Source organism: Pteronotus mesoamericanus, unplaced genomic scaffold (assembly GCF_021234165.1).
Source record: "Pteronotus mesoamericanus isolate MK-2021 breed Mesoamerican mustached bat unplaced genomic scaffold, CSHL_Meso_final contig_130, whole genome shotgun sequence".
In the NCBI taxonomy this organism is placed as follows: Eukaryota; Metazoa; Chordata; class Mammalia; order Chiroptera; family Mormoopidae; genus Pteronotus; species Pteronotus mesoamericanus.
The window spans coordinates 22344806-22466701 of record NW_026555060.1 but is presented as its reverse complement, the minus strand read 5'-3'; the positions used below and the strand labels follow the sequence as shown (position 1 = coordinate 22466701).

General features: G+C 39.7%; 2 protein-coding genes and 1 pseudogene across 3 annotated transcripts; 1 reads left to right on the top strand and 2 right to left on the bottom strand.

Moving 5' to 3' along the window:
• Window positions 1–853: 853 nt before the first annotated feature.
• Window positions 854–23801, bottom strand: PRPF18 (pre-mRNA processing factor 18). The gene is given in 12 exon segments (XM_054590943.1): window positions 854–899; window positions 4114–4252; window positions 4255–4304; window positions 6500–6570; window positions 6698–6778; window positions 6781–6843; window positions 8255–8323; window positions 9938–9966; window positions 9969–10019; window positions 10022–10082; window positions 21642–21737; window positions 23590–23801. Coding segments are annotated over 11 exon segments (714 nt in total). The 5' UTR covers window positions 21696–21737; window positions 23590–23801.
• Window positions 23802–62941: 39140 nt separating this feature from the next.
• Window positions 62942–103895, bottom strand: LOC129084371 (cyclin-Y-like protein 1). 2 transcript variants are annotated; one of them, XM_054590588.1, is made up of 10 exons: window positions 103670–103895; window positions 95359–95433; window positions 93527–93569; window positions 82856–82945; window positions 79879–79914; window positions 76480–76531; window positions 75295–75414; window positions 71954–72120; window positions 64482–64644; window positions 62942–63052 (listed from the first exon to the last, which is right to left on the bottom strand). In XM_054590588.1, the coding sequence occupies exons 1-10, from the start codon at window positions 103893–103895 to the stop codon at window positions 62942–62944; spliced, it is 1083 nt and encodes a 360-aa protein (XP_054446563.1). The 2 variants fall into 2 exon arrangements, with proteins under 2 accessions (XP_054446563.1, XP_054446571.1); XM_054590596.1 differs by lacking the exons at window positions 76480–76531; window positions 82856–82945 and having other exon boundaries at window positions 93538–93569.
• A 6002-nt stretch (window positions 103896–109897) lies between these two features.
• On the top strand, window positions 109898–112764 carry LOC129084733 (KATNB1-like protein 1; annotated as a pseudogene).
• The last annotated feature ends 9132 nt before the right edge of the window (window positions 112765–121896 follow it).

Genomic DNA, 121896 nt, shown 5'->3' with positions numbered 1-121896 from the left:
CATCTCAGAAACAAACAAAAAAAACCCACAAAACTACCCCATTAAGTGACTTTTAGAATTACCTCCACAATGAATTTCATAATGAAGAAAAGCTCTAGGTTTATACATTTATCAGCGGCTCACAGACCACTGGCCTCTTTTCTAAATGAGGTTTTACTGGAACAGCCGCAGGCAGCGTCCGCTCCACAGCTGCGGGGGTGAGTGGTTGAGACAGAGGCCTATGAGCCTTTAACAAGATGCTTGCCAAACTCCGACTTAAACTTCAAATAATATATTTAAACTGTTCCCTTTTTAGGATAATTCAAATCAACCTCACCTAAACACTAAACTAACATGTAGAGATATAGGGCAGTTTAGAAAATTACTCAAATGTAACCAAGAATTTCATAAAACTCTCACATAAGGGTGGCAGCATTTTTTTTGCCCTAGGCTGCATTATGGGCTTAATGACACGGATCACAAATTGGAATTTTATTTGGCCTTACACAATGCTAATTTTTAAAAACTTGGTGCTGGAATTTTAAAAACAGGATTTTGCACTTAAAAAACAAAGAATCCGGATCTTGACTGCTCATACAAAAATGGAAGGTGGGGCAACACTGGAACCATATTCCTATAAGGTAACAATGAGCTGCAGGGACTCCAACACTGAGCCTAAGCGCCGGCCTCCACTTCACTCTGTGCTTGCACTGCCCACTTTTCTTACAGCAGAGCTGAGAGGAAATGAAATACCGCTGCTATTGGTGCCTGCATGAAAAGCAGGAAAACAAGACAGACAGGGGCCAGGCGTTCCTAAACACTCAGCTCGCTTGTTACCTGACTGTCCAAGGCATGCAAGTGTACAACTTTAGGCTTAAGCAATGGCGTAGAGGAAAATGGCAGAAAAGAACCACAGCCATCTAAGGGCCAGAAGGACCCGAAAGGGCAACAGGCAGCTCAATGCTTGCAAAACATGAAGTGGGAGGGACCTCCCCGATATCATCTGAAGTGTCCCTATTCCTACCTCAGGTAATTCTGCCAGGTAAAGAAATTGTTCATACTATTTTTTCAACCTCTCTGAATCTATATTTATTTCAAAATTAAATGTTAAATAAAAGCATTTCCTTACACTGATTAGAAATCTGCAGTCCTTCCTGTACCTTAATCAGTCTGTAGCCACATAGGGTATGACAAGTATAATCCCTCTTCCACCAGAAAGCTCTCTCATTTTTTGTAACTCTCTTGCCCAGATCCCCACCAAGAGTCTCCTTTCTCAAGGACTCTTTTGTCCTATAGAGCATGGGTCCCAGCCTCTGACTGCAGGACTGGTACTGGTACAGGCCTTTTAGGAACCAGGCCACGTAGCAGGAGGCGACCTTGAATACAATGCACTTGAATCATCCTGAAACCATTCCCCCAACCCCAGTCCATGGAAAAACTGTCTTCCATGAAACCGGTCCTGGTGCCAAAAAGACTGGGAACTGCTGCTATAGAGATAGGGTATCCATTCAATCAGCAGATATTCACTGAGCAACCACCGGAAGTGTAACACGTTAGTTCTAGACTCTGAGGATAGAACAGTGAACTATGTTCTTGCCCTGTGGAACCAATACTAAATTATTACATCTAATAATGTAGCATCAGCTATCCTTAGACTTTCCAGTGGCCATATATTGCTAATATTATTACAGTTATAGTCCACTAAAGTCCCATATTTTTCTTCTTATACATTGCTCAGATGTATGCTCAAACAACTAGGTTACTGGATCCAAATTTCTTTATTTGCTAAATGTTTTATTTTTAGAACCTGCCCTTTTCTTCAGTCTGTCAAGAACTTCTAGTATATCAGTTTCTTTTCTACCTCTTAGCACTCACCCTATACTTTCTAGTATCTTGTTGTCTATAAATCTGATAACTATACCTCTCTGTATAATCATCTGCATCGGTCATTGAAATACTGACCAGGACAGTACTCTGATCACTAAGGACCTACGGCATATGTTACTAGCATGCACCAAAGTAGACATGGATTTGTTACTCAGCATTCCATGGCTTCCCTCACTCAACAAGCTGTGAGTCACCTGACAATACTGTCATTATATCTGTCCATGAAGACATTATTTGGTTTAGGCCTAACACCTTCCCAAAGTTCTGTTATGGAAAAAAAATTTTGTTTTTTTAACATGGACATTTCCTATTCACCATGTAAAGGCAACAGTGTGGAAATTGCCAAGGGAGTGAGAGAGAGAGAGAGAGAGAGAGAGAGAAGGCTGGGGGGACGGTGCAAAAATTAGGACAACTGTAACAGCACAAACAATAAAATATTAAATTCTTTTTAAATGAAAGGATAACAGTTAAAAGGATGAACAACCGAAGGAGAGTAAGTCACTGTAGCTTCCAGTATAAACCAGAAAGCTTTAAAAAATAAATACTAGGTATATTTTTAAAAAGAAAATCAGTTTATGAGGAAGTACCATCATTAAAAAAGGAAATGCTTTTTAGTTAAGATAATTTATATAATTATATGAACTTTTCTATGCACTATACTTTGATCAGGGTATTGCTGAACACTAACAAATTTAATCATTGGAAATTGTTTTCTATTGTTAAAGCCAAATAACTTTTCTTTCCCAACTAAAAGATTTTTGCCTTCAATACATTCACTGGTGATTATTTTAAAAAATGGAAATGTTCTAAAATTCCCATAACTATATTAGAGCTCTATAAATTCTACCATTTATACAGAAAACCAGGTTAAAATCATTTTTTAAAATGCTAATATATGTGAATAAAGTATAAAGCATAACATAAATTAATATTCAGCATTTGGAATGGAAATACAAACAAAAAGATAATTCATGAATATGGTAATGATTGTTCTCTGGCACAAAATCTGAAAGCACTTTGTGCATTTTAAGCGAATTTTCAATTTTAAGTAAACTTCCAGAGTATCATCTTCCAGCTTTAGAATGAACATTCAGCAAAAGTCAATATACAGGCACAGCCTGGGATTCTTGACAATTTGGCAAAAGCAAAGAATGCAGTTGATTTTCTTTTTTCTCACTAAGCAGAAAAATTTAATCAGTAACAAGTGTACACAAGTTTATGTGAGGTATGTATAATACAACTAAGGAAATAAACTAAAAACACTTCAGACTATTTGTGTAGAGAAGTGTTGTTTTACACTACTTAAAAATTATATTCATTAAAACCAAATCTTTACTAATTCATATCTTTTATGCTAGTAAATGTTAAATCTACCTAGAAAATAACAAAATGAGATTTACTGTAAAACACTCTAAATTTGCTGCTCTTCACTAAACTCCCAAAGCAAACTGCAATAGTCTTATTTCAATGCTGAGGTAAACGGAAAGCACAACCCTTCACTCTGTCTTGCAACATATATAAAGCTCAAAAGGTTTTATGAAGGTGGACCCCCCAAAAATGGGAATTATCTCCTGGAGGGCAGGCCCCTATAGTATAGGCTTCCCCCGCTAAGTGAGTGTTCTAGGAACCCATCTGTATCAGTGCACCAGCTGGTGTTGTTAGGAGAGGCTGCATTCAGCCTCAGTGAATTTTTTCTTAAGATTTTTTCAACATGTTTGCCCATTTTATGATGGGTGATTTACGAGCACACCTGCCCGCAGCATGCTAAGTGTTCAGCATTTTCTGACCAAACATGGAATGACCCCTGTGCCCCACTCTCTATTCACCTGATCTCACTCCAGGCGACTTCTTTTTTGTTTCCCCAATGAAAAAAGGCCTCAAAGGGAAACATTTTACTGACGCGGAAGAGGCAAAACAAACAAAAAAAATGGCAGAAGCACTAAAAGGCATGAAAATCAATGAGTTCAAAAGCAGTTTTGAGCAATGCAAAAAAACAGTTCAACAGGTGTATTGCATCAAATGGAGAGTAGTTTGAAGGTGGCTTAAATTTAAACATGTAAGAATAAATACATATTCTTTTTAAATAAATTCTGGAGTTTTTTTTGGTCCCCCCCTTGTATTTTACTCAGTGAAGACGTCTTAACACAAGTATTTATAAGAAGTGGACTTATATCCTATGATGCTATGTTGTATTTGCCACAGTTCTTTTGCTCTCAAAATAGAGTTTTGGAACAGGAGAGCGTTAACCTCCAGAGAAATGTCTTTCCCTCCAAAATGCTTCTCTGAATGTATTTCCTCTGTGTTTCATCATTTAAAACATGTGCAACATGCTTGGAAAACATCTTTTCCCTACCAGCTCTGGCATGGATACCAACCATCATGACATCAGGGGTCAAGGGGCATTTCCATGAGCCATCTGAAGATAAAAACCATTAGCCGAAAAAGAAAGATTAAGAAGAGATCAGAAGAGCAGAAATATTGCGTTGGTCCAAATTCTTAATTCAAGTATTTCACAGCTCTTTATGATATAATTTTCATTCCCCTTATTCAAACAAAAGAAATTAAAATATGGGATGACTGACTGTCCTGCACAGGACCACACTGTCCATGGAAAAACAAATCAAAGCTCACCTTGTGAGTGAAAGACAAACATTGCTCTGCAGCCTTTGTGCACTAAAAATTAATGCACTTTGATCTGGAAATACCAGGCAGGGAATTTGATGCACTGCCAGAAAGCTCTAGTTCGGCTCCCCTTTCTACCCAGCCGTCTCCACAGGTGGTCACGCAGAAGACAGAAGCTGACTAGTTCCTCACCATCCAACCTGAAACGCTGTCCACTCCCTGCACAGCAGCCAGGCCTCTGGCAGCAGCGGGGGCTCCGCACGCCGGGGCTACGAATGGAGGGCCCACGCAGAGGTGGAAACAGAATAAATGCTGGCTCTTGAATCAGCTCAAGGACAGGATCCGTTCACCGTGGCCCCCAAACCTCCCACCTGCCTGGAACCTTAAAATAAAAGCTACAAAACGTAGAGACAGAAACCAATACAGGCCAATGGCTCTTTTCCTAAACCAAGCCTGGAAACTTGTGAAGAAGGAAGAGAAAGAAAACCAAAAGAGAGAGCAAGGAAATTCTAAAAGACCCTGAGGGTTTCAGAGAAGCCTATACAGCTAGGCCTCAAAGAGATTTTAATTAAAAAAAAAAAAAAAAAAAAAAAAATCAAACACTAGAAATAGCTCTACTTAATTTTTTAAAGCTTCATTTCTAAAGGGCACATACACATTTTTATCACTGATTCCCATGTGTGTAAATTTTAACACTGGATATTAATTGAGAAAATTCCCAATATTTAGTTCACCTAAATTTCCAAATAACACTGTCCAAATAGATTATTAAGGTTTCTTGGTTCTTTGTGCAGTTTATACAACATAAACTTTCACCTGAATCTCATATACGAGAATGAAAAATGTAACAAGAGGAAAGGCAAGTGATCTGAGTTCTATTGCAGTGACGGTGGCCTTAACCATCCGTTCCAGCGCTGTCCTTGGTAAGCAGCATGCAACTAACAGAAACCATTCCAGAATAAAATTTATAGCCATAAAACCAAACCTTTTTGGGGGATAAAACTCACTAGCTCCCATATAGAGGGAGCAAAAACAACACTCTAGCCTCATCCGCAGGAGGCTCTGATGAAGGAGACCACCCAGGCACCCAGGAGGGCCTGCCGTCCCTCTGAGCACAGACACGCAGAGCCCGGAAGAAGCCATGCCGCCCCCACCTTTCGGTCAGAGCCTGCCTCCTGTTCTGGACCTGCTGCCCCTGAACTGCTGCACCGAAATTCTCCACGGCTGCCCTCTGGGGGGCACGGCCACCGGAAGGCCCGGTCCTCCCCCTCGGCGTACGGCCCACCAAGGAGTGTCCCATTTCCCATGCCCACCCCTGGGGCACCAGGCCCTCCTCTTCTTGTTCCGCTCCACCAACTGACAGCCCTTCCGTCGCCCCTTTCTGAACTCTACCCCAGCAGCGCTTGGACACCAGAGCTCTTTCCCCATGACCCCTCCTCCCAGGGCCCATTCAGGAAGGAGCAAGGGGAAAGGGTCCCCCAACCAGGGGTCGGTCACGGCTGCGGTCCTGAAGTGGGACAGATGGACGCTGGCAGGCTGACATGGAACTTATTCTAATAGAAACAAGTGTAAAGGGCAGTCAAATCCCACTGTATAATTAGTACAACTGTTCAGCTATATTATGAGTAGTAGGTATTTATAGCTACATAACATTTTTTCTGCAGGTTTAAAATTTGTTCCAAGCTGTAAGCAACAATCTAAAAATTTTGATTCAGCCCCACTCATGAAATGAACATTGCCTATATCCATCCAGTTCATGACCTGAAGAATCTTTTCACCTACCTTAAAAATGACTAAAAAACACAGGGTGGTTTGAACGTTTTAATACTGAATGCTGTCAATACATAAATAAAAGGGTTTTTTTGTTTGTTTTGTTTTGTTTACTGCTAATTCATTTCACATTTATTCTTAAATCTCCTATGTAAAACACTTCACACTAAACGAACATATTATGCACACAACCTAAATAAGCTCATAACCATAATTCCAATGGACAGCACGGTAACGTAGCTTCACATATTGTCTTTGCAACATGAATTTAGTAATATGTATTATGGGCTCTTTAATAGCAGCAGGAAGATTCTGGAAAAGAAAAAGCTCAACTAATTTTGGAAGCTACTGTGTGTAGTTACTATAGTAATTTATTCTGACTTTATACATTGTATTTTTTCAAAATCAGTTAACAAAAGAATTTTTTGAGAAACCTCACCCTTTTCGACAGCTTTCTGAAAAGGGGTCTGAGGGAGGACTCGGCCTGTCTCCGAGCGTGAGCCCCGCTCAGTTTGCCCTGCCCACTGCCCTTTTCACAGGGTCTTCCCTGGCGTTCAGTTCTTCAGCCCAAAGGCCAGGAAGGAACTGGTGAAAGAACGGGTAAATTTAGACTGCAGTGCCGCCCAGTGGCTGAACAAACTTAAAAGCTCGCTAACACACCAAACAGTGTATTATCATCCTTAGAATTTCTCCACCTGATTAAAATTTCTTCAACTGATTAAAATATCATCCTCCAATATTTAATTAATAAACTATACTTGCTTATTCTGTCATGTGTGTTTTTAAGTAGCACCTTTGGCATTTCACAACCTTGCCTATTCTATATCTATTCCTAGCTCAAAGAGTCCATTTCCCCCTAAAAAGCATTACCAAATGACATAAACAACTATTTGACAGAGATTTTCTGCTACCTAAAGTATACCCCACCTACATTATCAGGCATATTATAATATGTAGTGTGATATTTAATCAATCCCCCAAGTATATTTTTGTAGTATTCTGACTTTCTACTTTTGCAGTAAGAGAAATAATTCAATTAAAAATTCCCACTAAAGAGCCTAACTAAAGGAAAAGGAAAGAAAAAAAAAAAGGAACAATGACCCACATGCTCTCCCCACCCCACCCCAGAAAACTACTGCAGTGCCCCTTGGGTTTACCTGTACGAGGAGCACACTTCCCGAGGCAGATAAGCAGGGAAGGCTGAAGAGAACACACCCCTCTACTGGCATGCCCTGTGCAACCCTGTATAAGGAGGGGCCACCACTCTGAGAAAACTTTAGCTCATAACTAGTTCCCATGCCCTATCTAGTTCCATATCATTTCCACGATAGATTCAGAATCTGGATGACTGATATGCTACACTTAAATTGTAAATGCAAGTAAAAGCACTTACTGCATTTAAATCTCATGGCCTGAATACAAACTTGTAAATAAATGTTGAAATAAATCTGGGATTTGCACACACTCTACAAAAACTATTTACTAAAGACAGGAATGCTGAGAAGAAAGTTGGAATGAGCCTATCACAGCCAGAATAAGCAGCTTTCTGTAGAACTGAGAAAATGAACAGTTTCTGAAAGGTTACTGATGTGTTTGCTTTTTTCACTGACAATGTCCTCTTTCCTCCTTCCTTTCCTTACTCTCATCACCCCTCAAAAACGATTCTGGAACTCCCTCCTCACTGCATTTCTTCTTAGACTGTTCTAAAAAACAAGGTAGAACTCCTCAAACGTCTTGTTCATTGCACTGCTGTAATTCTATTCTCTGTGTTTACGTTAATAAGTCAGCTTTAAAGAAAAGTGTCAGAAGAACATAAATATACAGTGTCTTCAATTAACTTATACATCCAAGTGCACAGAGTCATCATAAACAGGGCACATGCCAGAAATGTTTATTTAGATTTCCCTTCCCAGTCTTTAACCACTGACAATCCAAAAATATAAAACAGTACTTAACCAACCAAAACATCCTCCTTTCTTAGCCTAAAAGCACATACCTTATGGAATTTGGTGATGATGTCCATCTCTCTACGATCATCACCTTTCCCTGAAGATTCTGCCAATGCCTAAAGAAAAACAACGCTCCAGCTCATTAGTAAAGAGCAACAACGGAATAAACGGAATAGATATGTTATCAACGCCAATCTAAACATGGCTCTTCCTTACAAAAACTGTCCAATTGCTATATAAAAACCTGATGGAATTTCTAGATATACATTTTTAAAAACACCAATTTGCCATTTAAATTGTGAAAGCATGTTATCTTTATGAATCAAAAGACAGAAGAGGGTAAGGGGAGTGGCTGCTAATGCACATGAGATTTCTCTCCTCAGGGGAATGAAACTGTTCTAAAGTTAGGTTGCAATGATAACTGTACCACCCCATAAATTTACTAAAAACCACTGAATAGTCTGTACACTTTAAATTAATAACTTGTATGGGATGCAGACTCCTCAATAAAACTATTAAAGAAAAGGAAGGGAAAAAGAAAACCCAGAACTGGTTTCTCATACCAGTAATTCCAGTAAAATTTAGGGTCCATAGATAGGTCTTGGGGTTGGGGGATATAATTAAAAGGACACCCTCTTCAACTATGTCTGCCACGTGCAAGAACTAGGAATAAAAGGAAAAAGAAAACTGTTTCCATTTTATTAAGAGCTTTAAATTAAGCCACAGTGTTTGCTATTTGGATGACACAACATTGCTCTTTAATTGAGATTACACCTATCACTCCACATTGAACACACAGGCAAAAATTAGAAAGCAGAAGATTGCCCAGTGTTGAAAGGAATGAAGGGATGCAAGACACATCCTGCTGGTGCGGTAGAGACTGATACAGCCATTCTGAAGAGCAACTTAGCAGCACTTAGACAAGTTAAATCACATATACCCAGCAATCCCACTTCTGAGTCCGGGGGGTGATATACAAGATTATTCATCACAAAGCTGTTTGTGGTGATAGGAAGCTGGGAGTAATCTAGTTGTCCATCATTATGGTGTTGGAGACAGAGAACAAAAGTCAAAGGCAGTGAATACCACAGGGTATGAACTATTACTTAGCAGTTAAAAGCAAATATTTAGCTGTACCTAAGGCATCAAGGATGGGTATTAAAAACACAGCTCAAAGTATAAAAAGGAAAAGTAAAAAAACAGAATGAAGATTTTCACAGAATGCCATTTATACAAATGAAAAACATTCACACAAAACACAATTGGTTTTAGAACACCACCAACAAATAAAACAATAACATCAAATATATTAGAATGACTACTTTTGAAGGCAAGAAGCAGAGGAATGTGAGCAGGGAATGAGAAAAAAGGGAGTGAATAAATAAAAAACATATAATGAAAGAATAGCCTCTGTAATGTCCAGAAACAAAAGCATTCTCTGAACTGAGCAACCTGATGAACTCAACCATTTGCTCCAGGGAATGGGGGGGAGTGGGCATGTGTGTGTGCGGGGTGTGCGGGGCGCGTGTGGGGGGGGCAGGGGGCGTGGGGGGGCAGGGGGTGTGTGTGTGGGGGCAGGGGGCGTGTGTGTGGGGGGAGTGGGAGTGTGGGGGGGCAGGGGGCATGTGGGGTGGGGGGGCAGGGGGCGTGTGTGTGGGGGGCAGGGGGCGTGCGTGAGATGTGTACAGGGAGGGGAGGAGGTGATGAGGTACAGTGGGTATAGCAATTACCTCTAACTCTTCAATTGTGGTGTTTTTTAATGAAATTTCAAATCATTCTGTGTGTCTTCCTCTCCAGGTTCTTGATCATCCATAGTTCATTCGGGTATTGCTGATCGATCTTATCCAAAGCTGCTTTCAGATCATTCTTCAATCCCTAAGAAAGGTGAAAATTAAAGCTAATATGAAATTTCCCTGAGGTTTCACTTAATTTTTCACTAATAATAAGTACAGTGCATCTCAGACAACCAGTCAAGGTGGCAGAGCGGGTAAACACTGTTCTTGCCTTCTCCCATGACCACATCAAAATTACAATTAAATGATAGAACCACCATCACCGAGAACCACCTGAAGACTACTCTGAACTCCCAAAACATTCGGAAATGTCAACAGTATAAAACTAGTGTCTCATTTATATACTAAGCTACCACTATGTTTCTAACAGCAGCAAATTCCACATTCTACTCACATCCAGTTTGTGACCATTTAATAAAAATGAAAGCCTTAAAGCTGGACCCTTACTGTACACCATATACAAAAATTAACTCAAAATGGATCAAAGACCTAAATGTAAGAGCTAAGACTATAAAACTCTTAGAAGAAAACATAGGGGGACAGCTTCATGACATTGGATTTGTGAATGCTTTCTTATTTGCAACACCAAAGCACAAACAACAACAACAAAAATAGATAAGTGGGACCTCATCAAAATTCAAAAAAGGTTCATGCCTCAAAGACACTATCAACAGAATGAAAACATAACTCATTGAAAGGGAGAAAATATTTGCTCATCATATGTGGTAAAGATTGATATCCAGAATACGCAGGTAACTTCTATAAATTAACAACAAAAAAACAACCAAGGTGATTAAAAATGGGCAAAAGACTTGAAGATCTGCAAATGGTCAATAAGCAAAAGAAAAGATGCTCAACGTTACTAGTAGGTAGGGATATGCAAATCAAAACCGAAATATCACTCCCATTAGAATGGCTATTACCCAAAACAACAACAAAAAACACCCCAGAAGACAACAAGTTGTGGCTAGGATATGGAGAAATGGAGGAGCTGCTGTGGAAAACCGTTGGCAATACCTCAAAGTACTTAGACACATTATAATTAAACACCAAAACACATTATGATTAAAATGTCAAAAGTTAAAGACAAGGAGAGATTCTTAAGAGGAGGAATAGAAAGCCAACCAGTACAATCAATAAAACCCGTATAAGACCATCATCAGGTTTTTCAGCAGGAACTTTGCAGGCCAGAAGGCAGTGGCACAACATGTTGACAGTAGAGAAAGAAAAAACTTCTGAGCAAGAACACTATATCTGGCAAAGTTATAGTTCAGCACTGAAAGAGAGATCAAGAGTTTTCCAGACAAGCAAAAGCTAAAGGAGTCCATCACCATTAAACTGGATTTATAGGACTGTTAAAGGGACTTTTCTAATGTGAAAAGAAAATGTGCTAATTAGTAACAAGAAAACAGTACGAAAGAAATCTCACTGGTAAATAGAAGGGCAGTGAATTAATCGCATATGAAGGAAGTATGACGGTTAAGACAAATGTAGTAAAAACTAACTACACTAATTAATTAAGGGATATACAAGATAAAAAGATGTAAAATGTGACATCAAAAACAAAACGTGGGCTGGGTCAAGTAAAAATTTAGAGCTTTAGAATGTGTTCAAAATTAAGCTGTAATCAACTTGAGAGACTTGCAGTTATAAAATATGTAAATCACTAGTATGTAATGTACAACGTGGTGACTATAATTAATACTGTTTTGCATATTTGAAAAAATTTCTGAGAGTAACTTTTTTTAATCCTCACCTGAGGATATATGAATGTATTAATTTGGGAAGAGGGAAAAAGGGAGAGAGACAAGAGACAGAGAGACAGACATCAATGTGGGAGACGAACAGCAACTGGTTGCCTCCTGCAGGCACTCCTACCTACAGGGGACTGAACCGGCAACCTAGAGATATGTCCTGACCAGGGATCAAACCCACAACCTGCAACCTTTTAGTGTACGCTGTATGGGACAACGCCCCAACCAAATGTGCTACTCGGCCAGAGAAACTTTCTGTTTTGTGGGTGGTTCCTCTTGCTGTGCAGAAGCTTTTTAGTTTGACAGAGTCCCATTCATTTATTTTTGCTTTTACTTCCCTTGTCTTTGGGGTCAAATTCATAAAATCTTCTCTAAGACCAAGGTCCATGAGTTTAGTACCTATGTTTTCTTTTATGTAATTTATTGTTTCAGAACTTATATTTAGGTCTTTGATCCACTTTGAATTTAGTTTTGTACATGGGGAAAAACTGTAGTCTAGTTTCATTCTTTTGCACGTGGCTTTCCAATCTTCCCAGCACCATTTATTGAAGAAGTTTTCTCTTCTCCATTGTGTGTTTTTGGCTCCTTTGTCAAAAATTACTTGCCCATATACATGTGGTTTTATTTCTGGGCTATCAATTCTGTTCCATTGGTCTGTGTGTCTGTTTTTCTGCCAATACCATGCTCTTTTGATTATTGTTGCTATGTTGAAGTGAGGTAGTGTCATACCTCTGGCTTTGTTCTTCCTCAGGACTGCTTTGACTATACAGGGTCTTTTGTGGTAGCGTACAAATGTGATAATTGTTTTAGTTTTTTAAAAAATGACATTGGGACTTTGATGGGAATTGCATTAAGTCTGTATATTGCTTTGGGTAATATGGACATTTTTAACCATGTTGATTCTTCTAATCCATGAACATGGAGTATCTTTCCATTTCTTTGTCTTTTTCAATCTCTCTTAATAATGCTTTGTAGTTTTCATTATATAGGTATATATATAGGTCCTTCACATCCTTTGTTAAGTTTATTCCTATGTATTGTATTCTCTTGGATGCAATAGCAAAAGGAATTTTCTTTTTTCATTTCTTTTTCTGAAGTTTGTTAGTACTGGGTTGGCCATAAATTTCTTTTAGTTTTTTCCGTACGATGGCTGTACTAGTACTTAGTTGTCTTTAACTTCATGCACAACAATATTACTAGGTTGTATGGTGACAGCTCTCATATCAGTGTGCATTTTTTAAAAAACATCAAAACTGGTGAATTTTTGTGCAGCCATTTTAATATTGAAGATGGAAGAAGATAAGCAACATTTTTGGCATGTTATGTTTTATTATTTCAAGAAAGGTAAAAACACAACTGAAACGCAAAAAAAACATTTGTACAACGTATGGAAAAGGTGCTGTGACTGAGCGAACATGTCTAAAGTGGTTTGTGAAGTTTCTTGCTATTATTGATATTTTGGCCAAATAATTCTTTGGGGCTGTCTTATGCATTGGAAGATGTTTAGCAGCACCCCGGCCTCTACCCACTAGAAGCCAATAGCAGGTGATAGCTGACACTACTCTAAATATCCAAATTAGTAGTTATTGGTGAACATGAAAAATGTGTCTTTTAAGGAAAAAAATAAACAGACTTTTAGGCCAACCCAATATATAGGAAAGCAATGGATTTTTGTACATGATTTTGCATTCTGCAACTCTACTGTATTATTGTTTCTAACAGATTTTTGGTGGAGTCTTTAGGGCTTTACATATATAGAATCATGTTATCTGCAAAAAGTGACACTTTTACTTTTTCATTCCCCACTTGGATGCCTTTTTTTCCTCTTGATTGCTCTGGCTAGGACTTCCAGAACTAGCCAGAGTAAGAGTGGGCATCCTTGTCTCATTCCTGATTTGAGAGATATAGGTTTCAGGTTTTCACCATTGAGTATGTTGGCTGGGGGGCTGTCATATAATTGCTTTTATTATGTTGAGATACTTTCTTTCCATACCTATTTTATTGTTTTAATCAGAAATGGATGTTGTATCTTATCAAATGTTTTTCTGCATCTACTGATAGGATTATATGATTTTTATCCTTTGTTTTATCAATGTGGTATATTACACTGATTGAATCATGTGTACTGAACCATCCTTGTGCCCCTGGAATGAATCCCACTTGATCTTGGTGGATTATTTTTCTAATGCATTGTTGTATTCTATTTGCTAGTATTTTGTTTAGGATTTTTGCTTGTGTAATCATCAGAGATATTGGTCTGTAACTTTCTTTTTTTCTGTTATCCTTGCCAGGTTTTGGTTTTAGGGTTATGTTGGCCTCATAAAATGTTTTAGGAAGTATTGCCTCTTCTTCAATTTTCTGGAAGAGTTTGAGAAAGATAGGAATCAAATCTTCATTGAATGTTTGGTAGAATTACTAGTGAAGCTATCCAGACCCGGACTTTTATTTTGTGGGAGGCTTTTGATAACCATTTCAATTTCTTCACTATTTATTAGTCTATTTAGATTTTTCGAATTCTTCATGATTCAGTCTAGGAAAGTTATCTATGTCCAGGAACCTATTTATTTCTCCTAGGTTATTGAATTCGGTGGCATATAGTCTTTCATAGTATTCTAGTATGATCTTTTGTATATCTGTGATGTCTATGGTAACTTCTCTTTCATTACTGATTTTGTTTATATGAGTTTTTGCTCTTTTTTCCTTAGTGAGTCTAGCCAGGGATTTGTCAATTTTATTAATCGTTTCGAAGAACCAGCTCTTTATTGTATAGTCTTTGTTCTCTATTTCATTAAATTCTGCTGTAATTTCTATTATTTCTTATTTCTTCTTTCTTCTGCTGACTTTCAGATGCTTTTGTTCTTTTTCTAGTTCTTTGAGAGGTAATGTGAGGTTGTTTACTTGAGATTTCTCTTGTTTCTTGAGATAGGCCTATAATGATATAAACTTACCTCTTATTACTGCTTTTGATGAAACCCCAGAAGTTTTGCTATATTGTACTGTGCCTCTCATTTGTCTCTGTATTTCTTTTGACCTCACCTTTTATGTTTTGACTCAGTAATTTTTAACAGTATGTTGTTGAATCTTCACATATTAAATTCCGTTTTGCAGTTGATTTCTAATTTCAAAGCACTGTGGTCAGAGAAATGCTTGGTATGATTTCAGTCTTCTTAAATATAGTTCTTCTTAAATCTTCTTAAATATAGTTCTTTCTACAGTATATATAAAATTATAATCGCTGTTAAGTCTATAGTCCCTAATTTGGAGGTGTGTTATTATTTATAGCTCTTATTCCATCAATGACTATACTTAACTAAAGATGATGCCTCATTTTATTAGTAGTAATTATAATAGTACTCCAGTACCACGCCCCACTCAAGTATTTTAGTACCTCATAGTCCAAAGCTCATTCCATCAATGACCATCAATGGATGCTAAGACCATCATAGGAAAGAAAGATTGATGGTGAACAATGGAAAGACCAGGCTGCCAATGCTTGAACCCACTAATCAAGCCTGGCATCAAGAAAACATTATGTTTTATATTATATCCTGTGTGAACATTATACCCAGTGTTATACACGTAGGAAATACACATCAATACAGCATTCCTGCCGAAAAGGTCAATATGAATCTAATCAAACATTTAGGTCTAACTTCAAGTTTACTAGAAATACAGGAGATAGAAGAATAAGCTAAATAATAACACAGGGAAACAATCAAACACTAAAGGAGTTTTACATAACTATCCCCAGTTTCTCCAACAAGTTAATGGCATCGAAAAGGGGCAGATCTGGGGGGGTATAAAGATGTTCACAATTAAAAGAAACCAAGAGTATAATAAACAAATGAAATGACTGTGACTGAGCTTTGTGTGGGTTTGATTCAAACAAACCAACTGTAAAAAGACATATATATATATATATATATATATATATATATTTTTTAATTCAACTGGAGATGTTTGAATGTGAAAGTATTGATATTAAGGACCTAATTTTAATTTTGTTCGGCATCATTTTGTTTACATAAAAATATGTTCGTGTTTTCTAGAGGTACAAATGTAATAGATGAAGAGTAGACAAGGGCTCATTATACAATTATGTTTTCAGGTATGCCTAAAACTTTCATAATAAAGTTTTTTAAAAGATCATTCATTAATTCAAAGAACATTTACCACACACCAAGCACAGCTTCACAGATGTAACGATGAAGATATATCTGGGGCTAAGAATTGATGATATCATTTGAATATCAAAACTACCCTGAAAAAGGTGTGAACAGATAATATTAATCTCATAGTAGAGGTGAGACACATAAGAATTAGAAGGTGACAATCCCATAACTTAGCCTCATGAATAACAGAGGCAGAACTAGAACTCTGGTCCTTCAGTTCTTTGTACTGTCTAGTATTCCAAACTACAGTTCTCCACTCCCAAAATGTTATTTTAGCATCATAAGTTGCTCCTTTGCCTATGTAGCAGGTAATTTCATATTTCAAGTAAATAAGCTGACAAACACATACGATCTCCTTTCAGAAAGGACAGGTATAAAAGAAGAAAGTAAAGAACTCAGCAGGCCAGAGCCCATGGACTAATCTGTAACTGATATTGTTTACTTCCATGTCTCAATTTCATCGAATATACCTAACAAAACTTTAAGCCTAGAAGACCACTTATCAAAATGCAGTTCACGGAATTGTGGGGGTTTCTTAGACCACATCAAAATTACAACTAAATTATAGAACAACCATCACTGAGAACCACCTAAAGACTAGATGAACACAAGTCCTATAACGAAGGATATAAAGAGGTGACCACCATGTGACTGGCAGGAGGATAGAGACATGGAGCCCACTATGTGGTGATTCCGAATCAGGAAGGATATCTCAGATGCAGAAGGTCCCCTTTGAGGAGCGAAGGCTCCAGCCTTACACCAGGTTCTTAAACCTGGGGCACCAGCGCCAGGAAGGAGCTCCCATAACATCTGCCTGTGAAAACCAGCAAGAACTGCTTCTGAGTAAGAAAGTGGGCTGATGAAGACCAAAGCATCCTCTTAAAGGGCTTGAGCACAAACTCCCTTACTCATAAACTCACTTACCCTGGGGTCCAACACCCAGGCAGCAACTCACAAAGTACCAGAGACATAGAGGAAAGCATTAAACTGACTAGACTCAGGGCAAAGGCTGGAAGGGCAGAGGTAAAAGCAACTCTCTCCTGAGAAGGATGAACTGGCAGGTGCCAAATTTGGGCTCTCCACTGACATAGCTAAAACTGTTCACTCAGCACTGGTGATTCCTTGAGAGCCCGTCCCACCCAAAAGGTCACTTGCAGAGGCCTTTTCACACCAGCAGCCAGCCTCAGCTAGTGCTGAGGACTCTCCTAAAATCTTTCAGAGGTCCAAAAATACCAGACAGTGGCTGGCCTCAGTATGGCCTGTACCTCTTGCTAAGCAGGCCCAAGCCTGGCACAAGCAATGACAAGTCTCAACTTGCACTGTAACTCCCGTAAGGTGGCCCCCAACCTGGCAAATTAAGGACCTAATTTGCCACAAACTCACACTGCGGAGCCCACCAAAGGGCCCCAAGGCTGACATTAGTGGCAGTTCACCTTGGCTCACAGCATAGCCTCTCCCAAGTGCCTCCAAGCCCAGCACAAGCAGAAACCACCACAGATTACTTTTAACTCCCACCAGGTGGCCCTGACCTGGGCACAAAGGGCAGCTGAACTGACCCTTCTTAAGAAGCTCCAGAACCAACATATCCCGTGGCTGGCTTCAGATGACACCAGAGAACTGCACCACAGACAACACACCTGAAAGGCAGACTTAATTGGCACCAGAGCCACAGTAAAATGACTCCTACTTCATGCAGCCAGATCCCACACAACAGCTTGTCTGCTGCAATCATGGACAGCCCTCACAGCCAGTCAGCCTGAAGGTCCATCCTACCCACTGCTGTGTCAACAGCAACCAAGGGTCAACTGCAAAAGAAGGGAACACACAACTCACACAGGGGACAAGGGACATCCCTGGAGCACCTGACTCAGGTGATAAGAAGACTTCACCACTGGGTCTCACAGGACAAACTATATAAAGCCACACTGCCAAGAGTGGGAGATTTAGGAGATCTACCTAATATATAGAAAGAAACACAGGGAATCACCCAAAATGAGACGAAGAAAAATGTTCCAAAAGAAAGAACTGAACAAAACTTCAGAAAAAAAATTAAAGAAAATGGAGATAAGCAATGTACCAAATATATAGTTCAAAACACTGAAAAACTGGTTATAAAGATGATCAATAACTTAGGAGAAAAACAGATGAACTCAGTGAGAACTTCAACAATGAGACAGAAACCATAAAAAACACCCAGTCAAAAACGAAGAACACAGTAAAAGTGAAAAATACATTAGAGGGAACCATCAGAATAGATGAAGCAGAGGATCAAATCAGCCAACTGGAAGACAAAGTAGCAAAAAAACACCCAAGTGAAACAGCAAAAGAATAAGGAATCCACCGCTGACCCGTGTGACTCTGTTGGTTGAGCGTCACCCTGTGTGGCAAAAGGTTGCCAGCTGGAATCACGGTACGAGGACAGGTCTGGGTTGCAGGTTCAGTCCCTGGTCTGGGCACACACAGGTGGCAACTGATCGATGTTTCTCTCTCTCACATTGATATTTCTCTTCTACTCTTTCTCCCCTCCTCTCCTCTCTAAAAATAAACAAATAAGCCCTGGCTGGTGTGGCTGAGTATATTGAGTTCTGACCTACGAAGCAAGGGGTGGCTGGTTTGATTCCCAGTCAGACCACATGCTTGGGTAACAGGCCAGGTCCCCAATACGGGGTGCGTAAGAGACAACCACACACTGATGATTCTCTCCCTCCCTTCCCCTCTAAAAATAAATAAATAAAATCTTTAAAAAAAAAAAGTAAAATCTAGAAAGAAAGAAAGAAAGAAAGGAAGGAAGGAAGGAAGGAAGGAAGGAAGGAAGGAAGGAAAGAAAGGAAAGAAAGGAAAGAAAGGAAAGAAAGAAAAGAAAGGAGAGAAAGAAAGAAAAGAGAAGAAACAAAACGAAACGGAATCCAAAAAAAGTGAACATAATTTAAGAGACCTCTGGGACAACATTAAGTAAACCAACATTCACATGATATGGCTGCCAGAGAGAGATCAAGGGATTGAAAACCCATCTGAGGAAATAATGACCAAAAAATCTAAGATGGCTGCAGAGTGGCTGGAAGCTCTATCCACTTGCTCCCAGGTCCAGACTGACCTTGCAGCTAAACCACAGAGCAATAAACTCAAAAATCCAGCTGAGTGAGAGTGAGTGTGAGCGAGCATGTACACAGGTGAGTGTGTGGGCGCATGTGAAAGTGTGGCCCGGGCTCTCCTGGTGGAGCAGCTGCCACTGCTGCTGCCCAGCTTGGTGCCTCTGGTGGTGCAGATTGGGGGAAGGAGCCATTTTGAGGAATTTTAAAATATCAAGGAACATATATATAAAGGACCCACGGACATATACAAAGGAGGGTAGGATTGAATGTGGGAGGTGAGGGGTGGGTAGGGCAGGGGAGAGTAATGGGGGGGGATGGGGACAACTATAATTGGACAATAAAAAAAAGAGTTCAAGAAGAAAAAAAAAACATGTGTATCCTGATTTGACCCATTATTAACAATGAAAATATCTGTAAATTGAAAAAAAAAAAGACTAAAAACCATCCTACCCAGGAAGAAGCCTCGGAGAGCCTGCACCTTGGTGCCCAGACTTTTCTCAGTACCCTCTGCCCCAGGCAGGGCTGTGCATCCCGCTGCTGCCAAAAGCCAGGATCTGGGGACTGTGGTACTTACCGGGGAGGGAGCTGTCACCTCCCTGACCCAAGGCACCAAGGCAGAGTAGGCTGGAGGCAGGGACCACCCAGGGAGCTCAGTGGTGCAGCTGCAGCGGCTTGGCAGCAGGAGCCCAGCTCCGTGGCAGAAGCTCGAGGCCGACTCACTGGAGGGAAGTGGTGCAAGCGCCTCAGCCACAGCTCAATGCTGTAATACAGCGGCTGCGCTCTTCCTTCCCCCGCCCCATCAGGATGATGTAAGACTTGAAAGAAGATGATGCATACGGGATATAATCTATTAATTTAGGAGAGAGGGAAGAGGCCTGGGTGTGAGAGAAAAGGGTGGATAGGTGGCTTCTGGACAGGACAGCTGTCACAATACAATCTAACAAAATAGTTTCAAATGAAGTTAAAGACAACTAAGTGCTACTAGAGTCACTGTACAGAAAAACCGTAACAGACTTTTTGGCCAACCCAGTGTATACATACATGCTAAGCTTTTTATCAAATTTCAAGGAGCTGATGGATACTCTGAAGTCCATCCAAAAGGCTCAATGGTAACTGAAATCTAGAGGTTAATATAAAGTTAATGTAAGAGAATATTCAGTGTGAGGAGCGAGTGGCCTAGACCTGAACTTTAATAAAAACTAACATTTACAGAACAAAAAATAAACAATAAAAAAAAAAGGTGCAGCCTGTCAGGGAGATCAAGAATAAGCAGCCTGAGGAGTCAAAGGAAAAACAGGAAGCTGTGGTGGAAGAGATGCCAAGGGAAGAATGAAGGAGGAGAACCAGTGAAGAGTGTCAACTGCTGTTGTCAGTCACGAAAATGAAGGTCACTGTTGTCCCTGATTAGGTTGGAGTCAGGATAGCTGTGGGGACAGAAACCAGCTCGCATCAGGTGAAAGAATGAGTGAGAATTAAAATTTATTTTAAGAAGCGTGGCTACAAAGAAGAGTCGCTAAAAAATAAAAACAAACAAAAACCTTTTTAAAGATGGGAGAGACATTTGTATGTTTCAGTGCCCATGGAGATTTGCATGTTTTGGTAGAGATTACTAAAGACACAGGAAGAAAGGGGATAAGTGATACTAAGGTTCCTGATGATGCTAAAAAAGGATGGATGAGTTGGGATCCAATGCGCAGGTGGAAGGTTTCACCCAAGCTGTAACCGATTCCTCACTCATTTTAACAGAGGAAACGAGGTGGGATTCCTTGCCCGTTGGCTTCTTTTTCTCTTTGAAATTGAATGCATATTCCTTAAAGAAAAAGATCAAGCATTGCTTTCTTTTTAGTCCTCTGTGGCAGAGTGCAGTATCATGCATATAGGAAATATCTAACAAATACTGGAGAAAAAAGCTATAATTCTACAGAAAGCCCACCCTCATCACTACAATTAATAAAACTGCTAATTATGACCCAACAGTCCAGTTTTCCACATAAATGAGGCATTGCCAATGATTCACCAATCCCAAGCCTTCAAAGCACTGGCATTCAAGCAATTAACTCAACGTAGTTACACCAGACAGAACAGTTTCAGGACAGGTGATAAGAGGTTTATCTTAGGAGAGTCTCCAGTTTAAAAAAGGGGCACTCACAAAGTATTTATTCTTTCAACTATCAGCCTAACAATAAAAAGCTGGGACTCCGCTAGAAATGACCAAGATGAGGAGGCTCTTCTGAAAGAACAATATAGAACATAGATGGGTATTTCCCAGCTACAGTGATGGCAATGAAAAAAATTCAGAGATCTCCAACCATCATTAAAAAAAGGAAAAAAAAGAAACACAGAATGAATTAAAATAATAAAACAAATGACAGAACCACATGTAGGTAAGGTAAGAATTGTTTCATGAAACTTCATATGCATATCAACAAAATATTAAAATTTATTTCTTATTGTGTTAGAGCAGTGAAAAAATATTTAAAGTTACTGACATGAAACAGAAAGATAAAAGCTATAAAGCAACTGTTTCTATTCAGCTATAAAATTATACAGCTATAAAATGCTGTCTTCCCATACATACAAAAAGTAAATATGTCTAGTCACACATATTCTTATATAGGCACACCTTGAAGATACTGCAGGTTTGTTCCAGACAACCTCCATAAAGTGAGTACTCCATTAAAGCAAGTTGTAACTGTTGGTGGAGGGTCTTGCCTTAAATCTGAAAAAAAAAAAAAGAAAAAAAAAAGAAACATTTGTGAAGCATAATAAAGCAAGGCATAATAAAGTGAAGCACAATAAAACAAGATATGCCTGTATTGCTCAAGAGCACTCACCTACCTTCTTATGCAAATATGCACATGATAAACCTGGAGGGAGAACTCAGTTTTTCACGATTCAATTTTCCTTCTAAAGTACTTAGATTTCAACATCCTGGTCCTCCTAAAATCAGTTATGTATTCCAACATCTAAGCTACTTTTTTTCAAATACTCTCAAATCACTCATCTAAAGAAAAAGGTCCCTGAAGTAGAGATAAAAATATTTAGTTACAAATATGAATAAAGTTTCCCCTTTTATTTACTAAATAATATTCTACTGAACTCCATCCACCATATAATCCCAATTTCCTCACACCTCATCATATACATAATCTTACATTACATCTAAAGATCTAAGCAAATGTTCTCAAAGTATGGTCACCAGACATGGGATCCTTAAGATCCTTTGCAAGGGTCTGTGAGGTCAAAACTCTCTTCAGCACTAAGGTACTATTTGCCTGTACGCTCTCGGACATTTGTACCAAGGGTAAAAACCAAGGGTAAGTCTCCTGAGTCTCGGCAAGCACGCATAAAGCACTTCTTATTTATGCACACGAAGTATGACGTGTGTCTGGAAGAAAAGCAATTGTGTGATTACACTGCAAACTAAACTGGTTGCTTTCTTCATGGAATATTATTTTTACATGAAAGAATACCTACAAATGATAGTCATTCAGACTTAGACAACTTCCCAAAAGTGAGCAAGGTAAACCTGCCACTTCCAGCAAACAACTGATGGTATTAGCTGCCTATGATAAAATGTCAGCTTTCAAGTGAAAATTAAAATTGTGGAGATCTTAGACGGTGTTCCAATACTTAAAGATGTTTCTCATGACGTCACTGGTGATGTTAAATAATGCGATTTTAAAATATGATGTAATGAAATTTATCAACATTTGGAAGACATGCATAACTCAATAAACCAATACCATCACATAATCAATGAATTAATACGATATATAAATACTTTTAAATATTCTCAGTTTTAACTTCTAATGCAGTAAATACTGATAAACCCATAAACAAAAGCCCTATGGGATTATTAATAATTTGGAAGAGTGTAAAGGGGTTCTCAGACCAAAAGCTTTGAGAACCAGTAATCTAAGTTATTGCTATGCAATAAAGGAATGGAAATCAACTTAAGGACATTTCTAAGTCACATAATTCTTTTTTCCTCTTTATCCGCTGTTTCTCCAACACAGTTTCAGCCTCCCTGTCAGTTAAGAGCTGACCAACTGGCTTTTCTATGTGTATAGGATGGTGGGGGCGGGGGGGGGAGATAGAGAAGAGAATACAATAAAAAATCGGTTTTACCAGTAGGAAGGAGCCGAAGTCTGCTAAAAACTAATTCTGAATCTGCCCTTCCTCTATGCCTCAGTTGGGCACAAACCGTTAGGAAACTCCAGACATGATCGACCAGAAGAACCAGGGCAGAATTCCGAAGAATACCGACAGATGGGAGTGAGTATAAGAGGCAGTCAAGGAAAATTGAGAGCGCAACGGGCAGCTGGGGGAAATTTTGCCAAAATCCTGGGTTTTCCTGCAATTCCCCCATTTCTTCCATAAGGCTCCCGAGTAAAAGGGGTCAAAGGAGGACTTGCAGGGACCGCTCCAGGGTTGGGGGTGGGACCCTCTTGTTAAGCCCCATCCCCGCCAGAGTCCTTTCAGTAGCAGTCCCCTGGCTCCCAGGCTCCCCGGCTCCCCTCTCGCACACCCCTACACAACCCAGCGCCCACGACCCCGCGGTTCCTCACCAACTGGTTCCAGTCCTTCACGAGATGCCGCTTCCAGAGGATCTCTGACCTCAAATATCCATGTTACCCAAGTTTCAGCTCGATTTTGCCTCTCCAGCTCCACCCGCTAAGCCTCACTCAGCCTCAGGCGGCGAACCCACCAAAAAAAGGAAACCCAAATACTGGAAGAAAACACAAACACGGGCTGCTTCCGGCGGCAGCTAAGGTGAGCAATAGGAAAGAGAGCTCTTCAAGGCGCCTTTTGTTGACGGAGGGGCCTTGGATTAGCGGCCCCTGGCGGCGCCGTCCGGCAGTGCGCCTGTACTTCCCACTACTACACAAATGGACTGAAACACCTATCTTCTGAATTGTGTGTAGGTCGACACACTTCATTTTTAATGATTTTGTCATACCTTCTTGTACCTGCTAGTCTAGTTCAGGTCCAAAAACCTCCTCGCAGAACACTTCAATTATGCTAAATAAGGCCAGATCCTTAATTATTCTACCAGAAGTTCACATCAGAGTTTCTGAAGTTCCTTGCTTGCCAAAATTGATGTCCTAGACCTAGAGAGTGAGAAAAACCTAAACAATACTACAAGCTCATTAGTACAAAGTAAAAGAGCAATGTCCATTGCTAGCCTGTTAAATTCCCTGTAAAGTTAAGCATCTGCACCCAATTTGTCTTTCCTTTCTCAGTTCTAGATTGTTTACATCTTAGTGATTGAACATTTACTCCAAGTTAAAGATAATCTTTTTGGTCGTGTGTTCAGCAATCAAGATTTTCAGGACATGATTGGAGACATAGTCAGAAATTATTTCGTTTTTAGTCCAATCCAAGAAGAAAAATAAACTGGAGAAAAATCACATAAGAGATTTTAATTAAAAAGACCCCAAACACTGTTTACAATGCATTTATTTTTGGTTGTATGCCCTTGAATATTTTTTTAATTCTACTGATAGTCACTGAACAATATTTGACATGTTAGTTTTTCCCACTCAAAGAAAGAAATATCATTCTCAGTCAATTGATAATGGGCAAGATGGCTTATCAAAATAAAAGAGAATTGTTCAGTTCAATTTAAGTTTTTTATTACATACGTGTGTGTTGGTTATGTTACACCTAAAAGATATCTGACTTTGCCAGAAATAAATTGTTGAGTTAACTCTCTCTGCCCTAAGATGATTTGTTAATTTTTAGGGTTTTTGAAAGCTTAACATACTTTACAAAGAAAAGGTTCTTGAGCTAATAAACATGGTGACATTCTTACATGAATATCTGTTTCCTGAGTCACTCACAATTCAATAAGCAAATAATCATTTATTAGGGTTTTCCTGATTTAGGGATTAGCAATTATGACACAAAAACCTGAAAGGTTGACACAAAGGATAGTAACAGGGAAGTCTACAAGGACGCAAAGGAACAGCTGGCCCGCTGGGATAAAATTAGTGTAAACCAGAGAAATTACTACATACCATAAGCAGGCTCCTATTAAATTTCAGGATCTCATTGATTTTGATGTTTATGTAAACATGTGAATTAAATCTTGATTAAGACCTGAGATGGAAAACATAACAGAGGTGAGTACCTGAACAAACAAAATAATGAGTAAGTTTTTCAATACAGAAGGGGGTAAAAAATGACCAGGAGAGTTTAGAAACACTCAAGAAAACCAATGAATCCTGACTCTAAAGGAAAATGTATTCATTTAAAAAATATGTATCCTATTTCATCAAAATAAAATTTAAAGTGAAATACTGCAAACAACCCAGATGTCCTAAATAGGAAAATTGTTAAATAAGTTATAGTTTATGCATAAAACCAAATAATGTGAAACATTGAAAACCATGTTTCAAAAATATTCAATGATATGAGAGTGCTCATGACATGAAAGTTAGTTAAAAGAAGAATTAATGAAACTAGAAATAGAGCATGTAATCTGTATTTGGTAAGAAAAGCATATAAACCTAGAAAAATTATTTAAAGGAGACATAAAAATACCAAGTCGTTATCTGTCAATGGTACTACCTGGGATTCTTTTCTTCAGTTTGTACCACAATTTGGTACAAATTCCATAATTCAGAAAAAAACATCCAGATAGCAGTCATTTTCTGTTTTATTAAGTTATTGTTGAAATTTTTCATAGATTTTCTAGCATGATTACTTTAGAAACTGTGTACATAAATTTTAAATAATGCCAGTAAAAGAAAGCAAAGGATTAGACAAAGTATATATTTTAAAATCTTTATAATTATTCAATCAATGTTTAAATATTTTTTTATGAGCTCTGTATTGCCTTAGATGCTATAGCCTAAATCAAATATAAAAAAACAGTTCTACCCTTGAGGACATTACTGGTTAACTTGAGAATCAAGAAATAGGTCCTGAAAAGGTAAATTAGGTAAGATAAATATGATTTAATAGCATATATTGGGCAATAATAACATATTCACAGAAATTAAAGACCAGTGATTTTTCAAAAGAAGAAATAGTAAGAATCAATATATGATCGATAAGATTATTCTTTTCTTGGAGAAACTCATCCTAAGAGATTATTTGTCATTTCCTGACACTGGAGGAAATACCACACATTTATTCAAGATGGTCTTGGTTTGTTTTGCTGCTATCCTAAAAGATAGAATGTAATATGGTTTTTCTGTTTGTTTGTTTTTCTTTTCTTTTTGGAAAAAAAAAACACAACTATATGATCTAATACATGGCCTCAATCTTCAGAATAACCAGGAGGACTTTTTGCACCCAGACTGCTGGTCCTGATTCCCAGAATATCTCTCTCATTCAGGAGTTTGGGAGTGGGGCCCAAGAATCTGCTTTTTGATCAAGTTCCCAAATGAGGTGGCTGCTGTTGATTCAGGGGCCACACATTCTGAGAACCAATGATCTAATACACTGTTCTGAAGTCTCTCTGGGAGAAAAAAAAGTTGGGTGAGTCAGAAACTCAATCTGTATGGAGTCTTTTTTTTCTTTTTATTATTATTATTTTTAATATCTATTTTATTGATTCTGCTATTACAGTTGTCTCTTTTTTTCCTCCTCTTTATTCCCCTACACCCTGCACTGCCCTTCCCCCCAGCATTCCCCTCATCTTAGTTCCTATCTGTGGGTTGTACACGTCAGCTCTTTGGCTTCTCCATTTCCTATACTATTTTTAACTTTTCCCTGCCTATTTTGTACCTACTATTTATGCTGCTTATTCCCTGTACCTTTCCCCCATTCTTCCCCCTCTACTCCCTCTGATCTCCATTTCTATGATTCTGTTCCTATTCTAGGTGTTTGCTTAGTTTGTTTTTGTTTATATTTTTTGTTTGTTTTTAGGTTCAGTTGTTGACAGTTGTGAATTTGTTGTCATTTTACTGTCCATAGTTTTTGATCTTCTTCTTTTTCTTAGATAAGTCCCTTTAACCTTTCATACAATAAGGGCTTGGTGATGATGAACTCCTTTAACTTGACCTTATCTGGGAAGTACTTTATCTGTCCTTCCATTCTAAATGATAACTTTGCTGGATAGAATAATCTTAGATGTAGGTCCTTGCCTTTCATGACTTTGCTTCTTTCCAGCCCCTTCTTGCCTGCAAGGTTTCTTTTGAGAAATCAGCTGAGAGTCTTATGGGAATTCCTTTGTAGGTAACTCTCACCTTTTCTCTTGCTGCTTTTAAGATTCTCTCCTTATCTTTAATCTTGGGTATTGTAATTATGATGTGCTTTGGTGTGTGCTTCTTTAGGTCCATCTTCTTTGGGATTCTCTGAGCTTCTTGGATCTCCTGGAAGTCTATTTCCTTGGCCAAACTGGGGAAGTTCTCTTTCATTATTTTTTCAAATAAGTTTTCAATTTCTTGCTCTTCCTCTTCTCCTTCCAGAACCCCTATGATTCAGATGTTGGAACATTTAAAGTTGTCCCAGAGGTTCCTAAGCCCCTCTTCATTTTTTTGAATTCTTGTTTCTTCATTCTGTTCTGGTTGAATGTTTATCTCTTCCTTCAGCTCCAAATCCTCGATTTGAGTCCCAGTTTCCTTCCCTTTACTGTTGGTTCCCCATATATTTTTCTTTATTTCACTTTGCATAGCTTTCACTTTTTCCTCCATTTTGTGACAATATTCAACCAATTCAGTGAGCATCCAGATCACCAGCGTTTTTAACTGTGCATTTGATGGGCTGGCTATTTGTTCATCACTTAGTTCTATTTTTTGGAGCTTTGATCTGTTCTTTCATTTGGGCCATGTTTCTTTGTCTCAGTGTACCTGTTACATCCAGAGGAGCAGAGCCTTAGGTATTCACCAGGGTGGGGCAACCCAGGTCACTAAGTTGTGATGCTGTGTGTTGGGGAGGGGTCTGACTGGGAACAATACCACTTGCTCTGCTCTTGGCCAGAATTCAGTCCCTTCCCCCGCTACCCACTAGGAAATTGGGCCCTTCTAGTGCTGATTCCCAGGTGGGCGGTTTGTGTACATTCTAGGGCCCTATGGGTCTCTCCAATGGACTCCCCTGTGAGGCTGGGAGTTTATCCTGCCACCACAACCCCCACAGGTATGTACATCCAGAGGTTTTGAGGCTTTCTTTTCCCGCACTAGATACCTGGGTTGTTCAGTCTGTCTCACGCCCCAGCTGTTCCTCCCTGTTTTCCCGCACACAAATGTGGCATGGCCTGGTCCATCAGCCGCTGCCTTGTCTCACATCCTCTCACCTGGGCTGCCCATCTCTACGCCTCCTACCCAACTGGATGAATGTTTCTCCTTTAGCTCCTTGGTTGTTAGACTTCCATACAGTTCAATTTTCTGGCAGTTCTGGTTATTTTTTGTTTTTAAATTTGCCGTTGTCCTTCTTTTGGTTGTGCGAGGAGGCAAAGTGTATCTACCTATGCCTCCATCTTGGCCAGAAGTTGCTGTATGGAGTCTTGATGAACAGGAGCAAAGGGCGAGGCACATGTCTGCAGCATCATCATGGGTGCCTCTCAGGGTGCCCGCCCACTCCCAGTGACACGTCTATCAATTCCTGAATGGAGAGGGGGCAGACTCCCTTGGATCCAGCCACATTCACAGGCCTGCTTTGTGGGGTTATACCACGGGCAGGTACCAACCCAATCTGGGCCAACCAGAGGCAGTTCCCTAGAAAACTGATAACTGGAATTGAGTCAATATTACCAATATGCAGGAAATATGGAATGTGAATTTGATAGTGGTGAAGAGCCATGTTAGTGGCATGCTGGATCCAGAGAATATCACTCGGACCTGCAAAAGCCCACTGCTAAATTTTTAAGAACTTTGTGAATCAGCTCTTAAGCTTAGCCATTATAAAAAGTTAAATGTTTATTTACAAGTAAACACATTATAACAAAAGTAATAAATATACAGAACCTATTACTAATTATATTACTACATTTTACTATTATTTATGTTCTTGGAGTTAGCTATGACTATCGCATCTTTGTAGTGTAAATACTATACAATGTGGCTATTGCATATCTTCTACAGACTCCATGTTTGAGGTTATCATACTGGCAGCTTGAAATTAGCCATAATGGGAATATTTGCAGCACAAAACATTGGTAAGTGCTACAAATCTGGACTTCATTTATTGTTTTGTTGATTGTCTAAACTTTAAAAAGTGATAGAGGAGAATCAACATAGCAGAGGAGTGAGTGGAAGTCACCCTGACCTCCTCCCAGGACCAACCTGGAATTACAACTGAGTTGTGGAGAAATCACCTGGAACAAACAACTGAACAATAGCGAGAGAGGAGCCTTATAACCTCAGACAGACAGAAGAATCAGCTTTAGCACAATTTAACTGGTAAGGAGTGCAGTTGAGACTTGAGAAGGTGGGAGGGGCGCCCATGGGCGGCAGCACCAGAAGGCTACTGAAAAGGCCAGTTGGATCTCCCTGAGAAGAGCGAGGTCTAAACCATAAGCAGGGATCTCCAGCCTACAGCACCAGAGCCCAAAAAGTACACAGATAACGGCCAACTGTGAAAAGCAGCAGGGTTGCTCTCTGCCAGAGACAGGAGGCTGGAGACACAAAGAGTCATTTAAAGAGCCAATGGATAAATTTTTATCTGCAGCCACTTACCCTGGGCTTTGGAAAAGGCAGGGGCAGAGTGGGCTAGAGACGCTGGAGGAGAGACTAGAGACGAAGGCTTTAGGGAGAGAACAGAGAGAATAGCTGGCAGGATCTTGGTGCTGACTCATCCCCCATATGGCTGTAGCCATCTGGCTCAGGCAGACCATGCCCCTGAGCAGGAGCAGCATGAGAGGACCCAATAACCCCACCCTCTGGAGGGACTCTGCCTTGCCCTGTGGTGTCTCTAAGCTGGCCTGCTGAGTGCAGAGTGACTAGATTAACAGCTGAAGGAGACAGCTACAGAAAATAGATTGCTGGAAGTCTCAAACAGACTGCCTAAGATCACAGAGGGTCAGCATCTGACATCATCAGAGGCAGATCCAGAAAGAAAAACACAACGGTCTCCTACCACAGAAGTTCACACCACAAGGTCAGGAAATTAAGACAGATCAATTTAAGAAGCAGAAGCAAAAAAGAATAGTCTCACAAATAATGGGAAGACAAAGAAACAACCCCCAGTCGAAGGGAAAGGAGGAATCCTCAGAAAGAGAACTAAATGAAATAGAGGCAAGTAAACTATCAGGTATTGAGTTTAAAAAAAAACAGTTCTAAGGAAGCTCAATGAGCTCAGTGAGCTCAGAAAGAATTACAAAAAACTACAGGGAAACTACGAGGAACTCACTGCAAACTATATCAGTATGAAAAAGGACATAGAAACCATCAATAAGAGACAAGAGGAAATGAAGAATACAATTTCTGAATTGAAGAACTCAGTAGAAGGAATCAAGAGCAGGCTAGATGAAGCAGAGGAACGAATTAGCAAGCTGGAGGGTAAGGTAGAAAAAAGCTCCCAGAAAGAGCAAGAAAATGAAAAAAGACTCAAAAAGAATGAAGAGATGTTGAGGGAAATGCAGGACAACCTGAAATGTAATAATATCCATATAATAGGGATACCTGAAGGAGAAGAAGAGAAGCAAGGGATAGAGAATGTGTGTGAAAAAGTAATGATGGAAAACTTCCTTAATTGGAGGAGAGAAAAAGTCATAGAAGTCCAGGAGCACAGAGTCCCATTCAAGAGGAACCCAATGAAGCCCACCCCAAGACACATCATAATCAAAATGGCAAATATCAAAGACAAGCAGAGAATCCTAAAGGCAGCAAGGGAAAAAGAGGTAGTAACATATAAAGGAGCCCCGATACGGCTAGCAGCTGACTTCTCAACAGAAACATACAAGCCAGAAGAGAATGGCAAGAAATATTCTAAGTCATGAAAAGCAAAGGCCTGCAGCCAAGACTGCTCTACCCAGCAAGGCTCTCAATTAAAATGGAAGGTAAAATAAGGAGCTTCTCAGACAAAAGAAGGCTCAAAGAATACACCTCCACCAAACCAGCATTGCAAAATATGCTAAAGGGACTGCTTTAAGATGAAGAAAAAGAACATATAAATACCCAGTTCCTTTCACAGTCAGCAATATTTGATATTACCAATATTTTTAATACTTAATCTGATTCTGACAATGATGTGTTATTTTCATTGTTACTTAATTATTGGTTGAAACTAAACCTGTTTTTGTATATTTCTTGCCTATTTCCATTATTTTCAAAAAAGCTTTAAATGACTTTTTGGTATTCTTTATCCATTTTTTGATAAATGTTTGTAGAATTTTTTCCCTAAAAAAAAACAAAACCTATTAACCCTTTTTCTAGATGTGTGGTAAATACTTTCCCATTCTATTACTTTTCCTTTAACTTTTTTATACGTATATTACTATATAGTCTTAAATGTTTAATATAGTCATATTGTCAATATCTTACTTTATAGCTTCTGGGTTTGAATATGTTACTTCAGGGTAAGGAAAATATTATTTTGTATTTTCTCCTAAAACTCCTTAGATTTTACATATTGATTTTTAACTCACCTTAATATTGTTTATAGAACAGGGCTCTATATTGTTTGTGAAATAGGGCTCTATATTTGTTTTATTTCAAGTAATAGTGGTCCATGCACCTTATTTGTTGAATAAGGCTTATTTTACCCATTGATTTGAAATGTCAATTTAATCATTTATTACATTATTAGAAAGATATATACATTTGTTTCTACAATGCTCATTTTATTTCATTGATCTACTTGGTTATTTCTCTGCTGGTGTTAGGTTGGTTTAATTGCTGAAACTTTATAATGAATTTCAATTTTTTAATATTTTATAATGGATCTTGAAGTTTAAGAAAAATAAATAAATAAAATTAATCTGCATTTAAAAAAAAGAAAGAAAGAAGGAACTCCTACCTTCTGTGAAATGGATGGAACTGGAGAATATTATGCTAAGTGAAATAAGCCAATCGGTGAAAGACTAATACCATATGATCTCACCTATACGTGGAATCTATTCAACAAAATCAACTAATGAACAAAATAAACCATAGGCATGGAAACATGGAGCAGACTGAAAGTGACCAGAGGGGATGAGGAAGGAGGACAACAATGGAAAGAAGGAGAAGGGACTAAATAAAGAACATGTATGAATGACCCATGGACATGGACAACAGAGTGGGAATTGACTCTGGGAGAGGGGAACGGGGTGGGATGGGTGGGGAGGGCAAAGGGGGAAAAATTGAGACAATTGTAATAGAATATACATGATTTAAAAATAAAAAAATTTCAAAAAAGGAAGTTAACTTCAAAAAAACAAAAATAAAAAGTGCCAGAGAAAATGTTAATAATACAGACCAAGGTTTTTTAACCTTGGGCCAGATAATTTTTGGAGGGAGGGATGTCCCTGACTTGACCCACTAGATGCCAGTAACACCCCTTTTACAGTTTTACAACCAAAAATGTCTCTGGACTTGACAAATGTCCCTTAGAAGCAAAATCTCTCTCCACTTGAGAATCACTGAAGCAAATTAAATGTACAAGTGCTGTTGTCTGAACCTGTTACATAGCCAAGAGGACAAAGACTAGAAGAGAAATTCTTCTAGGATTGAAAAACAATTGTCTTATCTGATTCAGTAAAGTAGTTTGTCAAATTATTGACAAACAGAGGAAGTTTGAACATGCATCTTCATTGTTCATTTTTATCTTATTAAGTTATACAAAAATATCAACCAGCATTCACATTAGAGCTGAATTCATTTATCAGTTGTAGCCACAGATTGGCTAGGGATACTGGCGAGGGAGAATAACCAAGATCCAAAAAGTAGTAAAGGAAATATAAGAAATACCACCTGCAAATCCATAGCAATAAAGTCAGAAACTGGAAGGATATGAACGACTTCCTAACAAAAGGTTAAGCTACCAAAATTGTGTAACAAAAAGTAGAAAACTGAAATAAGCAATTATAGCAGGGAGAAAGAAGAGGTGATTGAAGGTCCCCCAATTTAAAAGCCACCAGATCCAGTTTTTTCTTTTTTATTATTACTGAGATGCATGGCATCTATAAAGAACAGACAACTTAAACTTTCTGGTTTCAGAACCCATTTCTATTCTTAAAAATGCTTGAGAAACTCAGAAATGCTCTGTTCATGTGACTAGTAACTATCAATATTTACCATACTAGAAATTAAAACAAAAATTTAAATAATTAATTTATTTACAAATAACAATAGCATATTACACATTAAAACAAAATATACATTACTGTAAAATATTATGTTTTTCAAATATTTAGTGAAAAGGGTGGCATTCTTTCACATTAATGCAACCTCTTGTATGTATAGCCTAAGTAAAAGATATCCAGGTTCTCATATCTGCTTCTGCGTTTAATCTATTGTATTATGTGACTTTGCAGTATATGAAGAAAATCTAACTTCACACAGATACAGAGTTGGAGAAAAGAGGAGTATCTTAATCAGATAACTGTGGGCATTCTTCTTTGATACCATATCCAAACATGAGTGGTAGCTTTCTAAAAGTTAGTTGCAATGTGGAATCTGAAACCATATCCATAAACTTTTCATAGTGTTACATTAAAAATCCATTGGTCTATTTTTGAACTTTGAACTTTGAATGGATCTTTACTCATTCATGCATCGGTCATTTAGAAAATATTAGTTCACTGATTTATACATATTTTCCAAATGTTGACACACTTTATTACATAGTATTTTAAAAATCACATTCATTCATATCACCACCTTTATCCCATCAGAAAAGTTTTTCGATTATTGGGAGGAAAATAAGCTCATAGTGGTGGACACAATTTGCTAATTGTAAAATGCTAATTTTGACTGAAAGCTCATATTTTTATCACTAGCAAAAAATATGGTTAGTCATTTTCTTTAAGTGCCAAGCTCACTGTTCATTTGCAAGAAGACATCTACCAAATACCAAAGTCTAAATGAACACAATTTGTCTTTTGGTTAGCCTTCAAGTAAAAGTAGTGTCCCATTAAAACAACAACAACAACAACAACAACAACAACAACAAAGAGCTACTTCAACTTGCAGTTCAGTCACTTGGTGCTTTTCCTAAAGCCGAGCGTCACACTTCAGTGTGCAGCACAAGGGCTTTGTGTTCCCTTCCTATTTCATTACACAGAATATTAAAAAATGCCCATTGAAGTGTCAAGATTTGATGGAATTAATAATTTTTACTCTTTATTAGGAACATTTTTTAAGTGAAGCAGGCTGTTTTGTGTGGGAGTGATACCAAAGTCAGGTTTGGCTTCCTGTCCTTCGAAAGCCAATAACTCTCAAGAGACAGGTGCTGCTGGAAGCAAAGATGGTTTATTCAGGTGCCGGCCAGCTGAGGAGGGGCAGATTCTCGTCCTAAAGACCATCTCCACACCCCAGTGCAGGCAAGGGTTTTTATTAGGAGGGAGAGGGAAAGTAGAACAAAGAAATCAGAAGGGGGACTGGAAGTTTTCTCTGTGTAAGTCAGCACAGTCTGTTCCTATGATTATCTCGAAACTGGTCAAGCGAAGGTTTGGTTTTAAAGGTTCAAAGGCAGCAGGCCTCCTGGAGTGGGAAGGTCTGGTTGCTGGAGTAAGCTTCCTTGGAAGGTAGTTCCTAGAAATCTTACACAAATAGGCTGCTTATCCATGGGTTACATACATGTTAGTTAGCAATTCATCTTTTACAAAAGTGCTTTTAACAGAAACTGTATTAAAAGAATGAAAACTATAATTAAACAACAACAATAAAAAAAAAATGGAGGGGTGGATTGCATGAGGGCATCGGGGAAGACTCCGGCCACTGGGACGGTTCAGTGCTGCGGCTTTGATTCAGGCCAGGGTCTGAGCAAACTTACCATTGCTTTTGTACCTTCAGTGCAAATGTTAACTTTCCCAAAGGCAAAACATAAATTCCACATTTCACTTATGATTTTTATGGAGTGGAGTTTTGCAAAAGGAGAAAACGATCTTAAAGATGACAAGGAAGTATACATTTCCAGTAGTAGTCAGAAAATGGTGAAAAAGTATAGTGGATTGTTGCTTCTGCCTGAAGGAGTACCTGCTGTAGGAACTTATGTCTGACCATCAACAACTAGAAAAACAGGCAAAATATATGAAACAACAATTTTTTTTTTTTTACATAGGGCAACAGGCAACACTGGGCTACGGCTCATAGGGAAAGGACATAAACGAGGTGAGCACCTGCCCTGGATTACTGCCTGGCGGTGGTTTTCAGGATACAGCCCAGGGGCAGGAAACCCACAGGAGCCCAGTAAGTTGAGGGAAAGGAGATTACAATTCTGGGAGACTGAGGAAGCTGCATGTGTGGGGCAGAATATGAGTAAGGAGAGAAATGTTCAGGGGGAAATCTGGAGAGATCTTCCAAGGCGTCCTTTCAAATCATTGTCTGAATCCTAACCTGCATATGTTTGGATGAAACTCCCCAGACTGCGTTAAGAAACACCATAAAGCAGTGGGCCATGCAATGCCCAGAGCTCTCACAGGATGGACATAAACCAACCATGCAAGAGAGGCTTCTGAAGGGAACCACCCAGGTAGTGGAGCTAACTTATCCTCGACTGAAGGCTGCCCTGACTCACCCTAACAAAGCAGAAAAGCAAGACTCAAAAGGATCAAACTGATTCCAACGAACTTAGCTTCACATCACATCAAAGGCCAATATTTTTTAAGGAATACAACAAAATCTAGCACCCAAAAATAAGAAAATCCAACAGTTAATCAATGTAATCCATCATATCAATGGGCTAAAGACAGCAAACTAGGAAAGATCATAGAAAAAAAACACCCTACAGCTAAAGTCATATTCACCAGTGAAAGACTCACTGGTTCCCCACTGGATTAAGGAAATGACCCAAATGTCAAACAACTGTGTTATTATCCATTCACTAATTAAAAAGAACATAAGCACCCCTATGTTCATTTCGGTGTTATTTATGATCACCAAGATATGGAAGCAGCCCAAAGTGTCCATCAGTAGATGAGGAGATAAAACAACCATGGGACATTTACACAATGGAATTCTACTCAGCTATAAAAAAAAAAAAAGAAAATTTTACCTTTGCAACAATGTGGATGGACCTGGAGAACATTATGCCAAGTGAAATAGGCCAGTCAGAGAAAGACAAATACCATATGATTTCACTTATATGTGAAATCTAATGAACCACCTGAATAAGCAAAACACAGACTCATAGATGGAGAGCATATGACAGCTAGTTGTGGGGGGCGGGGTGGTTAGGAGGTCGAGGGATTGGGCAAAAAAGGAAAAGAACTCATGGACATGGACAATAGTGTGATGACCGCTGGGGGGAGGGGGTATAAGGGGACTATATGGTAATGGAAAAAATATAATAAAGATTATATATTAAAAAAAGGAATACTATTCTGCAGTAAAAGGAATGAACAGCTGAGACACGCAACAACATGAAAATACCACATACTTCACAATTCCATTGATATGAATTCTTTAAATTAAAACTATAATGATAGAAAGCAGATTAATGGTTGTCAGGAGCTGGGGCTTGGGCTGAGAACTGACTACGAAAGAGTGGGAAAAAGGCATTTCCAGACCTTCCCTAAACTTCCTATCATCTGGATGTTCCATACTCTTCCAACCACATCCATCCCTTAGCATCCTCTACCACCCTCGTTTCCTGGGCTAACCACCATGCCCAAAACACACACTCCTCTAGTTTTTGGAGGATGGCCCTACTTGTGACAGCAGCTATTACAGTTCGTAGCACCCAAAGGAAGGACAAGACGGTCACAGCAATGATCATGAGGAAAGCTGACGTGGAGCATCCCCCGCTGTAAGAAAAATCTATCAGAACATGTTTATGGACTACATTTCATTATTTTAAGATGCTTTTTTTCACATTTAATGTCTGTGAAAGAGGGATGCATTTTTCAATTAAGGGCACCATGCAATTATAATTGGATATGTTTATTTTTCTTAGTGGTAATTTTTTTAAACATTGCACCTAAGCATTGATGGCAGATTTCTGACTCTAAATTTCCATATTTTCCTAGATGTTATAACTAAAATTATTTTATATTATGTGAGATTTTAATCTTCTCTACAAAAGAACAATTCAAAACTTTTAAATTCAATTATTTTTTATCATAACAGAAGTGATTTCTAAAAGAGAAGCCAAAGCACTAAAGTCAGAAAAGGTAAAGAAGTTATAACTAAGTCATGACAGATTTTATTGAAATGATTCCAAAACTAGAGCACATACCATATAACACATAACATAGAACATATAACAGTATGTTCTTCAGTATTAATATTTTAGATTTTGGAACAACTCACTTGTTAGTGAGAATACACTGACATTTGCACAAAGATCCAAACTAAATATGGACTTATATTACTTGTTTACTGATGTCATATTTTTAAAAAAATCCTACTGTAATCATACCTTGGCAAAAAATACAGTGAGGTGAGTTTCATTGCCAACAATATCCAAATAAGCAATTTGGAGATTTCAACTAAGAACCAACCTAGAACAAATATAGCAAAATAAACAAACAAATTAAAATTTTATACTGCCTGTTATACTGCCCATGAATATGTAACATAACAGTGTCCAATTCATATTTAAATGGAATAATGTATTGTGCCAGAATGCCTTACCCGTAAAGATCGAATGCTGAATGTAAAGTGAATGTCATAGAGATGACCAGGCCTAAGCTTGTGCTGTGCCTTTACACAGAACAACAATCACACAGATGTAACACAGCTAGAAATGATGAGTTTAGCCCCAAGAATCATTCTCAAGTTTTACTAAAGTTCCTAGACAGAATGCTACTTCTAGAATTTCAGCTTGGTACCTCAAAACCCTAAAACCATAAACTTGGTCAGGAAAATAATTATAAATTAACAAATGAGTAGATTTATGAGTAAATGAGGGAAAAAGCCTTAAGAACATCCTGTCTTCAGAGAACCTAGAATAATAAAATAATCTCTCAAAAGCAGAATATGTATATCCTCTAAAACATTTAAGTATATAAAAGAATCCTGCCATTTGACTCTTCATGGTAGGAAGTGAAAGTTTACAGTTTTATAACATGAAGTTTCTTTAAAATGTTTAAAAAGTTACACCTATAGCTTGGCTTCAGGGTTACCTATTTAATGTCTAAAAACAACAGTACCAAAAATGTGACGGTATCATTTTTGTGTGTGTGACTGAGAAAAAGAAAGATTAATATTCAATAAAAAATAGAACTGTGAAAACCAATCACATTCACAACAATCAATTCCACATTCTTATGGGGACAAAGATTTTGATTTAAAACTAATCTTGCCAAGCAAATGTGCTGAATTTTCTTTCACACACAGACTCTCTGGAGCTGGGAAATTCCAAGAGGCTCCTTGCAGCAGGCAGGGCCAACTCTTCTTCCCTGATTAGTCAGCCGCCCTGAGAAGATGTCCTGCTTTCACCGCCACCAGGACCCTTTAAATTTTATTCTTATCACTAGGAGGGAAGTGAAAAATAGGTAGTCTTTTATATTCAAGGAAAGAAAAGCAATATTTTACTCCTATGATGTAAGGGATGAGTTGTATGTGCTAACGGCAATGGTGAACCAGTAGTGTTCTCTGTTGGGGACAACAGAGAACAATAGCCAAAGGACAATGAAAAAGGAAAACCTCTGATTACCTGAAAATCTCAGAGTAGAAGGCATCTTAGCGGTGTGCAGTGCAAGTCCTTCAATTTTACATAAGGAAACAGGAAAGTACATGGGATCAGCGCCTTGCCAGAATACAAACATCTAATTAGTAGATGCTGCAATTAAAACTAAGATTTGACAGTTCCTCAAAAAGTTAAGCATATAATTACCACATGACCAGGCAATTTCATTCCTTGCTATATATACTCAAGAGAAATAAAAACATGTTCAAAAGAACTTACACATGAATGTTCATAACAGTATTTTTCATAATACCCCAAAATGGAAATATCCATTAACTGATAAGTGTATAAAAACTATTGAATTATATACTTTAAAATAGTAAATTTTATGGTATGTGTTACATATCTATTTTTTTAAAAGGGCATAGTCACCTTCTTTGTTCACGTGTGTGTACATCTATACACAGAGAGAGAGAAAAAGAGAGAAAGGGGAGCAGGGACAAAGAGAAATATTGTTTTATTTGTATTAATGAACACCTATGGTAAAATAATATGTAAATGTTCATTTCACTTCTAAAGGGCAATTTGCTACACTACCAAATAGGAAAATGCTCAGGTTCACAAAACTAATACAAACACAAATATTTCCTTAATGCTATTTCTCTAAACACCTGGTATAAAGTAAACATACATAGATTTTTGTTGAGAACAGTCCTGTCTGGTTTCAGGGACTGTAGCCTCACCAACAGGCAAGAGGGCCCCAAGGCTGGAAATAATCAAGGAGGCCTTGGGAAAACAGGCCACTAAGGAGACAAAACCTGTCCCTCTTTCAGGGGCACAGCCCCTGCCTCCCTCACATCACCCTGCTTGGCCCTGGGATGGTTGGTTAGTTAGTCAAAGATGGGTAAGATTCCTCAGGAGGAGGGACAGCCTAAGACAGACACGGCTGGTATGGGCAGCAGACAAGGACTTGGGGGACATGGAGAAAGGCAAAAAGACCCTCACCCCTCGGCTTTGATTAGGCCAGAGTCCTCATTCTATCTGAAAGAAGTCTCCTTATTTCTTGGTGGCTCTGCCCCACCCCCCCACTCCCCATCACACCTGGCTCAGGCTTGAAACAATACTAAAGGCAGGTACAGCCCTAAACTGGATCGGGCAGTTCCCGGGGACAATCAGGCCTAGAAGTAAGTTCCTCTAAGCACGCTTTGTTCTTCCCTCAAAAGCTATGATAACCAGCTCATACTGGGAAGGAGATTTACAAAATTCATAGACCCTGACCTGAGGCAGATCTCTTGTGTTCCTCCAAGTGTTATCTATGATCTCTATTTGTTTTCTGTAAACATAGCCTTTTGACATTGATTGATGAGCTTTGCCTCCATACCCCAGTGCATATGGTTCTCAATGAAAGTCTTTGGACACAGGAGCTTGGGGCCTTCTCCACTACAGGGCAGAGCCATGTCCCGTCTCCTCACAAACAGAGAAGTGTTTGCTACAACTTGTGTTTATTCCCCACATCCATGACAACCCCGGGACAGGCTCTGTGTGATTCAGAGCCCCACTCCCTCCTCAGCTGGCTCCAGACAGTGACCCTCAGATCCAGGAGTGCCCCACGTGATGCTCCCCATGACAGATTTTGGTAACAATACCTACAATATATACATATGAACAGCACACTGTAATAAAGTTTGTTTTAAAAAAAATGCCATCTTGACTCGGTTTGAGGCCCCGGCTTGAGGACGGCCAGTTCCCTTAACAAGGCCGCTGAGTAAGCCTGCCCCCGGCCCCTCTCCTTAGAGGTCTCTCCCACTCCAAGCCACTAGGCATTGCCTGCATGGCCCAGGAGCTGGTACCACATGACAAGGGAGAGCCAGCCCTTATGTTGGAGAGTTCATGGAAACTATTTAAATTAGACAAACCACCCTGAGCCCATGAAACCTAGCTGGTTCAGGCCCCCATTCCCATACATAAGGTGCCCCCTAGGGTGGCAGTTTGCTGGTGGCCTGGTCCCAGGTGTAACCCTGGGTGGCCCTGCCTGGAGGCCCTCTCTGGTTGGGAGCTGTCAGTAACTAGCAGTTCTGCCTTTCCTCTAGCCAGGTGTTGGTGTGTTATGTCTGCCACAAAAGGAATCTTCAAATCTTATCAAACAGCACAGCTGTTGTTAGAATCTGGAGCAATGTGTTAGCAGGGGAACATACAGCAGCTGTGACTTTCTACTACGATTCTGGGGGAACAGACATTCCTCTGTTGTACCTCACAGATAGAGAAAAGCAAAAGCACATATTTAGAAAAGCTTATGATTATGGTGAAATTTTCACTCATCCATGGGACAATATTTATTGAGCTCCTACTATGTACTAAGAAACAATGTGCCTGATTTCTTCAAAGAATCTATATTCCATTAGGATGACAACAATAGAAAAACAAAGTCAACATTATTTAAAAAAAAGTAAGTAAACACAGAAGATCATTGTGGAGTGATAGTTCCTATGAAACAACGTTGAAAAGAGTCATTGAGGGTATGGATGGTCAAGGAAAGGGTCTTCGAGGCACCATTTGAAGCAGAACCTATACATCATATAATGATAACTACAATCGAGCCAGTTACCACATCTGTCACCGGCATATAGTTATCACTTTTTAGGATACATACGTGTGTGTGTGTGTGTGTTTGGAGAAAGGGATGCAGCTTGATTCTCTGGTTGTCAGACTGACTCAGACTAGTTTTAGCTTGTATAATTAAAGTCCCAAAAAAGAAGAGTTCTTACTCTTTAACATTATGCTCACTGCCAATGAATAAAGGCAGGATGAAGCCTATTTGATTTTCATACCATATCATTCCTTTCCAAGTGTCATGAAAGAGGAATGCTGTATATTTAAAACAAAAAAAGAGGCGGGGGAAGGAAGGAAGGAGGGAAGGAGGGAGGAAGGCAGGAAGGCAGGAAGGCAGGAAGGCAGGAAGGCAGGAAGGCAGGAAGGCAGGAAGGAAGGAAGGAAGGAAGGAAGGAAGGAAGGAGCAAGGGAAGGAGGCAGTGTGGGCATAAGACACTGTTACTGTTATTGAAACTAATTGCCACCACCAGAACCACTGCCATGGAACCACCATTCTATCAATAAAATGGAAAAGAAAAGTAGGTTTTGTTTCTTCCCTCAAAATGAGGACATGTTAAGTGTAAATCATTAATGATTTAAACCCCATTTAAAACTACTTGGAATATCCAATATTATTTTGGATTGTGTAGGAAAGTAATGAAATATATATCAATAAATGTGAGTTTCATGCAGTTCCTAAACTTAGCACATGTGTTAAAGAGTTTAATGCTGTTAAATGCCTGGAGTTCCCTTTTTAGTGTGAAATCATTTTTCAGATGGGACAGACGGAAAGTCAGAATTTCAGGCACTTAGCAGATTCTTTTTCTTTGCCTGATAAAGTATCACCAGTTTTTTCAGTGAAGCATAATGTTAGTTGGTGAGGAAGAAACAGAACATTCCTTTCCCTCACTTTACCAAAAAGTATATTTATATTCAACAACAGATGTCTCTATTTCATAAATTATTTTGTACTGGGTTCTTCCTCCCAGCCCTCAAAAAGGAACAAACCTCACAAACGGGGAATTCAGCCTGATCGGCCAGCTCAACTCTACCTTTGATAAGCCTGTCACTTTAGGAAGGGAGACCAGGAAGAATCTGAAGGGAGTCTGTAAGAACAGCAGTAAGCTGTGTTACCACAGAAGAAAAATACTACCCACAGCAGTGAACACGTGAATAAAAACCATTCAAAGTACCTTAAAAATCAGCTTACCTTACAGTATCTTAAAGCTTCCATTAATGTTAAGAATCCTACAGCTGCTTGTTCATGTATACCAAGAAGTTCTGCCAAAAAGCAGTTAGCATTGTATTAGTACACATAAACCTGAAAAGTACTTATATGTAATTATATATATATATATATTCTATACCAAAAATCTTACTTTCACTCCAAACTATACTTAAAACCTAGCACAGATTTATTAAGTGTTCCCACCAAGTCATCATATTACAGGTATTCAGTATAACATACCATTAGATCAGGTTTGTGATACTTCAGATGTACATTAAATGTATTTATGAAACTTTATATTCAGTGTTAACTTCTAAATGGAGGCATTCCCCTCCCTCTCCCCCCCCGAATCTAAGGAATTATTGGCAAAAATAAGAGGAAAGATACTAAATCATATCCATGCAAAATGATTAACTTGAATTTTGTTTTAGAAAAACAAACGGATATGCCTATCATAGTTTGTAAAATTTATTGTTGGGTAACAGTGAACTTGCACAATACTTGAGACATGGACAGTTGATACCATCCTTCTCTCCTGGAAATAAACCTGGGCAGTGTGCTTAAGACTGGGGAAATAAAGACGAATGGAACACAGTACCTACCTTACAAAGGCTATGAGTTTATCAAGGAAGACAGATGAAAAAAATGTGTGCTCTCTCTGTTTATACAAACACACACAGAGTATATAAGATCATTTGCGAACTGTATTACAGAAGTGGTAACGTTTGAGATGAATCTTTAAGTATATGTAGGAATTTTCCAGGTTAAGAAAAGGATAAGAAGAAAATTAAAGGCAGAGGAAACAGCAAAGAGACATGAAAAATCAATATATTTAAGGGGTAAAAAATTATCAAAGCTTCCTTAAAGTTTCCTGGCCTAGGAATCTGATGAATGGTGATTAATTAAAGGAAAGGATGAAGGAGGAGCAGGTTCTGGAGTGATATGAAGGGAGAACATGAGCTTGGCTTTACATGCACTGAGACTGAGGGACCTTTAGGACTTCTGCCTGGAGGCGGATACTCAGCTGGAAGCGAGGCTCGGGAGCACAGAGAGAGAGGCCAGGGCTGGACACACAGTGCCAGGAACCATGAGAACAGAGGGGAGGGCTGACCTCCTGGGTGTGGGTCAGAAAGAACACAGCAGAGAGAGTGAAGACGTAAGAGGCTGTTTCACAACAGGGTTGGAATTGTGATGATACTGAAGTCTTCATAGACTGCAGCTCTCAGCTAGTGTACATTAAGTAGAACTATAATAATTTGGGGTTTTATGTATTTCTAATAAGCAATTTTTCTGGTTAAAATTATGTCTATTGAAAACATAATGTATATATGATTTTGCACCCTTCAGCGATCTGGTCATCTCTTGTCCTTTCTTCTATCAGGAAATTATGTTTTTCTTATCAGTTAATGTAGTAATCAGTCATTTTTGTTGTAAATATTTTACTATGTATTCTTAAGTACAACATCCAGATGGTATAAGCCAAAAACTGGTAGTTTAACCTTTAGAATGTATAAATTCAAAATTAATAGAAAGCATGTATGCATATAGTTTGTATTTCTTCATTAGCTTCTTATAGGCACAGAGGAGGTACAGCAGTAGTTCTCAAATTGTAGATTTGGATTCTTTGGGGTCCACAAGACCTTTTGAGAAAATACACAAAATTAAAATGATTTTTATTAAAGGCCATTAATTGTCTGTGTTACTCTTACACTCTCATGCATGTAGAGTGAAATTTTCCAGAGACTACACGATACGTTGTATTCCAACAGATTGAATCTATAAACAAATATGAGAATCCAGCTGTCTACTAATAACCTAGACATTAAAGGGATTTAAAAAATGTGAAACCAAGTCACTCTTACTATATTTTTTTTTGTTTTGGAAAGTAGTTTTTTTTAATCAAAAATATTTATATTAAGAAGTATTGGCTGTGTTATTGTTATTTTTAAATAAATTAATACATCTTTTTAAGTTTCTCAGTCTTAATTTCTAACAAGAAAAACACTGATCATTATTTGCTTATGACCCACATTAGTGAAAGTTCTTTAGGATGCTCACTAATTTTTAAGAGTCTAAAGGGCATTCAAAGGAAAAAGGAGAGTGGGGGTGAGCAGCTCAAATAGATAGAAATGGTACTGTATAGTCTTGCAAAATTTCCCCTCCTTTTCTTCTGAAATGTAAGCAGCGCTAAATGTTTTTGAGTTCAAACGAATACATACGTTAGAAATAGTTTCACACTTTAGCTTCTGTATAAAATCAGTTACCACCACCTAGTGTTATGATGAGATACTACATCACCTTTTTCTTCAGAATTTTAAACAAACGTCTAGTCTATTTATAATAATACCATGTTACTCAATACAATAAAGTAGCTGCTCATAATTCTTGAGTAATAAATTATTCATATTAGGTCAGCAATCACATGTTTAAGCATGTAGTCTGGATGGTATTATTTTAAAAATTTATTAATGCTGTTTCCTTAAATAGAATATAGAATTAAAAATTTTATCTGCTTTTGATGGCTAAAAATTTTATCTGTTTTAATGATGGCATCATTAAGAATATTTATTATACAAAGTTGTAATTAGAGAGAGGATATAATATACTTACATATTACAACTTATAAAATTTACTTATGAGACTTTTCTTAATAAGTCTAAGTTTATTCACATTTGCAGAAAATTCTAATAATTCTGTCATTATATTTTAGAATTTTTCTATCTAATTTTGTTTTCTGTGCCTAGCATTTAAGATGAATTGTTATGGGTTCCTATCAACCCTTATTTGCATCAGTCAGTGAGACTGTATATATATGCAGAATTTTATATTTCTGAGTTTGCTTTTTTATAGTCTTCTCCTCTATTCTCAACTATCACATCTCACTGATCTCATAGGATATCTATAGAAATTCCTCTAGGACCTTTCAAATTTGATGTGTTAACTTTATTTAACAAACACACCTCGAGTGCCAAGTATTGAAAAGAACAATGATAAGCACAGTGTCGGAATACGGAGACAAAGAAGACTATTCACAGTAGCCAAGATGTTGAAACAACCTAAATGTCCAGTAAGGAATTAATGGATAAAGAAATTGTGGCACACACGATATAGAATATCATTCAGGCTTACAAAAGAAGATCCTACTGTATGTGACAACATGGATGAACCTTGAGGACGTTATGCTAAGTGAAATATGCCAGCCGCAGAAGGAGAAATGATCCCACTTATAAGAGATATCTAAAATAGTCAAACTCACAGAAGCATAGTAGAATGGTGGTTGCCAGCAGCTGGACGGAGGAGGAAATGGGGACTTCCTTTTCCATTTTCCAGAGGCAAAGTTCCAGTTATGTAAGAAGAATAAGTTCTAGAAATCAGCTGTACAACTTATCTGTGGTTATACTGTATCTTAACTTGAAATTTCATTAAGATGGTAGATCCCATGCTAAATATTCTTATACAATTTTAAAAAATTCATCCTCCCCAAATAAAAATAGTTACAAACTGAATACTGTCCTCAGAGGTAAGAGAGATCCTTTTTAGCTGTGAGGATGAGGAAGCTCTGCTGGGGAGGGCTGCGCACGACGTGGACACTGAAGGACGGACAGCCATAGATGGGAGGGATTTAGGTCTTCAGGCACAAGGAGTAGCATGAACAAAGATAGGAAAGCAAATAGCATAATTTTGTTCAAGTATAGGCTCATTATGGCTGAAAAAATTACCTGGGATGAAGTTATGTAGGGTCCTTAAGTAATGTAAAGAATCTGTAGTTGAAAAATTGAAAAAAACTAACTTTATTATAAGAAGGTTAGAATAGCTAAAATAAAAGGCAATAATATACTAAGAAATGCTTAGTTATCTCACAGGCAAAGTACATACAATTTGAGTCATGACCTTTGTGAAACCTGTTTCTGAAAGTGAGGAGCTTTTTAAACCCACTTGCTGATTGCCTGTTGGATTCCTAAGAAGTCAGGTTGCTGGAGGACTGGCACCTAACTAGGGCTGTAAGATGTGGCGAGTAAAACACAGACGTCCAGTTAAATTTAAATATCAGATGGAAAATATGTTTTTAGTATTTAAGTATATTCCAAATACTGTATGAGATATATTTACACTAAAAAATATCCACTGTTTATCTGAAATTCAAATTTAACTGGGAGTTCCATATATTTTGTCTAGAAACAGTTCCAGCTAATTAAATGTATTTTTACAAGTAATGAAATTTGGAGAAAATAAGCACTTTTGATCTTTTCTCACATTAATTCTGATAAACCAAAAACTTTTCTCAGTTTTTCACTTGCAAGAGTTATTTCAATCATATAAAATGAAAATAAAATAAAAACAATCATCAAATAAACATAAAAAGAATGCATGCGTAATACATACAAACACAGAGAGATTCCTTTGAAAGAGAAAAGAGACCATGGGAAAATTGATCTACAGAAAAACAAAATCAAAGGAAACCTCAGCTCGAGTTCGTGCAGTGGTACAGAATGGAGACAGATGGCAGGTAGGCAGAGGCCACACCACAAAAGGATCTGACAGCCTGGGTAAGGAGTTTGGATTTTAAGAGCATGGACAAGTCAGCCGATGGCTTTAGGTAAGAGTATCGTGATCTGTTTTTGCTTTAAATACATGATGGTAGCCACTGTGAAGGACTGAGGGGGTGGGCAAGAAGGAAATTAGGTGATTAGTTCCACTGTAGTTTTATTTCTAGTCTATTACAGAAGCAAAAGACAATTCTAACAATTAAGGTAGAATAACGTACATGGTTTCAAAAAACTATGACGTTTGTCCAGAAGGTATCCAGACATGTAATGGGAAAAGTAGAGACATTTATTGAAAAAGATACAACATACAAGAAACATTGTAATATGATAATGAAACCTCAGTCCCCTTCAAAGCAGGCACCTTGGGACCTCACACGGTTCTTCCAATTGCCATCAGCTACCCATCGTATTTTCGTGAATCTCATCAACGGTCTGAAATCGCTTCCCTTTCACAGGTGATTTTAGTTTTGGGAACAGCCAGAAGTCACAGGGTGCCAAATATGGGCTGTAGGGGGTGCTGAGTCATGTGGGTGATTTGATGTTTTGCCAAAAAACTGCACAAGATGTGATGCATGAGAGGGTGCATTGTCATGTAGAAGCTGCCAATCACTAAGTTGCCTGTCGCAGGGAGCACAGGGCTCCTGGGTCTGAGGGTCACTGTCTGGGGGGCCAGCTGAGGAGGGAGCGGGGCTCTGAATCCTGCAAAGTTTGTCCCGCGGTTGTTACGGATCGGGGGAATAAACATGAGTCGTCACAAACACTTCTCTGTTTGCCAGGAGAGGGGAAAGGGCACTTCGCTCTAGTGGAGAAGGCCCAAGACCCTTTTTCCAAAGGCTTTTACTGAAGAAGTTATCAATGGGGCTAGGTAATAGGAATGATCTCATTACATCATATGTTAATGTTTACAGAGAATAGATGATGTTGTGAAGAAAACAAATGGCAGGAACACACCGATTTACATGGGTCCGAGAGGAGACTAGTAAACATGAGAGGGTAAACATGAGAGCGCCAAAGGGTTTAGGGTTAGGGCCTATGAATAACGTAAATGTCCTTCCCAGCATGACCTGGTATCATAGCTTTTGAGGGACAAAAAAAAAGCATGCTTTAAAGAATTTACTTTTAGGTCTGATTTCCCCTGGGAACCTCCAAATCCCATTTAGGACTGTCTAAAGCATTGTTTTGAGCCTGGGCAAGGCAGGGGAAGGGAGCCTCCAAGAGACAAGGAGACTTCTTTCAGATAGAATGAAGACCCTGGCCATATTCAAGCTGAGCTGAGGGGTGTAGGCCTTTCCCGTCCTTTCTCTGTGTCCCTCAAGTTTTTGTCCTGCTGCCCATTTCAGCTGTGTCTGGCTTAGGTTGTCCCTTCCATTGAGGGATCTTACCCATCATTGACTAACCAGCCATCACAGGGCCAAGCAGGGTGATATGAGAAAGGCAGGGGCTGTGCCCCTGCCACAGGGGACAGGTTTCGTCTCCTCAGTGGCCTGTTTTCCCAAGGCCTCCTTAATTAGTTTCAGCCTTGGGGCCCTCTCACCTGTCGGTGGGACTACAGTTCCTGAAACCAGCCAGGGTATTTCCCAACAGTTGTCCATAGCTGCAGCCTTCTAAATCATCTGAATCGTTTCTGTGGAGGAATGGTCAAGCCTAATGCAAAATTAGATGCATATTCATTGCTCTTCTCAGTCATTCTGAATGTGACAACCACACAGTACATATGTTCACTCAGTGGCGTCTACCACCCCCTGACTAGTACAGTGAAGTTGTTATTGTTCACACAAGCGCATTCCAGTCCATTCTCCTTGGCTGCCATGTTACAGGGAGGTCATACAAACCATTCTTGTTACATTAACAATGGCTGGATTTTTTCCGGACAGATCTAATATTTTCCTCTCTAAAATAATCATATCGAAGTCATTGCTTAGTTTTGATTAAACTATTTTTAAAACAAGTCCACAAAACTAGTATTTTAAGAAACAGAAAAGGATGAATTTGTACATATCAAGAACCAAAACTTAGATAATTGACTAATACTCTGTAAAGATAGTACATGGCAAGAATAAAAAGCCTGTGGGTGGCTGGGTGAGGAACCGCTTAGGGAGACATCAAGAATACTCTGGTTCTGGGAGCACCTGCAGAATGTGTAGAAAGGAGGGGCTTGCTAACTAGTACCAAGAGCCACAGCAAGGCACAGAAGTCCAGGTGGAAAGAGTTCTGAGCCTGAGCCACACACACAGAAGTCGTAAGAACCAAGGCCAGGTGGGATGAGACCTCAACCAAAGTTCAGCAGAAACCAGATATTCCTTCTGTGTCATCTCAGATCATTAAAGATACCTCAGTGGCTGGAAACCATTGAGAGAAGAAGAAAGAGGAGCTGTGCAGAAGGGATCGTGGGTGAGTATGGGGAGAAACCTGCGTATGACTCCAGAGAGACTGACACCCCTTTAACTGGCGGGATGAAATGCTTTCAGCTGTTAGTCAGACTGAGGATTCAAGACGACGATGGGCTCAGTTCCAAAAGTTGAGCAAGGTAACTTCTTTAGTGATTTGTCTGTGAATTTTACTGTTTAAATTTTGACCTTTACCAGAAATTAGTAAAACTAGGTTCTCACTCTAACCTCATCATAAAATGAGTAATTTCCATATATTATCTAATGTAGGGAGGGAGGGTAGTTCTTAAATTTCTTAAACAGTAAAATGAAGGGTTGGATTGTGCTAAGGAGTCTTTTAATTCTGAAATTATACAATTTTTAAAATTTTTGTTATTTGGCATGACATTGGTTAATAAAATGACATAGGTTGCAAGTGTAAAATTCTAGAATATATCATCTGTATATAGCACTGTGTGCTCACCACCCAAAAGTCAAATCTCCTTCTGTGACTATATATTTGACCCCTTTATCCTTTACTACCTCCCCACACCTCCTTTCCCTCTGATAACCACCATACTATTGCCTTTGTATATAGGTTTTTGTTGTCTTAACTGGTTGCTCTTTAGTTGTCTATATCATGTGAGTGAAATCATGATTCTTGCCTTCTCCCATTCAACTTATTTCACTCAGCATGATATTCTCAAGAGGTGCTTCTTAATTCTGAATTATATAATTTTTACTGATTTTTCCTTGAAGTTATATACTTTCATGTTTCTGTTAATTAACTATACATATTTCTAAAACTTGAGAATAATTCAAATTTAAGATTAAGACTCACTTATTTAAGTGGGATTACAAATCAGTAACTCTTATTTTCTCAATCATATTTGCTTCTGCCATTTGGTGACAGTTTTATCTAATTATAGAATAAATTTCCCTGTGAAATATAGGGACTATGGAACTTCCTGTCCTATACTACATACTTTAATAGAGGGTACATAGTAGTTATTCAATATAAGTTGTATGAATAAATACATGAATAAATAAATTCATTCAATATAAGTTGAATGAATAAATAATGAATTTAGACTGACTCAGCAATAAGCTTAAGGGCATTTTAGTCAGAGCTATATATCAGGTGTCCTTAAGTGGATGGATTGGTCAAAGACGTGTCACTTTAGTTTCTCTGGCAATATATGAAGCTACAGAAGAAAAGTAATTGAGGCCATAAATGGAAAGAGTGGTAGAAGGGGTAGTGGTTTAAAATTCTCAAGTAACATTTAATTTGCTCAGCACCTCAATGGAAATTATGCACATTAAAAATAATACAGGAAAAACCTCTAGACTCTCAAAGCAAATTTTTCCTCTATTTTAGCAAAATGTAATAGTGTTCCAGAATTATAGGTACTACTACATAAATAACTACTTGTCTTATATATAATAAGCAATCTATATTTTACTTTTTCTAAAGAAGATAGTCCTCAACCCCAGTTTTACTTTAGTTTACTAGTGGAAACTAAAGGCTTGAGAAGTTAAGTAACTTGGGATTTGAGCCCAAGTTTGCCTCCAAAGTCTATGTTCTACATGTCATGGTCCCTTGAAAACTGTAAAGGCTTTTACTGTTATAAAGCACTTATCTGAACCTCTAGGTAATGCAGAGCCATCAAACAGATGTATAGCAACCAGCTCTATTTTAGTGGAATATAAATCATAAAGGAGATAAACATACAAAGAACAGACTTACTCATTCTTGAGCATTTTCTCTCACTATCCATATATTAGAAATAGCATGTCTTGTTAACAGGTTAAACTTTTACTATCAATAAAAATTAAAACATGAATAAACTAATTTTCAAAATAAAATGATCCTTATGGTAAGGCATAATCACTTTTTACATTAAATTATGTTGCTTAAGGAACAAAGTTAGAAAAAAGCCTTCTATTTTTAATTTTATACACTCAACACAGCCTTGTTAACTGTATCACTAAATGAATCATTACAATGGCATAATTTGTTCTATTTATTCATATAAATTTAACAACTTTATACAAGATACCATATTTAAATAAATAAATGAATGATACTTGGGCTGATAATTTACTTAATATTTATAATCATTAAAAATACATAAGCAAATGTTATTTTGTGTTTCATGGAACATATGTGAATTTTAACCTCAGAGGCAGAAAGTTCTAAAGAGAAGTACTTATTTTTTAGAGTAAGTTAATCATCACTGTTCTATTGATTTTAATAGAAAGAGAGAAAGAGCTATTAAAAAGTTTGAGAAGGAGGTAGTGTCATAGAAAAAAAGAAAGCATTTTCTTTCTTCCAAGCAGGAAAACATTTATAAATAGGTAATGACATATTTGTTTCTAAGTCAAAATGAATAAATTTCATCTATTAAAGTTTCATAACTGGAACATCCAGTTGTTAAACACCTGGTGTCATCTTAAGACCAAATATTTGCTACAACAAATGCACTGCACACATTACCCTAAAGTGGAAATTAACATTTCATACATAAGGCAAGCAATGCATAAAGCACAAGACTGCTCAAATTCATAAACTTTATGCTGTCAACACTGACAAGCTAAATTTTCTGACTCTGTAGTACTTTAAAGTCAAGTTCTTAAAAATTAAAGTCCATTTGAGGAGATAATAGATTTTAGCTAATTACCTGCCATGCCCATCCATAGGATATAACAAAGTTTCAGTTGAATTTCATTTTTTTTATATTCTCAATGCCCTAAAGAAACCAAATATTCTTGGCTTTTTTATTTTGAATTTTTATTGAATTTTTTGGGGTGACACTGGTTAATGAAATTATGTAGGTTTCAGGCATACAATTCTAGAATACATCTGTGTATGTATTGTGTGTTCACAACTCAAGGTCAAGTCCCCTGTCACCATTTAGCGCCCCTTTACCCTCTTGCACCGCCCCTACCCCCTTTCCCTTTGGTAATCACCACACTGCTGTGTCTGTGAGTCTGTTTTTTTAATCCCTTCCCTTTTCTCACCTAGATCCCCACCCCGCCTCCCTTCTAACAGCGCTCAGTTTGTTTTCCGTCTCTAGGAATCTGTCTCTATTGTGTTTATTTTGTTCATTAGATTCTGCATGTAAGTGAAATCGTATGGTATTTAAAAACTAGGAATGAAAATCATAGTAGATTAAAAATTGACCTGTTTATATACAATTATTTAAGTAACTTTTCTCCTGAAGAACGAACCAGATTTGAATTGGGGGTGCACTTGGGATGATAATGGAAAGAAGTTTCTCCAAGAATATCTTTTTGTTTTCTTTCATGGGCTCTATATAAAGAATACAGGTAATACACCTAATGTTGGTTAAATAGATAGAGATAAGGTTTAAATCTGAAGAGGAGAAAAGAGAAAATTATTTACCATAGTCAATATTCATTTGACTTTAGGCTATAATATACCTGCTAAAGTATTTGATATATTTTCTTAGATCATTTAGAAACCTTATTGGTATGAAATACATACACACATGAGTGTTTATAGTGATATAAACGTAAATACACAAAAGGTATAACCAATATATAAGGAAATGGAAAGTTTGCTTCTGGTTGATCTCACAAATATTAGTAATTTAAATGTGTACTGAAAAAATATAAATTAAGAGGGTAGGAAGCTTATTTTCTTGAAAACCAAATTTATAGTATTTTTAATCCCCAGAAGAGCATCCAAATCCCAAAAGGTCTAGATACCAGATCACTATAAGAGGGCCTAGTTGGAACTTGATCAGCTCCAAAAAAACGAAGATAATCTGCCATTCATTGTGCTACTCATTTAACTTTAACCATTGGCTCTATCAGATTACAGGCCACTTCTAAGAATTAAAGAGATGATTAATCAATTACCAAAATATTTAATGATTGTGTAAGTACATGTAGGAGGACACAAACAAGTAGGAGACCTTGCACATGCTTTCCTTGTGAACAACAATACAAAGCAGGCTCTGATAAAGCCAAAATGAACAAAAGGAACAAGTGACGTAATCACTGGGGAGGGAGGGGACATCATTTTACAGACAGGCTCAATGAAGAGCAACTAGACATTATGGTTTATTAGCTATAAAGGACAAGAGACAGAGGAGGTATCAAAAGTCTTGAGTATGCAGTTGGTTGGAGTCTCCTTCTGATACCCCAAGGTTGCCGGTTCTATCCCTGGTCACAGGACATGCAGGAATCAGCCATGAATGAATACATGAGTGGAGCAATGAATCGATGTTTCTCTCTTCCTTCTTCACTCTGTCTAAAATCAATCAATTAAAAAATTTTTTAAAGTCCTGAACATAAAAAATGGCAGAATAATGAACAATTAAGGCGAAGTCATAACAAACCAGTCATCTTAGATACCTCCACCGTTGGTATTCACCACTTCTAACCAACTACCAAGTACTTTTCAGTCTTTCACTTAGACATCCTCCTAAATGTTTTTAAATTCGTAAATTTAAAACATGCTTTTAAATATGCTCCTTTTCTTTTCCATTTCCAAGGTTGCCGCCCTAGCTTAGGTTCATCTACTTCAAAAGCCACTTTTCTAGTTTTCCTGAATCTACCTGTACACTCCACACACCAACTCCCTCTAGCACAACTCTTATCCTAATGTAAGGAAATTTCATTAACAAAAACATCTGGCTACTCCCTTGTTGAAAATTCTTGTTCTGTTCTCATTTTGGCTACATGAACTCGAAAGTATTTTTGCATAGTATACAAAGATCTTCATATTTTAAACCTCATTTCTATCACTGCTCAGTCTTATCTCCCACAAGGGCCTTTCTGTATATCACACTGCAGTAATACAGAGTGATTTATGGTTCCCCATGTTGCGCGAGCAGCCACTGCTGTCGGGGGACGGAGCGCACTGCGGGGAGCACGGGACACCTGGATCTGAGGGTTACCATCCAGGGCCAGCTGAGACGGAAGCAGGGCTCTGAATCCGGCAGAACCCGCCCCGGGGTTGTCAAGGATGAGAGGAATAAACACGAGTCATCATCGCACACACTTCTCTGTTTGCCAGGAGAGGGGAAAGGGCACTTCCCTCTTCCTTGAAAAGTCCCTTTAGCCCCTTTTTCCAAAGGCTTTCATTGAAAAGGTTATCAGTGGGGCTAAGTAACAGGAATGCACAGGTTATCTCAGTACATCAGTATGTTAATGTTCATAGAGAATAGGTGACGTTTGGAAGAAAACAAATGGAAGGAACGGGCTGATTTACATGGATCCAAGAGGAGACTAGTAAACAAGAGAGATGACTAAGCTGGCTAGAGCTTCTGAGGGAAGAAAAAAAAAAGCACAATTTAAAGAATTTACTTTTAGGCCTGATTTCCCTGGGAACCACCAGGTCTGGTTTAGGACTGACTCTGGTATTGTTTCCCGCCTGAGCCAGGCTGGGGAAGAGAGCCACTAAGCGACGAGGAGACGCCTTTCAGATAGAATGAGGACTCCGGCGATGTCCAAGGCCAAACTGAGGGGTGCGGGCCTTTTTCCCCTTTTTCCGTGTCCCCCAATTTCTTGTCTGCTACCAATACTCGATCGAAATCTGTCTTAGGTTGTATATCTCCGCTTGAGATAATTTACACGTCATGGATTACGATCATTGCATGGCAAAGCAGAGAGGCAGGAGCTATGCCCCTGCCGGGGGGGACAGGTTATGTCTCCTCAGGAGCCTGTTTCTCCAAGGTCTCCCTGATTATTTCCAGCCTTGGGGCCCTCTAGCCTGTTGGCGGGGTTTACAGTTCCTGAAACCAGACAGGGCGTTTCCCAACATCCCCCTACACCTGTTACATGCCCAATTGATTATATCTTTATATTTGCTACTCTCCCTGCTTGGAATATACTCCCAGAGCTTTTCTGTCTAGAAAACTTTGCCTCATCTATAAAAGGTCCCTTCTGATTCCACCCAATAAATTTAGGCATACCTTTACTATTATTCCTTCAAGCTTGGTGTTGCAACTCCCTCTTCTCTCTCTCTCTCTCTCTCTCTCTCTCTCTCTCTCTCTCTCTTTCTCTCTCTCTCTGTCTCCCTGCCATAATGGAAGTAATCATTACTGTGCTGACTGTTGTTTACAACATTGAAGAGGAATCATTAAACAAAAGTACATCCCATATTATAAGTCGAAAGAAGTTTGATTGTAGACATGGTAAATCTAGTAGGATAACTGAGACTAACAGGCTACTAAAGGTATGAGACTGGCACTTGGGGACTAATAACAGGACTGGTGCTGTGCATATTGGATTTAAACACAGAAAGGTAAGCTGAGAGGATAAAAAACGCATTCGAAAAACAGCACACAAGGATGCAGGGACTGAAATTTCTGGATTACAAAAGCTTAGAGGAGAAGAGAAAGAACCAGGAAGTGTAACAGGTAAAGATGGAAAGATACAAAGAAAAAAATAATTATGAGACATTACAAAAAGGAAACAGTGCAATTATTTATCAGATAAGTTACAAAAGAGAGTGGGGGTTTAGAAAGAGCTTCCAGAAGGGGTTAAGGTGTCAATTGCCAGACACTGCTAAGAGCAAAGAAAATAAAATTCAGAAGAATTGAGTGCATTTCATGATTAGCACATTATTGATAACCTCTGCAGTCCAGAAGGCCATGGGTGAAAGTAAATTTCAAAGTGGTTAAGTAACAAGCGAGTGGTAAGGAAAGAGAATTATTATCAGCATAAGAGACTTTTATTTGGAGATTTAGAAGCAGCATGCAGAATAAATTTTTTCCTCATAAAAACCAGCAGAAGCATCTTCTTAAACAAAAGTTTGTCAGTAACACAGAATACTGAAACAGCAATACTCCAAATTTGTTTCCCCACATTGACTACTGGTACAAGACAGCGTCTTTTAATTTAGCATCTTTTACTTTAAACAACTTCTGAATGACCTTTTTTTTGGAGGGTGAAAAGAATTAAGTATTAGTACCATCAAGAGGTTTACTGCATCCATAAATGGGAAAATGCTTAAACTGTCTTATACATTAAAATGCATATATACAAATAGATTTTTTGTGTTTGAGATTTTCAAATACAAATTTAGCCATTAAGAGCAAAAGCTATTGCTGACAGCTGTCCTTATATATAATATATCCCAGTAAGATCGAATGCTTATTTGGTAGGAAATCTCTTCATCTCTTAGGTGAACTGTCTGGCATCAATAAATTCTTCAATATGTATGCAGGTATTTAAGGAATGAAGTGGCCCTCTTCTAAGTTTAAAAACAAGCAAAACTTGACTTTTTAAAGCCTGAACATTATTTAACAAATATCTGAATACCAAAGATAAGTTGTACATTTGTGACTTCTTTGAAAAGAAATTAGTATTAAAAATCAAATGCTACCTATATCACTATAGCAATCCTTACAATTTATTTTGTAATAAAATGCTTAAATGCTCTAATGAAAACATGACACATTTTCACATGAAACATGACATGATTTCATTTAAATGAAAATTATAGAAAGTGTATTTTGACAAACAATAATTCAAATATTTATTATATTGGAAACCTTTATAGTCACTCAGGACTGAGAAACATTAAGCTAAAATCATTTTTTCATTGTAATTAAAAAGCTTTTAATGTTATAAGAAGCATATTTTGATAATTTAGGAATCCAAATTATTTAAGCACATATTTACAAATTATTTTTTTAATTTGTAAACAAATTAATCCTCAGGCATATAAATCTAAGACCTTTCCCCCGTATTAACAGACTTAAAATGGCAATGTGCTCACAAGTATTTTAAATGTTCCAATGTTACTTACTGAATTAATGCATGAAATTGCTCAAAGCCAAGCTCTGTAACAGCCAGGGAAGCTATACATAAAAGACACTTTTCAGCACTACACATGGCAAGTAAATGACATGAAATATACACATCAGGCTGTAAATACTTTCAAGCAATCAAAATATTCCCTCTTTTCATATTCCCTTAAGGATTCTCAGTTTATTTTTAATTTTACTATAATATAGATTTATACTTCAACAACTTAGTTACCATGATTACAACTAAATGGACATAATACTGAGAATGTAGAAGGGTGATTAAATGATAAACACTTCAATTCAGTTAGGCTAGGATAGTTTTTAAAATATGAGAAATTATTGGCAATTACAGTGCTTCACAAATCATTGTAATGTGGCCTGAACTTTTAAATAATCTTTCAATCCACGGATCCAGGTAAAAGTATCATAGCTAATCTTTCTATTCATAGTATAAAATCTTTAGGTTAAATGCTTAATTAATAAAACAAATGTATATAAATAAATGGTGTTGAGAAAATTGGACAGACACATCCAGAAAAATGAAACTAGACTGCCTTCTTACACCACACACAAGAATAAATTCAAAATGGATCAAAGACTTAAATGTTAGACCTGAAACCATAAATATTGTAGAAGAAAACATAGGCAGCAAAATCTTGGACACTGATTGAAGCAATATTTTATCAGATATATCTCCCAGGCAAGGGAAACAAAAGAAAAAAAATAAATGGGACTACATCAAACTGAAACGTTTTTCCACAGCAAAGGAAATTATCAACAAAATAAAAAGACAACCCACAGAATGGGAGAACATATTTGCCAATACATCTGATTAGGGGTTAACGTCCAAAATTTATAAAGAACTTAGAAAACTAAACACCAAAACAACAAAAAACCCAATTAAAAAATGGGCAATTTGACACTGAATAGACACTTACCCAAACATGACATACAGATGGCTGATAGACATATGAAAAGATGCTCAATGTCACTAATCATCAGAGAGATGCAATTTAAAACCACAATGAGATAGCATCTCACACCTGTCAGAATGGCTATCAATAAATCAACAAACAACAAGTGCTGGCGAGGATGTGGAGAAAGGGGAACCCTTTTGCATTGTTGGTGGGAATGCAGAGTGGTGTAGCCACTATGGAAAGCAGTATGGAGAGACCTTGAAAATTAAAAATAGATCTGCCTTGACTCAACGATCCCACTTCTGGGAATATATCCAAAGGAACCCAAAACACTAATTTGAAAGAACATAAGCATCCTATGTTCATTGCATGATTATTTGCGTTCAACAAGATATGGAAGCAGCCGAAGTGTCCATCAGTAGATAAGTGGATAAAACAACTATGGGGCATTTACGCAATGGAATACTACCTGGCCATAAAACAGAAGGAAATTTTACCCTTTGCGACAGTATGGATGGACCTGGAGAACATTATGCTAGGAATAAGCCAGTCAGAGAAAGACAAATATCATATGATTTCACTCATATGTGGAATCTAATGAACAAAAGCAAACTAACAAGGAAAATGGGGACAGACTCTTAGATGGAGAGCAGGATGACAGCTAGTGGCAGGGGAGGTTAGAGAGTGGAGGGATTGAGCAAAAAGGAAGACTTATGGACATGGTGTGGTGATTGCTGGGGGGAGGGAGGTATAAGGGGACTAAATGGTCACAGAGAAAATACAACATAGATTAAATTTTAAAAATGAAATAAAAGGTATAGCATTTTAAAACTATACAGGTCCAACAGCAGCTTTAAGTTTATCATTCATTTGTACAACTGTTGAGAAGTTTTGAGTAACTTATTTAGGTTATGTATATTAATGCTGTACAATTATAAATATAAAAAATCTAAGTAAATCAAAGGTAGAGTTTAGCACTTTTCTACGCGCCAGGCCCCTTTCCTCACTTAACCCTCCTCACAACCCTCTTGTCCTCCTTCCACAGAGGAGGCAGCTGCCGCTCGGAGAAGAATCCTCTGAAGTGCGCACAGCAGTGAACGGCAGAGCTGAGATTTCAGCCCAGAGAGTTTGGCTCCCCACAGATAAAGTCTTTAAAGGTGAATCAAAACACCTACTCTAATTTATCAAAATGAACAATTTCATATGTGTATATATGTTTATAAAGCAAATCTTAGTACTTAATTCTCACTACAGAAATTGATTCAGGAAGAATTCAAAATTAAAAAGTTTTGATTTACAATGTAAAAGGTTGCATTGCATTAGCCTTTCAAAGTCCAGTTTTAATTTCGAAATGTTTCAAATGACTTTTCAAAATCTTGAAAAATCCAATGGCTTAAATAATCTTCTCATTTGTGTGGGAAACAAACAAAATTGAACCTGAGTATTCACTGCTGCAAACAAGTGTGAATTACTACAAGTCAAAACTATATATACCATACGAGTCAATGAAATTGATGTTTGTACAGAATGTAATACTGACGATGGGGAAAATACTTCACATTTAAAATTTCAGGATAAAATAAAAATTCTATCTAACATTTTCCAAATTGTACTAATTTTTCTGTGCCTGATTATCTGAATAATTTTACTGGGCATACACTACAAAAGTTGACAAAAAGACAGCGATTTAGAGAAAGGAGGCAAGCAAATAAAAAGCTTAGCAGGCAGAATGGTGGAAAAATATAAAACACAAGACAAAGAACATAGCTGGGAATAGAGGAAAGAACAGGTAAAAGAGATTGTTACATGGAATAAAAATTGTAACCTAAGTTCATTTCATTTGTAAACACCTAAGGTAAATTCTCAAATTTTTAGTTAACAAAACTCTTCAAATTTATAAAACTATAAAAATGAATTTAAAATCTGGTTTTACTCTTGTCCACTTTTAAAATGAGGCAAAGTGAACTGGAAGGTTACTAAAATATGTTTTTCAAAAGGGAATTCAATATAGTAAGCCCACATAAATTAGTTACTGAAGTACTCATGCTAAGGTATTATGAGGCCTATCACAGTAGAATGTAAGCACACAGTATAGACTAAGATATTAATAAAAAATGTTATAAAAAAGATCTTACTATTTTCTTACATTATAATATACAGACTGGCTTTAAGCGTTAATCTTTAAAAGAACTTTTAATTAGGTCAACTATTCCTATCAAAATTTTGATAACCTTAATGAAACTATTCAACATGCTTACATGCAACCCGGTAAAACTGGAAAATATTTAAAACCAATCTTAATGACATTTTTGACTATCATCCTTGTGAATATATTCCACTCATTTCTTTCAACTGTATTATCAACTCTAAAAATGTTAAAATTTTTTTTAAAGATCATGTTGAAAGGCTTGAGACAGAAACACCATTGAACAGTTTGTTTCAAAAATTCTTCCTCGCGGATGCACCATCGTGAGAATGTACCGCTGCAGCCGCAGAGGTAGCAGAGAAAACACTGACATCACAGACACATTGCAGCTCCAGGGCAACAGTGCATCACAGACTGCCCTACAGGGAAAGCAAGCTGTGTATCACCAACAATCAAGATTTACTCGCTGGAAATTGGCTAATTTCTTTAATAACAACTTCCATAGATGATAGTTAATGGAATGCATTAGAGGTAGAGCAAGTCACTTATTCAATATAAGCACTTGGAAGTACCGATTATCAAAAGCCACCTACTAGCAAGATAGTTCCTGAAAAGGAAAAGAAAGCAGCAACTCTTTTTATCTAGCTTCTGTACCACTGGTTCATTCTGGAAGTTTTTAGGCCAGTTACATAAGAATTTTCAAAGGCTAAAGACCACAGGATATATGATTTCTTAAAGAAAAATAATTATTTTATTTCTTTTAAAGAGAAACCTTTAAATTCTGAAAACTTAAATAGATATAAAATTAAAACATAGTTAAAATTACTTCAAAATAATTCATATACAGTAACAATGTCCAAAAGTTCAAGAGGGAAGGAAACAATGCAAAATGAAAAAAATTCCCATTTTGCTCTAGGAAGCAGTGAAAACTAAGAAATGTTCTAATGTCAAAAAAATCCCTTTTCTCCCCATTACCAAAGTAAATATTAAAGCATTTGAAATTAAAGTATATAGAAATATGTTCTTTAAACTTTCTAAACGAGGGTTCCAGTGCTCAAATGAGAATGTCATCAAGGTTAACTAGAACTTTAAAAGTTTAAGAGATACATTTCATTTTTCTCTAAAATTGAAAGCAGAAATAAACCAATATTCTCTAGTAGTTAAAATAATCAAAAGGGAAATAAAAAATACTAAGGCTCATGAATTAAGCTTAGGCTAAAATACTTGCTCATGATGTTAAAAACTTTTTAAAGATGAAGTACTAAACTTGCTGAAACAAAATATATTTCAACAGTCTTTGTTTTTGTAGATGAGAAGCTCATCATGTTACTATACCCCTCCCTCATTTCTCTCTTAAGAGAGGAAATAATAACTTTGCTGGTTTTAAGCAAGAGAGGTGATATTTCTTCATTTTTTGCTTTTGTAGATGAAAGGCTCATAATGATACAAGGGGGGACCGCAAAGAAACCGGCATTTATTTATAAAAATTGTGTATTTATTCTTACATATTTAGCCTTCAGTCACCCTCAAAGTACTCTCCATTTGATGCAATACACCTATTGAGACTCTTTCCACTGCTCAAAACAATTTCTGAACTTGTTGATTTTGATGCCTTTTAGTGCTTCTGCTGTTTTTGTTTCACCTCTGCCACATTGGCAAAATGTTTCCTTTTGAGGGCTTTTTTCATTCAAGGAAACAAACAAACAAAAAAGTCACTGGGGGAAAGAAGAGATGAATAGGGAGGATAGGGCATGGGGGGCCATGCCATTTTTGGTCAGAAACTGCTGAACACTCAGCATGGATGTGGGCCGCTGTGCTTGTAAGTCACGCCTTGAAACAGTCTTCAAAAACAATTCATTGAAGCCAAAGGCAGCCTCTCACAACAACGCCAGTTGGTGCACTGATACAGATGGGTTCCTGGAACACTCATCTAGCAGAGGAAGCCTGTACTACAAGGTCCCCACCTCCAGAAGATAATTCCAGGGCTTTTTTTTTGGTCCCCCCCTCATACAACCCCTAATTTCTAGGAGAGTAAATACTTACTTTCCGGATTTTGAGCAGGAGAGGTGGTATCTCTTCAGTCCTTGTACTTGTAGATGAGGGGCCCATGATGATACCACCCCTCATTATTTCCCTAAGAGAGGAAATAACAACTTTGCTGGGTTTTGAGCAATAAGATGCTCTTCTTTTTTCCAGTTCTTTTTGTAGATGAGGGGTTCATGATGTTACAACCTCTCATTTCTTTCTTAAGATAGAACATGCTTTGCTGGTTTTTAAGCAGGAGTGGTGATATTTTTCCAGTCCATGTTCTTGTAGAAGAGGGTTCATGAAATTATATAACCCCTCCTTTTTTATGATAAAAATATTAACTTTGCTTGTTTTTGAGCAGAAAAGGTGATCAATTTCCAGGTATTTACTTTTTTTGTAGATGAAAAGGTCATGATGTGACAACCCCTCATTTCTTCCTTAAAAGAGGAAATACTAACTTTGCTTTTGAGCAGGAGAGGTGATACATTTTTTAGTCCTTTTCTTTGTAGACGAGGGGCTTCTAATATTACAACCCCTCATTTCTCCCTTGTGAGGAAACTCCAGCTTTGCTGGTTTTCGAACAGGAGAGGTGATGTTTCTCCAGTCACTGCAGATGAGGGCTCAGCATGTTACAGCCCATCATTTCTCTTTTAAGATAGGATGGCATTAGCATGCTGCATATTGGTGATATTATCAGCACTGCTAGACTTTTTTATAGCCACTCTGCACAGTTTTTTGTTTTTACAATATCTGGAAATGGCCTAGGAAAAGAAATCAAATAGAACACAGGTATGTCAAAATTAAAAGAAAAAAAAGTGTTCCTGCCTTAAAAAAGAAAACATCACTGATAAGTCACACATTCTTATTCTTCTTCTTTTTTTTTTTTTAATCCACACCCTAGGACACTTTTTCATTGCTTTCAGAGAAAGAAGAAGGGAGGGAGGAAAGGAGGGGTGGAGGGGGTGAGAGAGAAAGAAAGAGATCAATGTCAGAGAGAAACATTGATCATTCTCCTTGTACGCACCCCCAACTGGGGATTGAAACCGCAAGCTGCGCATGTGCCCTGACCAGGAATCCAACCCATGACCCTTCAGTCTATAGGACGATGCTCCAACCAACTGAGACACATGGGCCAGGGCCCCACTTTTGTATATAGATTATAACTGACTCTTTGGAGAGCTGTGATCAACACTGACAGGTCCTTGAGTTTCTACTTTATGCTAATTCACTAAGGTAGGTTTTTTTAGGGCTATGATTAGATTGCAAGAGCAAAGGGGAACTTAGAATTTTTAAAAGTTTGGGTATTCTCAATGATGTCAAAGGCAGGGTAGGCTCCTAACAGCAATATCATCTGTTGCCTGTACACTCGGTTCCTTGAATATAATATGCATACCTTTGGGAAAAATCAGGGTTTACTCAGCTACTAACATTCTATCCAATCTTCATTAGTTACTATGAAATAGCTATATTAAAAAAATATAGGCATGTGCTATACTTTATTGAAAGGTAGGAAAGGTCTAATGATTGAAGCACCATAAGGTGCTATTTCACTTGCACATTAATCAAGGTAGAAAACATCGTATTCTAAAGTACCACCAAGGTATTTATGAATAATTTCGTTTTATACTCACCAAAAGTCATAAACCATAAATATTACTTTGTCCCTTGAATTTTACCATTTCCATTAAAAACCCATGCACTTCCTATACCCAGTATTTGAAACATGTATTATACAATCTAAGCATAGGTCTCCCAGGTTAGTGTTGTCTAATAAACTCATGTGATATATACATCATAGTTATTTCATATATACATGGAATGAATTTGCAAACTGAGTTAAATGTAGTAAGTGGATTGTGTTTGTAGATATGATTAGTGATACAATTGTAAGAAATTATTCATGTATGGTTAGAACAGGGTAGTTTCAAATAGAAAACCATAAGCAGAATAAATTTGATTTAAAATATTCTGAATCATGATCACAGAAGAGATCTACAATTTTTTATAATATGGGGTTCTTAATAAACCACAAAAGACACCAGAAATATGATACAAAAGGGTTAATAAGTCTTCTTCAATGTGTTAATCTAAAAATGCTTTTCATTTTCCTAATCATTGCTTCATATGATTTATCCACAGATGTTGGCTTTGATGTCTGACAGAAAACACTCAGTGATTCCACACCCTTACCTCTAGGTTCTGTGCTCTTTCTTTTTGAAGAGGAGCAAATACACTTGGCAGTCCATGGTCCCTTGCTAAGGATCGAAGGTCAAAATAGTATTTGGCATAGACACTGGCAGAAACATTAAGACGAAACTCTAGTAGATCTAAAAAATGCCTTTCCATCTCATTCCTTGGGAAAGAAAAAAGACAAAACCAACAGAGGACAATTTCAGTCAACCTGGCTATTTTCAAAATAATCATTCTCAGCTACCAGGATGGCTCTGAATTTTGTTTTAAAACAAATAAAGGCTACCCAACTTTACTAATACACTAATGTTCAAACAAGCAAACCAGGTACAGCAGTTGTGGTCCTTTTTGCATCCCAGGACATTCAGTTTGGGACAAGGGGGCGGAGGTTGTGTCTCTCTTGTGCACTTGGGGCTCATTCTTCAGAGTCCCCTTGGTGCAGCTGCACGGTTCATGCTCCTCGCTTACCAGCAAGGCCTTACCAAGAGGCAGAGGTTAGACTCTGGTCCCACAGACGTTGCTCTGGGTCGTCACAGATGGGGGAAATAAAGTAAGTTGTTCGAGACACTTCTCTGTCTGCCAGAGAAAGGGGTAGCATTTCCCTCTAATGGAGAAGGCCCCGAGCCCCTGTGTCTGATGGCTTTTATTGAAAGGGTTTTCAGGGGGGCTAGGTAGTAGGAATATACAGGTGATCTCATTACATCATATGTTAATGTTTACAGAGAATAGATGATGTTGTGAAGAAAACAAATGGCAGGAACACACCAATTTACACAAGTCCGAGAGGAGACGAGTAAACATGAGAGAGTAAATGTAAGAGCACCAAAGGGTTTAGGGTCAGGGTCTGTGAATAATGTAAATTTCCTTCCCAGCATGACCTAGTTATCATAACTTTTGAGGGAAAAACAAAGTATCCTTCAAAGAATTTACTTCTAGGCCTGATTTCCCCCAGGAACCACCTGATCCAATTGAGAGCTGTCTCCAGCGTTGTTTCAAACCTGAGCCAGGCAGGAGGGGAGAGCTGCTAAGACATAGGAGACTTCTTTCGGATAGGATGAGGACCGCAGCCATATCAGAGCCGAGGGTTGAGGGTCTTTCACCCTTTCTCCCTGTCCCCCAAGTTCTTCCCTGATGCTCATGCGGCTGTGCCCATCTTAGGTTGCCCCTGCCTTTGAGGGGTCTTACCTGTTCTTTACTAACCAGCCTTCCTCCAGAGCCAAGCAGGGTGATGTGAGGGAGTCAGGGGCTGCGCCCCTGCCAGGAGAACAAGTTTTGTTTCTTCAGTGGCCTATTTTCCCAAGGCCTCCTTGCTTAGCTCTAGCCTTGGGGCCCTCTCGCCTGCTGGCAGCAGGGCCAAAGGTCCTGAAACCAGATGGGACATTTCCCAACATTCCCATACTGATCAGATTGAAAGGAATGATGTGTGCTATTTCTTAGCTTTAAGAACTTGCAGACATTTTCAATAGGCTGATAAGAGGAAGGGGCTTACTGAAGTGGAGAAGTGCCAACAAAAGGAGCATGCACATCACCGTGGCAACAAATGGATACATTGAAAGCCACCACTGTTATATCTGAGGGAGAAAACTTTTGAGACAACAAGGTTTCTTCTCCAATAAATAAATAAATAAATACACCATATTCAGTGGGAAAGGGAACCCCTTCCCTGCCCCAGTGCATGGGGTTAATGTCAAAGAGCATAAAAATGCAAGTCTCTGTTCGCCTTTTTCTAGGGTGAGAAACTGTCACTATGACAGAACTGAATGCACTTTTAAAACTTGTAAGGCAGAAAGATTAAAGATAGATATCTCAAATGGACTAAACCTACTTTACAATATGACCTCCAATAGAGCACTGGACCCAAACAGTGCTTCTCCCATGTGGGGCATGCACTCCCGAGATGCCCAGCACCTCTGCCCTTTGCCAGACCAGAAGGGGAACATCCCCTTGTGGAGTAAGTTCAGCAACATGGGAAAGAAATTTCAGAGCAGTCTTTTGCTATGTGACCATACTGCCATCACTTGCCAAGTGGTTAAATGAATATAAAATCAGAATAAATTGTTCTGTTTCCACAGTCATTCCATTCATAGAGTTAATAAAATGACAAATACCTGAACAAACATGAGGGAGCCTTATTTTTTTTTAACATATTTGGTTTGTTCATTTTAAATATTTAATAATTTTTTATCCATTGGATGGGTCAACACAGGCTTAATGTTCTCCTGTATGGAGAGCAGTCGGACTATAAGCAGAGATAAGGTTTTTTCATTTTTAAACTTTAAACCTAACTGAACCTACTTCAACATTTAATTTCCTGTTCATATGGCCATAGCTCTATAAAATGTAAATCAGATAATGTTTTGATAATTAGGTAATCAGGACTTAATATACTACAGGAATGAATGCACTTTACTATCCTTTTTATATTGTCTTTACTAATATATGCTAATTGTGAAGAAATACAGTACCTTTATTGGATTACCATGTCTATTAATAGATGCTTAATCATGGAAGAAAAGCATTATGCCTACAGGTTATTCAACATCTGTTTTTGTTGTTTTTTCAGTGGCTAGATGGCTGACTAGCATACAATTCACAGGTTCAGCGACTTATCTGAATAGCAGCTGCTCAGTTTAACTTATTCTTTTGAAGGGAAATAATATTCTAAAAACATGCATAGATGTTGGAAAGTTTCAAGAAAAAGCTGACAGATTAACAATTTTTCAATTTAGACTCAAAATAAGAACATTAAAAATAGCACAGGAATGATACCAATGTATACTAAACACTGTTGTAATGCCTTATAATTTCCAAAGATCATAAACAAAAGCACCCTGTTGTAAACATAGTTCCCGGTGTTTCTCTGTTCATACAGAGAAAGCATTCTTTACAACTGGTCTTCCTGAAGCTAGACACTGCCACCATTGCCCTGGGAGCTCCCACGGATGAAAACCCACAGATTTCTTCCTGGCAGGGCTAGTTTATGAGTACAAATTATCCTTCCTTCAGGGGACTGGTTTGAAGACAGGTGACAGTGGTGTCAAAGTCACTTTACCTTCTGCAACTTCCAAAAGTACTTCCATTTGCTTCAAATTTATTATTTGCTGCCACACTATTTGCTAAGATGGCTACCAGCAATATCACCATGACTACTCAGTTCACACTATTATCAAAGTGGGCATTTTTTCCAAAAGCCACTGATGGCCACTGATAATCCCTGATCCCTTCTCTTAGCCAGAGCATCCTCAGTTTAGCTGTCAATGTGCATTTTGGTTGTTCTGAATGAGTCTTATCCAGAGTAATGAACAAAGGTAACAGAAACAAACTTTTGCCACTGCCTGCCATAATTTCTTCTATGCTCCTCAATATGACCAAGAGGTGTTCTTTCACATTTTCTTAAATGCCAGCACAAAGACATTTTTAAAACAATTTATTAAATTTATTGGGGTGACATTGGTTAATGAAATCATGTAGGCTTCATGTGTATGGTCCTATGAAACATCATCTGTATACTGCTTTGTGTGTGTGTAACCCAAAGTCAAATCATTTTTCATCACCATATACTTGACTCCCTTTATACAAAGACATTTTCACTGTCAAGCAGGCACTTTAAGAGTCTGTGGATATACCTTTTTTGTTCATCCTGACTACCACCTTCAGGACCCTCCATAGCATTTAGTGTAGCCACATCTAAAGCCTTCATTGTTTGGTGTTTCACTGCCATGTTTGTGTGCCAGTTCTGAGGAGCAACCTCATGGTTAACCTACAGCCTCCAACAAAGCACTGCTGTGGTTGCTGTGCCCCTAAAAATTCTTGAATGGGATGGCACTGGGAGATGCCCAGTGATGCTACTCTGCCTGCCTGAGAGGTAGGAACTTCCTAAATCATCAGACCTATTTTCAAACACATGTAATGCTCATTAAAAAGCAGGAAAGAGCATAGAGATCTTAAACCTTCATATGTGACTAATTTCTTATCATGGTTTCTTTAACAACAGAACATTAGATAAAAAGGAGGAAAAGATCAGTAAAAGCAAATATACAATGTGTGGCTCAAGTTTAAGCCAATAACCCCCTTGATAGTCTTGAGGCCCTAAGACCATAACAGTGGCCAAATACTTATTTCAAAAGCCAGATGTATGCTCCTAAAAATTGACCGGAGACAACAGAAAAATGTTGGATGGGATCCAAATTAGTTACAGAGTAGGTTAAAGTTACAGTCACCTCATCCCAGGACCAAACTGGTGTTACAATTAAAATATAGAAAAATCAATCTGAATAATCAATTGACTACTAGATGAACAGAAGTCTTACAACCAAGGATTTACAAAAAAGCCATATTGAGATTGGTAGGAAGGGCGAAGATCCCAGAAGGGCTGGCCCTGCTCCCACATGCTGTGACTGAGAATCCAGAGGGATATTTCAGCTGCAAAGGCCCCCCTCTTAAAAGAAAGGGGTCTTAGTCCCACAACAGCCTCTGCAGCCCAGAGCACCAGACTGTTTTTATTGCAGTGGCCTTATGGCATAGTTTGATATTAGGTACTGTGATACCTCCAAAGTTGCTCTTAGTTCTCAAGATGGTTTAGAAATTCAGGTTCTATTTTTGGTTTCATATAAGTTTTTGGAATATTTGTTCTGGATCTGTGAAATATGACATTGGTATTTTAATAGGAATTGTGTTGAAACTATAGATTACTTTGTGTATTATGGACATTTTAATGATGTAAATTCTTCCATCCATGAACATGGTATATGCTTCCACTTATGTATCTTCCTCTACATCTTTCTTTAGCGTCCTATAGTTTTCCAAGAACCGGTCTTTTACTTTCTTGTTCAAATTTATTCCTAGGTATCTTATTTTTTTGTTGCAATAGTAAATGATATTGTCTCCTTAGCTTCTTTTCCTTATAGTTCATTACTGGTGTATAAAAATTGTCATCGATTTCTGAGTATTGATTTTGCATCGTGCTACATTGCCAAATTTATTTATTAGGTCTAGCAGTTTTTTTGGTGGAGCCTATATGGCTTTCTATGTACAATATAATGACTGTGAATAATGACAGTTTTATTTCCTCCTATCCAATTTGGATGCCTTTTATTTCTTCTCTTGTCTGATTGCTGTGGCTAGGACTTCCAGTACTATGTTGAATGAGAGTGGCAAAAGCAACACCCTTGTCTTGTTCCTGATCTTAAGGGAAATGATTTTAGATTTTGCCCATTGAGTATTATGTTGGCTGTAGGTTTTCTGTATATAGCCTTTATTTTGTTGAGGTATGCTCCCTCTATTTCCATTTAGCTGAGAGTTTTTATCATAAATTGGTGCTGGATTTTATTGAATGCTTTTTCTGCATCTATTGATATATCATGTGATTTTTATCTTTCATTTTGTTTATGTGACATATTACATTTATTGATTTGCTGTTATAGTAAAAATCTTACATACCCAGGGTAAATCCCACTTGATCATTGTTTATGACATTTTTAATGCATTGCTGGATCAGATTTGCTAATATTTTATTGAGGATTTTAGCATCTATGTTAATCAGGGAGACTGGCTTAGAGTTTTATTTCTTTGTTATGTCTTTTCCTGGCTTTGGAATTATGATAATATTGGCCTCATATAAGGAGCTTGAAAATCTTCCCTCTTCTCAAATATTTGGAATAGTTTGAGAAGGATAGGTATTAATTCTTTGAATGTTTTCTAAAATTTGCCTGTGAAGCCATCTGGCCTAGGACTTTTGTTTGCTAAGATTTTTTTTGATTACTGCTTCAATCTCATTAGTTATCAGTCTATTCAGGTTTTCTGCTTCTTCCTGATTCAGTTTTGGATTCTTGAATGTTTCCCAAAATTTATCCATTTTGCCCAAGTTGTCCAATTTCTTGGCATATAGTTGTTCATAGTATTTTCTTACAATCTTTCATGTTTCTGTGGTATCAGTTTTTACTTTTCCCCTTTCATTTCTGATTTTATTACTTTGGCTTCTCTTTTTTCTTGATGAATCTGGTTGAAGGCTTGTCAATTTTGTTTATCTTTTCAAAGAACCAGCTCCTGGATTCATTGATCTTTTGAATTTTTTTTTTTAAGTCTCTATATCATATATTTCCTTTCTGATCTTGATTATTTCCTTCCTTCTACTTACTCTAGGCTTTGTTTGTTGTGATTTCCCTAGTTCTTTTAGGTGTGGGTTTAGACTGTGTGATGTTTTTCTATCTTCCTGAGGTAGGCTTGTAATGCTATGAACATCCTCTCAGACTGCTTTCGCTGTGTCCTATAGGTTTTTGGTTGTTGTGTGTTCATTTTTATCTGTTCCAGGTCCTTTTTGATTTCTTCCTTGATCTCATTGACCCATTCATTATTTAATAACATGTTATTTAGCCTTCATATATTTGAATATTTTTGAGTTTTTAAATTGAGGTTGATTTCTAGTTTCATGCCATTGTAGACAAAGGAGTGCTTAACATTATTTCCATTTTTTAAAATTTGTTAATATTTATTTTGTGTATGACCATGTGGTCAATCATTGAGAATGATCTAAGTGCACTTGAGAAGAATGTATGTATTCTGATGCTTTGGGATGAAATGTTTTGTAAATATCACTTAAATCCAGTATCATTTAAGGTTGTTATTTCCTTGTTGATATTTTTGTCTGGAGAATCTATCCATTGGTAACAATGGGGTGTTAAAATCCCCAATAATGAATCTATTGCTGTTGATCTCTTGTTGAAAGTCCACCAAGATTCTCTTTATATATTTAGGTGCTTTTATATTGGGTGCATATATGTCTTCAAGGGTTACATGTTCTTGTTGCTTTTATCCTTTTAGTATTTGTCTCTTCTTATGGCCTTTGTTTTGAATGGCCATATTTTGTCAGGTATTTGTTACTTTTTTTTTTTTGGTCTACATTTTTCCATCACTTCACTTTCAGCCTCTGTAAATAATTTTCTCAGGAATCAGGAGAATGGGACTCCTAGATCTTCTGCGGGAGGTGCCTTTCAAACTTCAGGGAAGATGGTGGGTAGAGCCCCATCCCCTATCCCCACACCATCTGTTGAGTCTGTCCCAGATTGTTTCCCTCAACTCAGTGGGGTGGAGCCCCTAGTAGGAATGTGGGTGGAGCATCCAGAGCCCAGAGTTCAGGCCTCCCCAAAACCAGGAGAGTGTTTTTATGCCATGGAGAAATTTACAGTAAAGTTGTTCAAGGAAGTGGGGCTGTAAAATGTTTTTCAAAAACCACCAGAGAAATACATTTTAAACTATCACATAGATTATTACAACAATAACACATCAAGACCTACTAGTAATGAGGAATATGAATCATTATATTAAATGTGGATAAAAACATATATGTACTTTTATGCCAATTTCAGTTCTCTGCACAATGTAACCTTTAAAATATTTCTTAATATGTAACTTTAAAGGGGCAAATAAGATACTGGAAAATGGTAAGAAAGTTCACCAAAACTGTGAAAACTTACATGTCTTCAACTGTAATGCTCCTGAGGATATTGCAGAAGTCTGCATTCCATATAGCCAGATCATGCAAGTACTTGGAGGCAAGAACAATGGCTCCCAAAACAATTCTTTTCCAGTTAGTAGGACAAATGTCAATCTCAGCATAAATTAAAAGTCTTTCCAAGTAAATCTGCAAAAGTTAGAATACTGGTTTTTTATTTTAGTTCAGCTTAAGTGCTGTAATAAGAGCTGTTATGAATGATAGATTTCATCCGTGTTTGACATGCCTTTTATTGGGTTCTACAGAGACTGCTTGGCCAGCCACAGCCAGCAGCTATGCCACAGTTGCAAATCAGATACTCCTATTGCTTACATTGCCTATGTGAATTTCCAGCCCAAGTTTTGGTCATAGGAATGAATGGGCATATTAGCAAAGGACTTCCTGAAGAAATGCTGTTACCTTGGCACTTGTAAAGGGCAGCATAAACAGGCCCAGTATAGATTCAAGTTGTTCAAGAAATACTTGAATGCCTACCATATGCAATGCTTCACACTTGGCTGGCAGTTATGTGGTGATTTTACGTAATATTTGAATATGTGATCCCTGGTAATACTTAGCATATTTATATCTTCCTTTTTACAGTAACTAGTCCTTTGTGGCACAGGCTGAAGTTAAAACCCGGTCATCAAGACAGCCTCCCAGTGGCTGCGGGGTGGCGCAGCAGGACACACAGCACAAACAGGAGTGCCGGAGGCAGGCCTTCACAGCTGCCAGGCATTCCTGTACTGAGTGACTTTGTGAAGGACACACATGCGTACAAAGGTTAGTCCTTTATATATCCCCTAATTTTCACATCTCCATGGTCATTTTATGAAATTTATCTCTGCTTACACAACCTGCAGCTTAGCCAGTTCCGTTGGTTTCAAGGTGGTCTCAGAGCTGCCAGTCTTTGTATCCCTGGCACTCCTCTGAGCCAGCCAGGTAGCTTGTGAGGTTTCATGATTTCTTTCATGTGTATTCATCCCACAAACACATCTTTTTGAAGAATCCTCCCTGTCTGCCGGAGATTCTCTCCAACAGGTATGAGTTCACATTGTTCCCACCCCACCCTCACAACCCCTAGAATGCTTCCTCTTGTTCTGCTCACAGTAAAAGCCCTAATGCTACTTCTGATCTCCCATTCTATCCATAACCCACTTTAGTCCGCCCCCTGCAACTATCGCTCTTCTGAAACTACTATTGCTAAGGTCATCCGCACCTTTGCACATACAGGCCGGAGTTCTACATCCCCATTCTCTACTCTCAAGCCTTCCCTAATAACAGAAAGGACACGGCCATTTGCCTAGTTGCTGGGCTAGGAATCTTCAATTGAGTTAGCCTGCTCCAATCTGTTAGCAATTCTTGTTATGTCTACCTATCATTGGTAATCTGACTGCTTTCTATTCTATTTTACTTCTTACCTCTATCCCTGTTACTGCCTCCTGACTTCTCAGCCTCTACTTGGACACACAGCTACAGTCTCTTCTCCCCAAAGCAGCCAGGACAGCTTTTTTAATTAAGAGTACTTCACTACCCTGTTCAATGTCTACCCAAGGTCTCCCATCAAACAAATAAAAATTTAACTTCTTCCCATTGTCTGCAAACTACATGGCTCTATTACATAGGATATTACCTTCTATGACCTGATCTTTTACATTCTTCCCCTCATTCTACACTTTGCCCATATTGGCCATACCTCCCTGTTCCCTGAACACACAAAAGATGTTCCTGTCTCAGAATCTTGCACTTGTCTCCTTTGTCTTTTCTTCCTCATTTCAGTCAGGTAATAGTTCAAATGTGACCTCTGTAGAGAGGCTCTTCCTGATTATAATACTACTTAAATAGTAAGCCCCTGTAATCACTTTATCACTTTACCCTTCTTTATTTTCTTCGTACTTACTACTACCCAAAATAGTGATCTTTTTAAAAACACTCACTTAAAAAATAGTTTTGTCCTCCTCACTAGAATATAAGCTCCACAAAGGCAAAAGCTTTATTCAGCTTTTTCTTTCCTCTATCCTCAGCATTTAGATCTGTAAGGACTATCAGCACTTAACGGACAAGTTCCCAGGAGTGGCTTAGAGTGGTAGGAAAACCAGGAGAAAATAAAAAAAGTGATCAAGATAAGTGAGGTTCAAGAAAGACAGTGTGGTCAAATGTTGACTGCTGCCCAGCAGTTGCTCATTCCGTAAATATCCACTAAATACCTACCCTTTGTCACTATTCTATCTTCTACACACTTATTATTCACATGCTTCCTCTGCATTTGAACAGCTACTCTTAATTCCCTACCTCTAGCTCAGACTCATGTTTTAATTCCACATATTCAAATGATTACAAGAAACTGCCACTCACTGTCTTGCAGGTGCATCAAGCTTAACTTGTCTGCAAAGAACTCACCCTCCTCCAACCCAAATGCTCTCCTTCCTGTATTACCTAGTGCTGCATATGGAAGTACCACTCCTGCTTTTCTCGAGCATGTGCTGAGCACTCCAAATGGCTGGTAGCTCCACGAATAGGCCTGTGTCTGATCCAGTGCCTATTGAGGGGTCTCCATTCAGAAGCACAGGCTGAATCTCCAAAATTTTAATTGGATGCTAAAGGAGGAGGCACCCACCTAAGTATTCTTCCCCTTCAGAACATGCAGTTGACTGTACCCTGTAAGGCTTTGTGGGGAGGAGTAATACAATCCCGACTACTTCTTAATACAGCAGGACTGCTTACTCCAAATGTTAAAATCTTACCATACGAATTCTGTATGGATGACACAAAGGTCAGTGCACAGCTGCAGCTCAGAAGGCAACTGGCAAAGCCCCTTTAAGCTCTACCAGCTCTACAGTCCTGGACAGCTTCACAGGCAGGCACAAGAGGAGAGCAGGGATGGATTAACACCCATCATCCAAGGAACAGAAAATTTAGAGCTATTGTTCTCAATCAGGACACACAAATACAGCTTAGGGCTCAGCTTAAAACTACACTGAATCAGTCTCTGACTGGGGACCAGATGGTTTTGTTATCGCTGTATCCTACCCCCTGTTTGTGTGCATGTGTGTGCACGGCACGTACATGTGTCTCCTGAGGGGTGGAGGGAGAAACCAGAAATCTCTCCTTCTGCCTTTAATAGCAATTGCTTTGTGATAAGAAAAGCAAGGATGTTTTAAATTATAATAATTCTTAAGCTCAAATGTGTGTATTTTACTTCCTTTGATAGGTTTCTCTTAATAAAGTTCTGATGATCATTTCAGGAATCTACTTTTTTTTGAAAATTAGGATCATATCCTGTGGACAAGAGAGAAAAGGTGCTTTCTGAAAGAATTGTCTTACCAAAGTTGTTATTGCATATTCAGCTCTTAGCTGTGTGGCACTGAAGAAAGGACTAATAAACCTGTAAATGGATTCAGGATCAGGATCACGATTAAAGTATTCATCTGGAACAGTTTCTTGCTGATAAGAGAAAAAAAAAATGCAATATAAGTATGCACTGAAGAAAAATATTTAAGTACTCTTATGATAACAGTCTTCTAATTGTGCCCACATGCCCTTTAAAATAATTTTGATTGGATGACATGTTTCTTAGTCTTTTAAATAGAAAGAGCGGGACCTGAAAAAACAGTAGTGATTCCATACAACCACTCATTAAGAGAAAAATATAGGCACATCCTCAGAAAACTTATGTTTCTTTCCACCTTCCCCTACAGAATTCCATCTAAATATAAGTTATTTTAAGGCTCAAAAGTTTTACTGATTGCCATGTCATAATTCTCTGCAATCAACTCTGAAAATACATTTTCAGTTTCCTGTAACCATCAGGCTCTAAAGCTGAGCTGAGCTGTGCTGCACAGTAGTCACCAGCCACATACTGCTATAAAGCATCTAAAGAAGTTGAAAATTTTTGTCATTCCAATTGTTTCAAAATTTAAATAGCTGTTTAATTTTCTTCCTAGAGAGCATGACATATATGTCAGGTTTATTTAAAATATTTATATTGTTTCCTGCTACTGAAAATTAGCTTAGAAAAAGATATTTTGCCCTGGCCAGGTAGCTCAGTTGTCCGAGCGTCCTCCCTATACGACAAGTTTGTGGGTTTGCTCTCCAGTCAGGGCACATAGAGGAAATACCCAATGTATGTGTAAATTACAAGTGGAATAACAAATTGATGTTTCTCCTTCCCTCTTTCTCTCCCTCTCTCTCTCAATCTCTCTACCGCAAATCAACAAATAAAAATTTAAAAAAACCCAAACATTTGTTTTGGGGGCATGTTTACTCACCTTTACCCACAAATTATACAAAGCTGCCACTTAGTTCTTACTAACATATATCTTATACCACACTCCTTTTGTAAAATAACTAGATACAACATGGGGTAGGGAAGAAAACTCAAAAGAAGATAATTTTGACTTCAAGTTGGAGGGAGTCATCTTCTAGTAATTAATTTAAAAGCAAATCAACATGAGCTATAAACACAATTGTATGAAAGGAAAATACAACGTCAATACAACTGACACTTACTGAGAATGGATGTAATCTTTCATCAAAAATATCCTCGGATCTATTTGCATCTCTAGAAAATGAGAACGTGTATTTAAAACACTAATTTAGCAATTGTTAATATCTTCGTAATAAACACATCTGCTAGGAATAGAGAGAGGGTTGGAGGGAGAAGTTTTACCTTCAACTAAGAGCTTCTATTAGTTCTTCTTTTGGATTCTGTAAGTGTTTTCTGACCTCTTTTTACTCAGCACATCAAATTCTGTGAGATCTTTTCTACAGTGACCAGTCAGAGTTGCCTTTATAAGCAATGACCATCCCTAACAGACAATGTTAGTAAACCAAATATATTTCTACTCCTCTAACCTCACATTGGAATACACGAGAACATTTTAGAAAGCAGTAGTGGTGGGCAATAATTGACGTGAATATGAAATTCATGTTTTTTTCTGTTTTTCTCTCTCATTACTTTCCTATATTATATTCTTTTTATTTTAAAGATGTTATTTATTTTTTGAGAGGGAGAAGAAGGGGGAATGGAGAGGGAGAGAAACATGGACTGAGAAACATTGACAGCTCAGCAAGGGGAACACTGACCGGTTGCCTCTCACACGCCCCCAGCTGGGGACCTGGCCAGCAACCCAGGCATGTGCTCTGACTGAGAATCAAACCAGCAAGCTTTCGGTTTGCAGGATGATGCCCAACCCACTGAGCCACACCAGTTAGGGCCCTATATTATATTCTTGATATGTATTTCTTCTTGTCAGTTTTACATAGTTTGAGTTAAAAACTTGCTTTTTTATTTTAAATGTGACTTTTTTTTTGTTTACCACAGTAACACACTCTACTCATTTAAATGGTGGTTCTCCAAGTGTGTTTTGCAGGTCTCTGGTTCCCCTAGACCCTTTCAGGAGGTCCATGAGACCAAAACTGTTTTTATAGAAATATTAAAGCATTCCCTACTTTTACACTGACATTTGCAATGATTGTATAAAAGTAAAAGTCAGCAAAACTGGTTTCTGAGCATGAAATCAAGGCAGTGGTACCAAACCATATTAGCCGCCATTCTATTCTTTACTGCCACTTGTTAAAAAAAAGAATTCTGCTTTACTTAAGAACATCTTTGATAGAACAGAAATAATTATGTTATTAAATTCTGGTTGTTTTTATATTCTGAGTAAGTGCAAAGTATGTATGAAGCACTTCTGAATACTGAAATGTATTGTATTAAGGAAAATCACTTGAGACTTAGCTGTGAACTGAACAGACCACTTTTCAAGTAGAATAACATCTTTATTTGATAGCACAACCGTCATTCTCTCAAAACTGAAAAGTGAGCCTGTTGCTTCAAGGAAAATAACTTGTGTATTTGTTGCCAATGACACAATTCAAGCTATCAAGCTAAAAATCAAGATTGGGGAAAACCTCTACCTCAAAACTTGTACCCTTTTTGTGAGCTTGAAAGCTTTTCAATATTTAAAGACTATTCTGGTAAGAGTGGTGGTAATATGATACTAATAAAAGTAGGTTTAAACACTGTATAAAGAAATGTGACCCAATACTTTCCAAATGACTATTGTATAATATTACTATAAAATTATGTGCAAGTAAAAAGATCCATTCAGCAAACAAGATATATGAACGGGTATTAATTTAACAGAGACCTTACTACAAGTTCACAGATATGACTTAAAATTCTATTGTAACTAATTTAAGAAACTAGCACTTGAGGACTTTTGGTACAGTATCAAAGAATATCCCCAATTTTCTGAAGGCTTTAGAAATGCACCCTTTTCTAGCCACAAAGTTATATGAGGCTGGGTCTTCTTCATATTGTTTCCTCAAAAAAATTTATTGAATGTTGGGAAACACCCTGCCTGGTTTCAGGGACTGTAGCCTTGCCAACAGGCAAGAGGGTCCCAAGGCTGGAAATAATGAAGGAGGTCTTGGGAAAATAGGCCACTGAGGAGACAAAACCTGTCCCCCTGGCAAAGGTGCAGCCTCTGCCTCCCTCACATCACCCTGCTTCGCCCTGTGATGGTTGGTTAGTCAAAGACAGGTAAGATTCCTCAAGAGCAGGGACAACCTAAGCCAGACACGGCTGGTATGGGCAGCAGACAAGGTCTTGGGGGACACAGAATGGGCAAAAAAGACCGCATCTGTCGGCTCAGCTTGGACAAGGCCAGAGTCCTCATTCTATCTGAAAGAAGTCTCCTTATCTCTTGGTGGCTCTGCCCCACCCACCTGGCTCAGGCTTGAAAAAATACTAAAGGCAGGTACAGCCCTAAACTGGATCGGGCAGTTCCCGGGGACAATCAGGCCTAGAGGTAAGTGCCCTGAAGCGTGTTTGTTCTTCCCTCAAAAGCTATGATAACCAGCTCATACTGGGAAGGAGATTTACATTATTCATAGACCCTGACCTGAGGCAGATCTCTTGTGTTCCTCCAATTGTTATCTAAGATCTCTATTTGTTTTCTGTAAACATAGCCTTTTGACGATGATTGATGAGCTTTGCCTCCATACCCCAGTGCATATGATTCACAATGAAAGCCTTTGAACACATGGGCTTGGGACCTTCTCCACTAGAGGGGATCGCCATGTCCCCTCTCCTGGCAAACAGAAATGTTTGCGATGACTCGTGTTTTTCCCCCCATCCGTGACAACCCCGGGACAGGCTCTGTGGGATTCAGAGCCCCACTCCCTCCTCAGCTGGCCCCAGACAGTGACCCTCAGATCTGGGAGCCCCCCGCGCAGTGCTCCCCCGCAACCATTGAAATGATTGAAGTAATCACAAATGACTGAAGACAGGGTATACATGAGAATCAACTGTCTTTTACTAAATCAGATACAAGGGGACTTCCAAAAATGTAAATGACATAATTTCCACTCAACTCTTCATTGTGGAAAATAATTCTTTCTTATAACAAATTATGTTAATACTATTATTCCAAATCAGGGGTGAGTTTTGTCCCCCAGGGAACATTCGGCCATGGTTGGAGACCTTTTTTTTGTCACAATGTGGGGTAGGGAGAGGGTACTACTGGCACCTCCTGAGTAGAGGCCAGGGATGCTGCTAAATGTCCTATAATGCACAAGGCAACAGCCACAACAAAGATTTATCTATCTCAAAATTTCAACAATACTATACAAACCGTGTTTTAACATACAATGGACTTATTTTTAAATCCTCACTTTCAATTTCTAACACAGTAAATATCAATATAGCCCATGTAAACAAATTCTCTTTGGGATCCTCAATAAGTGTTAAGAGTGCTAAGACAAAAACAAATGATTCACTTCACTAATGTAATAAAAGCATTCTATAGTTTGCTCCAATAGTGTCTATAGCTATTACCTAACACTAAACTTTATGTCTTGTAAATTTATTAGCTAGAATAAGAAGACAGATTTAAAACTCACCTGTTCTTTATGTGGTAATAGAGCGCTAAAGCCAGGCTGTGGAGGAAAAAAAAAAATTTAGCAATTGATTTTATGTTAGGTCTGATGACAATTTTTACAGGGGGTTGTAGTTGGGGAAGACCTTCTTAGCTGCCCAGTGGCTATGAAATCCTCATTCAGGACAGTATCACACGGGCACTTTTTGCTTTGTTTTTGTTCTTTGTCTTCTAGCAAAATTAGGAAAATTAAAATGCTAGGTAATATGTTGTCAGAAGACATGTTTTGGTTGATTTTTATGTTATTACACAGCTCTCCTGTCATATGCCCTTCTGCCTATAGAACCTTTTGTCCTGCACAAGTTATATCTATTTGTACACATGCCTAAATTTAAGCCATACAGTAGTTTTTCCATCTACCCATCCACTTTCCACCATGTCCCTAAAGGTTAGTAAAATGCTCTATACCAAAAAACATCATTTAAGATCACTTTTACATAATTATTAGAAAATTTAATGGCAAATATAAGAACCCACAAAATTAATAGGTCTAACTCTTCTAAAATAAGTAGTGCTAACAATGCAACATAATAGTACACAGTGTGATATTAATAACATATATTTCTAAACAAGTTTAAACGAAATTTTCATGAACTGATGGAAGTCCTCGGATACTGTGTAAATTACTGTATTCCTAGGTTATTCACAGATGTTGTGTAATATGGAACAAAGGGGTAATCTAGGTTAAGTCATATGCTTCTCCTCCTTGCCCTCAGTATCTATTATAAAAGGAAACTCAAAATAATTGAGGGAAAGCAAATCTGCATTTGATAACTAGGTCTGTAGAATGTTAGCACTTGTAAAAAGGTTTACAATATTGTTAGCAACCAAGATGGGTACTTTTATAGTGCTTTAAACCGTTCCATCTTGAAACTGATTTTAACATCACAGAGTTTGAAGTATAGAAGCCGAAAAGGACAAATGAACTATTGATGACATGTAATTCAACAACCTCTTTTACAGAGAAGGTAACCAAGACTGAAGTGATGTGGCCCAGGTCCCACCAATCCTGAGAAGCAGTTTTCTTTCACCGACACTCTAACCAGGCAGTGGTTCCCAAGCTTGGCTGCACATTGGGATCATCAGAGGAGCCTTAAAAACTGCCTGGCCTCCTCCTTTAGGTGACCTCCTCCTCCTTTAGGTGACCTGATTTAACTGGCATTGGGTATGACCTGGGATTGTTTTTAAAGCCTCTCGGGTGACTGCAACATGCGGCAAAGTTTGAGAACACACGGATTAGGGTTAAAATCAGAATCACCCTCATGCTTTTCTCCATGTAATTATGCCTCCCGCCCTTCCTCAGCCTATCCGAAGGGCCTGTGAAAGTGTGTCGGGGGAGGGGAAATGGAATGTATGTGGTAGAGACGTATATTTTGAAAAAATTTGTGTAAGTGATTCTGGTAAGTCTTACCCCACTGAGACCAATAGCCCATAATAAACATTTTTTCAAAACCATTCCTAAAAGCAAATTAGCTTTATTTAATTTTCTCTGTAAACCTTAATTTAACCCATCAATAGTAAATGCACTGAATGATCATTTTCAAAACTTGAGAGCAAATTAAAACTTACTCTACTTACAAAATTTAGACTGATATGGAGATAAGCAGCATAAAAATTACTTGTATGAGCAAGGTTAATCTTTAAAACTACTTTTGAATTGTATACTATAACATAAGAATTTTTGAATTCAAGAAAGGCTATGGAATTCAGCCAAAGTCAAGTGGGTTTTTTACACATGGATTTCATGTCCTGGCTAAATAAAAACATCCCGTGATTATGTGATAGGTGCAAAGTTCAGGACTTTAGAGAGACATGGGGCTCAATTTTTGCTGAGACACAATCTGATCTCAACTATTGTTATGAGTGAGAGAAGAAAGTTACATTATTATGCTTGTGAACTTGCTGTTTGTAATTAATGAGAAGTTACTAATAATTTGATTAGCAAAAAAAAAGCTGGTGCAATGGAACAAAATTAAGTTTATAAGCAAATTATGTTTTTAAGACTGAAAAATAAAATTAGGAATGAGAATATTAATATTTTCAAGAAGTATTTTCCAAAGTGTGTTCTGAAAAATCAACACTCATATCCCAGGGAGACATTCATAACGTGCCAGTGGGATTCTGGAAGCTCTTCATGCTATTTTGGTTTGATTTTGCCTTTAAATAAGCTTGAAAGTTTCATCTTAATGGTATTTCTAAAGTGTATTGCCAATCTCTCATTTTTTTCTGCTATGATTTTCTTATAAATGGACTGATAAGAGTATTTTGGAGATATATTTATATATCTCTACATATACATATATAACTAAATTTAATATATCTATTAAATGAAAACCTTAGTTGAACAAATTTTATCCACAAGGAAATTAACTTGAAAAGTTTTTCCTTAAGGCTGGTTTGATGCATTTTTTTTTTTTCCTGGAAGAAGAAGTGAATTTTAATATAGAAATAGTGCAGGAAAAAAATGTACAATGGGGGAAATCTGACAAAATACAATTAAATTTAAATGCAGATACACTCTGGTGTCAGTAGGGGACAATCTATTCCTTCTTCCAAGAGTGGCTTCTAAAGCAGTACACACTGTTTTAGGCTTGAATCTCATAAAGAAATGCTTTTTTCTACAAACATTCAATAAAAAGCACCTCTATTTTCATTGTGTTCAACTATGTCTCAACAACAGTAATGGATCATATAAAGATAAATACTTTGGGAGGGATTTTTTATTTGCTAACTGGCTTCCCCTTCTTCCCCCCTATTCTAAGAATAAAATGGAAATTGAAAATTTATATTTATGTCCTTGAAATCAATATATGATTGACATCAGTTTCTCAACCTGATCACTGAAAGGACAATCAAATGATTAAAACTATATATGGGTAGGATGCGCTCAGCATAAGGGGGTTGGTCTGTTAGTGAGCCCTGGGCCGCCTATTTGCACTCACCATTGTACAGTGATCCCAAGATTAGGCTGGCAAATTGTGCTGTCATCTAAAAAGATTGTTGAGCACGAGCTGTACTTTTCAGTAACATGACTTAGAGCTACCTGAAGGGAAAGAGAAAAAAATTTTTTTAAATGTACAGAATTGTGGGTTTTTTTCTTGGTTAAAATGTCGATCGATTAGGCACTAAGATTTTTCTCATGCTCCTTGCACTGCTTTAGTGTGATATCATGTGCAGCTCTGTGGAAAACCCCGTAGATGCTCTAACTTCCACAGATGAGATTTGATGAATGGGTTCTAAATGCTACCCTTGACATTGTACCTATAATCGAACCTGGCAAACACCTATGATAAATTCCCTTTACAATAATGTAAAACATTTAGAATAAGATTTCAGTGTTTCCTCCTTAAAAATGAAAAGCAGCTGAGATTTCTATTTCTGCTATTTAGTGTAAACATATATAATTAATAAAAATTAATATTTATTAAAACATAATGCCTTATATAATATTAAAGCAAGAGCATTTTTAGGGAAGTAACTGAAATCCAACCCTAAGTACTAGTTCAGGAGACAACATGACAAAACAAATGTTCTCGAGGCAGAGGGGTGTGTGTTGCGCTGGGGCTGCGCTGTGGCTAACAAGCTAGGGGGCCAGAGGTCCCTTTGGGCATCAGCTTCCTCATCTAGAGGATAAAAGAGTATTGCTTTAATATTCTTTCCAAAAAACAGATAAAACAACTCTGAGAATTTAACTCTCACTTCACTTTTAAATAAGACTAAGTACATTACTCAAATGAGAACCTCAGAGATAACTTTCCACTCATTTCTAAATGTTATTGATTCTATTCCCTCAGTTACTTGACGCTCATCAGGACCCTGCCTTGCCTCACTCATGCTGCTCTCTCTGCCTACAAGGCCTTTTTCTTCCTCCTTTTCCCAGCTAGTTGAACCTCGTCTCCGCATCTGCCTCCAGGATACTTCTGCCAGCAGCCACACTACAACTCACACATCTTTGTGTACACTCATACATCTAAGTCACCACTTGTTGCATGGTATGACTTGCTTACAGGGAATCCCCCTCATGAAAAAGAAAGTTCTCTAGGAAAGGGACGACTCTTTTTTTAAAATATTTTATTTATTTATTTTTAGAGAGAGAGGAAGAGAGAGAGAGAGGAAGAGAAACATCAGTGTGTGGTTGCCTCTCATGTGGCCCCTACTGGGGACCTGACCCACAACCCAGGCATGTGCCCTGACTGGGAATCAAACCAGCAACCCTTTGTTTTGTAGGCTGGCACTCAATCCACTTAGCCACACCAGCCAGGGCTGGGAAGGGAGAATTCTTCCTCCTACTGCCAGCTATTGAGCACAGAATCTGGGACAAATTAGGAATTCAACAAATGTTTGACAAATTATTTAAAAATCTATTACAAATGGAAGGTAAATCTTACTACAGGCACAAATTAGAATTTTTCTGCAGTGGTATCCAAGAGGAAACAGTAGATTTTTGAGACCCTAGGGAATAAACTATCTTTAAAACACTTTAGAAGTATTCATTTATTTTAAAAGTACCCATTGATTATAAGGAGTTCAATAATACAACAATAATCAAATATGGAAATAGCCTAAACTATGTTAGGACATCCTGTTACGGTAAAACCAAAATATAATCACAGTCACTGTCAGTAGTTGAAAATAATAGTAGCATTCTTTAATATCACAGAATATCAACAATTTTAATATGCTTGGTTTTGTTAGCAGCAAAATGGCACCAGATGCTAGGCCTCAATCCTTGAGTTTAGCTGAGAAAGAATACAGAGCCAAGAGCTCAAATTATAAGAGAAAGTTTATTTATAAAGTCATGGAGGTAGATAAAGTGAGCCAACATGGCTGCGTGGACTCAGGAAGAAAGTTACAGAGGCAAAAGAAGGGCCCTTGGAACTTAGGAGAAAGAAAACAAGGATATACACGCCTGGGGGAAGGAAGTAGAGGTGGAAAAGTGTGGGCATGCTCCAAAGTGTGCCTAAGAAGGTGGTGGGGAAAGCCACAGACGAGAGAGAGACGGAGGGAGGGAGGGAGAGAGAGCACGAGCATGAGCTGGGTCCTTTGTTTTAAGGGTAATTTTACCTAAAGGCAGAAATTTCAGGGGAAGTCTCAGGGTAGGATCCCAAGAGAACATGCATCAGCTTTCCAGGTGTGTCCTCGGAGGGTCATGGCCTCCACTGACTGATTGGTGCCAGGACAGGGCGCCATCAGTCATTGCAGCGGGTCCTACTGTCAGTCATGGTGTCACCCCACCTAGTTTTGCTGCTTTTCTGGGCCTAGAGCTAAAACACAACTGAGGCCTAGATGTTACATCTAGTTTGGCCAAAACTCTGTCTCTGTGGCCAACAGACTAAAGCTTTGTTCCTAAGATTAATTGATGCAGGTCAGAACCTCATTCTCCCAAGGGCTTAATGCTTGAGGGAGTGGCAGTGCAAGGGCCTGTGTGGGAATTCTATGAGGCTATTCTCCAGCCCCCTTGTTCTTCCTCTGAGGGGGTCGATGTGATAGGGGAGGAAATTTCAGAGGAGGGGCGGAACCACATGGCCAGTGATATGAAAGGCTAAGGGGTCTAACCTATGAGCAGCAACATGCTAGGGGAGGAAAGGTCACTCTGGAGGCGAGGTGCCACCCTACGATAGTTTTTCAAGTTTTGTCTGTTGCTAGGCACCCGGCGCTTTCCCCCCTGGTGACTTTCCGTGCAGTGGCCTATTGTTCCTGCTCAGTTCCTGTCTGCCTAACTGCCTACTCTATCAGTTTTGTTGTATTTTTATAAACTAATTCAGATAAGCCTTCCTTCCTCATGTTAATATAAAAGAGCTTTCATCATGCTGTCATACTTCCCCATCAGTATCCCTCACAAATGCACAAAAGTTAGGACAGGGAGAAAATCGAGCTAGGTGTTATTTTTTAAAATGAAGAGCACTTAAACATTGCCAGCAGCCAAAAATCAGGAATATCTTTATATTATATAAAACACCATTTTGCCTGTTTCATAAGTTTTACTTCAAAGCCACTTATTCCTCATTAAGCAAAAGTTCCAGATGGCAGATTTTTTAAAAGAATCACTATTGGGAGGAATAAATGCTCCTTCAAGCTAGAAACGTTTTAACTTATAGCAAAACTCTAATATGTTCCATAAGCTATGCTGTTAACATGTTGTTTACTTTTGGGATCTCAAAACAACAACAACAAACAAATACTGCATAAAATATAAAAATTCATTCAAATACTTTTATTCTAAATGGAAGGTTACCTTTCAAGATCACTTCCATGAAGGTATAATGTGGCACACAGTATACCATAACAAAGTCAATTAGACCAAAAACCTATATATGGGGTAGTAAAAAGAATAGAGAAAAATGCACCAAAATACAGACTAGTTGGTAAAGCTTTGGGTGATATATGCTCCCATTTTCCTCTATTTAAAACTATTTATTTTATGAATATATGTTGGTTTGTCTTTGAAAATATTAGTCCTAAAACATTTAAAATTTTTTAATTAGACAGGGATCACAGCCCTATAGAGACTTATTCAGAAAATCAACAACTTCTAGTCTACTGGCTAGGTCCAACCAAAGGAACACGGAACACTTTGCCATCGGTTCAGGCCTACTCCCAACTATTCAAACTTTTCAGTATAAAGTACCTACTGTTCCCTTGAGGGTGGTAGAATTAAGCCTCCTAGCAAAGCCTGGATATATTGGCTCCCAGAAGGTTACTTTCCCTTCATCCTGCTTAAAAATTTAAGACAATTGTTCTTTATGGTTAAACCCTTACTATCACTGGTTTACAACCTCAATAAACTACACTGAAAAACATAAAGATAAAAAATGCAAATACTAAAAAAAATTCAAAGAGCAAAATACTATGGAAAATTTAATGTTAATAGGCATTTCAGTTGGTCACTAGAATAGGCAGGGACAAAAATATCCTACTGTATCTTCCTTCATTCATTTGGCGCTAATGACAGAATAGATGGATTTTTATAATCTTCACAAGAAAAGGGAGGAGTTATTTAGTAGACTTAAAGTTAAATAGCAAAGAACAGGAAAAAAAATCATACCTAGAAATTTAATAAGTGACATTCCAAACCTTACCATCAAGTCAAGTACCTGTTGAAATCCTGCCCCCATCTATTGTGACTATTAAAAAATAAGGCTGAAGTTTACTGTTTTCCTTCTACTTTTTCATAAGTTTTGAATATTAAGAATTAATGACTTTTAATTAACTTAAAATTTTCTAATACTTTATACATTAATGAAAATGCTCTCTGTTGCAAATAAATGGAACAATATGACAGAGTGTATGGTTTGAATAGAATTCTTAATCAAGGCTTTAGTAGAAAAGTATAGTATGCTAATTACAGGTATAACCAAAAATATTCTCAGAATTAATACCATTAATTCTATCGAATTAAAGTTTTAAGCTTTGATTTACTTTAAATATAGGTTCTAAATTTCAGTTCAACGTGGTGGGTTAACCACAAACCTATTTCTTCTCCTCTTCCTTTCAGAGATATCTCATTAGAATTAAAAGCATAAAAATAGAAAAGCTATACTGTATAAGATAAACAGCAGATGATTTTTTTTTTAATGTTTGAAAGTTGAAGACTACAAAAAGGAGTGGTCACTGACATGGCAGAACAAAGGACAGGAAACACAACTTTGGTGCCTAACAAGAGTACCTGGAATAGGAGTAAGAAACTAGTTTGTCTTGCAGAACACAAGGCAGGCTCAGAATTTGGCCCCCAAGTTCTTGTAGTGAAGCCCCATCAGCTAACAAAAGTTCTCACTCCTAGTGCTTCCACGTATATACCAAAAGATAGTCAGGGACCACCAGACATCTGAGGAAAACCAACAATACAAGTAAGAGAGGTCAAAACAGAATGGCTATTATCAACAAGACAAGTTATAGCAAGAAACCCTTATTCACTGCTGGTGGGAATATAACCTGGTACAGCCACGTAGAAAACAGAATGGAGTTTCCTCAAAAAATTAATAGGATTACCATATGATCTAGTAATCCCTCTTCCGAAATTTGAAAACATTTATTGGCAAAGATATATGCACCCCTATATTCGTTGCAGCGTTATTCATGGTGTCCAACACATGGAAATAACCAAAGTTTCCTTCGATAGAGGGAAGGAAAGAGATATGGATATCTCTTTGGATAAAGAAGATATAGCACATATATACAGTGGAATACTACTACTCAGCCATAAGAAAAAATGAAATATTGCCATTTGCAACAACGTGGATGGACCCTGTGAATATTATGCTAAGCAAAATAAGTCAGTCAGAAAAAGCTAACCACCATGTAATTTCACTCATGTGTGGGATATAAAAGTAAAATGATAGACACAGACCACAACATGGTGGTTACCAGAGGGAAGGGTGTGGGGGCTTAGTAAAAGGTAGAGGCGGCCAAATATATGGTGACAAAAGATATTTTGACTTAGGGTGGTGGGCACTCAATGCAATATACTGATCATGTATCACAGAAACGTACATTTGAAACTAATAGAATCTTATTAGACAGTGTCACCTCAATAAATTTAATTTAGAAAATAAAATAAAAAAATAAAAATCTGGCTTCCGGTCAAGATGGTGTAAGCAGACATGGCTCGCCTCTTCACATAGCCACATCAAAATTAAAACTAAAATATAGAACAACAGTCACTCAGAACCATCAGAAATCAAGTTGATTGAAGTCTGACAACTATGGAATTAAAGAAGCCACATCCATCCAGACTGGTACGAGGGTGCAGATGTGGAATAGACTGGTCCCTCACCCACGTGTGGTAGATAAAAATTCGGGAGGGATATCTCAGGAGCAAAGAGTCCCAGATCCACACCAAGCCCCACAGCCCAGGGTTCCAAGTGCCAGGAAGATAAGTCCCCACAATTTATGACTGCAAAAACCAGCGGGGGTTGAGGTGATGGAAGAGACTGCTGGATCCCCAAGCAGTTCCTCTTAAAGAACCCACACACAGACTCACCTACTGAGACTCACTCCCTCTGAGTTCTAGTACTGGGGTAGCAGCTTGAAAGGCACTAGTGGTAAACAGGGAGAAACTGATGTGTCTGACATGAAGGTGAGAAGACGCCATAGTCCTTTTTCTAAACCGTTCCCACAGAGCTGGCAAGCTAGTGCCATATCTGAGACTCCATCAACCTGGCTAACACTATTTGACCCTCCTTGGAGATCTCTAGAGACTCCGCCCCACCCAACTTCCAGGCCCACCCAAGTTGCTTTTCACCACTTCCTAAATCCTCTCAAACAAGCAACAGCTGGCCTCAGTAACCCACAGACCTGGCACTAGCGGCAGCCAGCCTAGTTTCACAGCTTGGCTTCACCTGGGAATCTTGAAGCCCAGCACAAGTAGCAGCCATCTGAAATTGCTTTACAGCTTAGGAAGGGTGGCTCGGGCAAAACACAGGTAGGGGCTGACACTGGTCTGCACCACCTGAGAAACTCCAGGGCCAGCGCACCCAGTGGACGGTTAGAAGCCATGTCAGAGCACCACCAACCTTCCACTGCACAGCTGATCCTCTACGGAGGGTGGAGGTTGGCGGTCACTGGTCACAGCCAATACTTGCAGCTGACTGGCCTGAGTAAATACCTCCCATTGATCTGCCAACACCAACCAAGGCTCAGCTGCAAGAGGAGGGTGTAATCAGCTCACACAAATGGTGCACCTTGAGTACCCAGCTTGGGTGATAGGGGAGGCTGTGCCACTGGACCCCACAGGACACCTGCTACATTAGGCTACACTACCAAGACACGGAGTCAAGGCAGCTCTACCTACTACATAGAAACAAACACAGGAGGGCTGCCAAAATGAGAAGACAAAGAAACGTGGCCCAAATGAAAGGATAGATCAAAACTCCAGAAAAAGAGCTAAACAAAATGGAGATAAACAATCTATCAGATGCAGAGGTCAAAACACTGGTTATAAGGATGCTCAAGGAACTTAGTGAGGACCTCAGCAGCATAAAAAAGATCCAGTCAGCAATGAAGGACACACTAATTGAAATAAAGAACAATTTACAGGGAAACAAGAGTAGAATGGATGAAACCGAGAATCACATTAATGATTTGGAGCATAAGGAAGCAAAAAACAACCAATCAGAACAAGAAGAAAAAAGAATACCAAAAAAATGAGGATAGTATTTTCAAAAGCAGCATCTGGGACAACTTCAAGAGGTCCAACATTCGCATAATAAGGGTGCCAGAAGGAGAAGAAAAAGAGCAAGAAGTTGGAAATCTATTTGAAAAAATAATGAAAGAAAACTTCCCTGATTTGGTGAAGGAAATTGACATGCAAGTCCAGAAAGTACAGAGAGTCCCAAACAAGATGATGCGAAGAGGCCCACTCCAAGACACATCTTAATTAAAGTGCCAAATGTTAAAGATAAAGAGAGGATAAAGAGAGGACCTTAAAAGCAGGAAGAACAAAGAAGTTAGTTATCTATAGGGGAGCTCCCATAAGACTGTCAGATGATTTCTCAAAAGAAACTTTGCAGGCTAGAAGGGATTGGCAAGAAATATTCAAAGTCATGAAAAGCGGGGATCTATAGCCAAGATTGCTCTACCCAGCAAAGCTATCATTTATAATTGAAGGGTAGATAAAGAGCTTCCCAGACTTGAAAAACTAAAGGAGTTTATCATCACCAAACCATTATTACATGAAATGTTAAAGGGACTTCTTCAAGAAAAAGAAGATCAAAACTATGAACAAAACAATGGCAATAAATACAAATGTATCAACAATTGAATCTAAAAAACAAACCAAGCTAACAAGAACAGAGACAGAATCATGGATACTGAGAGCATTTTGATGGTTGCCAGATGGGAGGGGAGTGTGGAGAAAAGGGTCAAGAGGTAACGGAATTAAGAAGTACAAACAGGTAGTTACAGAATAGCCAGTATAGGAAATGGACTAGCCGAAGAACTTATACGCATGACCATGGACATAATCAATGGTAAGGGGACTGCCTGAGGGGCTGAGTGGAGGGGGGCAAAGGGGGAAATAGCAAGACAACTGTAATAGCATAATTGAGAAAATATAATTTGAAAAAATAAAAATATGAACTCATAAAAATTTGAAGACATTTCCTAAAACCTACATGCTAAGAAGATCACATTTTTTAGTGATTACTTTAACAGAGCAACTTAGAATCTATGTATCAGCAAACAAGTTGCCGTATGGAGGGGAGAACTATTGCATAAAAAAAGAGGAAAATTAATGGCATTGATAAAATTCAGGAACAAATAAAAACTTAAAAATAAATCTTAACCTCAGAAAGGCAAAAAATGCATTGTAAAAGAATGAAATGCTATTAAAAAAGAATGACAGAATATAAAAGAACACTATAAATTAAAAGCAAGATAGACAAAATAAAGAATTATAGAATGGTTGGAGCATACAGTGAAGGAAGTATCCAGGAAGTAGAAAAAAAAAACAAAAGGGAAAACAAGGGGGAAAATAATTAGAGATCCATGCAGGAATGCATGTATAAGAATTCCAATTCTTGAGTAATAAGAATACTAGAAAAAAGAGGGAATAGAGAAAATATCAAAGAAACAAACAAAAAGATTTTCACTAAGATCTGCAGTCTTTTTTCTTTCTAACCCTCACCCCAGGACATTTTTTTCATTGTTTTTAGAGAGAGACGTGGGGAGAAAGGAGTGGAAAGAAACATCAATGCGAGAGAGAAACAGAAGCTGGCTGTCTCCCAGAGGCTCTTGGACTGGGGATCATATGTGCCCAGATTAGCGATCAAGCCTGCAACCTCGTTATGCACCAGGACCTGGAATTGAATGCACAGTGTTTCGTTACAGGATGACACTCCAAACAAATGAGCCATAGGTCAGGGTAAGATCTTCAGTCTTAATGGTTGCAATGAAATGAAAAGGTATGTACCAAACCATAAAACTTTCAGAATCCCAGGGATAGAGGAGGTCTAAAAGCTTCCAGAGAAGAAAGGGATGGGGTGAAAATGATTAGAATTGGTGCTATACAATGTATCTATCATACTGGTGTCAACAGATTTAAGAGCAACACTGTAATGAGGAAAGAGGAGAAATGTCTTTAGAATTAGAATACTTAATTTTAACCTAGAATTCTACACTTTATTAAATAGGAGGCATTTCAGAGAAGCTAGCTCTCTAAACATTTCTATCTATGTATCCTTTCCCAGGGAAATGTGCTCCAGTAAGACAAAGGAATATAACAAGACAGGGGAAAACATGCAATCTAGGCTAGCAATTTTTAACCAGTGTGACGTGGTACACTGGCGTGCTACAAGAATTTTTAAAACATGCACAACCTGACTATTTAGTCAGGAGCGCTGACCTCTTTTCCCTTAGTCTGTCAAATAAAAAAATGACAACAGTCAACACAATAGCCCTCCAGTGTGAATGAATCAAAATTATACCTTTTTTGTCAGATTGGCAAAAAATATATTTTTTCGTGTGCCACAGAATTTTAGTAATTAGTTTGTGTGCCATGAGTTGAAAAAGGTTGAAAATTGCTGATATAGGACATAGGGGGTCCAACACAAGAGAGCAGCTATGTGAGATCTCAAATGACTTCAAAAAAATATGGCCCCCAACCACTCCCCACTGCCAAAAAAAAAACCCCAAAAAACAAACAAACAAACAAAAAACAGGAACAGAGCAGGCCTGGGGAAAACCAGTCTATACTAGAGCAGGATAACAAAAGGTTGCAGAAGACTGTTTCCAATAAAAAATGTAACATGTGTCTAGGAAATGGAAAATATTTTTGAGAGGCCTGTGACAAGTGTCACAGCATTTTTGGAAAAAAATAGCTGTTAGAAACAGGAAAATATATATGGTCAAAAAATTAATTCCAGATACACAAAAATGAAGCCTGACTAGGTATTAAGTTAATGTAGTATTTCTATCTGATAGTCATCTTTCTCTGTGAAATTACTAGATTGTTAGGCACCAAAAGAGTTATTTTTGGAAGCAGGGAAACCAGCCTGCTCATTGCATTTGGCTACGGTAGATCACGTTAACGAGGGAGGGGGAGCAGACTGTCCTGGAGAAGCGTGCAAGCGCTCAGACAGCAGTTATGCTGAGAAAAAGACTGGAGGGTGCATTAGGAGGCACAGCCAGACATCTATATGACTCAGCAGTAAAAAATATTTCCAGAGTCATAATAATGTAAGCACTGGTTCTGATTTAATAAACACAGTAATACATGTGGAGGGGACAGAGGGAGGGACACCAGGCCATGGAGGAGCGAGAAAGCCATGCTTTCACCTGCTACGACAGGAAGTCAATAATGCTAAAAATTAACTTACCTATTATGTTGTTCTTCATTTTGTTAAAAAATAAGGTTAAAAAATTTAGGCAGCTCTTAATACCACAACTTTGTTATTGAAATTTAACTTAAATGTCAGAACTCTTAAAAAAAACAGGGGGCATGACAAAGCCAAAATCTTTCCTAAATATGTACAATTGATAATTAAGATAATAGAAGAGATTTAGAAAATCTACAAAAACAGGTCCATGCTAATGATACTGGGTACATTACATATTTTTAAAAATCATGGCAGACAATTTTGAATTAAAATAATTAGTTTCTTACTTAACTTTTCAACTGTTTACTTACATGATATGAATAGTTCTTCCTTTTTCCTCGTACTAAGAATAAAAAAAAATTAACTGATCAATGCTGGTAATAATGCCATAGAAAAACAAAAGTTACTGATTATCTGACAGATTACCAACATACAAAATAAGACAAATTTTATTTTATTTTTAAATTTAATTTCTAATAAATTTTTTAAATTTAATTTTTAACAAAGTTTATAATTTAAATCACCTGGAAAGATTAATCCCATAAAGTAAAATCTAAAATCTAACTTTTACTTTTTGACCTAACAGATATTCCATATTAGGTACAAATAAAAGTCTCTCCATATACAGAAGAAAAGGACAAAGCACATTGAGCCAGGTGAAAAACTTAGCTAATAAAAAAGTTTACTTGTGGCATATCTGAACCACTATTCAGTAGTAGTTTCTAATTTTACATGTACACATATACCCACCTTACTTGAATCACCAGGTCTAACAGTTGACGGCTCAGAACCAGTTTCTGGTCAGGCACTAGTCTACAGGTGCACCAGTAACCCTGAAAGCACCCTGAACCACTCATTAATAATCAACTAAAATATCTTACCAAAAAAAATTAAATGTGTCTTTACTCATTTGAAGAGTAACCCATTTAAATTTAAATTTTAAAATGACTGTGGCTAACTTAACTAAACATATCAACAGCATACAAAAACCATTTTGCTCTAACAAATGTCACAAAAGGAATAAAAGCTCTAAAGAGGATCTGGGCTGTGCTTTGTTTCCCCACACAGCCTCCTTTAATGTGGGAAGGTCATCCTAGCCACAGGTGCTTTAGGACTGAAGAGGGGGATGTGGGAGAGCTTCTCCTATACTGTACTGTCACCACTCTGCCTGCATGAGAGCGGCCCATGGCTCTGGAAGAAACTGAGAAATACAGCAGTCCTAACTAAAACGATCAGCTCCAGGCAGGCCAAGGACACACCTACCATGAAAATAAACTTGACTTAACATAACATTAAAGAAAATAAGCAGGCAAGCAGAAGTGTTAAATCCTACGGTTCTGATTCTTATCCTAAAACAACCAGGACAGAGCAAATTGACACGAGTTTCACATGCTGATGCTAAGCTTCTGGGAAACCCCATAGGGCTATGTTTGCTCTGATGTACTTGGTAGCATTACATTAGGAAGAGAGAATTTTGACTAGCTCAATAGCCAAGATCTGAAAACAGCCCAAGTGCCCATCAGTAGATGAGTGGATAAAAAGCTGTGGTACATTTATGCAATGGAATACTAAGTGGCTATGAAAAAGAAGGAACTGTTACTCTTTGTGACAGCATGGATGGACCTGGAGATGATTATTATGCTAAGTGAAATAAGCCAGTTGGAGGAAGACAAATACCACATGATCATGCTTATATGTGGAATCTAATGAAAAAAAAATTGATGAACAAAACAGAAAGAGGCATGGACACATGGAACAGACTGACAGCTGTTAGAGAGGAGGGGGCTAGGGGCACTGGATGAAAGAAGGTGAAGGGATTAGCCAAAGAATCTATATGCATAATCCATAGACACAGGCAACAGTGTGGTGACAGCCAGAGGGAAGGCGGGGGCCAGGCGGCGGGGGGGGGTGCGGCCGATGGCGGTCAGCATGGGCATAGGGAAATGGGGACATCTGTAATAGTGTCAACAATAAAAATAAAGCAAAAAAAGTTTTAGAGGTGAGAAAGGATTATTTTGTTGAGAACTATAAAAATAAAGCCAAAATCACAAATTGAATCCTCATGTACAGACAACTGATTTTTTTGATTTGTTAAAAAAAAACCCTATGACCTAAATCCTATCTTGACTTACCATCCATTTGAGATTTCTTCAGGAAAATTGTGCTTGCCCTTGGATGGTCAGATGGTATTAATTCTGAAGCCAACTCTGTATAGGAGGAAGAGGAAAAGAAAAGGCACAATGACTTAGTTGAGTAGAAAAATACGTAATTTTAAAAATAGCTACACATCAATTTTAATTACTTTTAACAGTGTTGGGAAGAGTTTTTAGTAATGGCAACAGGCTAATATTAGTAACGGCAACAATATAAAAATTCTACTGGGAAAGTACAAAACTGTAGAATTTCTCTACACATGTGGAAGAAAACCAGGCTGTCTTAGACTTTTTTTTAACTTGCATCTAAATAATCTATAAAACTTTTAGATGCATCACATATGTGTTTCCCCCTTTTACTTATCAATTAGAAATACAGTCACTCTCTTCTGTGCAAATTCCAGGAATAGTCTTTAGAAGCAAGCTACGCTATGGCCAATGAGTAGCAGATACCAGTTAATATATCAAATATGCCCAAACCAAGTCAGTTGTTTTGGGCAAAAATTCTTTAGACATTTAGGCTAATTCTGATTCCAGTCAAAAAATGAATTAATTACCTGTGGTTTACTTGCGGCTATTCATTGCACTGGATTTAAAAGTATAGCATAAAAGCTCAATGCACCAATCTATAGGAACACTTTCACAATAGTGACTTTTAGTACTTTCATCAAAGTGATTTTTAAAATTTTGCCCCCAATTTCCAAAGCTAAAGGCTCACTTCTTCCTTCCATGCCACATGATTAATTTAGGGTAATAAAAATACTTTCTGGAGCTGCTTATAAGGTCGCTTGTAAAAAAATCTGCTGTACTTATATAAAGGTAGGTCAGCCTGAAGTCCACCTTGCACTAAGGTGGGATGATCTTCTACTTAGGCAATACAGAACAGGTACTTGCATTTTAATAACACAAAGTTTTCCACTATATGGAATAATAAAGTTGTCATTTTAAAAAACAAACCCTATGATATTCCTCAATAATGTCCATCTCGAACCACTTACCCAATCTTGTAAGAAAGTGAACCAAGATCCTGAGAGAGTAATGGTTAAGGCACTATCTCCCAAGCCACATAATAATGGTTCTATTTTTAAAAAGGGATTTGACAATTAAATTTAAATAACTTATATCCCTGGTTCTTAGAGAACCAAAATGCTCATTGATATGTTAAAAAAGAATCAGTCTGGTAATAAATAATTTCTAATACATCATTACACAAATTTATTTATGTAGAATCCTTTTTTCCCCCCTCCAAGTAATACAGTTAGAATCTTGCACAAACTTAATTTGGGATTTCCTGGTTTCACAGACATCTGAGCCATCCATTCTAAAGGCACTGTTAATCCTGGACATTTATATAGCTAAACCAACTGCCTTTTTCTTCAAGAAAATTCCTTAAATTACTTCTGGAGAAACTATTATATTCAACATTCTGATGTAAAAGACTCATAAAGTTATCTTAAAGGTGTTTTCCCACATATTTGAAAAATAGACAGTGTTGGCTATTTGGAAAAATTAATTTAGTTTGCACAAAGTGACAGGCACAAACTGTCACAGCAGCCTCAAACCTAGACTTCTGAAAGAAATCAAGACTACTTCCTACCAAAAATAAATTGCAAATATATTGCAATTGAATAAAGATAAATAAGAACAAATATTTGCAGAAATATGACATGATAAAGTTTAATTAAAATTTTCAGTGGGAAGCCCAGACAAAGTATGTACCAGAATAAAGAAGAAGAAGGCTTACACTCACTCACATATGCACATACACACACTTGCCCCAAATCAGGATGTGCTGCTAAGGCTCTAAATACAAAAATCAAGAATGCTGGAAGAAAAGAAATGACAACAGATGGGGAAAGAAAAAAAAAATCAAAATTAGCCCAAGTAACCAAAAAACAAACAAAAAGCTAAAATTTCCCCTGTTCAAACCTTGGGTTCTGGGGTGGGTACATGCCCCAGGGCTGACCAATCAATCACAGCTGGCCGGGGGACCTCCCAAGAACCAGAAGAGAAAGACAAGAGCTGTACTTGGTTCTTTTGAAGATGTGGAGCTTGGACTCCCCTTTGCCAGCATGAGCGGAAAGCCTTCTCAGGAGAAATCAACAGGAGAGCAGAACCAAGATGAATTCTGAGGAGATCATTTAATTCATAAATCAAGTTGTACCTTGATTTTTATTCTATGAACTCTGGTTATACAAGTCAATCCTTTTCTTTTAAAAATTTTAAGCTATTTTGAGATAGATTTTCTTTAAATTGCAGCATGTTTGCTATTTAACAGATACATAATGGCCTATCAAGTATTCTTTCTATACTTTACCTAGCCAACCTCCTATTGGGGTTGAAGTACTAAGTTCTGTTGCTATAAAACTGTAAAATAAAGAAAACCTTCATGTGGTTTTTTTTAAAATCAATTTTTTAGTATTTTATAGTATTTTTGAATCAATTTTTTAAGTCTCCTTAGAAAAGCTCTTTAAAATAAAATGACTACACCAAAAGGTTAGGTTGTTTTTATAGTTCAGTGGCTCAATATGTAATACTGAGTTGCTTTCTAAAACAGGTGAGGGCAATAGTAGTGTATAAAGCTACCAATCATAGCAGTTTTAGTCTGCCCTAGCTTTGGATACTCAAAAAAAATTCTAGTTATGTGAATGAGGAACCTCCCAGTGTGTAATTTACAGTTCCTTGATTACACAGTTTGACCACAGTTAACACTTACTTCCACCATGCTGAGTTGTCTAGCATATGTACATACTGTATGTATTGTACCCACTAGGGCCCTAATGTTGTCAATTTGCATAATGTTTTCATATAATATTTTCAAAAAGTACTTTGCTCAGTGTCTGGAACTTTTAAGAACATTTCTGAGTAGCAATTTACCTCAATCTTATTTCACATTATATAATGTTAACCATTTTAACCTTAAAGTTTAATTACTTTAATACACTAAAAAAGGGTGTTTGTAGAGAAAGGTAGTATCTCCAAAGCTGCTCACATGATGTGTCATTACATAAATTCTATTTCTTTGTGACCCGTATCTGGAATTTAACATTCCTGCTCTATCAAGCCTCATTTTCCAAACCTTGCACAACTGAATTTATACCACTCAGAGCCTGTCTTCTCACATATAAAACAGATATAATTTCTATATTACCTAACTCAAAACATTGTGAGGAGCAGATGAAATGCAAGAGCAATTTATATACTACTTACAGAGCACAGAAAATGGTGAACAAAACTTTCACAAATTCAAAAGCAAAACATGAACAGTTAGCGTTTTATCGGAAAGCATATGAAATGTCACTCAAACCCAAACAGCATCTTACGTAAATATGCGCTTTCACTGCCCTTTAATGGGAAGGGAATAAAAGTAACACAATTAGCAAGAATTTCCCTCAGTGGGGGGGAGGGGGGTTATATTTTAGTAAGCAAACACATATTTCCCCTGCTTCTGTCATGGAGATTACTTTATGTCCTGTCCTCCCCACCTTTTTAAAATGTAATTTATCCTGGACAGTACCACATAGCAGTAAAGAAAGAGCTTATTCTTTTTTATAGCTCCATAGTAGTCTGCCGTGTAGATGTACCAGTTTATTTTACCAGTCCCTTTCTCGATGCGAGTTACTTCCAATATTTATTTTGAAAATAATTCAACGAAAACTGTGAATATATGGTTTCATATTTGTGGGGTATGTCTTCAGAATAAATTCCTCAAAGTAGGATTTCTTGATTAATGCCATCTGCACTGTTGGTGAGGTTATGCCAACATCCCCTTCATGGGGTCAAGCCATTTCGTATTTCCAACAGCAACATCCTTACCAGAGAATGCAATGTCAAGCATATGGATCTTCTCCCAACAGGAGAGAAACTACAGTACAGCTTGTATTTCTCTTATGTGTAAAGACATGTTTAAAGGAAATTTGCCTCTCTTTTTCTGTGACTTGTTCATTCATATCATTGTTAACTAAATTTAGCTTTACTTCATTTCTTTAAGTGAGCCTATTTTAGGCACTTTGTTTTTTTGATTTGTTGTTGTTCAAGCCACTGTTGGCTCTCACTTGAGCTACTGTGCTAGCCTTCTACTTGGACTTCCTGCTTTCACCCTATTCCCACACAGTAGCTTTTCTCTCTCTCACTGTTGCTCTCGCTCTCTTTGTAGAATTAGGATTGTTTCCCTGCATGTAATCCTACACTGCAACTAGGCAAAATTTCTTATTTTTTTTGTCAAGGCCTGCTAGGCATTTGAGGGATACCATGTTCCTCGGGGTATCCCTTTCATTGGGCTTCAGCCCCCTGCCCCCGCCCCCAACTCTCCTCCCCTTGTTTTCTGTTGCTGGTCTGTACCCTGCATTCCATCTGAGGAGCTCTGCATGGAAGCCTCTCCGCCCACCTCTTCGCAGAGGTTCCTCTCATTTTTATAACTTCTCAGTGTCCGTTAAAGAGAGCAGCTGTCTTTGACCACACTGACATTCTTGATTGTTCATATGTTGGGATGCTCCCAGGGTCTTCGGGCATGTAAAAACCTGGGTTAGAGGAAGGGCTTTGTCTTGCATGCCACTGTTTGGCCTGCGTCGGGAATGGTGCCCAAAAACCAGCTGTTTCAATGTACCCAAAACCAGTTAAGTTCCTCCCAACTGTTTTATGTCCTTTAAGATTTTATCTAATGCAATCTTTCGATTTGTCATCTAAGATCAGCATTTATTTCAGATCTTAGAGCAGTAAGTTATTCAGAATTAAAGACACAAACCCCCAAAAAACCTAAAAGAGAAGTTCTAATGTCCAGTGAAAAGCCAATAACTTAAATTTGGGATAAAAACATTTAATGCTAAAATATCTTAACTACAAAAATTACCTTCTAATTAAGTTATAACAAAGTATATCATTTTAACTCTACAGGTAGGCACAATGCATCCATTTTCATATCTGTCCTAGAATAAAGCATTATAATAGGATGTGTACGGTTTCACTTTTTTCTGAAACTTTACCTGAGGGTATGTTTATTGTTTTGAGAGGGACAAAGAGGGAGAAGGGGAAACACAGAGAGAGAATGGGAGAGACAGAGAGAGAGACATTGATGTGGGAGAGAAACACTGATCTGTTGCCTCTCTCATGTGTCCTGACCAGGGGCTGAACACATAGCTGCACAGGATGACACTCCAACAAACTGAGCCACCCAGCCAGGGCATGGTTTCACTTTGAAAGATGGCCAACCAGCCCTGACCAGTATGCTTTTGTTGCAAAAAGTCACTGGTTCCTTTCCTGGTCAGGGCACATGCATGGGTTGCCAGTTTGGTCCCCGTCAGAGTGTATACGAGAAGCAACCATTTGATGTTTCTTCCTTGCATTGATGTTGCTCTCCCTCTCTTTCTCCTTCCTTTTCCCTCTCTCTCTAAATATATAAATACAATTAAAAAACAAAAAGAAAGACAGTGAGTCATAACAGGTAGGGTAGCTGAGTGATGCTCCAACCACGTGATGGTGCCCTGAGCAGTTACTTTTAAAAGCCCGCAGTTGAGCTCCAGTCCTTTGCGGAGTGCCCTTTAGCTGCTCAGCATAGTTCCAGGAGCTTACGTCATTACTGCTCTTTATAACAAAGAGTCAGAAAGCAGCACATAAAGAGTGACCTCATGTTTGTAAAATAAGCACAATGTTAAGTTAATATACACACAAAAGGTTCAGGAAGAATAAACACCAAAATATTAATAAAAGTTCTGAGTATTCTGAACATAAGCAAATTTTCTGTATTTTCCAAATCTTTTACATCAAATGTTTATTAATACTGTCACACACACACACACAAAAGTAGGCTTACAATAGCTACCAGAAAAAATAAAGACCTGTTGCTCAGAGTTTTTTCTGAATATTGCCAGTTCCTTACTAATTCACTCGTCGGGGGCAGGGGGAGGAAGGGGCCATTGAGAGGCACTTTAAGCCGGTAAATTAGCAAAGCTTGTAAGGTCAGAACATAAAAGGCTGTATGAAAAGTTGATGAGTAATAATGAAATTGGATAACAGAACCTTTTTTTGTGGTACTGATAATACTGTTAGTCATAGTAGATATTCTGTTAAAGGCAAATTAGTGGAAAAATCATTCTAAGTCTATCAGAAATCTGTACTAGGTTCTTAAGAGTATCTCTCTGAAATGACTTAGAGAAATCATGCTCTTCTACTTCAAAAGAACAAAGCAGAGCATCATGCATGGGCAATTTTGTATAAGTAACCAAATAATTCAATTCTGCATGGCAAAAAAGCCAGAATGTTGTACATCTAGGTAGGTATTTCTTAGTTTCCAGGGAAACTGATATAAAATTGTCTGAAATACATTAAAAGCAAATTTTCAATGTACTTGTACTTTATATTTGGTGTTCTGACCTTGTTGCTATGGAAACAATAATAGGCAAATGCTGAAACTGAGGTTTCTCTTATCACTTTATTGAATGCCCTCCCAAAATTAAAAAAAAAATTGAAATAAAATTTTAACTATCATATTTAATATAAACAAGTAAATTCTATACTCATGGACTCTATTTGTTTGACTTTTCTGATTTAACACTCCTTGCCTATTACAGTCCCATCCTTAATCCTTGTTACTTGACCTGCCCTCTTACCAGCTTCTCTTAAAGTCCCTCTTTGTCCAGGGTACTCTCAGCTTCAATGTGTCACCAGAACAAACTCTTTAAAATATGTAAGCTAGTTAATGTGGTAAATTCATGCTATTTTGTGACTTTTGCTTTTATTCTTATCCATTGTAAGGCATTTATAGATATAAGATGGAAAGATAAATGTTGTTTCTGAGTTGTATACAGTAATTTTGAATGGAAGTAATCAAAACTGAACTAAATTAAGAGAGGCCCACTTCATGGAGAGAGTATAAAATATGACCTGCATTCAACTAAAGTTTAAATAGAATGAGACCTTTATGGCATTTCTTCTTTGAAATGAAATAAAACAGTCTTCATTAGCTACATTGCTACCCAGAATTATTTCAATTTATTTATTGATTTTAGAGACAGAAAGGAAGGAAGGGGGATTTTAGAGACAGGAAGGAAGGGAAGGAACACTGATTTGTTATTCTGCTTATTTATGCATTCATTGGTTGATTATGGAACCCCCAACCCTGGTGTATCAGAATGATGCTCCAACCAACCAAGCTATCCAGTCAGGGTGAACCAAGCATTTCATCTCTCCTCCTTCCTCTCTCTTCCCCCCAACCCCCACTTAAGCATTTTGGCCTTTAGAACTCAACATTCTTATAGTTAAACAGGAATCTATTGGCCAGAGAGGAGAGAATGGAGACGGAACCATGGAGACAAACATTCTGGTGCAGGACCTGGCATCTTAACCCTGAACACTTTGTTACAAAGTTTAAATTTGTTTTCTTTTCCTTTGGAACTTTTGAACAACAGTCAGGCTAGCCCTGCCCCTGCTCCTTCAGAAGAGGCAATGTGAAAGCGGACTCTGTTAAGTCACTCAAGTTAAGATTGAAGACCTATTTGTGCCAAAGGGGATATATTAAAGTAATCAGGACTCTGTGGGTTCTCCTTTGGGTAAAACAAACAAACTAACAAAGAAACAAAAATGAACTATTCTCTGTAGCATTGGCGATAACATTTCACATCATTCGGTAGTTTTAAGTTCCCTTTCCTGCCATTTTCTTTCCCTTCTGTGTTCAAATTATAGTTGGAAGTAATAAACCAGCTTCTATCCAGGCAACCGAAAACAGCCTACTCAATACCACCATAGAGACTCTCTTATGTCAGTCTCTATTTTGAATTGAAATTACAAACCCTAAAATCTTTGAGGCTGAGCTGTCCAAAGTATCAACTATCTTAATGGGTGGGAGAAAGGGTACCATCAGGCCCTACCTGGTTCCTTCACTTAAGAACCATTGGATAGGTAAGGATAGGCGGATGGAATGGACACTCTGAAGATGGGACATTCAACTTTTCATTAAGAAAAGGGAGAAAATATACCCAAAAGTCTTCTTAGAGTCCCATAAGACATTAAGCAGAGTCATAAGTAGGAAGGGCAGAGGGCTGGAGTGTCTCAGGCCAGGTTGGAAAACAGATAGAGAAGAAAGAATTGGGCATTTGGGTAGTGCAGAGGGGAAAAAACTGGCCAGACACGATAGGAAACGAATAAGGGGTGGGGACGCCAGGCTGAGCCGGCCCTTTGGAAACGACGGCTAGGGTCAGGAAGGAGCCCGAGGCGGTGGCTCCCTTCCAGAAGACTCTCGGGGGCCGCGGAGCTCAGGAATGCACCGGAGACCAGAGAATACCTGCCGCCTCCTTACCTTCAGGCATCTCCAGGTCGCTGATGTGCAGCACATGGTGGCCCTCGCAGGCCTGGAAACTCAACTCAGCAGGTTCCAGGGCAGCGGGAACGGGTGGTGCTGCCACCGAGTTCCTGGAACCCGCCTTGTAGACATCAGACACATCATCTGCCTTCCCCCACCCACAGTGGCGGCCCCGCTTGGGGCTGGCATTGGGCTTTAGGCAACAGGTCAGTTTGCTCCCCATGAGGCACCTCCACTCCTCGCTGCTGTTACCACCTTAGCTGAGCAGTCCCCTTTGCTCCACACAATGGCAAAGCTCTGTGCAGTAGAGGGGCTACTGGACTGTGGCTGGGCTCAGGGCGTGGCCAGCCCCTGCTGCCATCTGCGATGCTGCTGAGTTGCGACCACCTCCCCTGAGTTGACTAGTGTGTGAGGACACCAAGCAGCTTGACTTATTTAAAAAGTGTGGGGGTCAGACAACTGCTGAGAGCCACAAACACTACGAAAAGAGAGCACGGCCGAAGCTCCTCCTCCTTCCACAGCGGCCTCTCAACTGAAAGCAGTTCCCTTGACGGGCACTAGCCAACGGAACACATTCCATGGTCACCTGGTTACGAGGGACCAATTGCACCCAGAGTTCTCTCCGTGGGCCCACCTTACAGGGAAGGCCTGTGATTCAGAATGCTTCGCCCCTCCCCCCACTTTGTAGTCACTCCGCCCTTACCCTTTGCGTAGCCACACACGTGGCCCAGCCTTGGGTTCCATCCGTATTTCCCTAAGTACAGTCAAATGTTGTTGGGAGGGCAGGAGAGCTACAAATGCCATCGGTTATGGCAACTGGGTGACTGGAGATGCACGCCTGCAGCATGGCAGGCAGCGAGTGAAGAAGGGAGTAGGACGTGAGAAAGTGAAGGCAGCCACCGAGGGCTTCCCGTCCCAAAGATTTGGCTGAGGAGAGAGCTGTGGTAGTAGTTAGCAGGAGAGACACTGTTAGGATTTTTTTATGTTAAGATGAAATATAGTTTGTTTTAAGATGTGAGCATGTTTATATGTTAAAGAGTAAGAGGTAATGGAGGAATAAAAGAAAGGATGAAGTTAAAGGGGGAATGACAGAGCAAGGCCCCCAAGAAGGCAGAAGTGGGTGCAGTCCAGAGCAGGGATGGATTAGCTTTGGGGAGATAAAAAGGCAAGGAGGGAGAAAGGACCTGTGTGGCCACTGAGACATTTCTGGTAGAGGAGAGACTGAAGAAGAATATACCTGATGACCTCCATTTTTCTCTATTTTAATAGGCTTTGGAAAACTACTCTGGGAGAGTGAAACTAGAAGTCGTGCTAGTGCTTCCTGTCACTACCAGTACCAATAAGTAGAGACAAGGATTGGATCTTCATAGGTGCTTTATTCAAATGCCGGTGATCTGGGAAGACTCTGGGTTATATACTGTCAAAGATGGTCTCAACATCTCATCTCAAGTTGACCTTTTTATAAGGAGAAGAAAGGGCAGGTAAGGGATTTGGAAAAAAAGTTAAGCAAATTTCCTAGTGCTTCTCTATCTATTGATCAGTAGTTCTTTATCTGTGTCCTAGAGTTCCCTCCCTGGTCCACAATGGTTCAGATACCGTCAGACACCACGGCCATCAGCTTGTAGACCCCTCGGGCACTAAGGTTGAATTGTCACCTTCTGGAGTCAGGCATGCCAGTTCCTAGAATAACAGATTTCCACATGTATTAATCATGTAAGCCTATCAGCTAAGGCTAAAATCTTTAACTCTTGAGTTTACTTATCAAGAGGATAATGTGTAGAGAAGTCTACACTTCAGAAAAGCTCAAAAATACCTAACAAAAAGGTGAGTAGATTGAAAAGAAATTTGAGCAAAAGCCAAGGAGCTTCTCTATAAATAGGTATGTCAAAGCAGTAGAGGAGGCTAATAATTTCTCCCAAATAATAAAAGAATAGCAACAACTTTTGGAGAAGAGTAAATAAAAAATATTAAGAAGAAAATGACATATAATTGCAAAAAGCATGAACATTTAGAAACTCTTTAATCATACAGGGTGCTAAAAGGACCAGAGGGAGTGTTCCCCTTTATTAAAAGGATAGCAGGAGAGAAAGATCTCCTCAAAAATCAGGAAAGCAGATATGATTAATATTTAATAGTTTAAAAGACATGCCAGGTTTGGTGACAAGAATGAGCAATATATTGAAATGTGGGAGACCACAGTGGATTGGAAAAGGATTCGATAAAGTTCAGTTTCAGTAAACAGCATCTAGTTAAATCCTTAGGACCTAGTAGCTGTATTCTATGATAATAATATTTTCTAAAGACTAGGAATGTCATTAGATACTATTTTAGGTGATTCTTGTGAACCTGAGACAATGGCTGATATTAATGCATCAAATAGTGCTTGTATTTAACATACACACACAAACGGAAATTCATGACCTTGAAAATTAAAGAATTTTAAACTTGCTAAGCAAAAAAATAATGGGAAGAACTATTAGGAAAATAGATTTTAATAATATTTTGTTTGAAGAGCACATTGGAGAGTAGTAAAAAAAAAAGAAAGAAAAAGAAAACCCTCTCCTTCTATAATAGTGGCAAGTCTGGGAGAGCAAAGGGAAGCTATTAGGAGTAATATTATTTGAATTAAGCAAGAATTTGATTTTGTGATAGATACAGAAACTTTGCATTTTGCTACTCATGGCTGAATATCCTCTGGGAGGACTTTATAATCAGTTTTACACGATCTGGAATAAACTCACTTATTCATTCAATACCTGAGCCCTTACTACATGTCACACGTGTGTTTAGGTGCTAGGTTTGACCAAGATAAACAAGGTGCCTATTCTCATGAAATTTATTTCTAATAAAAGGGTCAACACACAATGTTGCCCATCACACCTCAAATTCATGGCTCAGGCTGGCTATTGATCTCCAGCTATTACATCTTCTTTCCAGACAGCAGGGTGGAATAATAAAAGGGAGATTTTTCAGAATATCCACATAGCATGGTGCTTACATATTACTGGCTTAAAGCTTAGTCACGTGGCCACACCTAGCTGCAGGAGAAACTAAAAAAAATGTAATCACATAGCTGAGTAACTAACACAGAAGGGAGAACTGGATCTTGGAAAGTAACTAGCACTCTCTGCCACACTCTGTAAGGAAAGATTAGAAAAGTTTCAACTTCAGGAATAATCATAACATTTCATAACCCTTTGTAAGCATATATGAAAAACTTATGCAAGCAGTCAAACAGGACTGCTTGTTTTAGCAAACAGGACAGAAATAGTGGAGAGAGGCTCAAGCTATAGAACGAAATTAGGTTAGATTTAAGAAAGATTTTATGGCACTCAAGTGATCAGGATTATATAGTATATGCATACTATGACTAATAGGGCTCCAGCTTGAGTATTATAGCTAGAAGTTCTTATAGAACAGGATTTTGTGTGTAAATAATATATACATTTTTCCTGGGCTGAGTTTATTGTTATCATATTCTCAAAGGCATATGTGAACAAGAATGCTAAGAATTACTATACCTGATTTGATTCCCAACTTCAGGAAATTATAATCCAGGTATTTAAGGGAGTGGGCATTCGATGCTGCTGATATTTGCATTTTAAGAAACTGTCCAGTGCCCCTTCCATTGGCCTCTTTCCATGACTCCTGAACTCTTCTCTCTTTTCACAGCATTCAGGTTTCTTTCTGCCAAGTAAGTCAATTGAGATGAGAATGTTAATTTATTTGATATGATGCTCTGAAAAATAATAAGGATGTTAGTCTGCCATACCTTCAGGACATTAATGGACACATCAGTTTCAGCCCCAAATGTCCACTGTGATTACAGTACCAAATCTTGGGAAATTTTATGAGACAAGTTCTAAGTGCCCAAGGTGTTGAAGTAGGGGTTCTTTTTCTTTTTTTAGGTGTTTAGTAAATGTTTATTAAATAAATGTCTGTAGGAAAAAATGCCCTTACTCTCATTTGTGAGGTGTGGGTGCCTCACATATTTAATAGTATCTAACTGGCTAGCTGGCTTTATTACATCCCTTAGAAGAAATAACCTGCCTCTGTTCAACACCGGTGCTTCAAAGTTGAATATTTGTCTTGCTCCAGCTGTATTTCCTGAGCCTACCACAGAAACTAGCACATGGTGCTCAATAAATGACTAAGTTAATTAATTTAATGTTCAGAGAAACCCAGTTGTTAAGAGAAAAATTAACCCCTTTTTGATTCTACACAGACAATGCAAATAAAATCCTACAGATAAAATTGACTTAAATAAGTTTTAAACTCTTCCTATTCCAACATTCTTAAAAGAAGCAAGCCAAACATGAGACCCGGGGTGCAGGGAAGTTAGCTGGCCCTCAGGAAGGCCTGCCTGTAAGCTGGCCAGGCTGATGTCTGGGAACTTAGATTTCCAGAGGGTTCCCACCACCTTTTAGTTAAGAGGGGCTCCCCCTGTGCCTAAATGGTTTGTACAAATGTTACTTGTGTTAAACATGGGCTTTCCTCTGGGGTCTGGAACTTGGCTGTGAGCTGGATAGCAGATGCCCACAGCGTAGGCACCCCCTTGTGGCCCAGACAGGGAGCCGGCAAAGTGGCCGTGGGCCAAAAATCTCAGGGCACTGAGTCTCTGCCGGCAGCCTTTCATTTGTCCTAGAACACAGTGCTGGGGAGCTAAGTGCTCCCCTGGAAGGAGACCTTGCGAAATTGTGCCTGATCCCTGAGGATTTCCTCCCTGAGTCTTTGCAGATTTTGCCCTGTCCTTTTCCTGTAGTAAATCAAAGCCCTGAGTCCTCCTAATGAGTCAGTACTTGGGCCCCCCATGAGTCCATGATCCACCTAGCAAAACAAAATTGTTTATGTTGGCCCACATTTCCTCCCTTTGAACACAGAAATGGCTAAACTCTTATTTATACAATAAGTTACCCATTATTACTAATAATAAACTTGTATGTCTAAGGTAAGTGCCTACAGATGAACCTGACAATCAGGCACTGGCAATACCTTCTGTCTCCAAGTGGTTATGCCTCTCTCTTTCTAAACTGAGACCTTCCTCCTCACGACTCTGGGCCTGCTCCCTAAGGTGGGACTGAGAGGACCCCCTACACTACCAGGCGGGCCCTAGAGGGGTGGAGGTAGCACCATCACCACCTTCTGAATCTCTCCAGGGCTTTTTCCTCTACACTATGTCCAAATGACTATTCTACTCAGATTCCTTATTTATTGCTTATTTGCATAGTGCTTTCCCCCCTACTTTAATCCATTACCTGCTCAGGCAAAGTTTTGTATTTACTACCTAAAGTCTGTATAGTGGATTGAATTTCTTGCTGATAAAAGAAAGAAAACGCTCTAAGCAACCCCGTAGCTGGATGCTTAGCAGCCTCAAGTGAGGACTGGAGTTACAGAACTGCTTGTGACAGGTGGGCGCCCCCATAGCTGAGCGGGCATTCGCAGGGCAGGGGCGTAGGTGAACTGCAGCGCAGTGGTGGCAGCAGCTTATTTTTCAGGAACTTTGTACATCTGTTCTGCTGCTGATGAAGAGAAACATTAACGGGAATGAATCCGTCCTTTTTTTTTTTTTTTAAGGTTTTGTTTATTTTTAGACAGAGGGGAAGGGAGGGAGGGAGAAACATAAATGTGGGGCTGCCTCTTGAGGGCCCCCTCCTGGGGACATGGCCTGCAACCCAGGCTTGTGCCCTGATTGGGAACCCAAACGGCGACCCTTTTGGTTCGCAGGCGGCGCTTAATCCTCTGAGCCACGCCAGCCAGGTCTAAGTGTGTTTTAAGAGTTACCAAATTGTTGAACGCAAGGTCGGGATGGGCATGTGAGTGGAGTCAGTGCAGCGTAGCCCCGGGGGGCGATGGCTGCCTGGGTTAGGCTGGGATGCTAAAGCAGGTCCTCCAGGCAAACAAGCAAGGATAAATTGGTCTGAACCTTGCAATGCCCTTTCCTCCTGGCTCGCGCTCCTAGCCTACCTTCCAGCGCCTCAGGCTACCGCTGCAACGTCGGGGCGACAGCAGGGGCGGGGCGGGGTGGGGGGGGGGGGTGTGGGTGTGTGTGTGTGTGTGTGTGTGTGTGTGCGCGCGCGCGCTCCTCGTTCAGCAGCAACAAGTGCACCTCCGAAAAGTCCTTGTGGCCCAGATACGGAGCCAGCGAAGCGGCCCTGGGCCTGCGCCCTTCGCGGGCAGGCAGAGGAATGTGTACGCGGGCGCTTCCCGCAGCTCCAACCCTCGCTGATGCCGCTGGGAGGCACACGCACCCCTCCGCCCTGCGACCATCGAGGCCTGCCTCGAGCTTGCCTTCTGCCGCCTCCTCCACGTGCAGCTGCGTGTACTCGCCTTCAGTCACCTCTACGAGCCTCAGGTCAGTGGTCCTGAAGCTCAGAGCCCGCCCCTCCTCGCCCCCCCCATCCCCCGCCCCCCCCCCATCCCCCGCCCCTCAGCACCACGTCCGCGCTCTCGGCCTGCCGGCCCGCTTGACTACGCGGCTCCCCTGCCCAGGGACACACCAGCCGCTACCAACGGCAGCGCGGGCTAGGGGTCGGGGCGGAGCGGAGCGGGGCGGGGCGCGTGGGTGCGTTGGGGCCTACAAACAGCCGTCAACGGCGGGGCGGGGTGGGGTGGGGCGTGCTACGCGGTGGGTAAGCGGCGGCTAAGCGGCGCGTAAATACGCTCTGGCCCGAGGTGCCGGTTCTAACAGCAGGGGCGGTGGGCGGGCGCGGGGGCGTGGAATCGCTGGGGGTTCAGGTGCGGGCGCCAAGGACTTGGAAGGGAGACAGGGAATGTACAGCCGGGGAAGGGGGGCGCTCAGGCGCACTCGAGACACCAGTGGTTGGGGGAGACGTGGGGCATCATCTAGTAGAGGTTGCCCGTGGGGGTGTGGGAGCGTGTGATTGGGGTGGGAGGGGTAGTGGCGAAGAGATAGTTTGTAAGGTGTGTGAAAGTGCCCAAGGATATTTCTGGGAATTCTCTAAGAAACTCACTTTGGAACCCCTCTCTTCCGTCACCTGCAGGACAGCATTTCTAATTCTGGGATTCAGTGCAAGTCCGTTGAGGTCTTCCAGCTAATGCCTTTGGGCGTTGTAGAGGAGAAGTAAACGGTGCCTGCACAGGGAAAATGGCAATAGGCAAGGAGGCTGAGCCCCTTTGTCTTTGTCTTTTCACAGGCCAGTGGAGTTCCTGATTCACCTCCAGGCTGAAGAAGAGCCAGCAGCTGCCACTCTGCAGGGGCTTCAGCAATACAACTGAGGTCTCCTCACAGCGCATCTCAAAACCAAGGGACAGATGGTCAGACAGGGTGCAGACTGAAGTCTCACACCCCTCCTGGAAGTGTGTTATGCACTGGGAAGCTGCGCCAATCTGGTGAAATTCCTAATCCGGTTTATTTTGAAGAATCTTTACTGCAGTTTCAGAAAGCATGTGTTCCAGATCACTGGTTCTCTGGCTCCCCTGAGAGGGGTTTGGAGGTGCGCAGAGTGAAGGAGGCTCTGCATGTTTATGAAGCCCTCTTCTCATTTTAGGAGCCGGCGGCGGGGCTGGGTGCGCTCAGGGCTCAGCAGCACCAGCCTCTAGGGTTCCTGTGACCTGGTGCATTTTTCAGAGAAGTCTGTGACTGCACCAGATATTCCACCTTAAGAGCAGGGTCAGCCCAGAATGAAAAAGTGACCCATGCTCATCAGGTTTGTTTAAAGACACACTCCACTGTCTCTGCCCTGAAAGATGAGGGTTTAGGGTTGGGAATGGCACAGGGGTCAGCATGTAAAATGTACATGGGATAATAGGAAGCCTTATATAGAGGAGAGAAAATCTTCACCAGGACCCAGCCGTGTTTTCAAATGGTTATACATTATTTTATCAGTGCATTTACAAAGGTTTATAAAAACATCAATAATGTATTTTTGCTTAGATTTTAGAGTTACCATGTGACAGCTAATGCAATAATGATTTGCTTCAAGTGCCAGTGTTTAAGCAGTGTGAAGCTGATTTTATACAATTTTGTTGTCAGCCGCATTGTAGTTAATGAAGTTAAACATACCCATTGCATTTGTCTTCAGGGGACAAAGAACTAAACACACCACGGTTTATTTTTCTATTAAAATAAAGTGCAGACAGCTGCGTTGGAAAGGCCCTGAGTGGGGCTCCCTCAGGAACCAAGGGATGCTCTGGGCTTCCAGGTGCAGCTCATCAGCGCCTGCGCTGGGCTGGGATTGGGGTGCCTGTAGTCAAGAGATTATGACATCTGAAACCTACAAAGTTTAAAAAAAGGAAACCTCTGTAATAATATTGAGGATCACTCCATCGATCTTCCTAGAAAAAGGATCTTTAATTTCACTAATAAAGACATGAAGGAGGTTAAGAAATCCATGAAACAGTTGGCTACTTACATAAAGAGAACAGTTGGACGAGCTCTGACGAGGCCAGATGATCTACATATGGTGAGGTACCACAGAAAGAAAGTTTATCATCCTTTTCCAAATCCTTGTTATAAAAAGATACAGTCCTCTAGAAGTTGGGGCAGTGACATGGCAAATAAAGAAAATAACCTGGCTTGTGCAGGCCACCTGCCTGGAAAATTACACAGTGATAACAGTGATTCTGTTTCTTCACAAACAAAGCCCATCATCAAAAAATGGTGTTTCCTCCCCTCGAAGGGTCTCAGAACCATAAAATAATGGCATAAGTTTTGTTCAGCAGGAATTTGAGATAGTATGTATCTTTGATTTTCTGGGTAAAGAGAAGTGTAAGTGAACTTGTAGCTTATTTGGTGAGGATAGAAGACGCTGGAGTGGTGGTAGGTTGCCTTCTTGTACTCAGCAATAGTTTACAGGAGAAACAATACATCTCACTTGGCTTGTCTCTAGTAAAGTCACTACTTAAAAGCATATTTGAAGAATATATAATAGTTTGTTTAAAGTGGCTTCAAGCAGTCATAAAAATATGGTGGTCAGAGCTATAATCCAAAGAAGAAATTGTAAATGATGAAAATACTCACATTTTAAAACAATAATTAAGTGGATTGTGGGAACAAGGAAACCATCTTTGGTTCAAGATGTACAGATAATAGAGCTAAGGATATAGATGCTTATTTATTACAGTTGCATTGAGAGACTTCATCTACTAAAGAGTATTTGGTTATTCAAAAGATCCCTGAACTGTTTGATTTCCAAAAAATGTCTCATCAAAGGCCTATGACTTGTGGAAGAAATCAAAACCTTTTTTTAAAAAGCCACATAATGAAAACACTAACAAAACCGTAACACTGCTTTATGTCGAAGTGGAAAGACATTGGGAAGGAGTAGCTTCAACTTTAGTGAGGTGAAAGGGCACTATGAAGATTGTTCACCTTTGTTGCATTGGGATTTCTACGGTTATTCGGGAACGTTGTTTAAAAACTACTGGGCCTTAATGCAGTTGTACATAAGAATATACTTTATGCTATGTGAAAAAATAAGACTTATTACTAGGGACCACAAAGACCAATCATTATTACTTTTTTTAAGATTGTATTTTATAAGGACACACTCAAATGTGTGCAGCTATTTTCTTATGTTGAAAAGACTTTGAAAGTTTGAAACATGATAGCAAGTAATCAGTGCTAACCGTTTTTGTCCACACTTAGATACAAAATGTCTTAAATATTAATAAGCCAATGTGTGTGATACCAATATCAGTTTTAAAAAATTAAAACCAACCATGCTTCTGGCCTGATAAAACTATGAAATTAAATCAGGAGTTTCCATTCATGTAGAATATTGTTGTTAAAACTTATTCCACAATAGTTTCAGTTCTCATTTAAGTTTCCTTCATTTGAATAAATTCATTAAATAGTCATAATTTTTGCTTTTCTAAATTCTTATTTTATATGAATTCTAATATTTTCACTACGTTACATTTTAAACAATTTTTATATATATGCTTTAGATTAGTTTCACAGTTAGTTATGACCTTGTATTTTGAATTCCAACACTATATTACTACCTCCTCCAGAGGTTGGTATAAAATGCCATCAAACTGTATGAGATCTTTTTTTTTAAATACATTTTTTTGTGTGTGTCAACCCACTTGTGGAATGTTTTCACAGCTGCAATGGAGGTCTGTCTGGAAAAAGTGCAGCCATTGTTAGTGTAATGAGAACGATTTGTGCAACATCGAAGTAACCTGGACTGGAATGCATATGTGTGAACAATGATGACTTCACTATACTAGTCATTTTGGGGGGTAGACATCATTGAGTGAGCATGTGAACTGTGTGGCCATCGCATTCAAAATGACTGAGAGTAGAGTGATGAATCTGCATCAAATATTGCATTAAGCTAGAATATTCCTTTGTGGAAACTATTTATATGATTCAGAAGGCTTTTGGGAATGATGCAATGAGTGCAGCACAAATAAAAGTGTGGCCCAAATGCTACAAAGATGGTGGAGAATCTGTAGAAAGTGACCCACATTCTGGAAAGCCAGCAACAAGCAAAACACCTGAAAATGTTGAACGTGTATGAGCTGCAATCAACAAAGATCAGCGACTGACAGTGTGAGGACTAGAAGCTGATCTGCGGATTCCAAAAACTACTGTGTCCAAGATTTTGACTCAGGATCTTGTCGTGAAATGTGTCATGGCAAAATCTGTTCCACAGCTTCTGCTACCAAAACAGAAGGAACACCATGCTGCAGTTGTTAATGACTTGATTCAAACCGCTACCAATGAACCAGATTTCCTTAAGAAGGTCATAACTGGAGATGAATCATGGGTCTATGGCTATGGTCTGGAAATGAAGGCCCAGTTGTCCCAGTGGAAGTTGTCAGGTTCTTCACACCTGAAGACAGTGCGGCAAAGTTGCAGTAAGGTCAAGACCATGTTAACTACGTTTTTTCTATTGGGAAGGCATTGTCCATCATGAGTTTGCCCCTCCAGGCCAAATAGTTAATAAGGAGCACCACCTCAAAATTCTACGGTGAGAGATGCAATACGACAAAAACAGCCACACCTTTGGGCAACTGGTGATTGGCAGCTTTATCAAGGCAACTCTCCCACTCACACATCACGTCTCCTGCAGAGTTTTTTGGCAAAGCATCAAATCACCAGGTGACTCAGCCCCACTACAGCCCAGGTTTAGTGGCCTGTGACTTCTGGCTTTTCCCAAAAATAAAATCACCTTTGAAGGGAAGAGAGTTCATACTGTCAATGAGATTCAGGAAAATAGGATGGGGCAGCTGATGGCAATTGGGAGAACTGTGTGAGGACTCAAGGTGCCTATTTTGAAGGTGACTGAGGCATCATTGTCATATGTACAGTGTTTCTTGTATCTTTTTCAGTAAATGTCTCTTTTTCATAGTACATGGCTGGATACTTTATGGACAGACCCCCATATATCTTAGCCTATCTTGAAAGTGATTGAGATTTAAGTGCCACTATTGGTTTATATGTCATTTTATCTTCAATGGGCCCAAGGGACATCTGAGCAAAGATGTTTAGTAATTCAATTTCTATGCAGTAATTCTTCAAGCACTTGAATGTAAGTCTTTAGAGTTTATTCAATTAGCAATGACTGATGTAAATTTTTAAAAAAAGCATCTTTCTTGCTTTAAAAATAATTAAAAATGTTATCTTTTGAAAAAGTAAATTGCAGCTGGTAGAAATGGACTAGTTGCATACAGAATGGAAAAAGACATCCCATTAATATAATTAAGCCAGTTTTCAAGAACAGAAATAGTAACAGTGGGTATAAAATATGGAAAGCCTTCACCAGAATCTGACTTACCTTCTGTTTGCAGAGAAGTTAGCTATTACACAAATGTGTATCTTGGAGCTCAGCACTCCTATCTGCAAGATTCAGGACATCTTTTCTCAGGGTCTCAGGAGCAGCCTGGGTGAGCAACCCAGGCCCCTCCAGACCAGGGAGGATTTGATGGCAAAACCCCATGAGAGGAGAGTGGTCAGAGCAGGAAGAGGCCACCCTTCCATTGGCCTGGGACCCACAAGAGCCGCCTTGGGGCAGGACCTCAGCTCTGGAAGAGGGCAGTGCTCTGGCTGAGCTGAGGTCAGGGCTGCCAGGCACCAGGCACAGCTGCTGCCCTGCCCTGCCGTGGCTGGCAGCAACTGCGCAGAGAACGGAGCCGCAGTGGCGACCATAGGCTCAATCCAAGGTCCCCAGACCCTGTGCCACAGCCAGTCCCCTGTCATCTGGAGCCCTTGGTGGCCAGGGGCTGTGGCTACGGCTGCCATCAGTACCCACAGAGAGGCCTGGCTACTCCCTTTTTTCCCCCAGAATTGTGCCCTGAGTGTTCCTTGGTCTTCAGTGCCAGTGAAATGAGCAGTAGGAGCCAAGACTTGTTACATGGGTTTGATTCAAAACCTGATGAATTGTATTTAATGCTACTTGAAAATTTTTAATGAAATTATTCAAAAGATTTTTAATCCTGGCTAATTTTTGTTGACATTCTAATTATAGATCACCTTAATGGCCAGCTCCAGCACCCTCTAAAGATCCCTAATTTCCTCCCAGTTGAATAAAACAGGAATGATGGAGCCCAAGGCGGCCCAGGCAGCTTGCATGCGTCCCCCGAGATGCCAGTGTGAGGAGCCCCATGCCAGCCCCACTGCCAACACCTGTCAACAAAAACAGGGCACCAGGTCTCCTGCCCCTCATCTGCCCAGAAAGGGTGCACGGGGTGCGAGGGAGCCGCAGGCCAGGGGGGTCTGAGGGGTCTAGCCTGCACCTGCTGAGACAGCAGTGGACGAGAGGAACGGGGCGACCCTTGGTGTGGGGTGGCTGGGACCCTAGAGTACAGAAGGTACCCTTCCCGAGGGAGCCTGCCTGGAGGTCACTCCACAAATAGGATGTGGCCACCTCCTTATCCTCCTGCCAGCCTGGGGACATGGCACACGCACTGACAATTGGTTAAACCAGGGCCTCTAGGCCCCGTGTACTGCCCAGGGCAGCTGGCCTTGCCCATCCGCCCTGCACCCCACCCTTCCACCGAGGCCTCCGACTTCCTGCCTACAGGAAGAATGGAGGTAGATGCTCCCCTGTCCTGAGACATCTCCCGGTGCTGCCACCCTACCAGGTGTCCAAACAGGAGGCTGCCATCCCGACATGGGAGAGGACTGGTGGAAGGGGCAGGCTTCCCTGCGGGTGGGAGAAGAGCAGGGCCCAGCGGAGAGGGAGCCGCGGTCCCTCTACCCTGTAACAGACACACACCGTCCTCACAGACATCGCCCTGGAACACCCACAAGACACGTGAAATGCGACGTCTGGCAGACACTGCAGTCCTTCCCCCACCTGAGGGCCAAGGCAGCAGTTGCACAGCAGGTGCCATCCCCTGGCCTGAAGGATGTGGTTTCTAGAACCCTGGGATCTGCACCTCCATGGGGACCAGTCCTCAGGGGCAGATTCAGTGGGGGACACAGTGTCTTGAGGCCCATCCTTCCCCACAGAGAGGCCTGGGAGCTGTGCCTGAAGAAGTCGGGGCGGGGCCAGAGCTGTACTGAATCACTGCCTGCCCCTTGGCTCATAACAGAGGCAGACACACAAAGCTTTTGTTAGGCATTAAATGTGAAGCAGAGACAGCCCCATATCCCCACAGGCCAGGCCAGCACTGTGAGGGGACCCTGGACTCAACTGGTCCTCACACTCCCCTTGCCTGCCAGACTCAGGTTAAGGAGTTGGTGGGTATCCCAGCAGCTGAACCCTAGCCCCGCCTGGACACCCACCATGGCCTCTGCCCTTAGAAAGCTCAACTCAGAGCCCCTCTGCCATGTAGGCCCCGAAGGTGCAACCTGCTCAACCAGTGTGTAGGCCTAGCAGGGAAGAAACCTGGGGCGGGGTACTGGGGAAACAAACAGACTTACAGCCGCAGGTGCACTCTCTGGGACACACCCCCAAGCTCTGCATTGGGGGTCACATGACCAACCTCCTGGTCCCCTGCCACGCACAGGCCTGCCGTCAAACCCAGACCTGCACCCTGGCCTTACAACCATGACCTCTCCCCCCATTCCCTGACCCCTGTCCCTGGCCAAGATGTGGCCTGGAGGGGGAGGTTCTGTGGGTAGCACTGGAGCTGCTTCCTGTGTCAGGTTCAGGTGATGGAGTCAGGTCCTCAGGGAAGTCCACATCTGCTGAAAATATTTCCCCTGAAATGAAATTCCTCAGGAGCTCCTGTGCCTGCCTGGGCTGCCATATCGGAGAGAGCTGGGGACAGCTGCCCCAGCTGCAGGCCTTAGTGGTAGGGGTCCCCAGTACTGGTTCTGGTTGGTCTGGGCCTGACAGGCCTGCTGGTTGGTGCTTTTTCTCACTGCGGACTCCCAGAAAGGAGCCCCAGCTGGTGCGGCTCAGTGGACTGAGCGCTGACCTGCGAACCAAAGTGTCACCATTTCGATTCCCAGTCAGGGCGCATGCCTGGGTTGCAGGCTGGGTCTCCAGTTGCGGGTGTGCAAGAGGCAACCACATACTGATGTTTCTGTCCCTCTCTTTCTGTCTCCCTTCCCCTCTCTCTAAAAATAAATAAATGAAGTTAAAAAAAAGGACTCTCCAAAAGGGAAAACCTGTACTTTGCCTGACTATTGGGTCAAGTTCTCTGCCTCTGTCTAGGCTGCAATTCACTGCCAGATACCCATTCTTGGTTCTGAGCACAGCCTGATCCAGGCAAACTACCCACCTGGCAGGGGTGCAGCCAACAGACAGCTGAGGCCAGATGGCAGCCCGTGGGTGTGGGAAGTTTCCCGGGCTCTGGCTGCACTGAGCCAACCCTTTGCTTACAGTGAGGATGTAGGGACACAACTTCAGGAGGGGTTGGCTACTTTCCACTTTCCTGCTCAGCTTTGGGCCCTTCCTTGGTGACAGCCTGACTCGGGGTGGCCTGCTGCTGGTGGGTCCAGACTCTGAGAAGGTATGTGGTACACACACAGACCCAAACACACACAGGAACATGCACAGCCCATGAGCCTGCTGACAGGCAGGCGACACCAGTGTAGCAGGCTGCGCCAGCTACGAAATGCAGGGCCTTGTTCCTACCAAGAGGGACCAGAGGTCAGGGGTGGATGAAGCAATGAGCACCTGGCAAAGGAGACTGTCTGCTAAGAGGGGCCGCCGGGAGGGGCCTCCAAGATGGGCCCCTGAGAGCTGCCCATGGAGTCCTGGAGAAGCTGGGAATGCTTTCCTGGCAGCCAGAAGCTCAGCCTGTCACTGCAGGGACAACTATTGGGCCAAGTGGACTGAGTACTGAAGCCAGGGTAGAACCTCTAAAATCTATCTCGAACTTTGGGCCCACCAGACTCACCTGGACGGGGTATCCCCTGAGTGCTGCAAGGCCAGGCCCACAGGCTTAGGCCCAGTAGGAGCAGACCGAATGGCCAGGTGGTAGAGCGGGGATCCTAAGAACAGCTATCGCATGCCCTTTCTGCAGGTGGCTGTAGGAGGAGAGAGTGGAAAGAGAAAGTGGCATGGATTTCTTGCTCCATGGAGTTCACTCCATGCTGCTCTCACCACTTCCCTGCAGCCGGGCAAAGCCAGGCCCGCGGGAGCTGTGCTGAAAGGGCTGTGCAGCAGCCCCCCGAACTGCCTGTTCCTTGGGTCACAGCCCTGGGCCTTGGGCCTTACAGCCGATGGTGATGGCGCTGGTGTGGGGGCTTGGAAGGCACCCTGGTGGCCCCAAGCACAGCAGTGGGCAGTGGTGTGGGAGGCGCAGCTTCCTGCCAGCAGTGAGGGCTTGGAGGTGAATTACTGAGCACGGAGCCCAGGGTTCAGTCCTAGACAGAAGGAAGGAGAAAGTAAGACCAGACTGGACAGTCTCGCAGGGGACAGCTCTGTCCCCACCAGGCCTCATGGCTGTGCCAGGCGAGTGCATGTAGATGGGTCCCAGCGGGGCTGAGGGCAGCAGGTGCCACTTGTGGGAACCCTCCTGCCTGAGGCACTGGCACCTGGGTGGCCTGTGTGGGCTGCTGGGTTTACAGAGGACATCCTGCCACTGTGTGTGGCGCCAGGTGGAAACATTGGAACAATAGTTCCAAGCCCAGGAAACCATCTCATGTTGTCCCTTAAGTGGCTGTGTCCGTCCCGCTCTCGCCGAGCCTGCCCTTGCTTCTATGGAGACACCAGGAGCCAGCCATGCCCTCCCTCACCCTCATCCCAGACTGGGGTCTTCCTTTCTCTGCCACCAGCTGACAGATGCCAAAGGCCATTGACCCACTATGTCAACACACCAGAATCTGATTTGACCAGGACTGAGAACCACAGGGGGAGATGGAGAGAGAGGACTAGCTAGGAGGAAAAAGAAAGTCTCCCCTTCAGTAAACTGTTTGGAAACTTTAGCTTTTCCCTACCTTCTACTTCCAAGCCTTGTCCTCCACTCCCCTCCCCTCCCTGGAACCCACCATGCTCCTGGGGTTCTGATCCAAGGGCTGGACAAGGGGGCAGGGGTGGGATGGGCAAAAAGGGAGCCCATGCCATCCGGGAGTGCACTGCCCAGGTGCCCCGAGCCCACGAGCCCAGCCTCAGGCACGCTGCACCTGAGCAGGGGACATGGAGCACCCTCAGCTGCAGGGCAATCCTGGCCCGGAGACTGAGGCTCCCCAGCCCTGTCCCCATGCCCATCCTGGTGCCCCAGAAGGAGAAGCAGCTCTCTGCCCTGCCTGGGCCCTGCTTCCCCTGTCTCCTGCCCAAGGTGAGTGTTGCCCCCTACGGCAGCCTGAGCACCCAGCAGCTCAGCCCCAGGCCACCTCCTTAGAGGGTCAGTCACCCACCACCCCCCATGCAGACCCCCACCTGGCTCTCTTTCCCCGCAGGCTGGGCTGAGCACCGCTGGGCTTAAAGGGTCCCTGGGCCTTACTGCCGGCCCCCTACATCTCCTTGGATGTCTCCACAAGGGCCTAGGGATTGCTGCAGGTCCCAGCTGGCTCAGAATCCACTCACAACCAAGGTGGGGAGGGTGGTTGCTGAGCGAGCAAGAAAGGGACCCTAAACCCCAGAGCTTTGGAGCTGCCCGCCTAACCCAGCCAGGACAGGCATGAGCCAGTGGGCCTAACCTGGCTGGGGCTGCCGGCCAGGGAGAATACAAGCTCACCATCGTGCCTCAGCACCCCAGAACCCCTTGCCGTGAGCCTTTGAATCAGGTTACATATGAGGCCTGGGGAGAATACAAAGGTGCCCGTGAAGCCCTCTTTCCTGAAGAGAAGGATCCCTTCCAACGCCTGATCCCACCCCAGCACTGTTTCCCTGCCCTGGAGGTGACCAGGAACACATGGTAGGAAGGACCAGCCATCTTCTGAGGGGGCTGCAGCTCACCCAGGCCCTCTCCCTGCTCCCTTCCTCAGTGTAGGAGGTGATTAAAGTCCTCAGGTCCCTGGCCAGGCTGGGCCAGGATGCGCTCCAGACTCTGGGACTCTGCGCTTACCTGGATAGGGAGAGCAGGAGGCTGGGGAGAGGGCCAGGCACCAGACAGCACTCTCTTCTGGGCCCTCCGCTGGGACCCTGCTGGGTTGGCGGTGGGACTGCAGCTCAGGGCCTGTCTGGGGAGGGAGTTCTTAGATGGAGGATACAGCAGCTGCCAGGGGAGCTCTCTCCGGCTCCAGGAGCGCAGGCAGGCTGTCCCCAGAGCCAGGGCCCTGGCCAAGGTTGGGTCTTGACCTGGCCAGGCCCTGTCCCCACATGGCTGGAATTTGAACAGAGAGTAGGTCAGGCCTTGTGTAGTTCTGAGAAGGAAAGGAGGAAGCAGTGAAAGTTGGAAGCAGGCCATTCCAGCCCCCAGCTCTGCATCCTGCCTGCAGGCATTTGGGTTCTTGGAATAACAGGTGTGGGTACACGGGTGCCTTGTTTCCATTTTGTTGATACTAATAGGTTTAAGGGCAGTTTTCAAACTGGGCCAAGCTCAGGTGAGTGTGTGGCCCGTGCTGCCAGGGGACCTGGCCCTGGGGATGGGCTTCAGGCTCTGTCAGGTTGTCTAAGGCTGGTGAGCCGTGGGCTGGCTGCATGGATGTGCCCTCCACTCTATGAGTTTTGGGGGTCCAGGGGTCCGGGGGACTGGAAAAGGGACTTACACCACCCACTTCTGAGGCACTACAGCCAGCTTCACCTGGACCTCTGCCCACTCCCAGCCTGTCCAGCCAGCAAGGAGGTGCAGCTGGAGACCCAGGATCAGGGGTTCTCCTTTGGGAAAGAGTCCCTTAGGGATAAGTGAGCACAGTTGGTCCCAGCATAATAAATGGATAGGAAATTGGTTTGGTGATTTAATTTGCTTCTCCT

What these genes read in the sequence shown, in the direction of transcription:
- LOC129084371 (XM_054590588.1), bottom strand. Translation starts at nt 103,895, where the DNA reads ATGGGGAGCAAACTGACCTGTTGCCTAAAGCCCAATGCCAGCCCCAAG. An exon ending in GAAGAAATCTCAAATGGATG is followed by an intron (nt 93,570 to 95,358) that starts GTAAGTCAAGAT and finishes TTTTATTCTTAG; the next exon opens with TACGAGGAAAAAGGAAGAAC. An exon ending in AATATGCAATAACAACTTTG is followed by an intron (nt 72,121 to 75,294) that starts GTAAGACAATTC and finishes TAACTTTTGCAG; the next exon opens with ATTTACTTGGAAAGACTTTT.